Source organism: Bombina bombina, chromosome 4 (assembly GCF_027579735.1).
Source record: "Bombina bombina isolate aBomBom1 chromosome 4, aBomBom1.pri, whole genome shotgun sequence".
NCBI lineage: Eukaryota > Metazoa > Chordata > Amphibia > Anura > Bombinatoridae > Bombina > Bombina bombina.
Window position 1 is genome coordinate 184,396,089 of NC_069502.1, and position 144,179 is coordinate 184,540,267.

Sequence of the window (144,179 nt, forward strand, 5' to 3'; positions counted from 1 at the left end):
GATTGAAATGCATAGAAATAATTGTTTGCAAAAAATGTATGTGAAGTCTGTTGTGTGATTATTTTATTAGGTTTATAATGCTGTTTAGCAAATGTATTTGTTCATTTAACTTAGTTTAATTATATATTCTGTGTTGTGTGATTATTTTATTAGGTTTATAATGCTGTTTAGCATTTAAAGTCTTCATTTCAAAGCTTTAAAAATAATGTATTAGATGTTACTTATGACAATTTTGAGAGGGGCCTGGAACCTATCTCCCTCACTTCCCATTGACTTACATTATAAACTGGGTTTCAATTTACAACGGTTTCGATTTACAACCATTCCTTCTGGAACCTAACCCCGGCGTAAACTGAGGGCTACCTGTACAATTAAATACAATTAAATAAAATTAGCTAAAGTACAAAAACAAACAAACAATACATTACAGAAAATAATAAACAAATTACAAAATTTTTAAACTATTTACACCTAATCTAATCCCCCTAACAAAATAAAAAAGCCCCCCCAAAATAAAAAAAGCCCTACCTTACACTGAATTTCAAATAGCCCTTAAAAGGGCCTTTTGCGGGGCATTGCCCCAAAGTAATCAGCTCTTTTACCTGTAAAAAAATGACAAATTCCCCCAACATTAAAACCCACCACCCACACAACCAACCCTAATCTAAAACCCACCCAATACCCACTAACACTAACCCCTTGAAGATCACCTTACCGGGAGAAGTCTTCATCCAACCGGGCCGAAGTCCTCAACGAAGCCGGGAGAAGTCTTCATCCAAGCCGGGCGAAGTGGTCCTCCAGACGGGCAGACGTCTTCATCCAGACGGCATCTTCTATCTTCATCCATCCGGCGTGAAGCGGGTCCATCTTCAAGACATCCGATGCGGAGCATCCTCTTCTGAATGAAGGTTCCTTTAAATGATGTCATCCAAGATGGCGTCCCTTCAATTCCGATTGGCTGATAGAATTCTATCAGCCAATTGGAATTAAGGTAGAAAAAATCCTATTGGCTGATGCAATTAGCCAATAGGATTGAGCTCGCATTCTATTGGCTGATTGGAAAAGCCAATAGAATGTGAGCTCAATCCTATTGGCTGATCCAATCAGCCAATAGGATTGAGCTGGCATTCTATTGGCTGAATAGTTATTAACTATTTAATAACTATTGTACCTAGTTAAAATAAATACAAAGTTGCCTGTAAAATAAATATAAATCATAAGCTAGCTACAATGTAACTATTAGTTATATTGTAGCTAGCTTAGGGTTTATTTTATCGGTAAGTATTTAGTTTTAAATAGGATTAATTTATTTAATTATGTTAAATTTATTTTGTTTAATTTAAATTATATTTAAGTTAGGGGGGTTAGACTTAGGGTTAGACTTAGGTTTAGGGGTTAATACATTTATTATAGTAGCGGCAACGTTGGGGTCGGAAGATTAGGGGTTAATACATTTAGTATAGTTGCGGCGACTTTGAGGGGGGCAGATTAGGGGTTAATAACTATAATGTAGGTGGCGGCGATGTTGGGGGCAGTAGATTATGGGTTCATAGGGATAATGTAGGTGGCAGCGGTGTCCGGAGCGGCAGATTAGGGGTTAATAATATAATGTAGGTGTCAGATTAGGGGTTAATAAGTGTAATATTAGGGGTGTTTAGACTCGGGGTTCATGTTAGGGTGTTAGGTGTAGACATAGATTTATTTCCCCATAGGAAACAATGGGGCTGCGTTAGAAGCTGGACGCTGCTTTTTTGCAGGTGTTAGGTTTTTTTTCAGCCAGATCAGCCCCATTGTTTCCTATGGGGAAATCATGCACAAGCACATTTAGCCAGCTTACCGCTACCGTAAGCAACGCTGGTATTGAGGTGAGATGTGGAGCTAAATTTTGCCCTACGCTCACCTTTTTGTGGCTAACCCCGGGTTTAAAATAACCTGTAATACCAGCGTTGTCTTAAGGGAGCAGTGGGAAAAAAAGCCTTACCGACAAAAACTCGTAATCTCGCCGATAGTGTCCCCAGACACTGTAATAACATACACAATGGGTCCCTTAATACATTTAACATCTGTCCACTCAAAACGATTCCTTTTTCTCATCTGTATAATAGATTCAATAGATTGAGACAGAGGGAAACTTACTGGATATATAAGTTGAAGACTATGTTTCCCTCTGGTCTCAACCTCAGTATGGATCTGGCTGCTTTTTGTGTGTTCCACCTTGCTTCCCCTCCTACCACTCTAACACTTTATCTATATCCTCTGATATACCATATCATCACCCCTACATTATCACATCTCACCAGTTAAGAAATTAATATTTTTCAGCTAACCATTATGTATCCGGCGAATTGAGGGATCACCATGTATTTTGGTTAATCACCTCAGCTCTTATCTATCTTCATATATTTAATTTCAATATATGTAGGATGTATATTAGTACATCCTTATATACATTGTAGTTTGAGGGATTTACTAGCATTATCTTTTGCGTGCTGTTCAATCATCTGTATTAACACACTGAGGTATTACACGTCACTGTGAAATCCCCCTATCACAATTTAGTTTATCACCCTAATGTGTCACTGATCACCTAGTCACTCATTATTAGATTATCCCTTACACCACTCCCTCACACCATGCCATTAAGGCATGACATTTCACCTGTTCTGGTCAGTGGCGGTTTTTAAGTATACCCCATGTTTTAGCCCAAGATATATGTCAGAGTAACAGTAAATTCTACTATTTATGGACATTTGATCGTCACTTAGCATCACATATTTTATGTGACCAGCTATCCACACTGTCTTTGTTGACAGTGGGAACTGTCACGTCCTCTCCTTCCCCCCTCACATCCCCTCATGATATTATTGGTCCTTCTCTCACGCTGAATCTGTTGACAGTAGTCTCCCTTTCACATCCTAGTTTGTTAGTCCAAGTGTTGTGGCTCATCTAGTTATTTATCTCAGATCATTCACCGCTATGCACTTCACATTACCAATGTGCCTAATCCCACTATCACACGTCGCTATTTGTGCTGGTTTAATAATTAACTTTATCTTTTGTTTTAGTTTATAACAGATGTGCGAGTAATAGTAACCCTCTCTATATCTGGACTTATTTATGGTCACTTTGTATAATACACTGATTATACGTAACTAGTTGTTCACGCTGCCTTTGTTGACAGCGTGTTTCTGCCACACCTCATATCCATCCCTTCTTGACTTGATTGGTTCCTATATCACGCCCCCATGAGAATTCTGTTGTTCAACGGATATTTGCCGCTCACGAGAATCGCACTATACACAGGGACATAAACTCAGATCGCACTGAGTTTTTGATGCACATTATTGTTTATTTATTTTTCACAGCCTCTTATTGATTTACTATATGTTCTTTTTCACTATACATCTAGCTCTTATGCTTAGTAGCACCACGTCACGGATAACGCCTCCATCCATGTCATCATGACGCTCCTGGTGAGAACTTTTCCTCAGATTATTATTATAATTATTATTCCTCGCATAAGCACATGTTGGCGGTTCCAAATATCAATACAACTTCCTGGCTATAAGTATGTGGGCCAGCTATGCATATTATTATGACGATAACGAACATAAACCATTAAATTCACAAATGGCATAATTCCTTTGACTGTTCTGACGCCACTCCCCTCCAACATGTGTACCATTCTGTTATCTTTGAGAATAGAAGGCATTAAATTTAGAAGGCATTAATATTTGGGATCAACTGGTGGATGTGTATTTGGCCTCACTGCTGATTGGCTGCGATTAGATATAAGTATAGCAGCTATGAGAGATGGTTTGTATAGCCTGATAAAACAGGGCTGTGACACTGAGAAACGCGTTGCTGTTGTTTTTATTCTCTTAATAAAATAAATTATTTTTACTCTCATTTTGCTGCTGCACCATCAATTGGTAACACCCCTCTCATTAGATGTTACCACTCTGCTGCCTATAGCTGCTATCTCCCTCCTTGAGCTGACCTGAGGCTCTCTCCTGAGATGTTGTCTCCTGTCTATCGTGGGCCTTGCACTCACGGTTATGGTTCATAGGATCTCTGGACTCCTTCTGGTGGGACGAGGATACCGTCTGTCTCTGTATCACTACTGAGTCTACCGGACCACCGTTTAGTTCCGGACTGCCTGTACTACACACTAGTGCTCTTCATCACGTGAGTAGGATTTTTACTGCCCTCCATTATCCTCAGTGTTACAGCCTGATTTGCACTATGTGGCGCCCTCTACTTTTTCCATTGTAGATCATCACCTTCTGTGTCGTGGCGTGACACCCCAGAGGAGCTGCCTCTAGTCCTGGATTCTGTCTTGAGATTGATTAAGGTTACATTATCAGGACTTTCCAACTTTAATATACCTTTGGACTTTCCATATTATCCATAATTGTGCATTTGAGCCTGTGCACATGCTTGTCTATTAATATATGTACCTGGTTACACATTATATATGTTAATGTGATTTATATGTACTTTTGATTTATATGTACTTATGTTTTGGTTATATATGTTACTTTGATCATGGCCATTGGAGTTGATTGTACATTCTGGCTCTTTATAGTATTTGTTCACCTTATTAAGGGATATCAATCTGTCATTTTGTGACCCTTATATATCTATTTACTACTTGGCGCTTCTTATAGGTTCCTGTTTGGCTCTGGTTGCCATCTGTGTACAGTTTGTCACGATCCACTTACAGTTGTTGAAGTCCCGCTTGAAGGATCCATCTAGCCGGAGAAGTCCTCATCCATGCGGCAAGAAGTCTTCATCCAGGCGGCCTCTTCTATCTTCATCCTGTCTGCAAAGTCTTCATCCAGGCAGCCTCTTCGATTTTCATTTAGCCGGCACAGAGTGGGTCCATCCTAAAGACATCCGCGGCAGAACATCCTCTTCATACGGTCTCCGCCGTAAACTGGAACTTCAATGCAAGTGACGTCATCCAAGATGTCATCCCTTGCATTCCAATAGGCTGAAAGATTTGAATCAAGCAATAGGAATTGGGGCTGCTAAAATCCTATTGGCTATTCAAATCATCCAATAGGATTTAAGCAGTTCTCATTCTATTGGCTAATTCGAATTAGCCAATAGAATGAGAACTGCCTAAATCCTATTGGCTGATTTAAATAGCCGATAGTATTTTAGCAGCCCTAATTCCTATTGGCTGATTCAAATATTTCAGCCAATAAGAATGAAAGGGACGCCATCTTGAATAGGGTGACTTGCATTAAAGATTTCAGTTTACGGCGTAAGAAGAGGAGCTCCGTATCTATATATATATATATATAATGTTGTTGTTTTTTTAAAAAAAAACTATATCTATCTATTTATCTATATATATATTTATTTATATATAAATATTTTTATGATTATATATAACATATATACAGATATATATAGAAATATATATTTAAAAATACTTAGAACATATTCCGTTATGTGAACATTAGCTGTGAAATATGTACAGTAAACAAATATTTAAACACTTAATTAAATATGCATATTGCATAAATATGAGTTAACATCTTTTCAGCTAATTGACTGCAAAGGGCACCAATGCACTTTTACATGTGTCAATATATGTATACATATGTATTTATGTGTTTATATGTGTTTTACTGAATATTTACTGCACATATTTCACATTCCAATATTCTTCACTTACAGGATAGTTATTTTTATTCTTAAATACATTTTTCTATATATGTGTATATACAGGGAGTGCAGAATTATTAGGCAAGTTGTATTTTTGAGGATTAATTTTATTATTGAACAACAACCATGTTCTCAATGAACCCAAACTCATTAATATCAAAGCTGAATAGTTTTGGAAGTAGTTTTTAGTTTGTTTTTAGTTATAGCTATTTTAGGGGGATATCTGTGTGTGCAGGTGACTATTACAGTGCATAATTATTAGGCAACTTGACAAAAAACAAATATATACCCATTTCAATTATTTATTTTTACCAGTGAAACCAATATAACATCTCAACATTCACAAATATACATTTCTGACATTCAAAAACAAAACAAAAACAAATCAGTGACCAATATAGCCACCTTTCTTTGCAAGGACACTCAAAAGCCTGCCATCCATGGATTCTGTCAGTGTTTTGATCTGTTCACCATCAACATTGCGTGCAGCAGCAACCACAGCCTCCAAGACACTGTTCAGAGAGGTGTACTGTTTTCCCTCCTTGTAAATCTCACATTTGATGATGGACCACAGGTTCTCAATGGGGTTCAGATCAGGTGAACAAGGAGGCCATGTCATTAGATTTTCTTCTTTTATACCCTTTCTTGCCAGCCACGCTGTGGAGTACTTGGACGCGTGTGATGGAGCATTGTCCTGCATGAAAATCATGTTTTTCTTGAAGGATGCAGACTTCTTCCTGTACCACTGCTTGAAGAAGGTGTCTTCCAGAAACTGGCAGTAGGACTGGGAGTTAAGCTTGACTCCATCCTCAACCCGAAAAGGCCCCACAAGCTCATCTTTGATGATACCAGCCCAAACCAGTACTCCACCTCCACCTTGCTGGTGTCTGAGTCGGACTGGAGCTCTCTGCCCTTTACCAATCCAGCCATGGGCCCATCCATCTGGCCCATAAAGACTCACTCTCATTTCATCAGTCCATAAAACCTTAGAAAAATCAGTCTTGAGATATTTCTTGGCCCAGTCTTGACGTTTCAGCTTGTGTGTCTTGTTCAGTGGTGGTTGTCTTTTAGCCTTTCTTACCTTGGCCATGTCTCTGAGTATTGCACACCTTGTGCTTTTGGGCACTCCAGTGATGTTGCAGCTCTGAAATATGGCCAAACTGGTGGCAAGTGGCATCTTGGCAGCTGCACGCTTGACTTTTCTCAGTTCATGGGCAGTTATTTTGCGCCTTGGTTTTTCCACACGCTTCTTGTGACCCTGTTGACTATTTTGAATGAAACGCTTGATTGTTCGATGATCACTCTTTAGAAGCTTTGCAATTTTAAGAGTGCTGCATCCCTCTGCAAGATATCTCACTATTTTTGACTTTTCTGAGCCTGTCAAGTCCTTCTTTTGACCCATTTTGCCAAAGGAAAGGAAGTTGCCTAATAATTATGCACACCTGATATAGGGTGTTGATGTCATTAGACCACACCCCTTCTCATTACAGAGATGCACATCACCTAATATGCTTAATTGGTAGTAGGCTTTCGAGCCTATACAGCTTGGAGTAAGACAACATGCATAAAGAGGATGATGTGGTCAAAATACTCATTTGCCTAATAATTCTGCACTCCCTGTATACTTATACCTGGAAATCTATTCCTATAGATATATGGGTAAAGATCTGCATTTTAATTGAAAGTATCAGATACATAAAAAAAATATATTTAAAATTAAAAAATACATAATTATATATGCGAAGAACATAGGAATGTAAAATATCTGTTTTGCGCAATGCGTTTAACGTGGTTGAGTTAACGCACATAAGAACTTAAGGCGCATTATTGAAATATTACATAGAAAATATTACAAATATATATATATATATATATATATATATATATATATATATATAAATTACTGAATATTAATAAACATACTGTAAAAATTATAGATATATTCTATGGATTATTTAGAATATTTTACTGTATGCTTATGTATTTATTCATATATATATATATATGTAAAGATACAGTATATATTTTACAAAAAATAATCTATATATATATATATAAATATATATATATATATATATATATATATATACACAGTGTACATATACAGTGTGTGTGTGTGTATGTATATGTGTATATATATATATATATATATATATATATGTATACACAAACTAGAGATGCACTCACAGGTCTTTTTCACACAAAGAATTTAATGTGGAACGTTTTCGGGGTTCACAACCCCTTCATCAGCATACAACAGTGCAAAAAACAAGCTCTTTTATAGTGTATATTACAACCAAAAAATACACAAACCTAGTGATCTCCAAAAGTGCGCCAAATGTTTCGCGTTTGGAACGCAAATTGCGTTCCACAGTGAATGCCGAAAGCGGAAGTTCAACTACGTCACTTCCGGTTTTCGCCAGAAATAGTAAAATTCTTATAGCGTTAATATAAAGGTGTCAAACATAATATGAGCATAACAACATGAAGTGACAAATAATATGTGGGTGACAACATGTAAAAAAAAATCTGTGAAACTTATTTAAGGAAAATGATCAATACGAAAATGTTATATGTTTACGGTCCTCTCAGCATGGCAACAGCCACCATGTTAACCGTTGTCATGAACCGTAGTAAACAGACAGTGGTATGTGAAACATTAAATCAAATCATGTAATTGTCACAGTGGGTATAACATGTGCTGTTATATTAAAATCTGGGATGAACCACCCAAGTTATTTGCTTATATACAGACAAATAAGGATAGGATCTATGACAGAGGGATATGTTTTCATAGATACTAATAATAGTTATGACTCTTCAAAACTAGTTAAAAACACAAGTTGGGCTATATCGTAGTGCCGGTAATGGCAATCATGTTGCACAATTAATGAAAAAAAGAGAAACAAGTAGAAGTAACTGTAATGAGACAATTAAATGCATTGGTATGTTGATGTAAGCAAGGGAGAAACTTGAACAATGGTCATTGTATTTCTACAAGGAGACCATGCCAAATCATGTATGTGATATTTAGAATGCAAATCCAACTTGCACAATTGAAGAAATATATGCATGTACATGAAGGACATGAACCATAGTATGGCCAATACAAAGGTGCATCCTAGCAAATTGCAAGACTAAATGCAAAGATGTATACATTAATGTCCCCAGTTTCTGTGAGATGTAGATATACTGTATGAGCTGCATGGCCAAAAGAAATTATAATCTTAAGTGCATAGAAAATAGAGTAACTCATCGAGATGGGCCAGGCTTCCATTAGAGGATATGGAAACTAGTGCGAGTGACATGCAAACCTCACCCATTAAAGGGAGTGGTATTGCATGAAACAGACACAGAGCCACCATGCCCCCTTACGGTACCCCAAGTATGTAGCACATTTGGTCAGGATCATAGAAGACTCTTGAAGTCTGGCATGGTGTTTAGGCCACCGGGTTGTATGGTGCCCAGTCTGAACATCCATTGAGCCTCACATCTGAGAAGTTGTTTATTGCGATCACCACCCCTCTAAAAAATATACTTAAGTGACCAGCGCCAAAAATATAAATTACTACAAACTCCAACTAGAAAAAATAGGTTACCCTCAAAAACCTACAGGACTAATCAATATAAAAACACAAAGCACTAGGGAGCGCTGAAACCAGCTTAAGAGTAAGGATTATAGAATATATATAATAATAAAACACCTAACCTGATACTAATATGATACTATTATAATAGGCAATATATATAATACATGTAAGTATAAATTGTGAATTATGAATTATGTGTGAAAAATCTTTTCAAAATTTGAAAAAAGTTAAATATGAAATAAATTCTATGTGAAAAAATTCAATTCTATAGAAGATGCCAGCAACAAATACTATAATCGCATATCTATGTATAAAAAACTTTATTACAATATAGGTCGACCTATTCAAGACATACAATAATAAATCACAAAATTAAGAAATTAAGAAAAAAGAAAATTAATATTAAAAAACTCCTAAAAACAAAAAGTTCATGCACAAGAAACAGTTCCCAAGAGTGGACGATTTTTCGGCTTGTTACTATGTGGACCCACGCTCATACACAGATCCTGTTCTGTGTATAGTTGTAAGAGGAGCGTTCCCAGGACAAAAGAGGCAGTCGCAGCCAATGATGGTATTTCCCCTACGGACAAGGAATCCTCTTAATATATGTCACACAGCAAATAGCAGGGGAAGTTACATCTATACTTACATAATAATAAGCAGCAACCGGCCTCCAAACTTGAACCAACGATCTGTGGACACCCCTTTCCAATAGTAACCAATGGCCACTGGAAACAGAAAAGCTTTAATAGGGAAAAACAATTAGATATACTAGGCTAGAAACCCGGTGAATTTTTTGCAGCTTTCTTTTACAGGATATGCATTCTCGCTCCCAAGGCTTGTTTATAATGGTCAATACTGCACAAAAAAAACACCTAACAGAGGGTTATTCAGCCACAAGATATCTGCACAAATAAAAAACTCCAAAGGTGTAGGAGTTAGTTTAAAATAGAGCAAAAATAGAGCTCTAGGCCATTGCAGGTCTTGCAGCATAGACATCGATAGGAACCTTTGATGTTGCTTCTAATGCCAGATGTATAGCTCAGTTTAGGGTCTGTCTTCATCAAGAGATCTTTGAGGTTAGTACCCCTCTTGAAACCCACCATAGGTCGTAGGTTACTCGTGAACGGCAATTTAGAATCAGAGGACATAATGGGCCAATGTTAGCGAAGGATCTGACCAGTATTCTTGGTTGCTGGAGTAAAGGTAGTGGACATAATTAGCTTGTCCGATGTGTCCCTTTTAGGTTTAGGTCGAATTAATTCTGATTGTGTTAATGTAGACACAGATTCCATGGTTTCTTGGATCACAGATGTTTTATAACCCCTGGAATGGAATCTTCCACCCACTCCTACCATTTGGAGACCCCTAGCGCAATGTCAGAATTATTGCGCATGGTTCTGATGAACTGCGATTTTATAATGCCTTCGAATAGGGGCTGGGGGAAGGCAGCTGTCCGCCCTGAATATGGAATTACGGTCGGTAGGTTTGTGGTATAGTGTGGTGCCAAGACTACCTGAATTCTTAAAGACTGTCAGGTCAAGAAAATTGATGGACTGGTCGTCCACTGACATTTTAAACCTGACATTACTTTCAGTGTTGTTGTAATATTCAAACCACCTCTGGAGTCCCTCCAGGCCCCCACGCCACACCAAGAAGATGTCATCTATGTATCTGTAATAACAGATGATGGATGCATTATGGTTATTCCACAAGTACATGTTTTCAAACTGTGACATGTAAATGTTGTGTATTAGTGGGGCCATGGAGGAACCAATGGCCGTACCAGCTATTATGTAAATAAAACTTTCTTTCGAAATGAAAGAAGTTTTTAAATAGACAGTATTCAATGAGCGAAATCATGTACTCCACCGGGGGACCATCATAAAGGGGGGTTGCCGGTGAGGTGTTCGTGCACGGCCCTTAGACCATCATGATGGGGGTATAATTGATATACAGGCTGTTGACATCCAGACTCACAAGTAAATCATCTTGCTGGATGTCAACAGTCCGTATCTTTCTGATGAAGTAATTTGTGTCCATAATATAAGACGTATCTCCCTTACCACTGGTTGAAGTAACACATCCACAAATTGTGCTATTGGCTGTGTTACCGATTGCCTTGCCGACACAATTGGGGCGGCCTGGTGGGACGGTCCAACCTCTTGTGGATTTTGGGGATCAAGTAGAGAATTGGTGTCTTGGGATATTTTGTTGTACATAAATCACGTATGTGTTCGGGACAGAAATCTCTGTTGAAACCCCAATGTGATAAGACCATCTAATTGTGATTTGTATACTCCTGTGGGGGTCAGAAGGCAATTGTGTGTATGTGAGAGTGTCATCCAATTGTTCCAGGATGTCTGCTTTTAATCACTGTAATTCAAAAGGACTTGAATGGCACTTTGTTCTTCCCTAGATAAGTGGTGTTTCCACAAAGTTTCAGTTCTTTCTGTATCTAAATCCTGAGTGACCAATCTAAGGAATGTTTTTGTGCTGGGGCTGCTGTTAGAGGGTTCAAATGAGCTTGGAAGCTTGCATTTAAGTTCAACCTGAGATTTCACTGTTGTGGATTCTTTGTTTTGAAAGAACTCCCTGATCTTTAAAGATCTGTTAAGTTTGTAAATGTCTAACTTTAAATCAAATTCAGATACAGGAACACTAGGGCACAAACGATATCCTCTGTTTAGAACTTTATGATTACTCTCAGTTAGGATATGTGAGCTTAAATTGATAGTTATGTCCTCTGCCGTGGTCGTCTGGGGGGGGTCTGTGTCTGATGCCCCCGCCCTCCTAATGTGGGGTCTTTGTGCCTCTCCCTCCCCGTGAGCGTGTAGTTACCCCTAAAAAATGACTCGGTGTGGAGTGCAGTCTAGATTCTTGAGGGGCAAATTGATTTGGGTGTCTGTGGGAGCCTGGTGAGGTAAATGATGTACTGGAGAGGTTTCTCTCTGTGTCGGTGGAATCTCCCCCACTAGTGTCTATTGTATCAAAATGTACCCGTCTGGTTCTTTGTCTCCTCCTAGTTTGGTTGCTCTGTGTGGAAGTGAGCCATTTGTATACTTTTCCCTGTGTATAATCACTATTGACCGTTTCTAACTTCCTGTTCTTAAATATGATCAATTCACTCTGGTATTTATCTATTTGTAACTTAATTTTAGGACAGCCAGTTCTCCTGAGGATCACTAGTGAGTGGTGGCGTTATGCATGATTTCAAATGTTTGTATTTCAATCCTGACTTTACTTAGAATTACTGTGACCTCCTCTATAACTAAAAGTATTAGATCCAGAGAACACTTATTTAATATGAAACACCATTTTTTTCTAAATTCTGGATTGTCACGTCCAATGGTTGGTACATTATGGTCTCTGAAGCCCCTGGGAATATGGCCTGTAGTAATCTGATAAATAACTCCCATGTAGTGCTAGGTCAACCTCTCTTTTTTCAATTTGAGTGAATTATAATACAAATTAACTGGGGTCTCACTGACTGTTTTGGAGATGGGTGCAAACAGGATCCGGTTGGCGTCATCAGGGGTATTTGACACAGTGCCTGTCTGTGCTGCCATGGCCTGGCAAGTCATGTCCTCCACCTGAGTATCCAGGTCTGTAGGGGTGGCGTTCTCCTCTAATGGTTGTGATGACATGCTGTTACAAAGGAAGAAATGGTGATATATCAAACAGTCAATTCACAGCAACTCTGTCTCAGCAATATGGTAGTGGCACAAAACGATATAGTCCAAAAAATGAAAGCTGGAGATGTAGGATAATTGAGTCAAGTAAGGGGGTTCCACTGGTCACCAAACAAAACTTAACAACTTCCAGTTCAGCCCTCCAGATCGACAGCAGCCTGGGTGCAAGGATACAAATGCATACACAAACCAGAGATGCACTCACAGGTCTTTTTCACACAAAGAATTTAATGTGGAATGTTTTCGGGGTTCACAACCCCTTCATCAGCATACAAAAGTACAAAAAAACAAGCTCTATTTATAGTGTATATTACAACCAAAAAATACACAAACCTAGTGATCTCCAAAAGTGCGCCAAATGTTTCGTGTTTGGAACGCAAATTGCGTTCCACAGTGAATGCCGAAACCAGAATTTCAACTACGTCACTTCCGGTTTTCGCCAGAAATAGTAAAATTCTTATAGCTTTAATATAAAAGTGTCAAACGTATTATGAGCATAACAACATGAAGTGACAAATAATATGTGGGTGACAACATGTAAAAAAGTGGCTCTGTGTCTGTTTCATGCAATACCACTCCCTTTAATGGGTGAGGTTTGCATGTCACTCGCAGCACTGTTGATTGGGATATCCACAGTGCTGCGAGTGACATCTCACTGAAACTGGGGACATTAATGTATACATCTTTGCATTTAGTCTTGCAATTTGCTAGGATGCACCTTTGTATTGGCCATACTATGGTTCATGTCCTTCATGTGCATGCTTATATTTCTTCAATTGTGCAAGTTGGATTTGCATTCTCAATATGACATACATGATTTGGCATGGTCTCCTTGTAGAAATACAATGACCACTGTTCAAGTTTCTCCCTTGCTTACATCAACATACCAATGCATTTAATTGTCTCATTACAGTTACTTCTACTTGTTTCTCTTTTTTTCATTAATTGTGCAACATGATTGCCATTACTATGATATAGCCCAACTTGTGTTTTTAACTAGTTATGAAGAGTCATAACTATTATTATTATCTATGAAAACATATCCCTGTGTCATAGATCCTATCCTTATTTGTCTGTATATAAGCAAATAACGTGGATGGTTCATCCCAGATTTTAATATAACAGCACATGTTAAACCAACTGTGACAATTACATGATTTGATTTAATGTTTCACATACCACTGTGTGTTTACTACGGTTCATGACAACGGTTACCATGGTGGCTATTGCCATGTAAACATAAAAGAGCTTGTTTTTTGCACTGTTATATGCTGATGAAGGGGTTGTGAACCCCGAAAACATTCCACATTAAATTCTTTGTGTGAAAAAGACCTGTGAGTGCATCTCTGGTTTGTGTATGCATTTGTATCCTTGCACCCAGGCTGCTGTCGATCTGGAGGGCTGAACTGGAAGGTTTTAAGTATTGTTTGGTGACCAGTGGAACCCCCTTACTTGACTCAATTATCCTACATCTCCAGCTTTCATTTTTTGGACTATATCGTTTTGTGCCACTACCATATTGCTGAGACAGAGTTGCTGTGAATTGACTGTTTGATATATCACCATTTCTTCCTTTGTAACAGCATGTCATCACAACTATTAGAGGAGAACGCCACCCCTACAGACCTGGATACTCAGGTGGAGGACATGACTTGCCAGGCCATGGCAGCACAGACAGGCACTGTGTCATATACCCCTGATGACGCCAACCGGATCCTTTTTGCACCCATCTCCAAAACAGTCGGTGAGGCTCCAGTTAATGTGTATTATAATTTACTCAATTTAAAAAAAAAGAGAGGTTGACCTAGCACTACATGGGAGTTATTTATCAGATTACTACAGGACAGGCCATATTCCCAGGGGCTTCAGAGTCCATAATGTACCAACCATTGGACGTGACAATCCAGAATTTAGAAAAAAAATGGTGTTTCATATTAAATAAGTGTTCTCTGGATCTAATACTTTTAGTTATAGAGGAGGTCACAGTAATTCTAAGTAAAGTAAGGATTGAAATACAAACATTTGAAACCATGCATAACACCACATTCACTAGTGATCCTCAGGAGAACTGGCTGTCTAAAATTAAGTTACAAATAGATAAATACCAGAGTGAATTGATTATATTTAAGAACAGGAAGTTTGAAACGGTCAATAGTGATTATACACAGGGAAAAGTGTACAAATGGCTCACTTCCACACAGAGCAACCAAACTAGGAGGAGACAAAGAACCAGACGGGTACATTTTGATACAATAGACACTAGTGGGGGAGATTCCACCGACACAGAGAGAAACCTCTCCAGTACATCATTTACCTCACCAGGCTCCCACAGACACCCAAATCAATTTGCCCCTCAAGAATCTAGACTGCACTCCACACCGAGTCATTTTTTAGGGGTAACTTCACACTCACGGGGAGGGGGAGGCACAACAGACCCCACATTAGGAGGGTGGGGCATCAGGCACAGACCCCCCAGATGACCACGGCAGAGGACATAACTATCAATTTAAGCTCACATATCCTCACTGAGAGTGAACGTAAAGTTCTAAACAGAGGATTATCCTTTGTGCCTAGTGTTCCTGTATCTGAATTTGATTTAAAGTTAGACATTTACAAACTTAACAGATCTTTAAAGATCATGGAGTTCTTTCAAAACAAAGAATCCACAACAGTGAAATCTCAGGTTTAACTTAAATGCAAGTTTCCAAGCTCATTTGAACCCGCTAACAGCAGCCCCAGCACAAAAACATTCCTTAGATTGGTCACTCAGGATTTAGATACAGAAAGAACTGAAACTTTGTGGAAACACAACTTATCTAGGGAAGAACAAAGTGCCATTCGAACCCTCCAGGATGACTCTTCTATTGTCATCAGGCCCGCCGATAAGGGCGGTGCCATTGTCCTTTTCAATTACAGTGATTATAGAGCAGACATCCTGGACGAGGCCCAAAGGAGGCCGAAACGATCGTCTGGGGTTGTCATGTTCCTTGTTCAGAGGAGAATTGCCTGGTATTTCGGGGCTGGACTGACCATGTCGGCGGGATCAGACTGATATACTACAGGAAAGTTTTCCTCTGTGAAAAGCACAATTGGGCAGAAAGAAGCTACTACCAGGTGGCAACCGGGCCATAGAACAAGCTATTGATGCTGCTGTTCGTTCCTGACAGACTGCTTCTCATTCTGTTTTGCATATGTAAATATGACCCTGGGGATAGTCTCCCTAAGGGTGATGGGGGAAACCAGACGTGGACTCCTTGCCCAATGTGCTTAGAGGGATATGCTGCACCTCACTGACGAGGCCCAAAGGAGGCCGAAACGATCGTCTGGGGTTGTCATGTTCCTTGTTCAGAGGAGAATTGCCTGGTATTTCGGGGCTGGACTGACCATGTTGGCGGGATCAGACTGATATACTACAGGAAAGTTTTCCTCTGTGAAAAGCACAATTGGGCAGAAAGAAGCTACTACCAGGTGGCAACCGGGCCATAGAACAAGCTATTGATGCTGCTGTTCGTTCCTGACAGACTGCTTCTCATTCTGTTTTGCATCCTGGAACAATTGGCTGACACTCTCACATACACACAATTGCCTTCTGACCCCACAGGAGTATACAAATCACAATTAGATGGTCTTATCACATTGGGGTTTGAACAGGGATTTCTGTCCGAACACATACGTGATTTCTGTACAACCAAATATACCAAGACACCAATTCTATACTCGATCCCCAAAATCCACAAGAGATTGGACCATCCACCAGGCCACCCAATTGTGACGGCAAGGCAATCGCTAACACAGCCAATAGCACAATTTGTGGATGTGTTACTTCAACCAGTGGTAAGGGAGATACGCTCTTATATTATGGACACAAATTACTTCATCAGAAAGATACGGACTGTTGACATCCAGCAAGATGATTTACTTGTGAGTCTGGATGTCAACAGCCTGTATATCATTATACCCCATCACGATGGTCTAAGGGCCGTGCACAAACACCTCACTGGCAACCCCCTTTATGAGGGTCCCCCGGTGGAGTACATGATTTCTCTCATTGAATACTGTCTATTTAAAAACTACTTTAGTTTCAAAAGAAAGTTTTATTTACAAATAGCTGGTACGGCCATGGGTTCCTCCATGGCCCCTCATACGCCAACATTTACAGTCACAGTTGAAAAACATGTACTTGTGGAATAACCATAATGCATCCATCATCTGTTATTACAGATACATAGATGACATCTTCTTGGTGTGGAGTGGGGGCCTGGAGGAACTCCAGAGGTGGTTTGAATATTACAACAACACTGAAAGTAATGTCAGGTTTAAAATGTCAGTGGATGACCAGTCCCATCAATTTTCTGACCTGACAGTCTTTAAGAATTCAGGTAGTCTTGGCACCACACTATACCACAAACCTATCGACCATAATTCCACCCCCAGCCCTATTGAAGGGCATTATAAAATCCCAGTTCAACAGAACCATAACATTGCGACTGGGGTCTCCCAACTGGTAGGAGTGGGTGAGAGATTCCGTTCCAGGGCTTATAAAACATCTGTGATCCAAGAAACCATGAAATCTGTGTCTACATTACCACAATCAGAATTAATTCGAACCAAACCTAAAAGGGACACATCGGACAAGCTAATTATGTCCACTACCTTTACTCCAGCAACCAAGAATACTGGTCAGATCCTTCGCCAACATTGGCCCATTATGTCCTCCGACCTGAAATTGCCATTCACGAGTAACCTACGACCTATGGTGGGTTTCAAGAGGGGTACTAACCTCAAAGATCTCTTGATGAAGACAGACCCTAAACTGAGCTATACATCTGGCATTAGAAGCAACATCAAAGGTTCCTATTGATGCCTAGGCTGTACGACCTGCAATGGCCTAATTGGCACTAAAACATTCCATCACCCACATACAAACCGGACATTTACCATCAGATACTCGATTACGTGCACTACTACTCACGTAGTGTATCTTTTATTTTGTCCATGCTCCAGTTTTTATGTAGGCAAGACTTCAGGATCACTACGTGAGCGCATGGCCAATCATCGGCACGCCATAAGGACTGCCCTAAAACAAGGTGACTCAGAACAACCAGTGGCGCGACACTGCGCCAACAAGGGACATTCAATCTCCTACATTCGCTACATCTTAATTGATCATATACCTGCATTGGAGTGGGGTGGTGATCACAATAAACAACTTCTCAGATGTGAGGCTCAATGGATGTTCAGACTGGGCACCATACAACCCGGTGGCCTAAACACCATGCCAGACTTCAAGAGTCTTCTATGATCCTGACCAAATGTGCTACATACTTGGGGTACCGTAAGGGGGCATGGTGGCTCTGTGTCGGTTTCATGCAATACCACTCCCTTTAATGGGTGAGGTTTGCATGTCACTCACAGCACTGTGGATTGGGATCCTCTAGTTTCCATATCCTCTAGTGGAAGCCTGGCGCATCTCGATAAGTTACTCTATTTTCTATGCACTTAAGATTATAATTTCTTTTGGCCATGCAGGTCATACAGTATATCTACATCTCACAGAAACTGGGGACATTAATGTATACATCTTTGCATTTAGTATTAGCATTTTGTATTGGCCATACTATGGTTCATGTCCTTCATGTACATGCATATATTTCTTCAATTGTGCAAGTTGATTTGCATCTCAATATCACAATATCACATACATGATTTGGCATGATCTCCTTGTAGAAATAAAATGACCGCTGTTCAGGTTTCTCCCTTGCTTACATCAACATACCGATGCATTTTATTGTCTCATTACAGTTACTTCTACTTGTTTCTCTTTTTTTCATTAATTTTGATACACCGGCCACCGGCACTACGATATAGCCCAACTTGTGTTTTTAACTAGTTATGAAGAGTCATAACTATTATTAGTATCTATGAAAACATATCCCTGTGTCATAGATCCTATCCTTATTTTTCTGTATATAAGCAAATAACTTGGGTGGTTCATCCCAGATTTTAATATAACAGCACATGTTATACCCACTGTGACAATTACATGATTTGATTTAATGTTTCACATGCCACTGTGTGTTTACTACGGTTCATGACAATGGTTACCATGGTGGCTGTTGCCATGTTGAGAGGACCGTAAACATATAACATTTTCGTATTGATCATTTTCCTTAAATAAGTTTCACAGATCTTTTTTTACATGTTGTCACCCACATATTATTTGTCACTTCATGTTGTTAAGCTCATATTACGTTTGACACCTTTATATTAACGCTATAAGAATTTTACTATTTCTGGCGAAAACCGGAAGTGACGTAGTTGAACTTCCGGTTTCGGGATTCACTGTGGAACGCAATTTACATTCCAAACACGCAACATTTGGCGCACTTTTGGAGATCACTAGGTTTGTGTATTTTTTGGTTGTAATATACACTATAAAAGAGCTTGTTTTTTGCACTGTTGTATGCTGATGAAGGGGTTGTGAACCCTGAAAACGTTCCACATTAAATTCTTTGTGTGAAAAAGACCTGTGAGTGCATCTCTGGTTTGTGTATGCATTTGCATCCTTGCACCCAGGCTGCTGTCGATCTGGAGGGCTGAACTGTAAGTTGTTAAGTATATATATATATATATATTTATATATATATATATATATATATATATATATATATATATATATATATATATATACAACAAAACATGGGGTGGGGTCAGCACTCTCAGGCCGGACCGGGTACACATCCTATGACCCTGCAACATGCACAGCCCTGGGTGCAAACCAGCACTCTCAGGAAGCTGCACTGTCACCACAGTCACAGGCAGTTAACCCCAGTCAGGCCTGGGTGCAAGGCCCAAACAGGGAAAATTACAAAAAAATATATATTTTAATATAAACACACAGAAAAGGTCCAGCACTCACTCACAAGCTCTCAACTAAGATAAAAAGCAGCAATGGAAGAATTAGTTACCGCATCTGGCCAAATGGGAAAAGCCCAGGTACCTCGTCAAGGTTTCTTCCAATAAACCTGGGTCCCTAAACAGCCACACAATGCAGGCTCACAATCAAACAACTGTGAAAAAATGGAGGGTGCACAGGCTTATGTAATTTCCCCAAACATATACAAAACATATATGTGTATACAACTATATATATATATATATATATATATATATATATATATAAATATATATACAACTTTTCCAAATATGAGGGCACTCACAGGTCTTATCTTTTCCAAAATATGCTTTTACTTTATTTACCAAACTACATCCATAAAAAGTCTACGTTTTGGCTTGTCCATTAAGCCTTTGTCAAGACCATCTACAAAAAGGAACCATATATTAAATACCAATACCCATATTTACATACACATAGAAAAATACTCATGTGATATTCCATGTATCTCCCAATGTGAAAATATATCACGCTAACAAAATTTGTCCTAGTTACTTTAAAAACATATTGCATAGTCCTTGTTCAGTGTTTCACTCACGTGTATATATAAGAAATTACTTTGCCACAAGGGGCAATAGGGAGGTAGAGTTGTTAAAAAGGAAGGCACAATGGATATATAGATTAGTAACCATAACACCCAAAGGGTTAAATACAGACTTAGAGGCCCATTTAAGCTTGAGGGCCCGTGTTTGTGGCAAGTCTTCAGACTCACCAGAAACAGCAGTTATGAAGCAGCAGTCTAAAGAACGCTGCTCCATAACCCTGTACTCCTGCTCGGTTGAGGCGGACAGAGATCGCCACAATTCAACCCGATCAAGAGCTGTTGGTGCAATGCTGAATATGCAATGCTGAATACGGAGATCGTATTGCTCTCCGCATCCAGCGATGTCTGTCGGACGTGATCCGCACTGTCGGATCAGGTCCGACAGACATTTGATAAATAGGCCTCTTAGTTTATTCCCTATTTTAATGAAATAAGTGTCTTCATGTAAAATAGTAAATCAGCAATACTGGCCTAAGATGTAAGAAAAACAATATAAAAATACAAAAAAATAAAATCCATGTAAGCATACAAAATTCATGTAATAGATTTATGCTGTGGATGGACCAAATGGTTAAATTGACATAAAACAATAATCTATGAAAACCCTGGAGGTATATGTTTGTTTGTTTATAGGGTGAACAGAGAATTAATATGTTTAATGCAGTAGAATATTACCTATCTGTAAAGGCGGTGTTGTTCCGTGTTAATATCCTCACCTACTCATCATATGTTTGTAAGATTTTGTGAAACCAAAGTAGGTTAAAAATTGTAAAGTGTCATATAAAGTTATAATATGTAACAATTTGGAAAAGGCAACTTGGTTGTTCGGTTGCAACTTAAAATTGTATATGCAACATAACTAGATACATACAAAGTGGCCATAAATGCATGTTGAATGAATAAATGCCCAGCGTAGTAAACCACGCCTACGTGACATATAGTATGACGCCACATTCAATGAGGTAATGGTGGGTACACACACAACACATATGCAGCTCTGGAATAGTGACTAAGGGGTAGATTTATCATAGTGCGAGCGGACATGATACGGTGTAGCATATCATGTCTGCCGCACATCAATAAATGCCGACAGCATACGCTGTCTGCATTTATCATTGCACCAGCAGTTCTTGTGAACTGCTAGTGCAATGCTGTCCCCTGCAGATTCACGGCCAATTGGCCGCTAGCAGGGGGTGTGTCAATCAACCCAATCGTATAGGAGCCTCAGAGCAGGAGGACTAGTTATGGAGCAGCTGTCTTTAGACCTCTGCTTTATAATTTCTGTTTCCGGTGAGCCTGAAGTCTCACGCGGAAACAGGGGTAAATCAGTGATAAATCAGCCCCTAAGAATGCCAAATACATTTAATTTTACTAAGATATGTCAAACAAACATTTCAAAGCTAAGAGGAATATTTTTGCGCTGTGGCAAAGTAATTTCTGATATGTACACGTGAGTGAAACACTGAACAAGGACTATGCAATATGTTTTTAAAGTAACTAGGACACATTTTTTTCACATTGGGAGATACATGGAATATCACTTGAGTATTTTTTGTATTTGTATGTAAATATGGGTATTGGTATTTAATATATGGTTCCTTTTTTTAGATGGTCTTGACAAAGGCTTAATGGACAAGCCAAAACGTTGACTTTTTTTATGGATGAATTTTGTAATTGTTAAATAATATTAGAGCTGCAACAACTAATCGTCATAATCGATAATAATCGATTATGAAAATAGTCGTCAACGAATCTCATAATCGATTAATCGATTAGTTGGTTTGCAATTAGTTGGTCTGTGCACAACACCAGCTGCTTCACTCCAATGAACTCCTGCACATGGTATTGTGTTTTATGGTTATGTCCTTAGCCTTAAGGACGTCTACAGACGTTTACTTTTCACTTTTTCAGGACAGTATAAGTTTACAACTACCCCTGGCTTATGTGCAACCCAGCTATAATAGTCATTTGGATTGTTTATATTAAATCTGGTGATTTGTAACTATGCTTTTCATGATATAGTGCCAAGCTTGTTGCTTACACCTTACCCCTAGATTGATGTGAGTTATTTAAATTGATGTGCACTATTATCTGTTTGCACAATTATTAGCGTATTGCTTGCTATTGGTGATTATATGTACTGTATAAATAAATGTGTAAGGCTAGCTCCTGTTATTGATATACAGTCCTTAGCGCTTTTGATTTTGTATTTTATTGTTTTTTTTTTATATTTTTAATAAATTGTGTTAATATGTACCAGATTCAACCTTTATAAGCATATATACGTTATTTTTAGAGCGGACTAGATATTTCCCCTAACCTTATAGCTGGTTATTTACCATTGCATATAGATATTCAAGATATTTTTATGTTAGAATGAAATCAACCTTTGCATTGGTGAAGAGCTAACAATGATAAATATCCCACTTTGGTGAAATTGGCAAAACCCTACTTATACACAACAGAGTTTTCTCTGCTGCAAGAAATATAGCTGCAAACAGAGAACCAGCCTTAGCCAGAAGCATGTGGACATGTTGAGATTTTTGCTTTTCAATGCAATGTTTCTGAAAGAGTGAATAACAGAATGTTATTAACAGTGATAGTCTTTTCTAGTTCTACCTCTTTTCTAGTTCTACCTCTTTTCAAACAATTTGTGGTTTTGTTTTGTTTAATTATAAAACTGTGCTCTGCTGCTTAAAAATTGAAGAAACAGTTGTGTTAATGTAAAGTTTTAGTCTGAAGTTTATATTTGTAACACTCATTATGTAGATTTTATTTAAAACATAGAAAACTATTATTGATTCTCTTTTTATCCGATTAGTCGATTAATTGAAAAAATAATCGGCCGATTAATCGATTATGAAAATAATCGTTAGTTGCAGCCCTAAATAATATATAAGCATATTTTGGAAAAGATAAGACTTGGGAGTGCCCTCATATTTGGAAAAGTTGTGTGAATATTTGGGAGGAGACATCCGGGTATAAGAAAATGAATACAGCTGGGAGTGAGTGCATGGAGGCTGTGGAGTATATACTGTGTATATATATATATATATATATATATATATATATATACTCTCCAAAAAGCAGGCAGCTCACTGGTCTTTGCAGTAAAACTAGAATTTATTACATCCGGGGTGCTTGGGTGCACTCTGTCCTTGTACTTTTTGTTGTATAACATTGACAAAGGCACAATGCAGTGCCGAAACGTTTGTTTTTTAAACTGATGTAATAAATTCTAGTTTTACTGCAAAGACCAGTGAGCTGCCTGCTTTTTGGAGAGTATTGTTATGGTTATATATATATATATAAATATATGTATATATATATATATATATATATATATATATATATATATATATATACGGCGCAAAGCCGGATTTCCCACACGGCTATAGGCTAAGAGGTGGAAACGTCACCTCTCAGCCAAGTAGCGTTCTGTCGTGGTCTGCCTTAGCAGCTCAGTGCAGCAAACAGTGCAAACAAATAAAGGAACTTTCAGAATGAAGTATTTTATACTTCATGAATGAAAGTCCCCTTTATTTGTTCTAATGGTAAATCCTATGGTAAATGGTAAATTCACAAACACTGGGATTTACCATTACTTTAACTACCTAGTCATATGATTAATTCCACCAGGTTTCAATTATGCTAATTATATTATATTCCTCTTATGATGCTACGAGCTCCAGCTGCCTCATTTTACCTGTCATGCTTCTTGAATTTGCTGTCATATATTTGATTTTCTTGTGCTTTCTGTTGCAGTTTCATGCTTTTATCTCCAAACTTTGTAATGTTCTTTAAGCTTTCTTCCCAACTCCATGAAGTAATTTTTGGACACGCCAGGCCATATTACAAGTGGCATGATATTTAACACTTTCGCTTGTGTGCAAACACTGCCAGAAGTAAACTTTTAACACACGCGGGTTAGCATGCATATTACAAGTTGTAATTAAAATGTTTGCATGCTAGTGAAAGCCAACTTCAGATATTGTAACTACGCTAACTTCTTTTCCCCATAGTCTTCAAGGGAGAGTGCAAACTGGAAGAAAAAATAACCCGACAGGAGTCAAACCTACAGCACTAACTTGAAAGTAATTAACAAAAATATTTTGCATTCCAATGTTCTTCATTTAGACGGAAATATATTAATTTTTAAATATAAATTTAGATATATATATGACATATTTTAAAAAATATATATCTATGGGGGCGGAGCTGCCTGCTGGGGTGGCTGGTTGTGCATTACAAAAGGTCTTCCAATATCTTTGGTCTAAAGAGGTTTAATTATATATATCTGGGATAATACAGCTATTTACTGGGACTATCTATGACAATTTTGTCCAGAGATATATTCAATGAGATTGTGAGCCCCTGTCGTTACTTCGTTCCTGACCTATGCTATCCAGTGTGGCCACGAGGAGGCTGATATATTACGCCATTATTGAAGCCACAGCAATCTTCTCTAAAAAAACTCAGCTAACTTTGGAGCCTAGGCTGCCATTCCCCCCTCCCATATAAATGGGAGAAGCTAAAATAAGCTTTATATTGTTACAAATATAGTAAAGTATGTTAAAATGAAGGAGATATCCACAACTTTGCTCGCCATATTTGTGGACTTTGAGCATACGATTCATGAAATATTCAATACTGCCCTAGATGCTGTTGAAAACATCATCCCAAGTAATACTGCAATTAATATGGAGGAAATACAATACTATCATACCAGCATATGTCCGGATAGATTCAAAGTGGTCTTGGATTCTCCTACTAAATTTGTCTTAGACCTGAAGGAACAGTGGAGAAGGGAATGCTTAAGGAATGTTGGAGCTAACTTGGATTGCACAATCCTCCCCTAAGCAACCTCCGAATGTTTCCACAATAATGGCTTCGACACTAAAGTATGATGGAGGAGTGCTTGCAGAGTCTAAGTTACCAATATTGGACAGGCCTGTCCTTTTCCTGTCCGGTTTTAATATTGATATGGAGCCCTTTGACTTACCTCCAGTCTTTCGTCGAGAGAGTGCGGCCGGCTCCCCGTTGCAGAGGCTGGGTCTATCCTTTTTGTCTGAGCCATTTTGGAGACAAACTGAGTTGGAGCTTCACACAAAGAAGCTGCAACTATCTCAGAACAATCTGCACAAATGAAAGAGTAAGACCCTTCTGTTTTCCATACAGAGGTTGCAAGAGGATGGGGGACCCTGGCTTATGCAGGGATCTACTATAGTATTCCTACTATGGTATGGAGATTCCTTGATGCCAAAGCTAGGAGTAGGGTGAAATGTGCATACTATGTGAGGAAGATTTACCCAGTGAAGGGGTATGTCATTTGTGACTGTCTACCTTCACACAGTTACCAGACTCCTGATCCAGAATCAGAGTGTCAGAGTGTTGTTTCTGCCCCTTGAATAGTGGATTTTATATTAATATTATTGCTGGGATAAATATTTGTATTTTGAATTGCCTTCTGAAGCAAATGGCTGTCTTCATGCATAACACACAGATTTCCCTCTAAAGATGCTATTTTGTTTTATATACGGCTTATGTTACTACATCTGTTCTCTTGACTAGTCTTGATATATATTGAATTACCTTCTAACCATGCTTTATCATTAGTGATAACGTATGAGTTTGATGCCACAGGTGTAGCAGCTACTATCTGTTATCAGTCTATAGGGAACTTTAGTGTGTTCTCCATTGACATTGTGTTTCAAAATAGTACGAATGGCATTTTATTTTGCTATACTATCTATTCTAGATTTTTTACTACTAGCCAATTTGTGAAAGCTTTATATATTGCAGTCTAGTATTGGGGATAGTAAAGCATTTGCATAATCTACTCTCACTGTACAAGCCTTATTTGTCTATATTGTACTCTTAACATCAATTTATATGTAGATAGCTGAGGCCAAGAACTGTTGTTCATAATATGCAACTTAGTTTGACAGCCGCATACTATAATAAGCCAAGTGCACAATTCCTATGCTTTCTGTCATAGGGTATAGGGCCCATGCTCTTATGGCAGAATTATATTACACAGGAAAGATTAATTTGTCACATTATTCTCTATAAGATCTACATAGTTCTATCTAAGCTCTGAAAATTACATATTTTTAACTAGTCATAGACAAATTCCTCTTTGGGTTAAATATGTTCACACACTGATAGCTAATGCTATATTTAATGCCATCAACTAATTATTCCAGTAGTCCCTCTCTCATTAATATAGCCAGTGGCATCTTTTATGACTTGAGAGCATCCAATTTAACATATCAGTACTCAGATTAGTTATTTATGAATATTTAATCCTTATTAAGACCTTTGAGTAGGCCCTATTGCATGAGATATCTCCTACATCAAGTGGGACGAGTAAAATAGTTTACAGGTTTACTATAAAACTATAAAACTGAGGTTCTCCATCTGAGATCCACAAGTGGTCTCCTTTATTTCAGAAGGTCTTCTGTTAGAGCAATATTTCTATAAGTGTATAAGGTCCAAGAGTGGCCTCCTGAGTCATTTAGAAGGCTTCCAGTTTGTTTGTTTTTAGGCATAGTAGTACTGGAGCGAGTAAGGCCAGCAGAATGCTTGGATGTATTGGTAGAGATATTTGGAGCAGAAATAGTAAGGTTCTTATGCAACTTTACAGATCACTAGTTAGGCCTCATCGTGAATAGTGTGTGCAGTTCTGGAGGCCATATCTTCAGAAAGATATAAACAAGCTTGAATATGTGCAAAGGAGGGCTACCAAAATGGTATATGGTCTAAAAAAATAAAACATTCCAGGAGAGACTCAATTACCTAAATATGTATAGCTTAGAGGAGAGAAGGGAAAAAGGTGATATATCAACTTTCAAGTATATTAAAGGGCTTAGTCAAACTGAGCCAGTGACTATTTTACATAAAAAGGAAAATTCAAGAACAAGGGGTCATGATCTCAAGCTGAAGGGTAGTATATTCAGGAGTAATTTGAGCAAGCTGTCAACCGTAAATATGCCGGAATTCCGCAGCGTAATTGTTGCAAGCTTGATCCGACCTAGTTATCAAAGCCTACAGACCGGCAAATGTTTAAATTTGTGTCATAACATACGATCCGCTGGTCTCAATCCGACGCAGATCGATGCTTACGTCATTACAGATGTTCCAAATACACATTTGGCTCTATTTGACACTTTTTCCAAGTTATCAAACTTCTAATAGGTACGCTTGTGGCTATTCCGGCCCAGCATACCTGGTTTTCAATCCACCACCCTTGAGGTCGCAGATGCCATAGAAATCAATTGGAGTCTGAAAGCACCGAAAGCTTATGTTCGATGCTGCCAGATATCCAATTGATTTCTATGGTTGAAAACAAGTTACGTTTACAAATAACACCCTAACATAAACCCAAGTCTAAACCCCCCTAATCTGCCACCCGGACACCGCCGCAACCTAAATAAAGTTATTAACCCCTATCCTGCCGCACCCAACCCCTCCGCAACCTAAATAAAGTTATTAACCCCTAAACCGTCAGCCCCAACATCGCCAAAAATTAAATTAAGCTATTAACCCCTAAACCTAACAACCCGCTAACTTTAAATTAAAATTACAACATCCCTATCTTCAAATTAATTTAAACTTACCTGTAGAATTAAAATAAACTATATTAAACTATTAATTAACCTACCCTAACTATTATCCTACAATTAAATTAAACTACCAATTAAATAAAATAAATTACATATTAAAAAACCTAACCCTACTCAAATTAATTAAATATACGATTAAACATTATTAAAAGTACTAAATTACAGAACAAAACAAACACTAAGTTACAAAAACCCCCCACTAAATTACGAAAAATAAAATACCACATTATCAAAAACAAAAAAAGAATTGCAACTATTCTAATAGCCCTATCAAAATAAAAAATTGCCCCCAAAATAAACCCCCCCCTATCCTACAATAAACTACCAATGGCCCTTAAAAGGGCCTTTTGTGGGGCATTGCCCCCCAAAAAATCAGCTCTTTTCCCCGTAAAAAAAAAAAATTCAAACACCCCCCAACAGTAAAACCCACCACCCAACCTACCAACACCCCAAATAAAAAAAAATAATCTAAAATAACCTAAGCTCCCCATTGCCCTGAAAAGGGCATTTGTATGGGCATTGCCCTTAAAAGGGCATTTAGCACTTTTACATGCCCAGACTCTAATCTAAAAATAAAACCCACCCAAAGAACCCTAAAATAAACCTAACACTAACCCCTGATGATCCACTTACAGTTATTGAAGTTATGCTTGAAGGATCCATCCAGCTGGTGAAGTCCTCATCCAGGCGGCAAGATGTCTTCATCCAGACGGCATCTTCTATCTTCATCCATCCTGCGCAGAGCGGGTCCATCCTGAAGACATCCGGCGAGGAGCGTCCTCTTCATACAGTCACCATCGTAAACTGGAACTTCAATGCTTGGAACAGCCAATAGGATGAGAGCTGCTCAAATCCTATTGGCTGATTGGAACAGGATGGACCCGCTCCGTGCCGAATGGATGAAAATAGAAGATGCTGTCTGGATGAAGACTTCTTGCCACCTGGATGAGGACTTGGCCGGCTGGATGAAGATCGAAGAGGCCGTCTGGATAAAGACTTCTTGCCGTCTGGATAAAGACTTCTTGCCGTCTGGATGGATCCTTCAAGCGGGACTTCAATAACTGTAAGTGGATTGTTGGGGGTTAGTGTTAGGTTTATTTAAGGGTTTTATTTGGGAGGTTGGTTGGTTGGGTGGTGGGTTTTACTGTTGGGGGTGTTTGTATTTTTTTTTTACAGGTAAAAGAGCTGATTTTAGGGGGGGCAATGCCCCACAAAAGGCCCTTTTAAGGGCCATTGGTAGTTTATTGTAGGCTGGGGGGGGTTATTTTGGTGGAATTTTTTATTTTGATAGTGCTATTAGATAAGGTGTAATTATTTTTTATTTTTGATAATGTGTTTTTTTATTTTTCGTAATTTAGTGTTTTTTTCTTTTTGTAATTTAGTGTTTGTTTTTTTCTGTAATTTAGTACCTTTAATAATGTTTAATTGTATATTTAATAAATTTGAGTAGGATTAGTTTTTTTTTAATATGTAATTTATTGTATTTAATTGGTAGTTTAATTTCATTGTAGGATAATAGTAAGGGTAGGTTAATTAATAGTTTAATATAGTTTATTTTAATTCTACAGGTAAGTTTAAATTTATTTGAAGATAGGAATGATGTAATTTTAATTTAAAGTTAGAGGGTTGTTAGGTTTAGGAGTTAATAGCTTCATTTATTTTTGGCGATGTGGGGGGATGATGATTTAGGGGTTAATAGTTTTAGTTAGTGGTAGAGATGTGGGAGGCCAGAGGTTTAGGGTTAATAACTTTATTTAGGTTGCGGCGGGGTTGGAGAGCGGCGGTATAGGGGTTAATAACTTTATTTAGGCTGCGGCGGTGTCGGGGAGCAGCGGGATAGGGTTTAAACACTTTAATATAGTGGCGGCGTTTAGTGACAGGGTATAAATAAAGTTGGGAAAAAGACAAATAGACGCGAGATCAATGACTGCTAGTTCAAAACAGTCTGATGCTCATCACCCCATACTTGGTGCGCGTCTTTTTGCCGGCTTTTTTTATAAATAAGGAGAGCATATTGAGGCTTTGATAAATATCAGCAAAAAAGATGAAGCGGAGCACTGAAATAACATAAAAGTTAAAGTTTTATTGAGGCAATTTAAAACAAGAAAAAGGCATCAAGCTGGATAAGGGTGCTATTCCTTGCAAAGGGTTCAGCTCAGACAGCTGCTGACATGTTTCGGCATTTCGCCATTATCAAAGCTGCTGAACTGTGTTGGGAATAGCCCTCTTTTAAAACACGATTGCTGAACCCTATTGGGCAATAGTAAAAGGGGGCAGAATTTACTTATTAACCCCTTGGTAACCTTTACAAATTGGATATATTTATACTTAAAAAGAATACCAAAAACAAGGTATATTAAGCTATGTAAAGCATTTACACACAAATTAGAATATTAAATCTGACATATTAGTAAAATATTTAAAGATAATAAATGAAAAAACAAAAACATTCTCAAGCACATAGGTAGTTCAGTATTTGACCATGAAGTTTACATTTGCATCTTAGAACTTTTAAAGAAGCAAAAAAAAAAAAATTATACATAAATAAGGCTTGTGCTGTTGACTGTGCCCTGGTTGTAGACACTCTAACTGAACTGTGAACACTATTTGAAAATATCAAATGAACTGAATGATTCTTAATTTACAGTAGTGTTTAACAAATAAAGACATCTAGAAAGAATGTTGTCGTTATATGCCTGTAGCTGTATAAATAACTCATATAAGAGGGCCTTAACTATTAATGGATTACTTATCCCTGGCCCAATAGATATCCCAATAGGTGTCACAGACATATAATCGTAATATTCATGTAGTGTTAAGGGAGGTAACAAATGGTGATACTGGAAAGGAACTAAGAGAATTGCAGAGATAAAAGTCCAGTGAAGACATATTATATTAGGGATTGGCCATATTCAGTAGTGAAAGATATATATATCTACCCTAGATTCAGGGCCATTATAAACTAATGTCACTAAGTTGTATAAATATTAATGGAATATAGCTATCATTTGTCCTGTACTGTTATGTACACTGCATATACTAGATGTGAACATAAGTGCAAGAATAAAAGATTCAAAGATGCAGTAAGAGAACTCACTGTTCAGGAGTTGTAGGGAGTGTGCCTCTACGCCTCAATCACTCCCAGTGATTAATCAGGTCATACATGGAATTTAGACCTATAGGATGTCTAGTTTTTAATGTGAAGATCCAAAAGATCTCACGTTTGGATACTAGTTTATCCCTATCACCTCCTTTAGGAGGTTTTAGTACTCTCTCAATGCACATCCAATGAAATCTTTCAGAACTTTTTGTTGTGGACAGTTGTGAAGTGTTGGACCAGGGGGGGTACTAGCTGTTCCCGCCCTGATTCTTGAGAGGTGCTCCGAGATTCTTGATCTAACCTCCCTGGTAGTGAGGCCAACATACTGTTTGGCACACGCTGTGCATGACACTAGGTAAACCGTATAGGTCAACTTACAATTAAGACACATGTTTATAGGGAATGAATGACCCGTGGCCGATGACCTAAAGTGATCGCCAATTTCAACTTTTTCGCAGGTGACGCAATCCCTATTGTGACATTTAAACATTCCCTTCTGGGTGAGCCAAGGTGACTCTTGTCTTTTAGTATCCTCACCAATTCTGGTTGGGGAAACCACATTACCTATGGTTTTGCTTCTCCGATAGGTAAAGTGGCAGGATTTGGTTGTTAAGTCCGCTAATCCCTCGTCAGCTCTGAGCATAACTAGATGTTACTTGATTATCTCACAAATCTGTGGTTACTGCTCTGAATGGTCAGTCACAAAAAAGAGATCATTCTGCGTGTTACGCCCTTTACTTTGTTTTGGTTTAGGGTGCAGCAGATCCCTTCTGTCAATTTTTCTGACCTCGTCCAGGGTTGATGTTATACAACTGCTGTTATAGCCTCTGGCTTTGAGTCTGTCAGATAGTTTCCTTGCCTCTTCCTCAAAGTTATCCAACTCTGAGCAATTCCGTTTAAGACGGATAAACTGTCCCTTTATAATACCTTTGAACACGCTCTTGGGGTGACAGCTCGTTGCATGTAGCAATGTATTGCCTGAAATCGGTTTTCAAAGGCTGTGCTATGAACTTTTTCACCAATTACCCCAAGAGCGTTACATCAAGGTAATTAATACTCGTACTGTTGGACTCAGAGGGGAAACTCAATCCCAAGTCATTGTCATTGAGAAAATTTTGAAATGCAGATAATTCATCTGAACTCCCCTTCCAAATGAATAGGAGGTCATCAATGAACCTCCTATAAAAAACTACTTTCGAGCAGAGAGGGTTCCTACCTCCAAAGATGTGGTCCTGCTCCCACCAACCCATATAGAGGTTGGCGTAAGATGGGGCAAACCCCCATCACAGTCCCACAAATCTGGAGGTAGAACACCCCCTCAAACTCAAAGTAGTTGTGGGATAAAAGAAACTCTGCCACGCGGGGCACATACTCACAGAAATCAGGCTTCTTACCATGGAATTTGTTCAAAAACCAAGACAGGGCTTCCAAGCCTTTAGTGTGTGGAATTGAGGAGTAGAGTGACTTAACGTCGACTGTAAGCCAAACAAAGTCTTCCTCCCACTTAATGTTCTCTAGTAGAACACACACTGCTGAACGGACCCTTCGGCCTCCCCTGTCCACAAAGAGGATTTGCTACGGATCGATTCCCCTCCAATTAGGAGTAAGCAGCACAGCTGAGGACACATCTCCACCAATCCAGTGAGAGACCACACAGAGGACGGATAGGTGGTTCCCGCCCCCCATCCCTCCAGGAACGTCTGATGAGGGATCACAGGTACTAACAGCGAATGCAGCTTGTTTGACACACCGGGCAGGCTTGAGACGCTCAGCCACCGGAACACTGCGGACACCGCTTCATGGTTCTTCTTATCCTGCCCCCAGGACCGGATACTTCATAGGTGAGAGGAGGGGGGAACTTTGATACCGCACTACAGCTGTATGGTTTATTAATACCTATTGGGTCTGTGATGTAATGTGTTTACCGCAGTGACTTTGCTCCATATTAGTACTATACACGATAATTAGGGACTCCACCTTTTTTGTTCTTTGATAAATATCCCCATGGAATAAACTTCCACAATAGGTTGTAATGACTAACACTGAGGGAGACTTTAAGAATGCCTGGAAAAAGCATAATGCTATCCTATGAACTAGATACGTTTAGGAAATATCGGGCAGACTTGCTGGGCCTATGGCCCTGATCTGCCATCAATATCTATGTTTCTATAGGAATTACTTTTTAAAAATTCATTGTCCATTCGTCCTATGTGAAGAAGATTGGAATGTAAACTTTTTACAGTACATACACAGTAAAACACATTATTAAATATTAATATTCTATACAAATTGATTTTCTTGTTTTCAGGTATTTGAGTGGAAAAAACTCCAAAGTAAATATACATATGTTTATGTGTATACATGTGTTTATATGTATATACATACATATATACACATATAAACAGAAATACACATGTATACACATATATACATATGTTTGTATACATACATACACACGTATATGTATGTATATTTCTATTATAGCCCTTTCCATATGACAAATACCTTGTCATATGCCACTTACCTTTTAACCCTTAAAACTTTTTCATATTTATATTAATCATTTTTATTAGATATTGTTTATATGAGTGTAACACATACTTTTAGTGTATTTATGTAGTGTTTAATGCAACTTTTGTTTTAGCTCTAACCTTTTACACAAGGTCTTCAGTCACCATAACCCAACGAGCGCAAATTTAGTTTGCGTTCGTCCGGCCTCATTTTCTTTCAACTTGTAATTCATGCAAAAGTTGCAATATCACAAGCGCTAATGTTAGCGTGCTACTTGTATAATCTAGCCCTCCATCACCTGCTGGCTCTGTCATTAGTGCCAATATACACTGTGACAAGGTGGCCGAGCTTTTGGCTTTAGCAAGAAGGAATAGTTCATTTGATTAAAAAACAATCTATTTATTTGTTACACAGCAGGTTTCACATAATAAGCTTTTGATTCACAAAACAAACCAAAACAAACACCTACTCCTAACTCAGGAGGCAAACTAAACTTTGAAGGATTCCTAACTATATTACTGGGGCATCTAAGCTGTCCCCAGTAAACAACTGCTTTATAGAGTACCTGCTTTGTCTCCCTCTGTGTCTTTGTGTTTACAGGCAGTCTGTCAGGTGATTTCCTCTTCACAGGAGGAAGAGAGAGACAATGCTTTGCTCTCAGAGCAGCCTTTTGCTAGCTAGCTAATTGCACCAGCTGAAAGTACCTGAAATTGAACTGTTTTCATTTTGGATAAAGAGAGAGCTCCATTATCCTGCGGACATAATAATAATCTCTGACCTTGTCACATATCCTCCCCTCCAGCATATCACAGTAGGGCATGAAGAAGCCTAGCTCTATGGGCCACATCAAACTTATATGGCTGTAAAGAGAGGAACCATCTTGTTACTTTTTACATTTGTTTCTTTCGACTTGTGAATTCATTGTAAAGGAGTATGGTTAGTCACTAGCATAAAGGACCGGCCTAACAAATAGTACCTTGATAGCCAAGCATTATTTCTCTACTACAGCATATTTTTGCTCTCTTGGCAGTAATTTTGACTCAAGTAGAGCACAGGGTGTTCTTCACCTGCTATATATTAAGACAGTACAACTCCCAGGTCAACTTTGGAAACATCTATCTGTAGGAAGAACCGCTTGGAGAAATCAGGGGCTATTAAGAATGGATGACAGCAGAAAGTCGTTTTAAATCAGCAAATGAACGTTCTTCCACCTCAGTCCATTTCACAACATCAGGCTCCCATGATGTCATCAAATCTGTTAGTGGGGAAGCCCTGGAGGCAAAATTGGGTATAAACCTCCTATAATAACCTACTATTCCAAGAAAAGATCTTACTTGTTTTTTTCTTAACGGCAAGGGCCAGCTTTCAACACTATCTTACTAACTTGGGGTTTTACCATAACTCTTCCTACAGTATACCCCAGATATTTGGCCTCCAAGCAGCCTATTACATGTTTAGTAGGATTATCTGTGAGACCAGCTTCTCTCAAAGTGTCTAAAACAGCTCCTACTCTATGCAAATGGGACTCCCAGTCCTGACTATGAATAACCAGATCATCTAGATTAGCTGAGGCATACTGGGCATGTGGCTTCAAAAACTTATTCATTAACCTTTGAAATGTCACTGGGGCCCCATGTAACCCAAAGGGCAAAATGGTATATTGGTAAAGGCCCCCAGGGGTTGCAAATGCTGTCTTCTCTTAAGCTTCCTTAGACAGAGGTATTTGCCAATAGCCGTTTGTGAGGTTAAGACAAGTTAAAAACTGTGGCTGGTGCCAAATTTTCAACAAGCTCATCTATCCTAGGCATATGGTATGCATCAAATTTAGAACACTCATTGAATTTCCTAAAATCTTTACAGAACCGCAGAGACCCATTTTGCTTTGGCACTAGGACTATAGGACTTGACCACTGACTATTAGATTATTCAATAGCCCCTAGTTGTAACATTTTTACTACTTCTGCCTGTATTGCCTCTCTTTTTGCTTCCGGTACCCTGTAGGCTTTTACTTTTACAATTACTTCTAGCTCCGTAACAATATCATGGACTACGTCCCTGGTTCTACCTGGTGTATTAGAAAATATATCAGCATTTCTTTTTAACATTTCTTTAACATATTTTTGCTGTTCTGGCGTAAGGTCAGTAGACACTTGCACCTCAGGGACAAGAGTGGGTGTCACCTTTAATCCCTGTACTCCTACTAACACACTGGCCCCTCTAGCCTTCCAAGGCTTTAAAAGATTTATGTGGTACACTTGCTCTATCTTTCTTCTGTCAGGCTGCCTCACCTTGTAATTTACAGGCCCTTCTTGGCTAATAATCTCATATGGACCTTGCTACCGAGACAACAGTTTACTTTTAGCCATGGGGACAAGAACCATAACCCAGTAACCTGGCTGGAAAGTTTGTATAGAGGATTGTCTGTTATAGAGTATTTGCTGTCTCTGTTGAGCCTCTTCCAAATACTGTTTAACTATGGGAGTGATCTGTTTTATGCGTTCTTGCACATAGATAATGACATTCTTTCCAGGCACCCTTTGTTCTTCCCATTCTTCTTTAGCTATATCTAATAAGCTTCTCGGGTGTCTCACATAAAGGAGTTCAAAGGGAGAAAACCCTATTGACGCTTGGGGTACTTTGCGTATAGCAAACATTATATATGGTAGTAGTGTATCCCAGTTTTTCCTATCCCTACTTACAACCTTGTGTAACATATGTTTCAGTGTCCTGTTAAATCTCTCCATCAACCCATCTGTTTGGGGATGGTACACTGAAGTTCTCATAAACTTTATTTGAAGTAACTGACATAGGTCTTTCATTAGACGTGAAACAAATGGGGTACCCTGATCGGTAAGAATTTCTTTTGGTATTCCTACACTTGAAAAAACCTGTACCAGTTCCTCAGCTATATTATTAGAAGCTGTGTTACACAGGGGTATTGCCTCTGGATAGTGTGTGACATAATCTAATATGACCAGAATATACTGGTTACATTTGGCTGTTTTCTCCAAAGGCCCCACCAAGTCCAAAATTCGTTCAAAATAGATGTCAATTATGGGAGGGGGAATACGAGGAGCCCTTAAATGAGGCTTTGGGGCTGTAAATTGACATTCTGAGCATGAGGAACAGAATCTTTTTACCTCTTCATAAACCCCTGGCCAAAAAACCTTCTTAATATTCTGTCTTGGGTTTTTTTCTGTTCCCAAATGTCCCCCAAAAAATATGGGTATGCGCTAACTGTAATACCTTTCTCCTAAAAGGCTGAGGTACAAACAGTTGCTCTATATCTGCCCTTCATCTTTGGTTACTCTATACAATAGATCATCTCTTAGAATGAAATGGGGATATACATTTTTAGTCTTTCCTTCTTCCCCAATTCCATTAATTTCTACAACATTTGAGAATGCATTTTGTAAAGATAAGTCACTAACTTTTTCTCTGCCAAAATTTGTATTAGTGTACAGATTGTCAAGATGCTGTTCAACATCAACCTCTTTCTCAGTTTCATTAATTAATGCTTCACATAAATGGCTTATACACCTGTACTTATCTGCCCTTCTATCTCTCTTTGATTTCCGTGGTTTACCACCTTTTGAAATTATATCAGAGTGAATAAAAGGGAATACATTTGAGAGGTTTTCAGCTGTAGGCTCTGGATCTTTTACTGTGGTCTGCTCATTTTGTATAAGACTGCTGAAACCTGGGAAATTGCGTCCCAATTCCAGAGAATAGGGTAACCTGGAGACTACAGCCACCTCAATTTTTATAGGCCTACCAAGGTGTTTTATTTCAATAGCAACAGTAGCATATTCTACTTTAGTACCATGGACACAAAGTACACCCACCCTTTTCCCATGTAGTACTTTTAAAGGTGTGACTAGACTCTCAGAAACTAAATTAATATCACTTCCTGAGTCTACTAGGGCCAGTATGGCCTTTCCATTTAGCCGTACGTGAACACTGAAAACACTTAATTCAACTTGTTTCCTTATTAAACACACAAGGCCACAGAAGTTGTTATCTACAGAAGCATATCCACATTCCATGGCTTCCTGCAGTTGTGGACAATGAGCTTTGATGTGTCCTAATTGCCCACACGCAAAACAGTATTATTCTGTAGTCCTTTCTGGGGCTCATTATTCTTTGAGACAAATTGAGTTCCTTTAGGTTGCCTGGTCCAGTTTACCAGTTTCTGAGGTCCACTAGTTCTCCAGTCCTTTAGATCCAGGTGTTGTTTCACCTTTGGGCTTCTTTCAGGTGGAGAAGAAGGTTTAAGGTGGCTCACAGCAGTATAATGCTCCATCATAGCCACTATCCTATCATAGATAGTGGGGTTACCCTGCCACACCCACTGGAGTAGTCCATTTGGTAAAGCTCACACACGGTCCAACACCAGGGTCTCTATAACTTGTGCTGGTGTAGAGTTTTCTGGGGTCAGCCATTTCTTTGCCAAATGTATCAAGTCAAACAATTGGGCTCTTGGGGCCTTCTGTTCCTGATATGCCCAATTGTGATATCTCTGGGAATACACTGCAGGGGATACACCAGCCCTGGCCAGGATTTTTGCTTTAAGACTGTCATAATCATTTGCTTCCTCCTCTTCCAGATCAAAATGAGCCCTTTGGGCCTCTTCTAATAAAAATGGTGCAAGGATTCCAGCCCACTTTGCTAGTGGCCACTGCTTCCTAGTGGCAGTCTTTTCAAAAGCACGGAGGTAAGCTTCCACATCATCTTGCGGGTTCATCTTTTGCAGATACTGGCTTTCTTGGATAGTCCTGGTATCACTGCTGGTCTCTTATTTCTGGCATTTGAGAGACGGACCACTATCCTTTTAAGCATAATGTGGTAAGTGTTTTGCACCTCTATTACTGCTCCAAGTTGCACAGACAGCAAACGAATACTTTCTTGCTGCACTGCTGTGGCCTGTAACAGGGCTTTTACGATCTCCTCCATTTTTGCAAACACAAACTTATATATACTTTTAATCGCCCATTATTAGACCAATCCCACTTCTGACACCACTGTGACAAGGTGGCCAAGCTTTTGGCTTTAGCAAGAAGGAATAGTTAATTTGATTCAGAAACAAACTATTTATTTGTTGCACAGTAGGTTTCACATAATTAGCTTTTGATTCACAAAACAAACCAAAATAAAACAGGCACCTACTCCTAACTTAGGAGGCTAACTAAACGTTGAAGGATTCCTAACTATATTACTGGGGCATCTAAACTGTCCCCAGTAAACAACTGCTTTATAGAAAAACAATAGTTTTAAAGTACCTGATTTGTCTCCCTCTGTGTCTCTGTGCTTACAGGCAGTCTGTCAGGTGATTTCCTCCTCACAGGAGGAAGAGAGAGATAATGCTTTGCTCTCAGAGCAGCCTTTTGCTAGCTAGCTAATTGCACCAGCTGAGAGCACCTGAAATGTAACTGTTTTCATTCTGGGTAAACAGAGAGCTTCTTTCTCCTGCTTACATAGTAATGATCTCTAACCCTGTCCCAACACCCTGACTGCAGGATCAGACCCAAATCCATTTAACAATTTATCAATATGCTCCACAATATGCCAAACATGAGCCCCTGAAAGACAGCAAACAATCTATTTAAGGGACTTAGAGGACAAATTAACCTAAAGACAAACAGAGCAATCCAGCACACAGCGGTCCCTGCACGCTACTCCAGAGACCCACTCCAGTCTCAAAGTCCATCAAAAAAATCCACCATGAGTAGCAGCAACAAATATTTATTACACAACAATACAGCAGCGAAGTTTCGGTATCACTACCTTAATCATGCTACACACCATAATGAAATAATTCTATTTATACGTATCCACCACTAGGTGGCATTACATTGCAAGACAAATATTAACTCTTTATCTACATTCCTAAGTTGAATACCTATTAAATACAATTAAAAACATATAGAACAATAGAACCTTAATCTAATTTGAAAACCTTCTACTTATTTAAACAGATTTCAATAGCAGTAATTGAACCTAATACAAAAAATAGCATTATTCCATGTTTTACATACTGTTTATCATCAAATGCCATTTATAAAAATACAAACATGTCTAAATCTCTATTTAACCTGTTCGGTTCCATTGTTCCTAATTTCCAGATCCAAAAACACCCACGTTGTTTTAACAGGAGTTCTCTATCTCCCAATCTACGTAGCATCAGTCCACTAAAGTGTTAACTGAAGTTAACTCTAAAACTGGAGAGCTGAAAAAAATAATTGAGGAACGTAAGAGGTCCAAATTCGCCAGGGAGGAGAACAATTACCTGCAGAATCGGGTCTATCGATGGAAGTATGACCCAGAAGGCATAGGACGTAGATCAACTTCCGGTTTCCTTAGACGCTGTAATCGCTTTCCAGCTAGGAGCGGGAGTAGCTCCGGATCTTCGGATGTGTCCCCGGGGGACTCAGAGGCGTACCACGGAAAGGTGGACTTAAGCACCGCCGCTACAAAAGGGAAACAACAGCGGCAGCTCTGATCGGCAAAAGGCAAGAAAAAGTAGATGAGGATAATAACAATGGAATCCCGGTAACATTGAATCCACATAGTAAAGTGAATTCAGAGGGCACTGTAGTTAATATATCAAGTGTTGAACTTTCTAATGACGAACTATATACACTAAATAGAGGGTTATCCTTCTGTCCCAGGAAGGACTGTGACTTTTTCCAATTAAACAAAGATCTATACAGGTTTTTTGAAATCCAAGACTAAAGAGCTTTATGTTTAACCCAACATATGGTGATGTTAAAAAAGAAATAGCTGCCTTTAATTTGGCACAGTTAGGGTTAAAGAAAAAAAGTTCTTTTATACCACCTCAAAGTAACCATAGTGTTGAGACGTTCATTAATTTAGTTAATAATAATGTAGTTAAATTACAGGAGAAAGTCACTAAGATTATAAATCATAGAAGGGATTTAACACCATGCAGAGAAAATGTTAATAAAAATAAGATTAAGCATTTAAGGTAATTTTTCTTTTTCGATTAATGATGTGGCTGCTGTGAAATCTTTAAAGTCAAGGAATGATGTCATTTTGAAGATAGCAGACAAAGGTGGGGCTATTGTAGCTTTAGATAAAAGCTATTATGTTGAAGAAATTAAGCAACAACTAAATGTACCACAAGTATACAAAAAGTTGCCTCACAACCCTGTGTTCTCTATTCAAAAATAATTGAAAAATATTTGTCTAATGGCGTTTAATTATGGTCTAATTGATAAGGATTTGTATATATTTTTTATTTATTGAACATCCATGTACTCCAGTGTTATACACCTTACCAAAAATTCATAAGAATTTATATGCCCCTCCTGGCCGCCCAATTGTTGCAAGCGCCAATTCGGTTTTGACTAATGTGTCAATTTTTCTGGATAGGATTTTGAGACCTTATGTAGAAGTATCTAGTTCATTCATAAAAGATACTGGAGATTTTCTAAGAAAGGTTGACACATTGGGATTAGAAACAGAGAAGTTTTTATTATTCAGTTTAGATGTTGAGAGCTTATATACCTCAATTACCCATGAAAGTGGGATGGGGGCTGTAGAAACAGTATTGGATACCAATGAGAGTTACTCTAAAGCTCAAACACATTTTTTATTACAACTTTTGGAACTGATTTTTTATGGTAATTATTTTCTGTTTGAAGATGATTATTTTTTGCAGATACAAGGTACTGCCATGGGGTCCAATGTCACCCCAAACTATGCAAATATATTTATGAATGTTTTTGAAGAAAAATTTGTTTTCACTAATCCTAGATTTCATCGGTATGGCGCCTGTTGTTGTCGCTATATCTATGATATCTTTGGGATTTGGTGGAGCGACGTTGGATCCCTTTTGGCATTTGTGACTGAATTGAATGGAGCCACTAGGCATATTAATTTTAAATTGACATGGAGTGAAAGTGATATTACATTCCTTGATACCAAAGTGATCAAAAGAGGAAGGGAATTAAAAGTTGATCTATTTAGGAAAGATACAGATAGAAATAGTCTGTTACATTTTGATAGTGCTCATCCATTACCTCTCCTTAAAGCCCTCCCCGAAGTCAGTTTTTACGAGCATGTAGGATTAAAACTGAGGATAATCTCCTAAGTGTGAGATTTAAAGAAATGGCTGAAAGATTTGTAAATAGAGGATATCCACCGGCAGTAATTGATAAAGAAATGAAACATGCTTTATCTGCCCCTAGAGAAATGCTACTGAGACCTGTGAATAAGAATAATAAAAAAGATGAGCGTCTAATATTTGTTTCTGAATTTAATTCACAATCGGAGCAGATCCAACGTATTATCAAGAAACATTGGACATTTCTATTGAACTGTAATCCAAAAATTAAGGGGTTCCAAGTTCTCCCTATGCCTGCATATAAACAGGGTTGGAATTTGAAACAACAATTAGTTAAAGCAGATGTAGGTTCTAGTATAAAATCTAAACAACACTATATTACTTGTAAAAACGAAGGATGTTATCCTTGTCTTAATTGTTCATGTTGCAATAACATGATTAAAGGCCCAGACTTTTTTCATCCGATCATGGGGAAAACATTTAAAATTAAAGGGTACCATACATGTTATACATCATTTGTTATTTATCTAATTAAATGTCCCTGTGGGCGGAGCTATGTAGGAGAGACAACAAGGGTCATTAAAGACAGGATAATAGAACATTAAAGGAACATTAGGACTAGGAACATTAAAGCCCCTTTAGCATATCACTTTATAGAAAAGGGCCATTCAATTAATCAACTAAGGTTCCAAATAATTGAAAAAGTACTGATGCCACATAGGTTGGGAGATAGAGAACTCCTGTTAAAACAACGTGAGTGTTTTTGGATCTGGAAATTAGGAACAATGGAACCGAACGGGTTAAATAGAGATTTAGACATGTTTGTATTTTTATAAATGGCATTTGATGATAAACAGTATGTAAAAGATGGAATTATGCATTTTTTTGCATTAGGTTCAATTACTGCTATTGAAATCTGTTTAAATCAGTAGAAGGTTTTCAAATTAGATTAAGGCTCTATTTCTCTATATGTTTTTAATTGTATTTAATAGGTATTCAACTTAAGAATGTAGATAAAGAGTTAATATTTGTCTTGCACTGTAGTGCCACCTAGTGGTGGATAAGTATAAATAGAATCATTTCATTATGGTGTGTAGCATGATTAAGGTAGTGATACCGAAATGTCGCTGCTGTATTGTTGTGTAATAAATATTTGTTGCTGCTACTCATGGTGGATTTTTTTGAAGGACAAATTACCCTGTCTGCTTTCCTTATAATAGAGTCTCCTACGACCAACATTTACCTTAGCCCAGACTTGTATGCTCCACATGACTGGAGGGCTGTTCACCTGATTCTTCAACAGAACAGCCCTCTCTGACATTGCCACACCCCCAACATCTTCACTCAGTCTGGCAAATCTGTTGGGCTGTAGCAGTTCAGAGCAGGCCTGTCTCTTCAGTTTACTCCTAATTCCACTTCTAACTGTGGCTCAGCTACTTCCCTGAGTATCCACCTCTGACTCAACTCCATTCCACCTTCTAGAACCATGAACAGCCTATCCTTTCATCTCCATTTTCATTTCATGTGTTTGAATTTTATGCAGTGTTTCAATTAGTTTCTTCAGTATTATTATTATTATTATCGGTTATTTGTAGAGCGCCAACAGATTCCGCAGCGCTAAAGTACTGTAATACGAGCCTCTAGTGAGACAATATGATCATACTTGCCACAGTGTGCTCCAGTGATGCAAACATATGGCAATGTGCATTGAATAATATTCTTACATATACTTGTTTACAAAGGTTTAATCTTAGAAATATAAAAGGTAAATTGTTATATGTGGTTCTAATCTCCTTAATGAACAGAAAAACTCACTTTAACAGGAAAACATATTTCTGCAAGCCCTTTTTGAGCTAGCTCCCAGGTGAAAATAATCCCACCCCTAATTACCTACACCACAATGTAGAAAGGAAGAAGAGAAAAAAGAGCAAGCACTAATTAATATATCACCAGCCAGTCATTGTAAAGCTCATAAAAAATTTTTTTATTTACTTCTCAATCACAATCCCGAATAATGCATCAAAAAATATTAAGATCACTTGAAGTTTCATAGATAGTGAAATATATTTGCTAATACCAGTGATAGGAAACAACAAATTGGACTGGAAGATGTGCTGTGCAGGTTATTAAAAATAAATAATTTATCATTTTATACAATATTGAATGGGACTGTAGTTTGTTACTATTGCAATACAATCCTGAAAATATTTGAATGAAACCATAGACATATACCTTAATAAAGAGCTATTAAAATTACGCTATTAAGGCCACAATTTTGGATTGAGTGCTAAAAATAATTATATTTATGCTTGTTTATATCTTCTAAATAAATTGTATTCAAGCAACACGTGATGTAAAGAAAAGATATCCAAATAAGGGCTAGATAATTTAGTGCTCCCATTCATTCATTAAAGGGACAGTCAACTCTAAAATGTTTATTAATTAAAAATATAGATAATCTCTTTATTAACCATTCCCCAGTTTTGCGCAGCCAACATGGTTATATTAATATACTTTTTACCTATGTGATCTGCAGACTTCCCCCTTATTTTCATCCATGGAAAAACAAGACTGCATTGTCCATAACTTTTTAAAAATACAATTTTTTACTACCCCGATAGTGCTTTATTCAATTATGTTGCTTCAATAATAATGTCTCTAGTAAGATTATAGTACTTTATTATTAATAAAGATGTTCAGAGATTAATCTGCTGATGTAGAAAGGGTGATAACAGAAATTGGTTTATGCTTTGAAATACAATCTTACAGATTGTCAATATCTGTTCTGTGTATTACAAAAAAATGACCTGCTTATAAACATAATGCCCATTCTTGTACATGTAATCTGTTTAAATGTAATTTTCAAGTTAATTTTGTAATGTGTAGTTAAGTGAATGCATATCAGTAAAGATTAAAATGTTTATAGCTTTGCTATATGAAATTTTTTTGGACTATATCGACCAAGGAGTAACTGGCAAAAGAAACAATTAATTGACTCTCTTGATCATTTTTTTTTTGTTAAAACGGCTTTAAGTCCCATAGGACTAGCATCCACAATGAGCTGTTTTCCACTGAGGATTGCAATATAATGTAGCAACATTTTATATCAGGATTTTTTCAATTTTGTAAAATGCTTTTTACATTTATCAATGCACTAAAACCATCATTGTTATTACTAATAGCCAGTAAAAAGCCCAGCAAAGCTCTTAAAATAGGTGCTACAAAGTTGCATAATTATAGTTATTAAAAAAAAGACAACATGTTTAGTATTCGATTAATATCTAAAATTGCTAGCTTCAACTAATCAACTGTGGATCTAGACTATTATCTAGTTCTGAAAAATTAAAAAAATATGCAACCAAATATGCTAAGTAAACCCACTTAGACTTACAGTATCTGTTGTGCAATGCCTGTCATTTAAACACTCAATGCAAAACTGGATAACCCTATTGATGTGTTACTCCAAATACGAGCATGTCATCACTCTTAATATTGCTTGCTAATTGCATGACCAAATGAATAAACTGCTGTTCTATATAAAAATACTAGCAAGTAAGGGCCCAAATTTACAAAAAATAAAAATTAATAAAAAATAAAAAATATGAGATATTTTTATAATGCTTTTCTTTATCAGCTATTGAATCCAGAAGGTGTAAAGATAAAAGGCATACAGTTTAACTTTTTTATAACTTTATTATGAAACCAGAGACTATTTTTTTTCCACCAAGAACGTTATTTCAGTCTCTCCTTTACCTTTTAAAAACAATGGAATTTTGGTGTAAAATATTTATCATTGTCCTTATTTAGGGTGTTAAAAGTATTTACATAAGTATTAATCTTTTTGATAAACTGGTCACCAGAGCAACTGGACCTAAATTTGATTGAGTTAGATCAATAGGCTTTGGATTTATTCTAAAAAGGATTACCCTTCTTGTTTCAACCAATAATGCTGCATTAGCATTTTCAGCAAGTCAAAGAGTGTGTTGGATCAATTCTTCAGTAACTTATAGATCCAACATGTAATTGTTAAAATCTGCCCTTTTCTCCTAATTCAAAGATCTTTTGTGATTGTTAATTAGGACTCAAACAATTTGAATTCACAGATACTTTAACATTTGCCTGAGCTTTCCCTCATACAGGAAATAAAGATGAAGTGGTTGAGAGATAATAGGCTAATGGTTTTAAAGGAATTTAAAAAATAGATCAGTCAGTGAGTAAGGTAACAACAGACCATGATAGAAAAAGTCTGACTGTGGTGATTAAAAAAACAAACAAGCAATGATGTAAAAGGGGCCAGTGAACACTAGCATTGGAAGCTGTCAAGATATCTTTAGGCATAAGGCAATAGAGAAATGTAAGGGAGAAACTGAAGGGGAACAAAGAAGAGAGAAACAATTTAAAAAGTAACAATATTAAAAACTCCACAGTGGATGGGAAAATCAAATAATCTTACATCCTCCCCCAAAATAACAAATATAGTGTAGAAGAACAAGAAGAACCCAAAACTAAAAATGTACAAGGTGAGAAATAACAAAAACCAAAACAATAATATATATATATATATATACACTGTATATAGTCTATCTATCTATCTATCTATCTATCTATCTATCTATCTATATATCTATTGAGAGAGCAGACCTAATATGTATTGTTAGTAATATGCCAAAAGAAAGAGGATGAATTGACTCTTCATGGACAATATGACCACTTATTGTTCATTCTCTTCATAGATTTTTCTGTCCAGTTTTCCTTTTTTACATTTGTCATTAGTATCTACAGTATGTTACTTTTTCTTCTTTTTATGCAATTTTACTCCCTCTGGGCACTACGTTCCCTGGAATTAATTAATATATACAAAGTAACATAACAGCTAAGAATAAGAGGGTTGGTGTTGAATCTGGTATAATTTAAATATTTGATACTATAAATCTGTGATATGATTCTTTCTACTGTTTTTTGTACATCCAATATATTTTACCTAGGGGCGATTTAAGCACAGGCACAGCAGTGTTGATATAATTTTCACTGAACAAACTGTAATTTAGAAACAGCACACTAAATCACAGTCTACAGAGTAGGGTTACCATGCCCATCAATATATAAAAAAAGTCCTTTATTTTCACATTAAATGTTTTAGGATGTCCCCTTTATTTTCACATTAAATGTTTTAGGATGTCCCCTTTATTTTCAGATTAAATGAAGGGTCCAACGAATTACAGCAACATTTCGGGCAAACACTTAGCCCTTTTTAATGCATAAATAAGGGCTAAAGATCTTTTTAAAATTTCAAGCAGCTGAAGACTACTTTTTGACATAATTTTCACCCCAAGATGGCATTTTTAAAGAAAATGAATGGGAATATGATATGGAAGAAATCTAGTGTAAGTAGTGAAACTAAGGGCTCTCAAAATAAGAGTCCAGATAATAATTATAAACATTTTAAGGATTTTAAACAAAAGCTCCTAAAAGAACAAAAATATGAATGGGAAATATCAAGTTTAAGAAAATATACAGAGGCAAAGTTGATCTGAAGAGGATTAAGAATTAGAAATAAATCAGGTACAAATCTTAATGATTCCCTACTGCAAGACTAAAGGAAATAATGGGAGGAATATGCAAGTAAATGCTTATTGATTAATTTAATGTTATGAACTAAAAGACATAGAACTAACATTGAAAGAATGGGAAAGAACAGAGTGGTATTGTAGACTTCTGGATTTAACAAAGTTGTAGGTAAGAAAAGTGCATGAAGGAATAAAATATAGGAAGAAACAAAAGTTTCAAGAGATTGGGGGGATTATAAAGAGGGGAACGTGTATGACAGTTTTGATTCTGTACTGGTTTGGCTAAATGACTAATGAGATAATGAGAAAACCCCGGAAGATGTATGAGAAGTTATCCCAATAAAATATATTTTTTAAACAGAAAATGAGCACAAAGACAAAAAACAGGAGTAGGGGGAGGAAACAGCAGAGGGGATACTTTAGAACAGGGGTTGCCAACCTTTCAGACCTCAGGGACCACTAAACTCACAATTTTGAATCCCATGAACCACTAACATGAATTTTTTTACACACACAGACACACACATACTGTACAAAATTAGTATAACCATAGCTAAGTTTACATTATGTATATATTTATATATTTTTAAGAATTATTTTTTGGAATTAAATAACTGAATGACAGAACTGAGAGAATACTTCCAAATGACAGATGAAGGGTGAGTGCCAGCTTTTGAGCTGGAAACAGAGAGGCAGAATGTGGGAAAAAAAGAATTTATGTTTAAAAGGACCACAAGACTTCCAAGTTACCTCCCCTGTTAGGAATTATTCAAAAATACTTATGATCATGGACAGGCATTGGAGTCATAAATTAAGTTTATATCAGAAAGCTCTCAATATGGATGTGAGCTAACCATGCTCATGTTACTGGCAATTACTATAATACTGGTGGAATATGGGTGATCTGTTGGATGGCAATTACTGGAATTCAGGTGGAATGGCTTTGCGATTGGGAAAATGATTAGAATGAAAAATAATTAATATTTAATTTTTTTAAAAAGAAGATGGAGGGGAGGACGATAAACAGTGATGTAAATCCATCTGAAGGAATTAGGAAAACTACTACAAAAAGACCGGTAAAGGGAAGAAAATAAATTAAATATAAGAGAGAAATTTTTTTGTAAGATTTTCTTATTTTATATACTTTAATTCCACTATTTCAAGCCAAGACTATATCAACCTCTGCTGCCTTTAGAATGGAAGCATCTTTCTCTGAGCAGTGCGCCGGGCGTGAGGAGTTAAAAATGCAATCTAGTTACGCAAGTTGCGCAGTACTACGCAACATGCGTAGGGATATTGAAATTTAACTTCTACTCCGTTGGTTTTCACTGAGGTCCAGCCAGGCACTGTAGGGAGTTGTGGCGCGACAGGGGTGACACCATCAGAAGGGATTAATTATTGCTTGATGGTGTCAAGGACCACCAACATCTTCTCGTGGATCACCAGTGGTCCGTGGACCACTGCTTGGCGACTGCTGCTTTAGAAGGAGCCAGATATCCATTAAGGAACCAACAAAACACCAAGATACTAAAGTAGAAATGGATAAAGGAGTGATCAACCTTTCTAGGAGAAATTTAACAATGGCACAAATTCAGTTATAATCAAATAATTGATTTTGTCTCAACAAACTACTGTGATAAATTCAACGTAGTTGAGGATGTTCATCTTTTTGCTAGAAATATTGTTCTGAAAAAATTACATTAGAATAAAAGTAAAAGCAGGGATGATAAACTTGATATTAATGAAAGAGTGATTTTACAACTTTAGGAATTAAGTAATGAAGAAAATGTAGAAGTGAGTAAATTAGGTATTGGTCACACTACCCTGAAAAATAAATCAGCATATCCGTTGGGTACCATGTGCAAGTCAAACAAGATATTAGAAAAGCATTACAAGAGCTTAAAGGGACAGTTTACTGTAAAATTGTTTTTATATACAGTGGGGCCATATGTATTTAGTCATTCATCACCAATTGTGCAAGTTCTCCCACTTAAGAAGATGAGAGAGGCCTGTAATTTTCAACATAGGTATACCTCAACTATCAGAGACAAAATGTGGAAACGAATCCAGACAATCACATTGTCTGATTTGGAAAGAATTTATTTGCAAATTATGGTGGAAAATAAGTATTTGGTCACCTACAAACAAGCAAGATTTCTGGCTCTCACAGACCTGTATCTTCTTCTTTAAGAGGCTCCTCTGTCCTCCACTCATTATCTGTATTAATGGCACCTGTTTGAACTTGTTATCAGTATAAAAGACACCTGTCCACAACCTCAAACAGTCACACTCCAAACTCCACTATGGTGAAGACCAAAGAACTGTCGAAGGACACCAGAAACAAAATTGTAGACCTGCACCAGGCTGGGAAGACTGAATCTGCAATAGGCAAGCAGCTTGGTGTGAAGAAATCAACTGTGGGAGCAATAATTAGAAAATGGAAGACATACAAGACCACTGATAATCTCCCTCGATCTGGGGCTCCATGCAAGATCTCACCCCGTGGGGTCAAAATGATCACAAGAACAGTGAGCAAACATCCCAGAACCACATGGGGGGACATAGTGAATGACCCGCAGAGAGCTGGGACCAACGTAACAAAGGCTACCATCAATAACACACTACGCAGCCAGGGACTCAGATCCTGCAGTGCCAGACGTGTCCCCCTGCTTAAGCCAGTACATGTCCAGGCCCATCTGAAGTATGCTAGAGAGCATTTGGATGATCCAGAAGCAGATTGGGAGAATGTCATATGGTCAGATGAAACCAAAGTAGAACTGTTTGGTAGAAACACAACTCGTCATGTTTGGAGGAGAGAGAATGCTGAGTTGCAACCAAAGAACACCATACCTACTGTGAAGCATGGGGGTGGCAACATCATGCTTTTGGGGCTCTTTCTCTGCAAAGGGAACAGGACGACTGATCCGTGTACATGAAAGAATAAATGGGGCCATGTATCGTGAGATTTTGAGTGCAAAGCATGACAATGATCCCAAACACATCGCCCGGGCAATGAAGGAGTAGCTTCGTAAGAAGCATTTCAAGGTCCTGGAGTGGCCTAGCCAATCTCCAGATCTCAACCCCATAGAAAACCTTTGGAGGGAGTTGAAAGTCTGTGTTGCCCAGCGACAGCCCCAAAACATCACTGCTCTAGAGGAGATCTGCATGCAGGAATGGGCCAACAAACCAGCAACAGTGTGTGACAACCTTGTGAAGACTTACAGAAAACGTTTGACCTCTGTCATTGCCAACAAAGGATATATAACAAAGTATTGAGATGAACTTTTGATATTGACCAAATACTTATTTTCCACCATAATTTGCAAATAAATTCTTTCCAAATCAGACAATGTGATTGTCTGGATTTGTTTCCACATTTTGTCTCTCATAGTTGAGGTATACCTATGATGAAAATTACAGGCCTCTCTCATCTTCTTAAGTGGGAGAACTTGCACAATTGGTGGCTGACTAAATACTTTTTTGGCCCACTGTAAATGTATTTTCAATGACTTGTTAAACCAGCTGCAGAGTACAAAATGTATGATAAATTGCATTTTAAGGTTTATTTGTGTATATGAATTAGCTGGTTTTGTGCCTTTAAACCACAGCCTATTACAATGGGTTGGGTTTCAGGTAATATCAGATCTCATTATGTTATCCCTTTTATGTACACACACACAGGCTTCCTTATCTTATATTTGTCTGGAAAACTAAAGCTCAATACTTAGAGAGAACAATGGAAAATTATAATTTTATTACTATCCTGCACCCCACTGGGAGTTTAATTTCTTCTGCTGGCTGTGTTTACTTAGGCTATTCAATAGCTGAGACTCCAGTATCAAAACTTTCAGTATAGGTTGGCAAACCACAAGCTAAATCAGCTATTTCAAAGGCCAAAATAGGGGTAAAGGACCTACTTGTAAACTATTCAATACATTCCAGCAGGTAAAATAGATCTTTGGGAGCAATTTAAATAGGAGAAGAATTTTGGGTGAACTGTCCCTTTAACAATAACACAATAAACACTGATCGTACCATTATGCCATCAGATAAAGGGGGAAATGTTGTAGTTTTAAATACATCAAACTATGTGAAATAATGTTCAAAACTGCTTGATAGGAGACAATATAAATTATTAAAGAAAAAATACAACAGAGGGATTTAAACAATCCCTAAATTATTGACCAGGACTGGCCTAAGAGATGATCTTATAAAAAAATAAGAAGCAGATTTCCTAATGGTAAAATTTCCAAGAGTAGCAACATTCTATACAATTCTAAATTTACACAAAAATAAAATACCACCACCAGGAAGACCAATAATATCAGGACAAGGATGTCTAACAAAAAAAAAATCCAAATATGTAGATTATATACTAAAACCATTCTTGATGGATTTGCCATAATTTTTGAAGGATACCCAGGTTTTTTAGAAAATAATATATGTTATAACTCTTGAAAGGGAATGGCTTTTGGTAGTAATTGATGTAGAGACATTATATTCATCAGTACCTCATGGATAAGGCATAATGGACAAGGCACAAACCTGTGAATATTATTTAAATCAAAGAGGGTCAAAATATAATAAACATACTAAATTTATATTAAAACTACTGATATTCGTCCTGGAATATAATTTCTTTACATTTGATGGCAAATACTACCAGCATATTAGGGGCACAGTCATGGGTATGTGCTGTGACCTTAATTATGTATGTCTATATTTAGCAAAGTGGGAACAAGGAATTATCTATACTATGACTGTATAGATAATGCCAACATAAATTTATGGCTTCATTTTATGGAAGATATTTTGGTAATTTGGTCAGGAACAGAACATCACAAACAGAGATTCATGGAAATTCTGAAACAAAATCCATTAAATTTAAAATCTACATACACATGAAGTACAGCTGAAATTATATTTCTAGATTTAATAATTAAACGGTGGGAAAATTACCATTTCGTATACCTACTTCAGGAAACTTACTATTACTAGCAAGTAGTCATCATCCAGATAAATTAATTAGTAATATTCCAAAAAGTCAGTATTTAAGACACAGAAGGAACTGTACAAAATTAGAAGTGTTTACAGAAGAAGCAAAATAATTCAAAACAAGTTTGAAAGCAGAGGTTATTCTCAAAATTGCCTATAAAAGCATATGCCACTGAAATTAAGAGTGAAATTGATAATTTACTCTACAAAGAAAAATGTATAGAAATATTTATGGTAAGATTTATTACACAATAGAGTAATAAGTGGAATGATATAAGGGCCATATTAGAGTTACTCTGGGAAGTGCTAACTCTAGATAAATATATAATAAATTATGTAAACCATTAATGAGTGCAAGTAGGGCACCTTTTATTAAATACAAATTGGTATATAGTAATTATTACAAAATATATAATAGGGATAATTGGCTAAACTGCATGAGTAATATAGAAGGAAACAATAACAAGTGATTAGTGTGTGGCATTATGCAGCAAGGTAGATATTTTTTTCAGATAAATATAGAGTCTGCCATAAAGTAAGAGTAAAAATTAAATGTAGGAGTGAAGCAGTAATTTGTTCTGCAAATGTCCAATGTACTATGTAGGTAAAACCTACAGAGAATTGAAAAAACGTATAAAAGAACACAAAAGAGACATAACAAATAAAGTAAAAACTAGTAGTGTAGCCCGGAAATTTTAAATTTCATAAACGTGATGCTGAAAGTTTGCAATTTTTGGGTTTAAAAAAAAATAGATCTTGCTGATAGAGGTGGGAATTTAGATAAAATCCTTTGCAGAAGGAATTCCAATGGATTATCTAACTAAAGGCACTTAAACACTTAGGACTAAAGGAGGAGATAAACTATGGTCTTTTTCTATAAATTGTATGCGTCTGTTTTAAAAAAAAGTGTCAATGTACTGATAGAAAATTAATGATTATTTATAGAACCCAAACAATATATTCTGATAAAATAGGAAAATGGTAATCTAAAGATATATGAAATATTCTAACAGCAAATAGGTGCTATATAGTCTAAATGAAGGGGATTTTGATTCATTTCACTTTATCTATAAAAACTTTAGGTGATGGTTTTTTTCTTCAGGTGAATCTAGAAAGTATTGTTTATTTAGATATATAAAAAGGAAAATTGCCAATGTGTAGTATACAGAGTGATACTATAGCCAAATATGAGGTAACTGGAAAATAATAAGCTAAGATTGAAAGATATGGAAACATATTTACAAATAAGCTTTAAAGACAAACTTGGTAACTAATTGATTATTTCACTCAAGTGGGCAGAGTAAAAAGAAGAGTAAAAAAGGTCAGGGAACTGACATTTGTGACACAAGCCCTGTTTGCACATAATACAGGTGAAACACACGTTGTTCAACTGCTATGAGATTTGAGGGGGGCTTTCAGCTGAACCCTCTGCTCAGAGCCGAGCCCGGGATCTGACCCATATTGATGTGTGGTATTGTAAGTAGCGGCACCTCCCCCCGGTAAGAAAAGCAGACTGAATGCATATCCATTTTTTATTTTGTTTCTTTTTTCATTAGTTGTCCCATATTTTGGAATCTGTCACCCAGGGGGTTAACACTTTCACTGAATATTCTTTCAAAATCTTGCTCAGGTTCTTCAAGATCTGCTATAGCGGTGAGTAAAATTTGGTCTGCTCACTATTAGATGGCAGGGACATGTCCACAACGTATCGTGTTTCACTTACTATGTAGATAAAGTGCAGTATACTTAAGCACTGTTTATAAATTGCTAAATTCAATTTATAATAAAATGTAATACTGTCAAACAGAAAAGTGTCTTAATGCATAAAGTGCGGGTTATACTAGACATTGAAAGCAAATGACAAACTGCTGACCAATAATTCAGGATCTATACTAAAGGCAACTTAATGTTTTGAAGCCATAGATAGAAAGAACAACAATGCCCTGCAGAATATAAATTATAGATATGCTGATTAATATGTGCAAGTCTTAGAATGAAAAAATATGTAAAGAATTGTCAAAACATCTAAACAATATCAATGCACATCACTACATGCTCTCTGTAGGTGAGACCAACATCTATATAGATACAAAAACAGTGTCTGATGTTAATAAAAATTAATCACTTATTGCTTGGGATTACAAATACCTAAATTCACCAAAAATTCATACATTTATAAGTGTATAGGTACAGAGCTTAAAAGGTACATATAAAGATAGTTATTTTGAAACAAAAAAGGGAAGAGCTAGCTGACCCAGTAACTATTTGATGACCCCTAGAGAAAGATTGAATTGAACTAAATTAATACTCTAATATTTTAACATAAGCTCATAAAATATGCCTAGTAAAACCATAAACTTAAATATGCAGATTAGTCATGTGCAAATGAGAAAATAAACGTTATGCAAACATGTGCAAATTAGCCATATGCAAATGAACCAATAAATGTGGTGCAAAGTAATCAATTTAGAACAAAAAAGAGAAGAGCAAGCTAACCCAGTAACTATTTGATAAGCCCTAGGAAAAGGTTAAATGGGAATACATTAATATTCTAATATTTTAACATAGGCTCATGAAACATACCTAATAAAACCATATGCAGTTAAATCATATGCAAATGAGAAAATAAACGCAAGCATATGCAAATTAGCCATGTGAAAATGAGCAAATGAATGTAGTACAAGCATATATTAATTAATTCATTAGTGACTGAGCTGTAGCAAAAATAAAATAAAATAAATAAACAAAAAGAAAAAAAAAAAAAAAGGATCAAAACAATAAAGTGGTAACAATCCTGAACTAAAAGATTGTTGGTCCTTAACAAAAATGGGGGTATTGGAAAACAGTTGTCCTAAACTGAAACTTAGTGGCTATGAATAATGTTAACATTGAATCCTATGTAGCCAAATGTAGCTATTTCTCAGATAGTCAAAAATACTGTGCATCTAGTAGTCAGTCAATCAGATGAGAATCAGGCAAGCGAGAATACCAGTGAATGTCAGGCAAACATCTCCAGTTTGTGGATAAATACAGTAGTAGCAGCAAGAAAGGTTTTTACACACTGAGAGCATATCTTTGAGTTGACGACTGCTGTAAGAACCCCAGAGGCAAGAGGACAAGGGAGCAAGGCCCTGCTGATGGACCCAGATGATCGGTGAGGGCGGTAAGCTGGAGGAACTGCTTCCATACAAATCCGTAAGTGCTGGAATAATTGGGGATAGTCACAGGCTGTCTGAGCATTGTTGATTGTTCTGCTGCTCTACACATGCCACATTTTGCATGAACTTTTGCTGATCTCCATTACAGCGTGCTTCTGAGTATTGCTATTTGCTCTGTTTATTGCTAACACTCCTGAGATTCATTGGAGCTGAGGTCTTACACCAACGAGTTGGAGTATGTATTAGGATCGGGCCTCAGCTGAGTTCACCGGTTTTTGTTTCTTCTTGACTACTATATACTGTGTATATATATATATATATATATATATATATATATATATATATATATATATATATATATATATGTGTGGTTTATGCCACATTTTGCCACATTATGGTTTATGCCACATTTTGCATGAACTTTTGCTGATCTCCATTACAGCATGCTTCTGAGTATTGCTATTTGCTCTGTTTATTGCTAACACTCCTGAGATTCATTGGAGCTGAGGTCTTACACCAACGAGTTGGAGTATGTATTAGGATCGGGCCTCAGCTGAGTTCACCGGTTTTTGTTTCTTCTTGACTACTATATACTGTATATATATATATATATATATATATATATATATATATATATATATATATATGTGGTTTATGTCCTCAGTTGTACCCTCTGTCATTTACAGTATGTGGGACTCACCACAACAGAGGTAAAAGTCCGCATACGGAACCATTTGTCGACAATACAAGCAGGAACGGCATCTACACCTTTGGTGCAGCATTTTGCTAAACATCACCGTAGCAGTGTTAATTCATTGAAATGGCAGGCTATTGAAAGGGTTACCTGTCCCCCTAGGGGAGGGGATAGGGATAGGTTGCTGCAGAAGAGGGAAATGTTTTGGATTTTCAGACTTCAGACTCGTGTACCTACTGGCCTGAATTCTGAGTATGATCTAATCAATTATTGGCAATGATCTATCGAGCCATAGATCTCTATTCCCTCTTCTGCGGCGCCTGACTCTATACCCTTTAATTGTGCCTTCAGTTTTCCCCTTTTCACCTTATAGAGTTTTCCTTAGTCCTTCTTTTTCTTTGTGGGCTTGGCATTTATCAGCTGCATCACCGAAATTTCCACACAGAGTGAAATATTACAAGTGCAAATGCACTGGATGTTTGGTGTAGCTTGAACTCCAACTTCATAACTATATCAATATATGTAGTTACAAGAATTTATGCAGCGCCAATATACCACAATATACCACATTATTATTATAGTAAGTTTTGTATAAAATTAGGCTACCTCTCTTTCTAGCTTTGTACATTTTAATGACTCCCTATTTAATATTTGATAGAATATGATCAGATGGCAGAACAGAAAATAAATATATATTTATTCCATATTAAAATCTTTGGTGATTTCATCACGCTAGTGGCCACCATTTAAACTTATACACTATAACTGTCATTTACAGTCTACTCTAATGTTATGAAAATTATTTCAGTAATTCTATAGATGTATTGTTCTATTTTACTTTTGTATTGTATTTTATTGGTAATACAATTGGGCCAGTTGACATTTTTGCAACATAAAGTGTGTATATGTGAATTTTTTCCATTTTATGTTTATTTCCCCATTTCCATCTAACATTTAAGATTTCCAGCTAGCATTCATTTGATCATTATTCTGTCATTTATGTATATATATTTTTACTAGGTATAGATTGGTGACAGGCACTTTGTATTTGAAATTTCTAACTGAAATATAGTATTTTTCTGTTAAAGTACTCAAAGAGTTAAAACTGCATCAGTAATTTTGTTTTTACCCAATCAGGGTGATCCTGGTGCTTTTTAAGGTACACAGGTGCATAGTCCAGTAGCTATGATTACAGCCCCTGGCCGAAACATGTTAGCGGACTAAATGTTGTGAATGCATTTGTGGCTTTCCCTGGAGTGTTTTTACTACTGATGTTTCAATAAAGACTGTATGTTTTTAAGACTGCTGCTAGCAACTTTTTTCAATTATATATATATATATATATATATATATATATATATATATATATATATATATATATATATATATAAATATTAGATTTGTGCAATTTGACAGTTTCCGTCACTGCTCCTTGTGACTTTCGTCTCTTTTCGGAGCTGAAATTATTTTTGTGAAAGTGCAACACACTAAGATTTAGTGTTTTGCACTTTTACAAGAATAATTTCAGCTCCACAATGAGCCAAAAGCTACAAGGGGCCACCTTCTTCCACATTTTTTCAGTGAACGAAACTGCTGGACGCACATATATGTATAAATATATATATATATATATATATATATATATTTATATATATAAAATAACATTTTCTTCTTAGTGAAGAACAAAGCTATTTCAAGTATTTCTATCTAAAATAAAAAGTGATCACATTGTTTTAAAGGGATATGGTAAATGATAAAGTATTTGACAGGGAAGGACTCAATTGTGTTTATATATATGTGTGTGTGTATATTTATATGTGTAAATATGTATGCATGTGTGCACATATATATGTAAACATACATACACACATGTACATATAAACACATATATACAGTCATGCAAAAACAAAAGTACACCCTCTTTGAATTGTATGTATCAGGACATACAGTAATAACAATCATATGGTCCTTAGCAGGTCTTAAAATTAGGTAAATACAACCTCAGATGAACAACAACACGACATATTACACTGTATCATGATTTATTTAACATAAATAAAATCAAAATGGAGAAGTCATGTGTGAAAGTGGAATATATGATTTAGTAGCTTTTAGAACCACCTTTAGCAGCAATAACTTTAAGTAATCATTTTCTGTATGACTTTATGAGTCTCTCACATTTTGTTTTGGCCCACTCTTCTTTACAAGGTTGCTTCAGTTCATTGAGGTTTGCAGGCATTCATTTCTGCACAGCTCTCTTAAAGTACCGCCACAGCATTTTAATCGGGTTGAGGTCTTGACTTTGACTGGGCAATTGCAACACCTTGATTCTTTTCTCTTTCAGCCATTTTGTTGTAGATTTGCTGGTGTGCTTGGGATCATTGTCCTGTTGCATGACATAATTTTGGCCAAGCTTTAGCTGTCAAACAGATGGCCTCACATTTGACTCTTTAATACTTTGGTACACAGAGGAGTTTATGGTCAACTCAATGACTGCAAGGTGCCCAGGTCCTGTGGCTACAAAACAAGCCCAAATCATCACCCCTCAACCACCGTGCATGACAATTGGTATGAGCTTTTTGTGCTGATATGCTGTGTTTGGTTTTTGCCAAATGTGGCACTGTGCATTATGGCCAAACATCTCCACTTTGGTCTCATTTGTCTAAAGGACATTGTTCCAGAAGTCTTGTGGTTTAATCAGATGCAATCTTGCAAACCTTAGCCATCTGTGCTGCCATGTTCTTTTTAGAGAGAAGAGGCTTTCTCCTGGCAACCCTATTTGTACTGTCATGAACTTTAACATTTAACATGCTAACTGAGGTATGTAGAGTATGAGATGTAACTTGTTTCTTTTGAAATTTCTCAGTCTGACCTTGGGGTGAATTTGCTGGGATGTCCACTCTTGGGAAGATTGTCAACTGTCTTGAATGTTTTCCACTAGGAAATAATCTTTATCACTGTAGAATGATGGACTTTAAATTGTTTGGTAATGGCCTTATAACCCTTCCCAGATTGATGGTAAGCAGCAATGGCTTCTCTAAGATCATTGATGATGTCTTTCTTCCTTGGCATTGTATTAACACACCACGAATGCTCCAGTATAATACTTTAAAATGTTTTACATTTGTTCTATTATACCTTTCTTCTATCCCTAACACTCAACTTCAGGTATTAAGTCACCCTAATCTTTTTAGTGCTATTAATTGTTGTGGTTGAGTGCAACACATATTTTACAGCTTGAAATTTTAGCAATTTTTAGTGTGGCTGTGCTATCCATTGAAAGTATAGGAAGTGATAAAGGGATGTCGACTGCTCTATACATTCTATGGTTATTCTGTTGCACCATGAACTTGTAATACCAGATTGTATGCAAATCTTATCATGGTCCTGCAATCTTGATAGCGCACCCAGTGCTATCAATAGCGCTCCATTTATAATCTAGGCCCATATGTGCATATGCCACTGAAAAACAGAAATAATTTTAATTACAAGTATTTTTGCTAATGGAAGTATATATATTGCAAAAATGCTTCTTCCTAAAATTGAAATGTATCCCTGTACATTTCAACTTTGACTGTTTATCCCTTTAAGTGTAAATTGTAAATTGTTGCCTTTATTTAGCTTTTATAGAAATGTGAATTGTGCTATATATTCAGCTATTTGTTTTTTTACTACATTACCTTTTATATAAATAATCATAAAAGGAACTTAAACTTTGCAATAGATGTTATAGAAAACACTTTCATTTCATAGCGTTAAAGCATTAGAATAATAGTAATGTGCTGAACAGACAAAACATTATCTTTTATAATACAATCAGCAATGTTATTACTAAACCATATTCACAAGCAACTTGAAAATATTATGATTAGGTTCAACTTGTTAAATTATATTCATTATATTCTTGCATGCTCTCTGTACACAATTTTCCAGCAGCATAATTATTTAACTTCAGAATCTTGATGCATAAATAATTACTTATTCTAATTACTTTAGGCTACGAGAAATACATTTATACCTTTTATCAGCAAATACAAATTAGCATATTTTCATTAATATATACATGAATAATTTATGTTCTCTATAGCAGTTATAATTTACACCAAACAAAAAAGTTTAATCTTGGAGCATCGTTTTTATGGCATCTCACAATTCACAATTATTTATTTCTGATTCTATCTTCTCTACAAAATACATGCATAATGAGAGGTAACCGATGTCAACTGAAAGGTAATCTGTAGTATATGGGTATCAATTTGTTCTTTGTGACACATACTTTCAGAAATAAAAAAGCATGAGGAAGCCAATTGAGATTTGAAATGCCATTTTAATTAGTTATTTATTTGATATGAATTAAAGACAAGTAAACTATGGGCTCCATGTACTAACAGCCGGGCGAACAGCTTCTCAACTTACAAAGCTGTCCACCGGCCTTCGCTACACACAGCCAGTGGATCTGTTGATCCGCTGGCCCGTATGTATCATTACACACTCATTGAAGTGTGTAATGCCCGCCCCTTCATTCGCGCAACTGAAGGGACTGTCAATTACTGAGAGCGAGCGAGCTCTCAGTTATTTTCCCTCGCCACCTCAGAGGTGGTGTAGGGTGTAAGAATCAGTGGTTTAAAACCGCAGCTTCTTACATTGCGGGAAGCAGGCTTGCATATGCAAACCTGCCCTGCAAGGGCTCTGGAGCAGCTTTCGCTGTTTCGTACATGGAGCCCATAATATACAATTTTAATATTTTCTTAGATTTAAATTTAAAAATTTGGATTTTTTTAAGTGATGAAAAGTTACAAAATTGCAATTTACTCAAAATATTAAACAGGTAGGAGGCAGTATAAGTTTTGCAGTATTCATACTGTATGGAGTCCCTCTAATGTTTGTTACTCTTTTCAAAATGGGTTATGATGCCAATTACAGGATGTATGTGAGCACCTATAAGTGCCATTTTGAAATAGTGTGACACAGATCTCTAGCTACATATTATACCTGCTGACTCAAGTGTTTTGGGCTCCATTTAACAAGCTGAGAGAGCAGCTTCGGAGCCCCAGCTTTTCAGGTTCACATGGGAGAGCCTGAAACGCTAGTTAATTAGCAGCGGTCTTAACCGCTCCACCTTTTAAAGTATTGTGGATTTAAATGATCCAAATCAGATCTGATTGACAGTGTCACTTGCACTTGATTGGTCGACATTGCACAAGCAGTGGATAGAATAATGTTAAATGTAGGCAATGCATGCTGCCCGCTCGCCGCAAAGGCTGGACTAATGACATTAATGACAGCAACCCTTGTCCTTTATGTCAGTAATCAAATACATAAAAAAAATTAGATGATCCCAGGGTTCTGGGCTCTTGTGTGAATCTTCACTCTTTGGCTGTGTGTATGCCCTTTTTGCATTATTTGGATTTGACCTTCTGCTTTGTTCCTGGCCTTGCTCCTTTCTGAATGTCGCTAAGATCTTTAATGTAAAAGTGCTTCTGTGCTTCAGTGTGAGATTTGTTCTGCTCAGTGATCACCCTAGTTCAGCCATGTTCCTGTTTCTGATGTTTTTCCAGTAAAAGGGCTCCATTTACTTTGCAGCAAGTGGACACATTTCTCAGCTAGAAAACCTGTCGTTTAGCAGCATAATTACCTTGGTTCCATTTTAATATAAAATACTATGTTACCCCTGACTCCACCTCTTCCTCTGACACAGCTCTCAACAAATAGCAAACTTAGTGGTCTGATTTTGAAAACTTTTACTGATCTAGATAGTACTGTTGTGTAACATTGATAGGTATTTTATTCTATCATTTCTAAGTACATCTATAATGAGCACTATGCCAGTTAATTTAATGATTGCACCAATTAGTCAATCCTTTTAAAAACATATTTAAATTAACTTTGTCACTTGGTAACTGTCACAGTTTTAATTATAGATTACCCAGTCTCACATGCAGACAGGAAAGGTGGTAAATTATTCAAATTCATACTACTGAGTCAGGAAAGACTTAAAAATTTCAAATTTACACTATTCAACAGCATTTTAGCAATGTCTGTGTCAGTTGATTTATGTTCTGTGTGTGCTGCTGCAAGCTTGTATCAGTATCACTACCTATTAGTTTTACTTAAGTTTAAGATGCTGTCCAGCTGCACCTCTGTCTTCAAGAGATATTTAAGATTAAATCAAAAAAATTTTTTGGCTGTGCATATATCTACTTTGTTTTTAATTAAACTTTTATTGGATGCCCTTGGGACAATTTGCTCACTAGCTGACAAGGAAAAACTCTGTCATCTCTATTGGCATACAGGGACATGCATTCACCAGTATGAAAAGAAAGAATAGAATATGAAAAGAAAGAATAGAATTGAATAGTAAAACTAAAAAACGCTTTAATTTTACATATCTCTTTAAAGTAAAATAAATTATCTTAGATATAAGCTATACCCTTTTGAGGTACAAACACTCACTGGAGCCCCCACCACAATTAACTGCCATTCATTGTAATGCAGACACTTGTGCTTGTGGTCCCCTGTATACACCTCCCTTAAGATTAACCTCTCAATCAAAACTCATTTCTATAACCACCCCATCTAACCCTGCCAAAAAAGGTCTTAATTTACACTAAAATGTAAAACAAATTCTTATTAACTGCAAAATATTCTACCTGTTGCCCAATGGAATTATCTTCATTATTCAGCAACTTTTGACAAGTGTTAACAAGTTCCTTGAAGGCTGCAGAATGGATAATATTAGCCAATCGGAATTGTTGTGGGATTGGTGTGTGTTGTGTGTCACACATTTATTTTTTACAAGCCAGTAACATTGGAGATTATTTTGTGATTCACACATTGTACACTGGCACTACATAAAATACATTTGATTGTAATCATATAAGAATAATCGAGTTGTTATGAACAAAATAAGTTCACTTAGAAAACACTTTTTTGTGCTCAAACTAATCAAGCTGGTGTGTCTTCTGAAATGAAATATTCATATTACTGTAATTTATGCTTGTTATAAAAGTTCTCTGTACAGTTGGAAAAGCCGTTATATCTGCATATTATAAAGAACTATACAATTTCAAATTCTAAGATAATTTTAAAAATCCATCAATAAATTAAAATATATAATGTTTATCATCCTTAAATTACTTAAATTATCTAAAAATTGTAAATATTAATTGTTCTAAAAAATACATATTTTTTAGCTAAATGTTAAAAATGAAGAGCTAACAGATTCACTGACTTTTTTTTATCTGAACCCCTACATTGTAAAGGCAATATACAATTTACAATATAAAGTACGATTTGTTAAAATGATTGCATTTATTTAAATGCCATCCAGTGTAAGTTCTTACAAATAAATTAAATTATATTCAGTCATTATTTAGTGGATTTATACCTACATTCTTAAAACCCAGATTAGTAACAGATGGCTGACTAACTCTAGTGAAGGAAGACCACAAAGGAGACAATGACCTAGATGTGTCACTTTTGATACTATTGACTCAAGTGGGGTGGAGTCCTCAGATACAGACAGAGATAACAGAGTTGGAGCTTTAGATAGTCCAGATACCCATTCATCCAACCGAAGACCAACCACAGATAACAGATAATTTTTATGGGTTCAGACACAATCTCGAGGGGGTATAGGCGACAATTTCTCAGGATGCAGAAGGGTCACACACAGACCCCCACGCAGGGGAAGATAACAGAAGATAACAATATTGTTATAATCTTAAATTCCCAAACTCTTACTGACCTGGAAACCAGTGTATTAAACAAAGGTCTTTCTTTTGTTCCTTGTAAAAGAGTGACGGAACTTGAGTTTGAGATCGATATGCATGGATTTCAGAGACAATTGAAGGTTAAGGAATATTTTCAGTATAAAGAAAAATTGCCCATGAAGGGAGTTCATATCTCTGGCAAAGAAAGTAAATTTGACCTGGTAAATATTAGTGCCAGTATAAAAACATTTATCAGGATATACAAGACCAGGAGCTGGATAGGTTCCCTAGAGAAATATGGAAATACAACCTCACAAGGAGCCAACATGAGGCAATTAAGAGTCTACAAAGTGATAACACATAGTCATCCACCCAGCACAGCGATGGGGTCGAATATGGTATGGCAATCTGTTTATGTCCGGTTTTGAAAAACAATTCCTTTGGTCAAAAGATGTACCTTAGGTAATGTTTTACAAGAGATACATCAATGAAATTGTTTTGATTTGTAGGGGAAGCATAGAAAGTCTACAGCAGTGGTTTCAACAATTTAATAACTCCGACACCACTGTCAGATTTGAAATGCCCCACAGTGAGAGTACCATAAAATTCCTAGACCTGCTAATTATGAAGAGACAGACTCGATTGGAAACCACACTGTACTCTAAACCAACTGACAGTAATTCACTGTTGATAGCAGATAGTTGCCATGCTTTAACAAAGGGAATTATTAAATCTCAGTTCATAAGAGTGATTAGGAATAATTCTAACAGAGAGAAGGGGGCCTCACAGGTACAAGAGATGCATAACAAATTTCTAAACAGAGAATACAATAAAGTCACTCTTGAATCTGTCAGGGAGCAACTAAAGGATACTACTCCAGAGAAGCTTTTACAGAAGCAAGTGAAGAATCCAGTTATGGATAATATCATCTTCATGACTACATTTGCTCCTAATACATCCAAAGTGGGACGATGTATGAAAAAATTCTGGCACATTCTACGTTCAGACACCAAACTTAAGCTTGCAAAGGATATCACCCCCATTATTGGTTACAGACGTAACACCAATTTAAGGGACTTACTGGTTATTTCAGAACCTGTCAGATGCTACACTAAGGAGGATCTACGTGGGGTATGGAAGGGTTGCTACAAGTGCCCGAATTGCACAACTTTCAATGTGTTAATTGCTACTAAGAAATTTAACCATCCTCACAATAGCAAAAAATATACCATCAATCATTCCATCACATTCACCACCACACATGTAGTTTACATGTTGACTATTCATGAGCATATGGCAAACCATTGGATGGCCATAAGACAAGCAATCAAGAAGGGAGAATCAGAGCAACCTGTAGCACGACACTGGATGGAGGCTAAACATCCAGTATCTTCAGTCAGGGTGATCCTAATCGACCATATTCCCAAACCAGCAAGAGGTGGAGACAGGAACAAACTGCTACTAAAGAGAGAAGCAGAGTGGATGTTCAGACTGGACACTATCTACCCTAAGGGGCTTAATTCCATGCCCAATTTTGGCTCTTTAACATAAAGAGTATCATGCATGCTGTGTATAAATATGAGGGAGTTAGCATGGTTGTGGATGGGGACAGGATGGGGGTTCCCTTCTGTCTATAGATTGGAGGTGTATCCCTGATCGCTGTCGGTGGTGTACTCATGTGCGCTAGCGGACTGTAAGGGTCAGCACGTTCACATGATAACCCCTTAGACCAGTCAGATGGCTTACTTCCTCTTAACAAACACGCATGGATCTCTTGTTATAGCAAGAGGGCTGATAGAAATTATGTTCTAGTGGTACTGGGAATATATTAGATCTATTCATAATGTAATATGAGGCCCATGTCTAATTACATTCTTGATTCTAGTTAGTAGTGAATCCACATTCTGAATGTATCTGTTTTTTGTATATAGTATTGTAAATGTTGCAGGAGCAGTTAGCTTGTAATATGTGTTAAATGTTCTATATGTCACTATATTACACTTGTTCTATATTTGCCAGATAATTTCGGTAGTTCTAATTGTGTTTATATGTGGGCACTTGATATTCACTTACCTAGATAGTGGGTTTAATTTTGGTACACTGCATTCAATATTAGAATAAATAATATTTACATTATTTACCGGACAGTACGTTTTATAACAAGTTCCGGTATTGATGAAACCGGAAGTGACACAATATTCGGTATGGAGTAATCCAGATGTGAGGAAACTTTCCGGTCACTAGTTTTAGCTGCAAATAACTGCAGTAGATGTTTTGCAATTTATTTTATGCACTTTAGGAACATGTTACATATAGATTATACTTTGATTTTGTTTATGTTACCCTTTGTGTGGGCAATTATGTCAGAAAACTAGCCTTCATAAATCCGAAAGTAAATGACGAGTACTTCCGGTTCATCTGGGTGTATACACTAATGACCACCGGATATGATGTAAATTTAGCGTTTTTTTTCACAGGAAGTGGGAAATATGGTTGTATTTCTGTACACTATATAAGCACAGCACTTGTGTGTAATTATTGTTCTGAAGAAGGGGAAATATTTCCTCAAACGTCAATAAACTTGGCTTTATTCTTTGATGCAAATCCTGGTCTGTTGCTGTTCTTTGAAAAAAAAAAATAATAAAAAATAAATAAATATAAATATATACATATATGTATTTACTGATACCAGTATATCTATAATCTAGTATCGATATATATTTTACATTAACATCATATTAAAAGAAATGTCGGGTTAGCGCACATGAAAACTTATTTATCTAACGTTGCCTTAAGGAAATATTATATATATATATATATATATATATATATATATATATATATATATATATATATATATATAAAAAAATATATATTAATAATAATTATACCATTGCTACTGTAATATATATATATACTGTATATATATATATATATATATATATATATATTCTATGGATTATTAAGAATTTTTTGGAGTATCTATAATCATTTTTTATTAATAATCATCAATAATTTTTATGTGCACTAACCTGACACCACGATAGAGCTACATTGAGTAACAGAAAGTGTTTCATGCATATTTTACATTCCTATGCTCTTCACATAGAATTTTTTTCATTTTTATTATTTAATATATATTTATAAATACAGTATCTCACAAAAGTGAGAACACCCCTCACATTTTTGTAAATATTTTATTATATCTTTTCATGTGATAACACTGAAGAAATTATATTTTGCTACAATGTAAAGTAGTGAGTGTACAGCCTGTATAACAGAGTAAATGTGCTGTCATCTCAAAATAACTCAACACACAGCCATTAATGTCTAAACCGTTGGCAACAAAAGGGAATAGATTAGATATACAGGTATAGGTATATACAGATATGCATTTATATAGAAACATGTATTTACAATAAAAATAACATACTCCTGTATGTGAAGAACATTGGAATGTAAAATATTTACAGTAAATACACAATATTATTATGGAATTATTATTTTAGGCGCACACACAATAAACTTCCAACTTCCGGGGTGATCTGGGTAGGAAAAGTAAATAAATGAAATAAACAGGTCCCGCACTCGCCGATGTAAATACAAACTTCTTTACTTGAACTGTGACGGTTCGGGGTAGTTAGATATCTAAGGAAGGGTCTAACTACCCTGAAACGTCACAGTTCAATTAAAGAAGTTTGTGTTTTCACAGCGGTGAGTGCGGGACCTGTTTATTTCATATATATATATATTTATATATGTTGCCTTTTGCAGTCAAATACATGGCATTATACCGTTGAACTCCTTATATTTCTATTTTTTATCAGACAGTGTTTATATGAGTATAACAGTATATTTTAATGTATTTAAGTTGTGCTTGGTTCAACTTTTTTTTATCTATAGCTCTTTACATGTCTTTAGTTGTACTAACCTGGCATGCAATACATTTGATTGTGCTCAAGTGAACGCATTCACTTTTAAACAGTAATAAACATGCAAATTAATGCACCCACAATATTCTTACAACACATGTGTGCCAACACTAGAGCGCCACTTGCAATCTAGCCCACTGTAAATAATAATTATAGTAAGAATCAGAAAATCTGAATATTAAAAAAATAGTACATACTTTAAATTGCATTTCAAAGGAGGTGGTATTTTTGCTTTTTTACATCCTGTCACATGATTATCTACTGAGCATGTGCAAGAAACTGACTTCCTGCTACTGTGACATATTTATTAAACATATGCATTTACCAGAGTATCAACATGATCAATTTGAAATAATTTATAACACACATAATATAATAGATCACTTGAACATGGTTATTACATGACAAATGACTAACTATAAATTTACTATAAAATTTGTGTTATGTGGTAGTATTTTTTAAGGAAATTCTACACAATTATATTTTTGTCTTTTTATTTATGTTATTATTATTGTTGTTGTTGTTTATATTTATTAGGCATATTTAGAATTGTTTACAGTTCGTGTTTTATATCATTACAGTTCTTGTTTTATAAATTAACAAAATAGATATGTCAATAGATATATTAATAGTAGTTCTACCTATTTGCACTAATCATAATTGTCTTTAAATCATATGAATATAATATACCAGGTATGTATATATATATATATATATATATATATATATATATATATATATACAGTATATATATAAAATCATTAGATTTATGTATGGTAGAAAGCTGAATGCTGTACTTTTAAAGGTAATAGTTGAATTTGTTCACACTATTTTTCCATTGATTTTTAACATCTTTTCATTCTTGTCTCATTCAAACACATTTGTATAACAAATGTATTCTTGCATTATGCATGACATATTGCAGTGCATTTGCTCATTCTAACACAGGATATTAAAATGCTAAATCAGAAATTATTTTTCAGGTTTTATACTACTGCATGACAATATGAAAATTTAAACAAACAACATAAATAGCAAAATATAACAATTTTTCAAACCAGTGGCTCTGATTTCATAACACTATCTTCATTATCTTTTATTTTTTTGAGCTATATTCTATTGTGAAAAATGCACTCCTCAGCTGCCGCTTCAGTTATCTCACATGTTAATTTGGCTTATTTGGTGTTTTGATCTGCTTTTCCATCTGCTACTTCACTATTTATCGCAATGCAGCTGGTGCCCTTTAACTTCACACTGCCATACCTCTTGCTGTTAATTGTAATATTAAAATTAATGATATGTTCTCACACATATACCATGTTGGCACATACTATGTACATCACTCTGCAAAGCTTGCTAAAAATACAAATCCAATTATTTATAGTCAAATACAAGACATACATTATGATATTATGGATTAAGATAGATGTTATAAAATAAATATGAAGCTATAGTTTAACAAATTCCGTACTGATTATATTAATAAGATGGGAATGAAACTGGGCTCCAAAAAAAGAAAAATAAGAGTGGAACATTATAGCACATACTTAAAATGTCAATTTATTAGTAACCATTAAAAATGAAACTTAAAGCAAAAATAGAAAGAGTCAGGACTTACTGTAGAGAAGAAAACATCATTCTCTATCCTAATTATCATAATGTCAGTAACACCAAGAAGATTAAAAAGAGTAACCTGGGTCAAAGGTGTGGCTGAACAAATATAGCTGTTATTTCAGCTAAGAAAATATACATTTGTCTTTATGAACATGCATAGGGATCAGTTAACACATTCATCTCTAAAGGGAATATCTTGAAGTGCTATTTCTCAGGACACCCATACACTTGTATACCTATGTACTCAAAGGCATTTTTCTACCTACAAGCATTCTGGGATAAAGCCAATCATCATATTGCCAACCCCATCCTTATGTCACAACTTCTAAAATGATGCCTTAATATGTATTTATTATTATCAAAACATAATCACTCAATGTTTAATTTCAACTTCTAAGGGTCTAAATCTTTAGCCCCATGCACACATTTCACCACTATAAACATAACTTTGTCAGGGCAAAGTGGTTGGTCTCTTTCTTTGCTCTGTATTTATCAGATAGTAGTCAATATAGCAAAGTGTAGCAACACAGCAGTAATGTAAACAACTGTTAAATCCATCCAATTGACAACATAACTTATTTAGAAACATTTAAATGACAAATTTGTGTCTAAATGAGTTTGGTATACGTCTTAAAAAAAATATATATATTTATTTGAATATTCTAAACAATATTTTAACAGAGCTTTAGTTTATAAAAAAAACATTTGTAAGAGAGAACTTCATTTAGTCCCTTCAAACTCATGCTCTGTAACTCATGTATCTATTTACACTCTTTTTTTGTAACAGCAATTTACCAAAGTCATCTCTCTTAGGGGCATTGTGAATCTGATCTATTGCAAAACACCTAACCTCAAATTTATTATTAGGATTTCCCATATTACTAACATTGATTAAAGAGCATTTGCAAATGCCTAAAGAGACCACTATGTTTGATCTACAAGTTGTATAAAAACAAAAACCCAAGGGGTGTGCTCTTAAGATTAATATTGAATAGTGGAATAGACAATAAACCTGTGAATATTATTCCGAAGTCCTAAGTGATGGTCATTTATTGTCCAATGGTATATTAAAATGGTCTTAGAAACTTCAAACTCTACCAGGATCATTGTTAGGCAGGGTTGAACCACTTTACAAAGAGTACCGGATCTCAACTGGCATCACTAGAAGAAATATATAGAGAATAGGGGGCATCACAAAGCTTTTCACAACATTGAAATCCCAAGAAAAGGTGAATCCGCAAGAGATATACTCACAAATTAAGTTCCCCCAAAATGAGTGAATATAGGCAGACTGAGACTTCAAAGCTTAAAATTTAAAAACACAATTTATTAAAATCCATTAAAACAAAAGACCTATTGATATTGTTTGTATCTCTATACGAACAGATTTGCAACATGTTTCTCAGCCCCTCTGGCTGATTCCTCAGGCATAATCTGACAGTCTTCCAAACAAAAAAGATCCAGCGAACTCGGGCTTCAAACAAGGGGTGAGTTTATTGAAAATCTCAAATTCAATAAATTCCAACACAGTGAAAAACAAAAACACTCTAAATGAGGGTGGTAAAAATAAAGAGAGCTAATAATTGCGCTGTGACCTTAGGCTACCAGTCGGTCTTACGCTGACAGATCTGACAGTCTCTCACATCTACCTAATAAAGGAACCATGTCCAATCAGACATGATTGTCTGAACCCACCCCTTTTTTAACCCTTTATATATCATATTGAATTATCATTATTTGTGTATCCCAATATTCATAATTGCATATTGTTTATTCATCATTGCATTTATATAACACTCTAACATATTGATTTCTTTTAAGCCATGTGAATCACCCATAACAGAGCCAGAATATTAATATTCACACACATCCAATATTTCACAAATGTAACCAATCCATTCATATTGGTACTAAGTTAGTAATAGTATATCTGTCCACTTACTTTGAGGGAATCCTGTTATCTGATTAGCCGCACGTTATAATAAAATTAATCTAACTTCTCCCCAAACACCTAGCAAATGAGCAGCCAATACTAAATGCTATGATTGATAAACTTCTATGTGTATGTCTACTATCAATGGCAGATTCTAAACAAAGCATGTTTGATTTGTGATGAATCAGGTGTGACCGGACGTCAGGCTCTTATAGCTACTGCACAGCTCCACCCTATGTGGATGTGGTGAATAGGAGAATTGCACCCCCTTATTTATATCAATCAAATGATATATAAATATGTATGTATGTATATATATATATATATATATATATATATACACACAGGGAGTGCAGAATTATTAGGCAAATGAGTATTTTGACCACATCATCCTCTTTATGCATGTTGTCTTACTCCAAGCTGTATAGGCTAGAAAGCCTACTACCAATTAAGCATATTAGGTGATGTGCATCTCTGTAATGAGAAGGGGTGTGGTCTAATGACATCAACACCCTATATCAGATGTGCATAATTATTAGGCAACTTCCTTTCCTTTGGCAAAATGGGTCAAAAGAAGGACTTGACAGGCTCAGAAAAGTCAAAAATAGTGAGATATCTTGCAGAGGGATGCAGCACTCTTAAAATTGCAAAGCTTCTGAAGCGTGATCATCGAACAATCAAGCGTTTCATTCAAAATAGTCAACAGGGTCGCAAGAAGCGTGTGGAAAAACCAAGGCACAAAATAACTGCCCATGAACTGAGAAAAGTCAAGCGTGCAGCTGCCAAGATGCCACTTGCCACCAGTTTGGCCATATTTCAGAGCTGCAACATCACTGGAGTGCCCAAAAGCACAAGGTGTGCAATACTCAGAGACATGGCCAAGGTAAGAAAGGCTGAAAGACGACCACCACTGAACAAGACACACAAGCTGAAACGTCAAGACTGGGCCAAGAAATATCTCAAGACTGATTTTTCTAAGGTTTTATGGACTGATGAAATGAGAGTGAGTCTTGATGGGCCAGATGGATGGGCCCGTGGCTGGATTGGTAAAGGGCAGAGAGCTCCAGTCCGACTCAGACGCCAGCAAGGTGGAGGTGGAGTACTGGTTTGGGCTGGTATCATCAAAGATGAGCTTGTGGGGCCTTTTCGGGTTGAGGATGGAGTCAAGCTCAACTCCCAGTCCTACTGCCAGTTTCTGGAAGACACCTTCTTCAAGAAGTGGTACAGGAAGAAGTCTGCATCCTTCAAGAAAAACATGATTTTCATGCAGGACAATGCTCCATCACACGCGTCCAAGTACTCCACAGCGTGGCTGGCAAGAAAGGGTATAAAAGAAAAAAATCTAATGACATGGCCTCCTTGTTCACCTGATCTGAACCCCATTGAGAACCTGTGGTCCATCATCAAATGTGAGATTTACAAGGAGGGAAAACAGTACACCTCTCTGAACAGTGTCTGGGAGGCTGTGGTTGCTGCTGCACGCAATGTTGATGGTGAACAGATCAAAACACTGACAGAATCCATGGATGGCAGGCTTTTGAGTGTCCTTGCAAAGAAAGGTGGCTATATTGGTCACTGATTTGTTTTTGTTTTGTTTTTGAATGTCAGAAATGTATATTTGTGAATGTTGAGATGTTATATTGGTTTCACTGCTAAAAATAAATAATTGAAATGGGTATATATTTGTTTTTTGTTAAGTTGCCTAATAATTATGCACAGTAATAGTCACCTGCACACACAGATATCCCCCTAAAATAGCTATAACTAAAAACAAACTAAAAACTACTTCCAAAACTATTCAGCTTTGATATTAATTAGTTTTTTGGGTTCATTGAGAACATGGTTGTTGTTCAATAATAAAATTAATCCTCAAAAATACAACTTGCCTAATAATTCTGCACTCCCTGTATATATATATATATATATATATATATATATATATATATATATATATATATATATATATATATAAAGTCTGTGTTTGTACATAACATATGTGATCTTAAATAAACTCATATATCAGAATTACACTCGAATAGAGTCAAATGTGAAGGCGGATGATCAGAATTACGCTCGAATAATGCAAGCATTGATTTACATTGGATTGATCTTGCAGGAGCATATACTATGTCGAACATTTCGACATTGACGCTGTGTTAACTACGGCGGATCAACTTGGCGTCTAATTTTACATGGAATTCCTTCTGATGTCGGAGGCATATATTTAACAATGAAGACTGAGCCTAATAAGAGATAATTTCTCCTGAAATGCAATTTTCAATAGAATTTAGGCCTTAACTGGTTATATTTCACAATATATCTATTCCATCATGAACATAAAATTCTTCTCATCAAACTCAATGAGGATCTGACCATGAATGACCTCCACCTACAGGTTTTATGAGGAACAAGACAAATCTTCTCTTTTGGATTTAAACATGACTAGGAAATTAAAAATTCTGCATCAAATAACATTCTCAGCAGGCTTAAAAATATTTTTCTCTCTATTGGTCAGTTACCTATGTTCTGGAGAAACTCAAATACCAAATTTCAGCATTTTGCAGACTAGAAAATCTGAAAGAGTGGGATCAAGATAGGTAATGGAAGAGTGAATAGTATTTTGATAAACATACAAGGGGTTATAGCCAGGCCAAATGAAAGGCATGCAAATAAATTATAATGTCTTTGTGAATTGGAAATGGGTTTCATGAAAGAGGGACATAATTTTTTTTTTTTTTTTAAATCTATAGAATTGTTCAACTTTATTGCCTTAATAACAGTATGAGTATATTACATATTAAGTTTTTTTGTTTCAATACATTTTTCATGTCTTTATGTCTTTCCCAGGGTGGGATAGAATGATTTTTGCTGCTCCATCTTATGAAATGAAATTGACATATTTAGTATATTTTCCAGACCCTTAGAAGACTGTGCAAAGAGTCTCTCAGTTTTTTAAGCTAGATTTGGAGGTCATTCCAGTCAGTTACATATCCTAGCTATTGTGTTGTCTTCAAATGATTTTGCATCACATAAATTCCCTCAACAATAGTTTTATAATGTTTATTTGAACTGCTTTTCACATGCTTTTTGGAGGTTCTTTTTTTAAATTTAACTTAACTTCTTGAAATGTCATTTCTTCTATTTCTAAAAGCATAGCTTCACTGTTTTTACATGTTAATAAACCTTGTCAACTAGAGATGCAGGATTTAGGAGTACAGTGAATTTAGAGGGTTAATTCCATGGCATGATGCCTTTTTACATGTTGTCCAGAGTTCAAGTTGAGTGGGAACCCATGGTAATGAAGTTCCTGCACTATTTTTGCAGGAAGAACTAAGTTCCCTCTGGACAGAGAAGAGAAATGCTTCAGTAAACACTGCTGCTGCTGGTGGGAGGAGCTGGAGCACAATTTGGTTAGAGGGATAGTGAGATCCTCTAGTAACGGGCAGTAACACTTCCTACAATACACTAAATGCAAGCCTGTCAGCAGTACTGCTGTGTGATCACCCCACAATGTGTATAATACATGGTGCTTACATTTCTGTGTGGCTTGCTTTGGGGTTATTTAGCTTACCCTCAGCAGAAATAGTACTATTGCACCTTAAGTGGGTAAGACTCTGTGACAGAGGAGGATTCTCAGGCAACCATTCAACCCTTCATTGGATTTAATTTGCTTTCATTAACCAAAGTGTAAAGATTATATACATATAAATACAGTGTGTCTTGCATGTGTATATAAATAAAATAATTTTAATTGTGAGGGGGGTGGAAGTCTTGGTGAAGTCCCACACTTTTTTTGTAGGACTTGACCCCTGAAGTTGTCCAAATCTTATATTTGTCAACCAGTTAATGACAGTGATGTACCACGTACATAACCTGTCACAAATGGGCTTTCAGAGGACTAACAGCACAGGTCTTGCTAACAGAAGCAAACCATGCTATTTCTGCATACCTCACTGCACTATTAAACCTCGAGAAGTGCAACAGACAGCTAACCTACAGGGTACATCTCCTGAGGTTAAAGGGGTAATAATAAAAATTGATTAAACTATGGAAAAAACAAAATGTTTTTTGGTTAATTAAATGTTACAAGTGCAGTTCTAATCACACTTTTAACTATAAAACTTGTACAATAAAATTTGATTTTTAGAATATTAAATTATTGTTGTAATTATGCGTTTGGTCATTTGAAAAATAATAATTGTAAAATCACACATCATGAAATGGTTACTTACACACGTCATTAATTTATATATTAAATTAAATGAAAATAAAGTTAAAAAAAGAATATAAAAATTTACTTTCACATTCACATTTGTTTTTTGCTCCTGCGTTGTTGTGTAAAATAACAAAAAGAAAAGGAAAAAAGGCAGAACAAATTGTTTAATTTACTGTTATGTTTGTTATTTCATTTTCATGTTATATCATATTCAGAATTACCTAATTCAGAAGTAGGGGCCGATTTATCAATGTCTGTCCGACATGATACGCTGTAGCGTATCGTATCATGTCCGACATACATCGCTGAATGCCGACAGCATACGATCATATAAGATCAGGCAGATTGATGTCCGCAGCCTCAGAGGCAGCAGACCAGTTAAGGAGCAGCGGTCTTAAGACTACTGCTGCTTCCGGCGAGCCTGAAGGGTCGCGCAGAAACAGGGGCATCAGGGGCCATTCAACACTTGATAAATTGGACCCAATGTCACATTTAATGATTTTAAACAAATATAAATTTGTACTACATTCTTTGGTAAAAAAAAAGTAAGCTTTATTGAATTAATTTAAAAAATCTAATATAATGAATTGGCATGGCATAGATAAGTAAGCCAAAAACAATGCTAGTTGAACCACATAGATATTACATGACAAACTCTAATGGCTTAGAATAAGGGCCAGAGATCCTAAACAGGAGAATTTATAGGTCTATTAAAAGATGAAAAGAGATGAGCACATCATAAGATAGAACCTTTGTGAAAGCCATTAAAAATTGTAACAGGATAATACTATGAACTTGGTTATCATAAATTACTGAGAAAGCTGAGCCTGAAGAAAAAAAGACAGGTATGATCTTATAAAGGACAATTCTTGGCAGATCATTCTCATGTGATCTCTCCACATGTGGAGGTATACATTACTTTTTCTGGTAGTCTTGTCTTGTTTAGATTTGGAATTTTTATATGGCCTGGAAATATATCAATCACAGAAGTACAAATGGTTACCACTTCATTTAACTCTAAAGTAGATTACTTTCTCACAAAAGGGAACATATATTAAAATTAACATCAGAATCTAAAGACTCTTTCCACATGACCCTTTATATTTGTGCAAGCAAATTCGGGGTAATTTATTTTTGTACAAATGAAAGAAAGAAAAAAAATGGTACTCTACTCTTGACCCATCTAAGGAAAAAATATTTTTTTTTCTTTAAATGGGAGACAACAGCATCCACAACTAGAGGGATGTCCCAGATGTTTTATGACTTCAATAATAAGATAAACTTGCTAATCTTTGTCACTATGAACTGATTTACTAACCCCTAGGAAGATATAATAATATGATGTAAACATTATCTCCTTTTGAATAGTTAAATCAATCACAACTTGAAGTACTTAAAGGCTTCTAAATGTATAGGCTGTCACAAACATAAAGACATTGAAAGTCTAAAGGTTCTTCCTAAATCACTGTTGATGCAAATAAATACTCTGCAGATAACAAAAGTGACATTATTCAAATCTTAACTACCATTATTTTACAAGTAGAACTGGCCTTTAAAAGGCCACAAATTGCTTTACCTTATCTATATTATTATGCATGTGAGCTGAGGTAATGAAGTCTATTTATTTTACAGCAGGGTCCACTACTCCATCTGCTTTTATTGCAGCATTAAAAAAAAAAAAAAAAAAATCCCTTGATGTGATTTAAAAAATATATTTCAACTGGTTTGCTTCTTCAAACGGTGTAACAGGAGCCCTAGAACAAGCAGTAGTAGGACTGTGCTAATATAATTAAAAACCTTTAAAAGATACAACTCATGTTTGCTAGCATGTCAACCTAATAATTAAACACATAGGCCCGATGATAGAAAGTGCTGCATGGCAGCAACATATTCCAAGTGATCTGCCGCTATATCGAGCATGCCTGTCGAAATATTCCAATCTCCTGACATATATACTAACAGGCGGCATCGCCCAGAGGTGTTTACTATACATGCCATTGGTCGGCGATGTTTAGTATAGATAACACCCAGCATTGCCGCCCATATTGGGGATGTGTAGTAAACGATCCCTTGGAAAATAACTTCCGTGCCTTACCACTAATCCTAACACCCCTAAACATAAGTCCCCTAAGATCACAAACTAACACTACACTAATAAATATCTAAACTGCCACATAACCACTGCAAATATGCATCTACTCTATTAACCCCACAACCGCCACATACCCACCATAAGTACCTATCCGGTAAATACCTATATTGCTACATACCCACCACAAGTACCCATCTAAACCATTAACCCCTATACCACCACATACCCTCCGCAAGTACCCATCTAAACTATTAACACCTATACTACAACATACCTACCGCAAGTACCCATCTAAACAATGTACCCCTATATGGCCACATACCCACTGCAAGTAGCAATCTTAACTATTACCCCATACCGACACATACTCTCTGCAAGTACCCATCTAAACTATTACCCTCTATACAGCCCTTAGCCCACCGCAAGTACCTCACACTATTAACCCCTAAACCTTCAAAACCCCCAATGCAAACTAACCCTACTCTGCCTAACACCTAACCCCCTCTAAACTGAACCCCCTAAGTTACTTTAAAATGAAAGTCTAAGTTACAGAAAAAAGTTTAAGTTGCACAAAACAAAAAAAGACAGTATCGGAAATAAAAAACACCATTCTACCTAAAACTAACCTACATGGTCCATATAAAACCCCACCCAAGAAAAAAAAAAATCCTAACACTAAATATAATTTACAATAGCCCTTAAAAGGGCCTTTTGTACGGCATTGCCCTAAAGTCAACACAGCTCTTTAACAATTAAAAATATTACAACCCCCCCTTCAATACATGTAAACCCCCACCCCCAAAATAATAAAGTGTAACTAAAAACAACATCCTAAAATCCAGCTTCTCTTCATCCATGCTGGGAACCTTTTCATCCCGTGTTTAGGCGTCAGGGGCGACGGTGGAGACAGATTTCTGTTACCTCTTCCCCCGTCTCCACTCTGCACTCTTCTTTAACCCCGGGGCCCTTTTCATCCTGGGTCCAGAAATTAAAGTGTCCCCCATTCCTCCCAGAAGGTAGCACTCCCAAGCAAGTGGGATCCCCAGGTGTTGCTGACAACATACTAAAAGGGCGACTTGATCCCCTGCACCCTGCTCTATTAGCACCCCAGTCTAGTGCTCAATTCAAGGAGCCCAGATAGGCTGGCCAGGTTTTGTATTTTTTTCGTAAGGTTAATTTGGTACTTTTAACAGATTATACTCAACAACAATATAGCAAAAAGCTATGTTATATAAGTAAAGATCTTGTTAAACCAAATATTTTAGAGAAGACCAAAACCTAAATATATATTTTAAAACCTATAACATACCAAAGTACTTCAGTATATACAGGAGCAACTATTATTAGATTATTAGATTTTTCGGCATTTAGGATAAATCAGTTAGGCTAGTGTATATAAAAAAATTAGACCACTGACAATGTTAGAGGTGGAAGTACCTAGAAGAAAGAAAGGTTCTATTAATGAGCTTAAGCAGGTGCCCAAGCACGAATACTAGAAATTTCATTTGCAGATAATGCAGTACATTGTTAGTGAGAGTATAATAATTAGCTTTCACAGAGTCCCAGCTATACTTGTATGTCATTGTCAGTTGGGGAGAAAATTAATACTTTAATAGCTAACTACAGCCAGTAAAGAAAAAGACAAGATCCCGGTGCAGACAGGTCTTAGCAACAAATAGTTTGAAGGGTCCATGAATCTAAAGAGACTGCAAATGAGCACATAGATTTTTAAGAAAAATTAACAACATGCATCTTCTTGACGACACTAGCTAACACAGGTATATGGCAAGCCTTTAGATTTTGGTCTGAGTATCTAGCTTGTAAGAATCAGCTATTGTTCAAGCAATGAGTGTTAATCAGTAGTAGGTTAGTTAGTAATCAGATAGTAAGCAGTCCAACAGATTGATTCACCAGGCTAGCAAAGGCAAATAAGCTTTTAAGCAAGATTAGATATTGGGTCAGCCAGGTATTTTGCTGGTCATAACAATATTAGGCCGCACTTGTTAAAGCAATATTGGTCTGTGAGTCCACATACAGCAAGCAAGACAAAAGAAACAAATCATAGGAGAGAGATGTATCTAAAGCTGCTTAAACAAAACAGCTCATATCAGCTTATTTAAGAAAACTCTTTTAATACAATATTTGCTGTTTTATCTTCTTGTAATGTAGGTCACTTTAGTGACAATTGCCCTCCAAGAGGGGGGTCCCCCAAGATGTTAGCATCAATCCGGTCACGACATGTCAGGGGGGAGATCAAAAGAACCCGCTTGTCAAGGGACCCGCAAACCCCGCAGCCATAAGTAGGAGGAGCTCTAGTAATCACAATCCAAGCCTTGATCATTTCCTCTCTTCATCTGATTTCCAAAGGAAAGCAAGGTATTTGGGGACAGCAGATTCACTCCAATCACTTTAGTAGCTTGTCCACCCCCACACGCAGCATTGGTGGGAGGGGATGATTGACCAAGACAGAGAGAGATGGATTGTCAAAAATGGATACCTCTCAGTGTCTTGGTTGATTTACGCCTTGGCGCTTCCTCGTCCGCAGATGGATATGGTGGAGGGCGCCAGTGTTTTGCGCCAACTTGACTTCCACAGAGAGGTGGTTTACTCGGCCGCACACAAGACCAGGTCACAAAGGCACTAGGCATGAATCTTCCACCTAAGAAACAGGTGCAGGGGTTTGGAGAACAGCTCTAAGTGACCTGCGCTTAGCTTCTCCTCCTCCTCTGGAAGTCCTTATAATATTAATATCATTAAAATTTTTGCATATAAATTAAAAAGTGGTTATTGTTGCTTATCGTGTTTATTATTTGCTATTAAAGGGACAGTCTAGTCAAAAATAAACTTCCATGATTCAGATAGTAAATGTAATTTTAAATAACTTTCCAATTTATTTTTATCACTAATTTTGCTTTGTTCACTTGGTATTCTTAGTTGAAAGCTAAACCTAGGAGGTTCATATGCTAAATTCTAAGCCCTTGAAGGCCGCCTCTTCTGTCAGGGCATTTTGAGAGTTTTTCACCACTAGAGGGTGTTAGTTCATGTGTGTCATTTAGATAACACTGTGCTCAGGCAGGTGGAGTTCAGGTGAGCCAGCTCTGATTGGCTAAAATGGATGTCTGTCAAAAGAACTGAAATAAGGGGGCAGTTTAAGGGGGCAGTTTGCCGAGGCTTAGATACAAGGTAATCACAGAGGTAAAAAGTGTATTTATATAACTGTGTTGGTTGTGCAAAACTAGGGAATGGGTGATAAAGGGATTATCTATCTATTTAAACAATACAAATTCTGGTGTAGACTGTCCCTTTAAAGACTGTGGGCTCGATTACAAGTCGCGCGGCAAATGAGTTGCGAAAAACACCACACATTTTTTGGCTTTCACATTTGGGGTTGCACAGCTATTACAAAATGCAAAATAATTATTTTGCGTGCAAATTCAGTCGTGTAATTCAAACAGCCAAATTGCGTGCATGTTCATAGATGTCAATTGAGAGGACAAATAGAAAAAAAGCAACACGAAAACCCTAATATTTTACGCAAAGCCCTTGACTTATTCTGCTCGAAAAGTGTACATGAAAATGCGATTATTTACTATTTTGCAAAAAATGTTTTCATAACGGAATATGTTATATGTTGTCTATATATGTGATGATTTTTGGACTGTAATATCTATTTATAGCGAGATATGGTTATCAATATATACTGTACATGTCTATATATCTCAAGATCTATATGCGAATATTGTTTAATATGCATAAGATTGTAATGTAAAATCTATTTATTACTGTATCTGAATAGTTACATATCTCTATACTTATAATTGAATGTTTCTCTAAGTATGTGTATATATGTCAATGTAAAATCCCTGCTTCTGCTTTTTTTTTCTAACACTTGCGATCTCGTATCCTTGAGCCCTTATAACTTTTGTGTGCAATATATTTTTAAAATAATTTTTATTAGACAGTGTTAATTTGTGTGTAACTACTTTGTAATGTATTTTTTAAGTGTTTTGTGAAACTTTTATGTTGTGCAAACTGTTAACTACAGCTCTTCGAGCTCGGAAAGTATTGTTGCGTAAAAGGCGAATGCTTGCGCACAATCACGATTTTTTAAAACTTGTAATGGCTGCACAATGGAAATTGATTGCGAAAAGTTCATATCGCGAGCGGAAAAGTCAGAACGCGCAACTTGTATTCTTGCCTAGTATAATTAAAATTATAGTTCTACATCACTGTTATGTAAAAATATAATTTAATGCTACTGACTACTATAACATAAATATATATTAACATATACATTTATGTTATCATTAATAAACACAACAAGCATACATTTTAATTTATATGCAATACTTAAAATAATATGCTATATATATGACCATGCATACCATTTTAAATATCAAATATCAATGCAAGGCCAGACTACATTATATCTACAATTTTTAAAATAAAATACATGGTCATGTATAATGCATATAAGTATTGCTTGTTGTGTTTATTAGTGATAACATAGATATATATGCCAATATATTTATGTTATAGTAGTCAGGAGCCCGGCTAGGCTGGCGAGGTTTTGCCATCTCTCCGGCAGCCGGCATTTAGCGCATCTCCTTGACACATCATTTAAACATTGTTTAGAATTTTAGCAACATAGCTCCTATAGTTATAATGGGGAGGTATACTATTTAGTAGTATGTGAGAGTTAGCTGGGGCATTCCAGGGGAGCGTAGTTGAGACATTACATAAGTGTAGGTGGTATTAGGGACTTAGCTGGGCATTCCAGGGTTGTGTAGGTTATCTCTGACATAAATGTAGGCAGTTGGTGGGAGGTAGCCAGGTGGTGCAGGGGGAGTATAGGTTAGATGTGACGTAGGTAGAGAAGTTCAAGCGGGGCATGCTAGTGGAAGTATCAACACTAGTGCTATATATTCATATCAACAAAGATTGTAAGGAGGGTAGCGGTCATGTTTGTCTCGCCAGCTATCAGCTGTCGTAGTACAACTTAGGTTCTACCGGCAATATTAGGAGTGTGCCTAAACGGAAACTATTATTAGTTTCAGTGAGCATACTGTCTGCGCCATGTAGGCCCACTTCAAATAGGGCCCCCTGGCCGCAGCAAAATGCGCTGTCGATTTAGGTGATGCGGGTGGCGACGTTATGCTCCCATCGACTTCTGTGGGAGAGACATTGACGCACTGCTCAGTCACGTCCCTTTTCTTTTAACATCTAGACAGACTGATGGATTGTGAGGCCGTAGTGGCCAGAGAGGCAGCTTCTCGTCAGCCTATCAATGTTTTCAACATACATAGTTTTGAAAATGTACCTGTAAATGATGTGTGAAGAGTTTATTCATATATAAATGGTAATATCACATTAGGATGTAACAGACATTTAAAAATTATTTGACGGGAGCGGAGCTAACTGCCGTGCAGAGCAGACGCACCATTGCAGAGCTCCTCTGTTACATCAACTAAATAAGTTCCTTTTTCTGTTTAAAAAGTTTATTTTCCCTTCTCTCAGCTACCTTTATGCAAACTAAGGAGCCGGCTTGCAAATAGGGGAATCCCGGAGTCATTGCTGGGATCTGATCGGAGACACTTGGGCCCTGAACAACAGACCGCTACTTCCATTGCCACACTCCACCTAAAGCACAGTGCACTTGTATTGCTCCTGGAGGGTCGGGGATCTGCTCCGGAGCCTACACCAGCATAGAGGAGTGAGCGGTGCGCTACTGGACTTTGAGTACTGACCTGTAGAGCCTCCTGGGACTATCAGCCCTGTTTCACAGCTCCGGACCAGAGTAAGTCCATCATTAACTCAATACACCCCCTTACCTGCACAGTCTAGGGTCCCACTCTGCTCACACCACATCCGCAGTCCCTTTAATGCCCTAGGTGGTTCTCATAGCCAAGACCAATAGTGCTGATTTTGGTGCGAATCGCCATTCCTCTCTCCCCCGGCATTCTTGCTGCGTCACTGAAGCTGCTATAATATACAGCGCAGTTTGGGCTGTAGTAACATCAACACAATAGCCTGATAGGAAGTGAAGTTGTATCATATTGGACTAAACAACATCTGAAAAGCTGTTACAGTCAGGGGAAAATTCTTTATTTATCTATCTACAACTTTAATAGCACAAAACACTTCTTGCTGGTTTACCCCTGTAGATATCAGCTAAATATACCTCCCAAAGACAATACCAAACAATATTAATTGTGCAATCACTCCCTAAATAAAAAAAAGGTGTTGTGTTCTCTTTCAATCTAAATCTATCATTTATTTTGTAAACTGTGTGTTTTTGGAACTCTGGTCAACCTGGCAGACACCTCTTAAAGGCGACCAAGATTGTACATAACTTTAGCTCTGAAGTTTGCAATTTCAATGGACACTATCCTATAATAAACATGTCTTGCTAACTGCAACTCCCTAGAGGGGGAGAGTCTACAGACCCCGGATCCAGTTATATCCCTATCACACTGACCCTTTTCTACCTGAATAGAGCTATTGGAATCTCCTTTTTGCTTGCCCATACTAATACACGTGGCCTCACTGTGCCACTCCATCTACACCAATGGCACAGCCAAATAAAAGAAAACCAAAGCTGGCTGCAGCTCCCAAGAGGACCGTGGCGGACCATTTCAGCCCTATCTCACCGCCCACATTAGAAGACTCGCAAGACAGCTCAGCTCTCCCTGCACCTATGCAAGACACAGTAGCTAATACTCTGCAAGCCTTGCAGGATGCTGCCCCAGCAGCGGTGACACCTTCATTTATCCTAACGTCCTTGCAATCCCTGCTTGCGGCGCATCACTCATCTTTTCAAAACCAAATCACTGCCTCGCTAGCAGACCTGCGGCGAGACCTAACCTCCACCTCAGAACGCTTAGATACGGTAGAGAGAAAGCAGGAGGATATGGTAGTGGACCAAGCTAATGTCCTTGCATATGCCCAAAGCCTGGCGGAGCAACTTGCCACATTGGAAAACAAAATGGCGGATATTGAGGACCGCTCCTGCCGCAATAATTTGCGTCTTAGGGGCATCACTGAGAATGTGGCTTCAAATGACCTTGTTGCCTTTCTGTCAGAATTTTTTGGCCTTCTTGCACCACCTTCTACCCAAACTGAAGGGCTCATCGACAGGGCACACAGGGCCTTGCGTCCCAGAAGTCTAGCTACAGATAAGCCAAGAGATATTATTGTGAGACTCCATTTTTACACATATAAAGAACGTTTGGTTAGAGCCTCTCTGGCTAAACCGATCCTACCGGATCAATTCAAAGACATCAACATCTTTGCAGATCTATCCTTCCACACCTTGCAACAACGGAAAGCTTTTGGAGAATTCACCAAATTTCTTATTGCTCGCAATATCAAATATAGATGGGGTCACCCGACTAGACTTTTTGTTCTCAAGGATAATCAACAACATATTGTCACTACCCTGGAACAGAGCCAACACCTCCTGAAAATCTGGAACTCTGAACCACCTCAACATCCCACAAGTCAAAGCTTATTAGATCCACTGGTCCCACAATGGGACCCGCTCCCACAAAGACAACCCAACTCCTCTGCTGCCTCGAACCAAGCTCAGGAAGAAGATGAGGACTGAAATAGAATAATGAAGAGGGTGATCCCCTTTACCCATACCTGCTCTAACACTATGTTAGGACTGTAGTCCATCTTAGACCTGTGAAACTTCACTATCATTCAACCTTGGATGGCAACTACATACTGGTCAGTGTGAATATGCCCCTTCTGGGCATATATGTGAACTCAGTGTTTCATTTATTTTGTTCACTGTATTTTCTTACATGTGTTTATACCTAGTTCTGCCTTATAGTATTTTGCTGTGTTTTGCCTTTGTTTTTCTGTTTCTATTACAGGCTCCAACTTGCAGTAACAGGTAATACGCTCAATAATCCACACTAGGTATTTACCAAAAAATTTTTTTTTGTTTTTTCTTCCCTTCTCTTCTTATGTTACCATCCTACCTATACTTATCAATATGACATACCCATATTGATTCTTCATGCTGGAAGCTGATCTTTCTATACAAATTAAATGCTGTTTTTTTATCTTAACTATAAATGCTCTATTTTTGCAATGCCTTTACTTATATTGCTCCTGATGCCCATATATCTAAGTTATATCGTTGCACCGTTTTTTGCTTGTACTGTCTGTCAAATTCATGCCGCTAAATTGATATGTTACATTGTTGGTCTGAATGAAAGGTTAGTACTACCTGTTGTTGTGCTCAACTACGGCTCTATCTCAAAATTTATCTAACAGTGTTGCTTTGGCTACCGCTGCTACATAATTAACTGGTGCTCACCTATTACACATGTGCTGATCACATAGATAACTGGAGTAACTCTCTAACCTGTTATGCCACACGAAATTAGTATCGATCCCATACACCGCTATACTACAGAATAGCTTTAGCTGCTGGCTTTAATAATATATGTGTTAACTATCAGCGCTTTACTAATGTTATACGGTAGCCACTCCTATCCAAATAGCTCACTCAGCCACTCCTAATATATAATATCCTCTATGTGAAGCACTGGCATAAGTTAGCGCCATATTGAAGTTTGACCTCCCCTTCTGGGTTAATTATTGTTTGTTGTTTATGTTATTAGTTAAGACTGTTATATAAATATATTGCAACCACCTATATCATTTACAATACTTGTGTAATCTTTGCACTTGACTTCTATTGTGCTTGATCACTTAAGTGTGATATTTCCATAATACACTGTTCTTATGGGGTGAAGCACCGCCCTAAATCTAGACGCTACCCTTTTTTTCATTATTACGGACACATTGACACCTTTTAACCACTCTTCCCAAATATACCTTAGTAGGGTTAATATTACCTTATAAGGGAACCACCTCAACTACGCACAACACCAATGTGACAGGACTTTATGATAACCCCTTCCCCCCTCCCCCTTTTTTTTTTTTTTCTCCTTCTACAGGGTCCGGGTACCCTGTCTTTCTCTCCCCCCCCTCTCCTAGCTTACTTCTTCTTCTCCTCATTATTTAGTTGACTACAATTACTGCTCTCTGGTATTTGTTATCCCCCCCCCCCTTTAAAGTACTCTGAACTGTGTTTCAGGGGCTACATACGCGGTTTATCTTGCATACATACCACATCTTTCTACTACCTCTGCTGACTACACCGTTGTTTCCCTGGCTGTGCTGAAGCTTGTATTTTAGTTAAATATACATATATATTTTATTTTATTTTTTTTTCTCTTTCCTCCTCCCCTCCTTCCTTCCCATCCCTTAACCCCACCCATCCTCTGGCACCCCTTCTCTAACATCCTCCTACCTACAACAACTACTGATATTAGTAGAGAACCATGCCATATAATTGTGTAACCCACAATGTAAGGGGATTGAACTCTCCGACCAAACGTAGTATCTTCCTCCGATCTCTGGCTAAATCTAAAGCCCATCTTGTTTTTATCCAAGAAACCCACTGGGTACAAGATATGAAAATACTTATTCAATCTAATCTGTTCCCAGTGATCGAGACTGCTAGCTATTCTCAGAAATCTAGAGGGACGGCTATTCTCATACATAAAGATGTGTCTTATGAAAACATCCTGGTCGAGGCGGATTCACAAGGTAGATACTTGATTCTTATTTGCAAATTAGACGGTACTGTCTATATACTGGCTTCCTACTACGGACCCAATAAACACCATATTCGATCACTACGCAAATTCCTTCATAAGTTGGAGTCTGTACGCCAAGGCCTCTTACTATTGGCTGGAGATTTTAATATGCTCTGGGACCCCCATTTAGACCGGAAATCTGATGTGACTCGTAGGGTTCTTAAACCCGTAACCGAATTCTCCCATAAGTTCCGGAACTTGATGTATCAATTTAATCTTTTTGATCTCTGGGGTGCCCTGAACACTTCTGCCAGAGATTATACCTAATTTTCTCCCGTCCATCACTCCTACTCTAGAATCGATTTCTTTTTCTGTGACCCAGGACAGTTAGACAGTGTGGTCCGCTCCTGGATCCCCCCCGTGTCCTTGGTCAGATCATGACCCGGTCCACGTGATTCTACAATCTCAGATAGAACTTCAACGCCCTTCGACATGGCGATTGTCTCCCCATCTATTCTCTTCTCCAGAAACGAAGGCCTCCATCACTCAGGATCTTACAGATTTTCTAATACTGAACGACACCCACGAAGTGAACGATTTCACCTTATGGGCGACACTTAAGGCATACATTCGAGGCTCCTTTATAAAAATCACCACAGCGTTGAAGAAGCGCAAAGGGGAAACCCTAGCACAACTCTCCATGAACCTTCGTAAAGTCTCAGGTAACCACAAAAATAATCCAACAATTCTACTCTCCCAAAAACTATCAGATCTTAAAACACAAATAGTTAAGCTGGAAACTGAAAGAACGGCAGAGAGACTCCTTAGACTTAAGGAAATATATTACCATAAGGGTAATACAGGGAGTGCAGAATTATTAGGCAAGTTGTATTTTTGAGGATTAATTTTATTATTGAACAACAACCATGTTCTCAATGAACCCAAAAAACTCATTAATATCAAAGCTGAATAGTTTTGGAAGTAGTTTTTAGTTTGTTTTTAGTTATAGCTATTTTAGGGGGATATCTGTGTGTGCAGGTGACTATTACTGTGCATAATTATTAGGCAACTTAACAAAAAACAAATACATACCCATTTCAATTATTTATTTTTAGCAGTGAAACCAATATAACATCTCAACATTCACAAATATACATTTCTGACATTCAAAAACAAAACAAAAACAAATCAGTGACCAATATAGCCACCTTTCTTTGCAAGGACACTCAAAAGCCTGCCATCCATGGATTCTGTCAGTGTTTTGATCTGTTCACCATCAACATTGCGTGCAGCAGCAACCACAGCCTCCCAGACACTGTTCAGAGAGGTGTACTGTTTTCCCTCCTTGTAAATCTCACATTTGATGATGGACCACAGGTTCTCAATGGGGTTCAGATCAGGTGAACAAGGAGGCCATGTCATTAGATTTTATTCTTTTATACCCTTTCTTGCCAGCCACGCTGTGGAGTACTTGGACGCGTGTGTAATGTCCCTTTAAGACATTCCACTCAATTCCTCCTGCCTATAAAACCACTCCCCTTTCTTCACATCATTGCTTGATTATTTTGTGCTTAGCCTGTTGTGTTCAACTAGTCCACAGCAGCCACTTTCAAGTCTGACCTCTAATTCAAGTGCTTATTTTATTTAAGCAATCTCTATAGTTATTTACTGCTGTGTTACCTTGCTACTTTTTCAACTGTGAAGGATTCTTACTTTGGAACCTGCTTCTCTGCTTCAAGCAGCTCAGCATACTGGATCTTTTTCCTTTTGGATTCCTACACTGCATCAAGTTCCGGCTGCAAGGATCACTTCCTCATTTTTGTTCACTTGCTGCTCACACTGTCTGCAAAGCTCTCATCTGCAACTAAGGTACAAACATTCATTAACTATTTATGCCATATCCTCCACCTTTTACAGGCATAACAAGCTGTTATAACCTATCTGCTTAAGCTGCATATTTAATCCATTGACTCAGTAATCACTTATGAACTCTCTTTATTGACCAAGTGAAATTCATTACCTGTGACTGTTAACCTAACAACTCCTGTTCATAGTTGCATGAGATTTCTAAAGGCACAGATTGTGATATTAACTATATCTTGTCTGCTATCCATTATGTCTTATTAACTTGCTGGCACAGTTTTTACCAATTGTTACAGAATAACATTCTGGTTTCTTGTCCAGCTACATTTACAACCTTACATAATAATCAAGCCTATAAAGTTAAAGTTATATAGCATAATGGATCCACAGGCAGTTAAAGCAGAGTTTGACACTCTCAATCAGAAAGTTGATTTTCTAGCAAGAGGGCTCACAGAACTTCAGGCAGAGAATGCTGCACTGAAAAATGTATTTAAAGATATTGTTGCCCCAAAATCTCCAGACCCTCCAGAACCTTTAATTAACTCACCTGCTGTTTTTTCTGGTAAAAGATCTGACTTCAGAGGTTTTAAAAATGCCTGTTACCTACTGTTTTTAATGAAGCCAAGAACTTACTGCACAGAGAAAATAAAGGTTTGCACTGCCATATCCTATCTTGCAGGTGAACCCAGGGCGTGGGCTAACCGCTTTTTTGAGACACAAAGTCAGTTGTTAGACTCACTAGATCAATTTTTTGCTGCAATGGCATCCCTTTATGAAGACAGCAATAGTCAAATAAACGCAGAAACAAAACTAAGAGCATTAAAACAAGGAAAACGTCCTGTGGAGGACTTTATAACAGAGTTCCAAATGTGGGCCACAGACACATTATGGAATGATATCACCTTGAGAAACCAGTTCAGACTGGGACTTAATGACACACTAAAGGATGAAATATCCAGACTTGATATGCCAGACACTCTGACTGAACTTATTAAATTAGCAACTACACTGGACCGCAGACTTAGGGAACGCCGTTCAGAAAGACTGACTACAGAGACCACTTTAAAGAGACCCTCACCTATTTACACAGAAATAGCATCCGTTTTCCCCACACCAATGGAGATTGGTGTAATTAAAGCCCCACTAACCTCAGAGGAGAAAAATAGAAGACGCATCTCCAATTTGTGCCTCTATTGTGCCAGTAGAGACCACCCAGTAGCAACATGTCCCATACTACAGAGATCAAGGAAGGGTAAGCCATTACATTTATGCAATACCTCCCTATATAACCACAACAATGCACTCACACTGATTTTATCTTTACAGTGGGATCGACTTCAAATCAAGACTGAGGCCATTGTTGATTCAGGGGCGTATGGGTGTTTTATGGATGCCACTTTTGTTAGTGCTAATAAAATACCGTGTGTTACAAAGCAAAAACCTCTGTTTATTAAAGTAATAGATGGTTCATTGATTCATAGTGGTCCTATAAAACAACACACCATACCTTTATTAATAACTACTACTGATGGTCACACAGAATATCAAAGCTTTGATATAATACCCTCAGCACTACATACCATCATCTTAGGTTTTCCCTGGTTAGTCAAACACAATCCCACTATAGATTGGAAACACTCAAAGATAACATTCCCCTCCTTATTTTGTAAAACCACTTGTTTTCAACAACAAACTATAGGAATGTTAGATGTTAGCATACCAACAGAGTATCAGGATTTAAGTGATGTTTTTGATTTAAAGGAAGCAGAGACTCTTCCTCCCCATAGGGATTTTGATTGTCCCATAGATTTGGTACCCGGAGCAGTAGTTCCATATGGGAAAATATATCCCCTCTCTCAAGATGAGTTACAGTATCTCAGAGAATATCTAGACGAGAATCTTAGGAAAGGTTTCATAGTACCATCTGTATCACCCGCAGCTGCCGGAATATTTTTTGGAAAAAATAAAGATCAATCATTAAGGGCCATTATAGATTACAGAGCTCTGAATGCAGTAACTGTAAAAAACAGTTATCCACTTCCACTCATTCCTGAACTTTTAGAACGTCTCAATGGTGCAACTATTTTCACCAAATTAGATCTGAAGGGGGCATATAATTTGATAAGAATTAAAGACGGGGATGAGTGGAAAACTGCATTCAGGACAAGATATGGCCTATTTGAGTATAAGGTAATGCCTTTCGGCCTTTGTAATGCCCCTGCCACTTTCCAACATTTTATAAATGAGATATTTAAAGACCTCATTGACGTGTGTGTTATAATCTACCTGGATGATATTTTGATTTATTCTCGGACTACATCAGATCACCTTAAACATGTTAGGTGGGTTTTGACAAGATTGCATGAAAACAGGTTATTTGCTAAACTTGAAAAATGCCTTTTTCATGTCCATGAGATAAAGTTTCTTGGATACATAGTAACACCAGATCAAATCCGAATGGATCCAGATAAGTTATCTGCGATAAGGGATTGGCCAAGACCCACTAATGTGAAATCCTTACAGAGATTTCTGGGTTTTACAAATTTCTATCGCAAATTTATTCATAATTTTTCAACAATTGTTAAACCCCTAACCAGCTTAACCAGCAAAAATACTAAGTTTACCTGGTCTCCCCACGCAGAGGAAACTTTCCTCTTATTAAAAGATAGATTCATCTCTGCTCCTATATTGAATATACCTGACCATACTTGTCAGTTTATAGTTGAAGCAGATGCCTCAGACACTGGAATTGGGGCAGTTCTTTCTCAAAAGTCTAAATTAGACAATATACAACATCCCATAGCCTATTACTCCAGATCCTTACAACCAGCTGAAGCTAATTACTCCATAGGGGACAAGGAATTGTTAGCTGTCAAATCAGCACTAGAAGTATGGAGGCATATATTAGAGGGCACAAAAACTCCTTTTATAATATATACAGACCATAAAAACTTACAATATTTACGCCAAAGTAAAACTCTCTCCTCCCGTCAAGTGCGATGGAGTTTATTTTTGGACAGGTTTAACTTCCTGATTACTTATAAACCTGGAAGTTTAAACACAAAAGCAGACGCGTTGTCCCGCATCCATGAACAAAGCTTAAGGCCAGATCAAAATATGTATTTAATACCCCCACATAAGATAATAGGTCAGTTAACAACATTTGAGCATGACATTATCAGAGCACTCCAAACAGATGACCTACCTAACGATAGCCATCTAATAAAAGAAAATACTGGACTTTACACTTATCATAAAAAGTTATACATTCCAAAACAATTACGAAATTTTATCCTAAAGCACTACCATGACAACCCATTATCAGGCCATCCAGGTATACATAAAACCAAAGAACTACTTTGCAGGGATTTCTGGTGGCCCAAAATATCAGATTCTGTACAGGATTATGTCAATTCCTGTGATGTTTGTGCCAGAAATAAAGTTGAAAGAAAGAAACCCATTGGATATCTTAATCCCTTACCTATACCAGAAATTCCATGGTCACTGATTTCTATGGATTTCATAGTGGAACTACCTCTATCTCAAAACCATAATACCATTATGGTCGTGGTCGATCATTTGACCAAGTTGGCCCATTTCGTTCCCTTAAAATCACTTCCCACTGCAACAGAGACCGCACAAGCTTTCATTAACAACATTGTGCGCTTACATGGCATACCGCAGTCCATCATTACTGATCGCGGTACTCAGTTCACCTCTCAGTTTTGGAAAACTCTTTGTACCAGTTTACGTATTCAACCAAGACTAACCTCATCTTACCATCCGCAGGCAAATGGTCTCACAGAAAGAGTGAATGGCTTACTTGAGCAATATTTACGTTGTTATATCACTCACCTACAGGACGATTGGATCTCTCTCCTTCCCTTGGCAGAGTATTCCTACAACAACTCAATTTCATCCTCCACTAAGGTAACACCTTTTTATGCTACTTATGGCTACCATCCTCAATCCATTCTACTATCACCAGCTAGAAGGGCATCCCCTTCAGCTTCAACATACTTAACCAATTTAAAAAACACTTTGACTTTACTAAAAGAACATTTAAACACTGCTAAAGCCGGGCAAAAACTTTATTATGATTTGAGACACAGGCCGTGTCCTGATTACAAACTGGGAGATCGAGTCTGGCTTTCCACCAAATACCTGAAACCGGCAGTGCCCTCCAAGAAGCTGGGCAGTCAATTCATTGGTCCATTCCCCATTGTTCGAATTCTAAGTCTGACGTCTGTTACCTTGGACTTACCGAGACGTTTCAGAATTCACCCCACATTTCATGTTTCGCTTCTGAAGCCCTATATTTCGAGCGCAACACGTTCACGTCCTCAGGCACCTCCACCGCCTGTTCAGTTGGATGGTCAGGAAGAGTTTGAGCTTGAAACCATCTTGGACTCCAGAATCTCTCGTGGACGTCTGGAGTACCTCCTCCGTTGGAAGGGTTATGGTCCTGAGGAAGATTCTTGGGTACCTCGCTCCCGTGTTAATGCTCCTCAGCTGCTTAGGGCTTTCCATCTCCGTTATCCTGATAAACCTTCTACTGCATTCTCGGAGAGGATGTCCTGAGTGCGGGGATATGTAATGTCCCTTTAAGACATTCCACTCAATTCCTCCTGCCTATAAAACCACTCCCCTTTCTTCACATCATTGCTTGATTATTTTGTGCTTAGCCTGTTGTGTTCAACTAGTCCACAGCAGCCACTTTCAAGTCTGACCTCTAATTCAAGTGCTTATTTTATTTAAGCAATCTCTATAGTTATTTACTGCTGTGTTACCTTGCTACTTTTTCAACTGTGAAGGATTCTTACTTTGGAACCTGCTTCTCTGCTTCAAGCAGCTCAGCATACTGGATCTTTTTCCTTTTGGATTCCTACACTGCATCAAGTTCCGGCTGCAAGGATCACTTCCTCATTTTTGTTCACTTGCTGCTCACACTGTCTGCAAAGCTCTCATCTGCAACTAAGGTACAAACATTCATTAACTATTTATGCCATATCCTCCACCTTTTACAGGCATAACAAGCTGTTATAACCTATCTGCTTAAGCTGCATATTTAATCCATTGACTCAGTAATCACTTATGAACTCTCTTTATTGACCAAGTGAAATTCATTACCTGTGACTGTTAACCTAACAACTCCTGTTCATAGTTGCATGAGATTTCTAAAGGCACAGATTGTGATATTAACTATATCTTGTCTGCTATCCATTATGTCTTATTAACTTGCTGGCACAGTTTTTACCAATTGTTACAGAATAACATTCTGGTTTCTTGTCCAGCTACATTTACAACCTTACAGCGTGTGATGGAGCATTGTCCTGCATGAAAATCATGTTTTTCTGGAAGGATGCAGACTTCTTCCTGTACCACTGCTTGAAGAAGGTGTCTTCCAGAAACTGGCAGTAGGACTGGGAGTTGAGCTTGACTCCATCCTCAACCCGAAAAGGCCCCACAAGCTCATCTTTGATGATACCAGCCCAAACCAGTACTCCACCTCCACCTTGCTGGCGTCTGAGTCGGACTGGAGCTCTCTGCCCTTTACCAATCCAGGCACGGGCCCATCCATCTGGCCCATCAAGACTCACTCTCATTTCATCAGTCCATAAAACCTTAGAAAAATCAGTCTTGAGATATTTCTTGGCCCAGTCTTGACGTTTCAGCTTGTGTGTCTTGTTCAGTGGTGGTCGTCTTTCAGCCTTTCTTACCTTGGCCATGTCTCTGAGTATTGCACACCTTGTGCTTTTGGGCACTCCAGTGATGTTGCAGCTCTGAAATATGGCCAAACTGGTGGCAAGTGGCATCTTGGCAGTGCACGCTTGACTTTTCTCAGTTCATGGGCAGTTATTTTGCGCCTTGGTTTTTCCACACGCTTCTTGCGACCCTGTTGACTATTTTGAATGAAACGCTTGATTGTTCGATGATCACGCTTCAGAAGCTTTGCAATTTTAAGAGTGCTGCATCCCTCTGCAAGATATCTCACTATGTTTTACTTTTCTGAGCCTGTCAAGTCCTTCTTTTGACCCATTTTGCCAAAGGAAAGGAAGTTGCCTAATAATTATGCACACCTGATATAGGGTGTTGATGTCATTAGACCACACCCCTTCTCATTACAGAGATGCACATCACCTAATATGCTTAATTGGTAGTAGGCTTTCGAGCCTATACAGCTTGGAGTAAGACAACATGCATAAAGAGGATGATGTGGTCAAAATACTAATTTGCCTAATAATTCTGCACTCCCTGTAAAGCTGATCGGCAACTTGCCAATAAATTACGTCAAAAGACGGCAGCAGCTCGTATTCCCATGCTAAAAGTAGGAGGGCAGTGCATCATTAAACCTAAAGATTTTGGCAACGCCTTTGCAGATTATTATGCCTCCCTCTACAATTTGAAATGGGACAACACCCTCGTGCCCCCAACTTCGACTGCCATTGATACTTTTCTTGCTACTTTAAACCTACCTCAAGTTTCTCAAGACCAGGCGGCCCTTTTGCAGAATCCTATCTCGGTGTTAGAAATTAAGACAGCTATTAAATCTCTTAAAGCCTTTAAATCGCCGGGACCAGATGGCTTTTCAGACATCTTTTATAAAAACTTCCAGACGCAACTGACCCCCATACTAGCACGCTTCTTTGCATTAGCAAGCTCACAAGGCACCTTTCCGGCCGAATTCTTGCAGGCCACTATCATCACTATACCGAAATAGGGAAGAGACTTGATGCTATGCGCAAGCTACAGGCCTATATCGTTACTAAATCTTGACGTTAAGCTATATGCTAAAATATTAGCTTCACGTCTAAATACTCTTCTACCCTCACTAATTGATCCCGATCAGGTGGGTTTTGTGCTAGGTTGCCAAGGACCTGATAACACCAGAAGGCTCTTAAACATCTACTTTGAAGCCTATAGAATCCACTTACCCTGTTTCACCCTGTCGCTAGACGCTGAGAAAGCCTTCGACAGGGTGCACTGGGGATACATGTTCGCGGTGTTGCGGAGGTTCGAGCTTCCGGGATCCTTTATTAAATCTATAGCAGCGCTATATTCCAACCCATCGGCAATAGTTAAGGGACTGGGATTTTGTTCCGAGCCGTTCGCAATAACCAATGGCACGAGACAGAGGTGCCCACTGTCACCCCTTGTCTTCGCCCTCATTATGGAACCGCTGGCCGCGGCAATCAGATCCTGCCCTCAGATTAAGGGAGTTGATATACACCACACCGAGCAGAAAATTGCGCTGTTCGCAGACGATACTCACATCCGACCCTCTCGATTCGTTGTCCCACCTTTTCTCTCTCTTAGAGAGCTTCGCCAGGGTTAGCTACTACAAACTCAATGTTCTTAAAACAGAAGCATACGCCATTAATGTCCCGGAAGAAACCCTCGATGTTCTTCGGAACAGGTACAAATTCTCGTGGTCAACATCGTGTATAAAACACCTGGGAGTTTACCTATCCCATCATATCCCAACAATAATTTACCTAAATTTCTCCCCCTTACTATTGACTATTGGAAAGTCTATTGACACGTGGAACCTTCCCTCTCTATCTTGGCTAGGAAGAATTGCCGCATTCAAAATGAGTGTGCTCCCTAAATTAACGTATCTCTTTCGCTCTCTGCCCATTCCAATCCCCAGATCTACGATTCATAAATTTCAGAAGCAATGCAATAAATTCATTTGGCGTGACAAAGCCCCTAGAATTGCTACCAAAATTCTTCAACAGCCAATATTGGCGGGGGGAGCGGCGGCCCCTAGCATACTGAGATATCATGAAGCCGCAAGGCTATCTCAAGTGACCCAATGGAGCTCAGCTTCAGAAAGTAAGTGGGCTACCATTGAACAGGCATCTATCCCAGAGGGATACACATTGAAAGATATAATCTGGATCCCTAAACATGCTAGGCCACATGCTCTCTCTTCTAACCTCATCATAAATATGAATCTAAAGTTCTGGGATAAGACTCGCAACCTATCCAATATTGCCCCACACCCATCACCATCTCACTCACTTAGAGGACTATTAGTTTCTCTACCTGATACCCACCCAAATATCTGGTCTAATATAGGTCTGACCAGCATTGCAGATCTTTACGCAGATGACAAACTGCTTACTCTCCAGGCCTTCCTCAGGAAGTTTAATCCACCTTCAATTCTACACTTTGAGTTCAGGAGACTCCGCAGTCTTCTCAGATCTTGGGGTTTTGATAATGCCCCCTTAAGAACTAAAACTAGATGGGAGATGAGGTGGGATTCTGCACTCCCTCCTAAAAGACTGCTGTCCCTATCATACTTAGACATGTTAAATCCTCCGGTCTTTCACAAATCTCCCCCAGTAAGACATTGGGAATCTTCCTTTGCCTTCATGTATGAACCCCAACTTTGGAGGAAAGCAACTCAACTAACCAAGAAAGCTGTACACTGTACAACCTTATATGAGCTGCACCTCAAAATTCTTCTACAATGGCATATGATGCCTGTCCGTCTATTCAAAATCTCTCCTGTTAACTCCCCTAGCTGCTGGAGATGCTGCGATGCATTGGGAACTCCACAACATATTTGGTGGTCTTGCCCGCAAATACAACCACTTTGGCAGCGTACTGCCCAGTATAGCACTATGAAGGGCATACAAATACTTCTATCGCCGAGCTCTGCTCTATTCCACATATTGCCCACAACTCTGACTCTGCCTCAGAAATTGTTCTGTATCTATCTGTTTCTAGCCATAAAGCTGGCCATAGCCCGAATGTGGCTTCAACGAATCTCGCCCTCCTGGGATCAAGTGGTAGATATCCTGCGATTTGTGAGAACAATGGAATCATATGTCTCTCACATACATGGGTCGGAGAACCTTCAGATTGAGATCTGGGCCTATGGTCCGGAGTAAACCCCAACAGTGGATTTCACTCCTTCTGCCTTATTCCTCTTGCATATATTATACTTCTGCAATAGCTAACCCCTATAATGTCTTGAGGATCTCTACACAATTGCCTTTACCTCCCCTTTATCTGCCCCAACCCCACTCCCTTCCCTAGTATGAACACCCTTTCACTTTCTTTTTAAGACCTCTAAAGCAGAATTTTTGAATAGACCACTTAAGCAGAGATTTCAAGATTAAAGCCTCTTTAATTGTATATATTTTAGCTTGATTCTAAAAGACCTGTTTTTCAGTAATGCTTCACATTGGAAAGAAAAATAAAAAAGAGATGACATGGCATAAAAGATTAAGTGCTAGATTTCAAGTGGAGCGCTAAATTATCGCGAGCCCGCAAATGGGCAAATTTGATAACTAACCAGCCCTTATTAGTGGCTGGTTATTGCTACCACAGTCTCACTGTAGCAATTAGCGCTCAGAAAATTAACCAGAGATTAGATCAATAGTGCTCAAAAAAGAGAGCATTTTTGTTTTTTATTAAAAAAATAAAAAGTATTTTCATCAAAAACAACTGCACTAGGCAGTTTTGGGGCTTTAAAGTTGGCCGGTGTGGGGTGCTAGAAAAAGTGAAAAGTGCTTTTACATTGCGATCTATGAGAACTGTGTGTTCCTTGTAAATATATATATTTGTATGCTTGTATATACACATATTAACACACACACACACACATATATATATATATATATATATATATATAAAGCAAATTGCACAAAACACATTAAAAAAACCCACATTCAAATATATACAATTTATATTAAAAATATATCATTTTAATGTTGATTACAATATTTTAAAATGTTTAAAAGGGATATGTTATATGGCATTGTGTTTGACTGGAAAAGGATCAAATGTGTGTATATGTATATATATATATATATATATATATATATATATACTGTATATATAAATATATATATATATATATATATATATATATATATATCGAAATATGTGTATACATGTGTATTTATGTGTAAATATGTATGTGCACACATACATAACATACATACATACATATATATACAGTATATATACAGTATATATACAGGGAGTGCAGAATTATTAGGCAAGTTGTATTTTTGAGGATTAATTTTATTATTGAACAACAACCATGTTCTCAATGAACCCAAAAAACTCATTAATATCAAAGCTGAATAGTTTTGGAAGTAGTTTTTAGTTTGTTTTTAGTTTTAGCTATTTTAGGGGGATATCTGTGTGTGCAGGTGACTATTACTGTGCATAATTATTAGGCAACTTAACAAAAAACAAATATATACCCATTTCAATTATTTATTTTTACCAGTGAAACCAATATAACATCTCAACATTCACAAATATACATTTCTGACATTCAAAAACAAAACAAAAACAAATCAGTGACCAATATAGCCACTTTTCTTTGCAAGGACACTCAAAAGCCTGCCATCCATGGATTCTGTCAGTGTTTTGATCTGTTCACCATCAACATTGCGTGCAGCAGCAACCACAGCCTCCCAGACACTGTTCAGAGAGGTGTACTGTTTTCCCTCCTTGTAAATCTCACATTTGATGATGGACCACAGGTTCTCAATGGGGTTCAGATCAGGTGAACAAGAGGCCATGTCATTAGATTTTCTTCTTTTATACCCTTTCTTGCCAGCCACGCTGTGGAGTACTTGGACGCGTGTGATGGAGCATTGTCCTGCATGAAAATCATGTTTTTCTTGAAGGATGCAGACTTCTTCTTGTACCACTGCTTGAAGAAGGTGTCTTCCAGAAACTGGCAGTAGGACTGGGAGTTGAGCTTGACTCCATCCTCAACCCGAAAAGGCCCCACAAGCTCATCTTTGATGATACCAGCCCAAACCAGTACTCCACCTCCACCTTGCTGGCGTCTGAGTCGGACTGGAGCTCTCTGCCCTTTACCAATCCAGCCACGGGCCCATCCATCTGGCCCATCAAGACTCACTCTCATTTCATCAGTCCATAAAACCTTAGAAAAATCAGTCTTGAGATATTTATTGGCCCAGTCTTGACGTTTCAGCTTGTGTGTCTTGTTCAGTGGTGGTCGTCTTTCAGCCTTTCTTACCTTGGCCATGTCTCTGAGTATTGCACACCTTGTGCTTTTGGGCACTCCAGTGATGTTGCAGCTCTGAAATATGGCCAAACTGGTGGCAAGTGGCATCTTGGCAGCTGCACGCTTGACTTTTCTCAGTTCATGGGCAGTTATTTTGCGCCTTGGTTTTTCCACACGCTTCTTGCGACCCTGTTGACTATTTTGAATGAAACGCTTGATTGTTCAATGATCACGCTTCAGAAGCTTTGCAATTTTAAGAGTGCTGCATCCTCTGCAAGATATCTCACTATTTTTGACTTTTCTGAGCCTGTCAAGTCCTTCTTTTGACCCATTTTGCCAAAGGAAAGGAAGTTGCCTAATAATTATGCACACCTGATATAGGGTGTTGATGTCATTAGACCACACCCCTTCTCATTACAGAGATGCACATCACCTAATATGCTTAATTGGTAGTAGGCTTTCGAGACTATACAGCTTGGAGTAAGACAACATGCATAAAGAGGATGATGTGGTCAAAATACTCATTTGCCTAATAATTCTGCACTCCCTGTATATATATATATATATATATATATGTGACATCTGGTTAGTTAGTAATCAGTTAGTAATCAGATAGTAAGCAGTCCAGCAGATTGATTCACCAGGCCAGCAAAGGCAAATAAGCTTTTAAGCAAGATTAGATTTTGGGTCAGCCAGGTATTTTGCTGGTCATAACAATATTAGGCCGCACTTGTTAAAGCAATATTGGTCTGTGAGTCCACATACAGCAAGCAAGACAAAAGAAACAAATCATAGGAGAGAGATATATCTAAAGCTGCTTAAACAAAACAGCGCATATCAGCTTATTTAATTTAAGAAAACTCTCTTAATACAATACTTGCTGTTTTATCTTGTTGTAATGTAGGTCACTTTAGTGACAATTGCCCTCCAAGAGGGGGGTCCCCCAAGATGTTAGCAGCGATCCAGTCATGACATGTCAGGGGGAGATCAAAAGAACCCGCTTGTCAAGGGACCCGCAAACCCCGCAGCCATACGTAGGAGGAGCTCTAGTAATCACAATCCAAGCCGTGATTGTTTCCTCTCTTCATCTGATTTCCAAAGGAAAGCAAGGTATTTGGGGACAGCAGATTCACGCCAATCACTTCAGTAGCTTGTCCGCCCCCACATGCAGCATCGGTGGGAGGGGGGGATTGACCGAGACAGAGAGAGATGGATTGCCAAAAAATTATACCTCTCAGTATCTGGTTGATTTACGCCTTGGCGCTTCCTCGTCCGCAGATGGATATGGTGGAGGGCGCCAGTGTTTTGCGCCAACTTGACTTCCACAGAGAGGTGGTTTACTCTGCCGCACACAAGACCAGGTCACAAGGGCACTAGGCATGAATCTTCCACCTAAGGAACAGGTGCAGGGGTCTGGAGAACAGCTCTAAGTGACCTGCGCTTAGCTTCTCCTCCTCCTCTGGAAGTCCTTTTTAATTTTAATATCATTTTAATTTTTGCATATAAATTAAAAAGTGGTTAATGTTGCTTGTCGTGTTTATTATTTGCTATTAAAGGGACAGTCTAATCAAAAATAAACTTCCATGATTCAGATAGTGAATGTAATTTTAAACATCTTTCCAATTTACTTTTATCACCAATTTTGCTTTGTTCTCTTGGTATTCTTAGTTGAAAGCTAAACCTAGGAGGTTCATATGCTAAATTCTAAGCCCTTGAAGGCCGCCTCTTCTGTCAGGGCATTTTGAAAGTTTTTCACCAATAGAATGTGTTAGTTCATGTGTGTCGTTTAGATAACACTGTGCTCAGAAAGGTGGAGTTCAGGTGAGCCAGCTCTGATTGGCTAAAATGGATGTCTGTCAAAAGAACTGAAATAAGGGGGTAGTTTGCAGAGGCTTAGATACAAGGTAATCACAGAGGTAAAAAGTGTATTTATATAACTGTGTTGGTTGTGCAAAACTAGGGAATGGGTAATAAAGGGATTATCTATCTTTTTAAACAATACAAATTCTGGTGTAGACTGTCCCTTTAAAGACTGTTGGCTTGATTACAAGTCGCACGGCAAATCAGTTGCAAAAACACCACACGTTTTTTGGCTTTCGGATTTGGGGTTGCACAGCTATTACAAAATGTAAAATAATTATTTTGCGTGCAAATTCAGTCGCGTAATTCAAACAGCCAAATTGCGTGCATGTTCATAGATGTCAATTGAGAGGACAAATAGAAAAAAAGCAACGCGAAAACCCTAATATTTTACGCAAAGCCCTTAACTTATTCTGCTCGAAAAGTGTAAATGAAAATGCGATTATTTCCTATTTTGCAAAAAAAAATTTCATAACGGAATATGTTATATGTTGTCTAAATATGTGATGATTTTTGAACTATAATATCTATTTATAGCGAGATATGGTTATCAATATATACATGTCTATATATCTCAAGATCTATATGCAAATTTCTCTTTGAAAATCCATCTGAGATATTGTTTAATATGCATAAGATTGTAATGTAAAATCTATTTATTACTGTATCTCAATAGTTAAACATATCTCTATACTTATAATTGAATGTTTCTCTAAGTATGTGTATATATGTCAATGACAAATCCTTGCTTCTGCTTTTTTTTTTTCTAACACTTGCGATCTCGTATCCTTGAGCCCTTATAACTTTTGTGTGCAATATATTTTTTAAATAATTTTTATTAGACAGTGTTAATTTGTGTGTAACTGTACTTTGTAATGTATTTGTTAAGTGTTTTGTGAAACTTTTATGTTGTGCAAACTGTTAACTACAGCTCTTCGAGCTCGGAAAGTATTGTTGCGTAAAAGGCGAATGCTTGCGCACAATCGCGATTTTTCAAAACTTGCAATGGCTGCACAATGGAAATTGATTGCGAAAAGTTCATATAGCGAGCGGAAAAGTCAGAACGCGCAACTTGTATTCTTGCCTAGTATAATTAAAATTATAGTTCTACATCACTGTTATGTAAAAATATAATTTAATGCTACTGACTACTATAACATAAATATATATTAACATATACATCTATGTTATCATTAATAAACACAACAAGCATACATTTTAATTTATATGCAATACTTAAAATAATATGCTATATATATGACCATGCATACCATTTTAAATATCAAATATCAATGCAAGGCCAGACTACATTATATCTACAATTTTTAAATTAAAATGCATGGTCATGTATAATGCATATAAGTATTGCTTGTTGTGTTTATTAGTGATAACATAGATATATATGCCAATATATTTATGTTATAGTAGTCAGGAGCCCGGCTAGGCTGGCGAGGTTTTGCCATCTCTCCGGCAGCTGGCATTTAGCGCATCTCCTTGATACATCATTTAAACATTGTTTAGAATTTTAGTGACATAGCTCCTATAGTTATAATGGGGAGGTATACTATTTAGTAGTATGTGAGAGTTAGCTGGGGCATTCCAGGGGAGCGTAGTTGAGACATTACATAAGTGTAGGTGGTATTAGGGACTTAGCTGGGCATTCCAGGGTTGTGTAGGTTAGCTCTGACATAAATGTAGGCAGTTGGTGGGAGGTAGCCAGGTGGTGCAGGGGGAGTATAGGTTAGATGTGACGTAGGTAGAGGAGTTCAAGCGGGGCATGCTAGTGGAATTATCAACACTAGTGCTATATTCATATCAACAAAGTGCAGATTGTAAGGAGGGTAGCGGTCATGTTTGTCTCGCCAGCTATCAGCTGTCGTAGTACAACTTAGGTTCTACCGGCAATATTAGGAGTGTGCCTAAACAGAAACTATTATTAGTTTCAGTGAGCATACTGTCTGCGCCATGTAGGCCCACTTCAAATAGGGCCCCCTGGCCGCAGCAAAATGCGCTGTCGATTTAGGTGGCATACATAGTTTTGAAAATGTACCTGTAAATGATGTGTGAAGAGTTTATTCATATATGAATGGTAATATCACATTAGGATGTAACAGACATTTAAAAATTATTTGTCTCAGTATTTCGATGATGTATTCTTGAATAGTAAGTATAAAGTAATTATATTTTACTACTTTTTAATAAATGATCAAACAAAACAATTTGGTAAAGATGGATTTTTGTACCCTACTGTTTAGCTATCTATTAAGTTTTTTTCAGTTATTTACATCTATGTTTAATTATCTGCTTTCCGCTGTTTGGTATCATGATCCTAATTTGATGAATTCTGTATAATACAGAAATATGTTTGTATGTGTGTGTGTGGAGAATACACAAAATAAATTAACTGCCACTCATCTACATACAAAAAGCTGCAAATATTAAAACCCTAAAACAGACTGGCCATAAGATAACAAACTCAAGCACGGTACCACTATCCCCTCCAGTGCCTAATTTCAGCTTTTAAAAAGGAAATGTTACTGTGTGTTGCAGCATATTTACAATCTACTTTTTAGAAAGGTAACCTATAATATTCATACATTGCAATAAATTTAAAATACTACAGTATTTTAACTCATTATCATGATAACTTGTTTTTAGTTGAATTTTAATTTCTGTAAGAATATCATTGTTCTCTTTCCATTTCTACTCCCTTATACATGAACCATAAATGTTACAACTGCAGTACTTTTATAATCATCTAACTCAACTGATGGAACAGTTTCCTTTTTAGTATTTTTTAGACAATTCAATTTTTAAAACACATTAGAAATGAACTTTTTAAATAAAAAAACTAACTGCACTGATAACTTTTTTATATTACATTATATGCCACTGTTTTCAAGTGTTTCTTATGTTGCATTAACTACACTACTCTGTAAATATAAGAGTTCAGCTATAAAATATAATACAATCAGCTGCTTTTATAAAAGATTATTTTTTCACTTTCTTTTTAAGACCTCTAAAGCAGAATTTTTGAATAGACCACTTGAGCAGAGATTTCAAGATTAAAGCCTCTTTAATTGTATATATTTTAGATGACATGGCATAAAAGATTAAGGGCTACATTTCAAGTGGAGCGCTAAATTATCGCGCGCCCGCAAATGGGCAAATTTGATAACTAACCAGCCATTATTAGTGGCTGATTATTGCTACCACAGTCTCGCGGTAGCAATTAGCGCTCAGAAAATTAACCAGAGATTAGTGCTCAAAATAGAGAGCATTATAGTTTTTTATTAAAAAAATAAATAGCATTTTTTCATCAAAAGCAACTGCACTAGGCAGTTTTGGGGCTTTAAAGTTGGCCGGTGTGGGGTGTGGGGTGCTATAAAAAGTGAAAAGTGCCTTTACATTGCGATCTATGGAAACTGTTTGTTCTCTCTAAATATATATATTTATATGCTTGTATATACACATATTAACACACATATATATATATATATATATATATATATATATATATATATATATATATATATAAAAGCAAATTGCACAAAACACATTAAAAAACACATTAAATTATATACAATTTATATTAAAAATATATCATTTTAATGTTGATTACAATATTTTAAAAGGTTTAAAAGGGATATGTTATATGGCATTGTGTTTGACTGGAAAGGGATCAAATGTATATATATATATATATATATATATATATATATATATATATATAAATATATATATATATATATATATATATTATATATATATATATATATATATATATATATATACAGTATATATATATATATATATATGTCTAAATATGTGTATACATGTGTATTTATGTGTAAATATGTATGTTCACACATCACACATACATAACATACATACATATATATACTGTATATATATATATATATATATATATATTACATGTGAATTGGGCAATCAGTTACGCACTCTAAGCATGATGGTTAAAAACAAATGTATCTTCCCATGCAGCCATATATAAATTGGCATAGCTTTATGTGAACCTGGTGCCTATAGCTGTTCCATAGGGTTGGAGAAAAAAAATGACCATTGTAACAGAAAAAAATGGTTTCTAGTATTAGCTGTATACCTTCAATAATAAACATCTTAGTTTCTCTGAAAAACCATTATATAGACAGTGTATATTCAATTGCTTCCAATTGAGTAAGTGCCCTGTGGAGGCACGAAACCCGTAAGGATTCATCTGCTAGCTGCACTTATGTTTTAATATGAATATTCAAAGTTTTCATTGAAAAATTGCAGAGGAAGGGTAAGAACCCTATAGGGGGCGCTAGTAAATTGTTAAACACTCAATTACAAAAAATAACAAACACAATATCAACGTGGATATAATATAATCACCAATATGTGTCAAACAGTCCTTGATCAATGGTATAGGGTATGAGATATGGTATGAGACAAATAGTCCACAATGTTGATCCACAGGAATGAAGGCAGCACTCAATCTTCACCATATGATGGTCAACAACTATATAAACACAACAAGGAGAGAGGCGCCGAATGTGTGAATCGATAACCAGCAAGAGGATAGTATAGACAAGAACAGGGTACTCACATTCTGTAGCGGCACTCCAGTGTGCCAATAGAGACAGGCTGGTTTTTACAGCAGACCAGCTAGCTGTGCAAGGCAGCAACAGGAATCCCTGGAGGAGCGAGGTCCACAGGTAGCGTAGAATAATGTACTCAGCAATGGGGTGTGTAATTAAAAAAGATTTAATACACAATAAAAACAGTTAAAAGCAACAGTTCATGCTGTATTGTGCACAAACATATCATGCAACGCGTTTCACGGTCTACACCGTTTCATCAGGCATGTATTCAGTTCAAAATTCAACCCTTAAATGAGACTATGCTACCTGTTCACACCCACTCCAATAAACAAACAAACCAATCAGTATGCCTTTTGTCTAGTTGGTAATTGAATTGTAGCACCTGGATAAATAAAATGTGAATATAAACACAAACTAGCTTACTATAGTGTCATATATACCCCAAAAGTACACATGATACACTCTATGTACCCATATAATGCAAGCATATATATAAATATATGCCCAAATATATATGTATAAGTATAATAAAATAAACAAACCACTGTGTGATGAGAGCAGGATGTGATGTCACTAGTTGGGGGCGGTGCTTAGGTCCGGTAGTCTGTGTCGCAGTTAGTTAGTGAAATCAACCTGACTAGATGTATGTTTCTATGCTCTGTAATAAAATAGAGTTGTACCATCATTGCTGTGTCCTGCATATGTCCTGCATCTCATGACATGGTGTCAGAAGTTCTGGCCTGCGCTTCTGTTCCTGATCGATTGCAATGTCAAAGTTTACCCCACCTGAGCCTTTTGACTTCTCTCAGCCTGCAGCTTGGCCCACATGGCGTCAGCGGTTTCAGTGCTTCAGGATTGCTTCCAAACTGAACAAGGAGAGTGGTGATGTACAAGTTAATTCTCTTTTATACTGGGGAAAGATGTGGAGCCAGTGTTCAATGCTTTTACTTTCCAAGAAGGGGAAGAATTTAACTTTGATATAGTTATGGATAAACTCAGTGCCCACTTTGTGCCCAAAAGAAATGTGATTCATGAGAGAGCTTGTTTTCACAAACGTAATCAGCGTGTGGGAGAATCTGTGGAGTCATTTGTGTGCAGCCTGTATGAACTAGCTGAATTCTGTGAGTTTGGTGTTGCTAAAGAAGAGCAAATCAGAGACAGAATAGTTATTGGAATTGCAGATGCTGAAGTCTCACTGAAGCTGCAGTTAGAGCCTGATTTAACATTAGATGGGGCTATTAAGATGGCCCGCCAGAGTGAACTGGTGAAAAAGCAGAGTGCTGATCTGAGGTCTGAGAGTATTGTGGATGAAGTGCAACAGTCCAGGAAAACTGCTAGTGAAAGGCACAGTGTGAGCGGTAGATCTAAAGTAATGGAAAGGCCTAGAAGTGGATGGGTGCAACATGCCCGATGCACACGGTGCTACCGTGCCCATGATCAGAGTGTTATATGCCTGGCCAGAGATAAAAGATGCAGAAAATGTAACAGAATGGGCCATTTTGAAGTGGTGTGTAAAACTGAATACATTAAGGAGATGCAGGTGGACAGTGACCAGGAGGGTCAGGAAGTGTTATTTGTGGGGTCCGTTGTGGAACGGCCAAGCTCAGAGGAAGATTGGAAAGTTACTTTTACTGTAATGGGAGCCAAAGTTGATTTTAAGATTGACACGGGAGCAGATATCACTGTAATATCTTTTGCTGAATTTATGAAACTGCCTCGACAGCCCTAGCTGGCGAAGGTTACTACAAATGTCCTGGTGGCCGCATTGATTGTGTGGGGACATTTCTTGCCAGCTGTGAGTACAAGCAAAGAAAGTTCATCATGTGGGTGCATGTGATTCGAGGTCTGTGTGTTAACAATTAATTGAGCAGAAAAGCAGCCTGTGACTTGGGCCTCGTGGCCAGAGTGAATGAGATTTCCGAAGATATGTTTGGCGAGTTGGGCCTACTGAATTGCAAACCAGTCCGTATAGCACTTAAAAGTGACGCAGTCCCATACAGTATTTCTACTCCCCGTAGAATTCCATTCCCGCTCATGCCTCAAGTGGAGAAAGAGCTTATGTGCATGAAGTCTATGGGGGTTATTGAAGAGGTTGTTGAAGCGACTGATTGGTGTGCCCCCATTGTTCCAGTTGCAAAGAAAAATGGAAAGGTGCGCATCTGTGTGGACCTGAAAAGGTTGAATGAGGCAGTGAAGAGAGAGAGATTTGTGCTGCCAACATTGGAAGATATAGCTCCAAAGTTGGCTGGGGCAACGTTCTTTTCCACATTAGACGCTTCTAGCGGCTTTTGGCAGATCCCCCTGGATCCAAAGTGCCGCAAACTGGCTACCTTTATCACACCGGTAGGTTGGTTCTGCTTCTGCAGACTCCCCTTTGGGATATCCTCCGCTCCTGAAATCTTTCAAAGGGAAATGAGTTCTCTCCTGAGTGACCACGTGGGCACAGCAGTTGTCATGGACGACATTCTAGTGTATGGGTCTACAGTGGAGGAGCATGATCAGTGCTTAAGTTGTGTGCTACAGGCTATCAAAGAGTCTGGGCTGAAGCTGAATAAAGAAAAATGTCCTTTTAGGAAAACTGAATTATGTTACTCGTGCTATTGAACAGATGAAAAGTCCTTCTGATGTACTTGAGCTGAGACAGATATTGGGCCTTGTAAATACGTGGGCAAGTTTCTTCCAGATTTATCAACAGTTTTACACCCTATCACAGAGTTGCTTAAGAAAGACGTTGCCTGGGTCTGGGGACCTTCACAAGAAAAAGCTTTTCTGCAGGCCAAGTCCCTGCTGGGGTCTGCCCCAGTGCTGGGGTTCTACGACCCTTCAAAAAAGACTTTGGTTAGTGCCGATGCAAGCAGTTATGGGTTGGGGGCTGCACTCCTGCAGTTAAATGAAAATAAACTACAGCCCATCGCCTACTGTTCCCGCACACTGTCGGCTGCGGAGTCAAAATACGCTCAAATTGAGAAAGAGTGCCTGGCTGCAGTTTGGGCCTGTGAGCGCTTTCAGCGTTATCTAGTGGGTTTGGAGAAATTTAGTCTGGAAACTGACCACAAACCGCTAGTCCCTCTAATCAACTCTTATGACATTGACAAAACACCCTTGAGATGCCAGAGACTTTTAATGAGACTGCTCAGGTTCAATGTTCAGGCAGTGCATGTGCCGGGGAAACAACTGGTTGTGGCGGATACACTATCCAAGCTCCCTCTGGCTGCTGCTGAAGAATCCTCCACAGAATCTGATGTGAAAGTGTATGTTGATTCAGTTCTGGCCTCTAAATCAATTTCTTCAAGGAAACTGGAGGAAATAAAGAAAGAGACATATTTGGACACAGATCTGCAAGAGGTTATAAAGTACATAAAAGAAGGCTGGCCCGAGAGCCGGGCAGCCTGGATGTCTTTAAGTGCTTACCAGCCAGAGAGGTCGCAGCTCACGGAGCTGGAGGGGTTGGTGCTGTTCCAAGACCGCATTGTAATTCCTGTCAGCATGAGGAAGGAGATGTTAAACAGGATTCACGATGGCCACTTAGGCATTACAAAGTGCAGAGAAAGGGCAGCTACAGCTGTGTGGTGGCCTGGGATCAGCTCCGACATTGCAAATCACGTGTCTCAATGTGCCTTTTGCCAGGAACGCCGGCCTACTCAGAGAAGGGAGCCCTTGATTTCTACTCCGCTGCCTGCGGGGCCGTGGCAGAAAATAGCTGCTGATTTGTGTGAACTGCACGGAAAAAAGTTCCTTGTTGTGATCGACTACTATTCCAGGTATTTGGAAATTGCACCCCTGAATGATATCACAAGTCAAGCCGTTATCATTCGCTTGAAGAGCTTGTTCGCCCGGTGGGGCATTCCAATGGAGCTGGTGAGTGATAATGGTATGCAGTTCGCTTCTACAGAGTTCAGTGCTTTCAGCAGGGAATATGACTTTGTACATTCCACATTATCCGCAGGCCAACGGAATGGCTGAAAGGGCAGTTTAAACAACAAAATTCATTCTAAAGCAACATACAAAGTCCTCAGCTGCACTGCTCCCCCTATATCTCAGACCTTGTCTCCAGATACTCTCCCTCCCATCCCCTTCGCTCTGTTCATGACTCCTACTCTTCTCCTCTCTTGTTACCTCCTCACACTCCCGTTTACAGGACTTCTCTAGACTGACTCCCATCTTGTGGAACTCTCTGCCTCAAGACTCTCCCCTAGTTGTGAAACCTTCAAGCACTCTCTAAAGACTCTACTGTTCAGGGATACATACAACCTACACTAACCTTTCTTTATACCAGTTAGTCTCCTACATTGCTATTCCCTTTGACCCCCTTAGCATGTAAGCCTAAGAGTCCAACTGTTTGTAGATCACCTTCTTAAGAGCTGACTACAACAGTGTGGCTCTTGGCAGGGCCCTCTACCTGTTTGATCCCTATAAATGTTTTGTTGTACTCCGCATTTGTTTATAGCACTGCGGAATCTGTTGGCACTCTACAAATAACTGATAATAATATTAACGTATGCATACAATACATGTTTTACTAAGAAGAAGTATTCATCTGTTTTTTTTTCATATCACTCTATAGAAGTATATAGGGAGAAGAAGTTAGCGTGTTCGTGATATCCAAAGTCCTAAAGTTATCACACCTTGATTTTGCTTGCACAGTAACCTTTTACTTTCAACTAATAATATGTGTGCTGTTGAGGCAGCAATATATTTTTACTATGAGCAAAGTTAGCGAATGAGCGAGAAAAACAATTAGAGTGTTACTTGTAATCTGGCCCTATGTATGAAAGAAAAATGCCAAAAACAAATTGTGGCCCACATTTCTCATGCTGTGCGTGAATTAAATTCCAAGACAATGCTTGTGCAGCTTTCCCCTCTTATCTCACACAAGATAAAGTCTTGTCAGTCATCCTTCAGAGATTGGGAACAGGTTAAAAAGGTTAAGACTAGTGTACTTTCATTTTCGGTTGCAAGCTAGCATGAGCAAGCCTGCACCACAATGACCCCGAAGCTTAAATGGAAGACTCTGTGGTTATATCCAAATGGCTATAATTCACAACTGGCTGTCGACCAATGTCTCTATACTAAAAGCAAAGATATTTTGTTACCTTTAAAGGTGACAATTTACAAAATAACTTTAAGAAGATCTATTCCCAGTTACAAATACAGTACACCCAGACTCCAGGAAACTGTTCACAATAAATGCAAAAAGGACTATTTATCATAATCACATGGTATTTGGCACTGTACTAGCTCCAGACAATTCTGGAGTGCACATGATCATAGCAGGGCAGACAATAGAACATAAGATAAATTTTAATGCAGTGTTTCAAAGAGTCTAAATTTCCAGTAGAGAGGTGTAAGAAACTCATTGATGGTTACAGGATTATATTAAATTGAGGGTGCCAATAATTTTGTGCAGTCCATTTTTGGAGTTTTGCGTGGAATGTGTCAGATTTGGCTTTTTTTCTCTCAACTTTTTTGTGTCATACCAAAACAAACAAAAAAAATAAAACTGAGAATGCCTAAACATTTGTAATTGCAACAATTTTCTGGGTGAAGTGGTGCATTATCTGACAGAAATGGAGGGGTGCCAATATTTTTGGCCATGACTGTATATACATACATATACATCTTTACCAATGTATATGAATGTGTCTAAATCTTAAAACCATTTGCTTGCCTTTTTTTTTCTAATACCCGAGATTTCCTATCTTTCAGCCCTTTTTTGTGCAATATTTTTTTTAAAATAGTTTTTATTAGACAGTGTTAATATGAGTGTAAGTGTACTTTGTAATGTACTTTTGAAGTGTTTTGGGCAAGTTTTTTGTTTTGGAAAACAGTTAACCACAGCTCTGAGATCGCGGTAAGGATTGAAGCGTAAATGGCGATTGCGTTAGCGCAATCACGATTCACTCAACTTGTAATATCAAAGCAATGAAAAAGGCTCACGAAAAGATATCACTTGTGCAAAACCATTTGCGCCTCACTTGTTATCTAGCCCATAGCGTCTAGGTTTTGTCTCTGTTCTTCCAATTCTTGAAGTAACTTGTTATTTAGAGTGTCTTGTTTATGTAAAGATTCTAAGGCCTAGATTTGGAGTTTGGCGGTAGCCGTGAAAACCAGCGTTAGAGGCTCCTAACGCTGTTTTTTTACGGACTCAGGTATTTAGAGTTCAGTTACCGACACTCAAAAATCACCCAACGCACAAATCTCTACCGACAGCTCAAACCCAGTAGTTAACATATACCGACAAAATAAACATCCACGAATCACAAAACAAATATTACACAAAGTACACTTACACTCATACAAACACTACACTATATTTATTTTTCAGATTTAATAATTTTTCATCCAAATACAAAGGATCAAAGTTGCGAGATCTCGGGTGTTAGAAAAAAAACAACACAAATCCATTTTCCCATTGACTTACATTGACACACGGGAAAAGACCCTCATATAGCTACATCTAACTAATAAGATTATCACAAACATACACTCATCGATGCATACAATAAATATACACCACATTACATACACAAACAAGTTATTTATTACAAAAAGAACATGATTTAGCTACTTTTTCACAGAAGCTCATGACGTCACTCACTTTACTCGGAAAACCAGTCTTAGAAAAAAAAATTGACCAAAATTTGGAGCCTCCATTGACTTCTATGGGGAAGACGTGCTCGTGCACGCGACAGACAGATTTCCCTAACGCATGCAAATAGCGTAGACCAAAAAACTCCAAATACCAGCGCTAGAAATAGGAAAAAAATACATGCTTTTCTGCGTTACACCCAGCTATGATAAATAGATCAAGAAATTACTATTTCCCTATGGTGGACTTATGGATTTTACTTATTGAATATTCACAACAGCATTAAATTGTTTCTGAATTTTATATTATATCAACTACAAATCAACATCACTAGTAACAAACTTTTTTTAAAAAAATATTACATTTAAACGGACACAAAAATAATTTAAACTTTTCTGGATTCACAAACAGTACACAATGGGAAACACCTCTCATTTACCTTTATGATTGCATTTCATTTATTCAACTCATATGCTTGCAGCAACAGCATATCTACATAGGCTTAACACATGATCAGTCATGGATGCACATACATTACTTTTACCATTCACTCATACATGTGCATTCAAATGATGGGGGAAAAACACATTACATTCTCTATAGGAATCACAAAACAGAACATATGGATTTTACTGTACTTTTAACATCATGATTCCATCACAATAAACCATTAGGAATTACGTACAAGAAGAACATCATTACACCAGATTACAGATGTCACAACAACAATGCCAGACCGCTATATAGAAGTCAGCATATGTGGGACACAATCACAATATATACGTAGATGTACATAACACGCATCACCCATCACGCAACCACAAAGCACACATTTATATTTTATTCAGCACACAATAACAATGTAGCACAATACAACAACACAATGAGGATTTCAGAACTACATAGGCAGGTTAATAATATCATGACGTCATTAGAAGATTCAACCATACACATCACAGATTCACGACTGTACCGCCCCTTTCTGAACTTTAACACTCAATACTACAATACAACATATACGTAAATAACAGTTTGGAACAGCATTATTAGGGAGATTTGAATGGGACAATTAATAAATATTGTCAGATCGCAAATCACTTATATACACAATACTACAGATGACAGCCGGAAGTTATTCAGTATTAGTGCCATTTGAATGGGACGCATACAATATTGACAGCTCGGCAATCACTTATATATACAATACTACAGATGACAGACGGGAAGTTCGGAATTATTATTGCGATTTTAAAGGGACGCATACAATATTGACAGCTCGGCAATCACTTATATATACAATACTACAGATGGCAGACGGGAAGTTCGGAATTATTATTGCGATTTTAAAGGGACGCATACAATATTGACAGCTCGGCAATCACTTATATATACAATACTACAGATGGCAGACGGGAAGTTCGGAATTATTATTGCGATTTTAAAGGGACGCGTACAATATTGACATCTCGGCAATCACTTATATATACAATACTACAGATGGCAGATGGGAAGTTCTGAATTATTATTGCGATTTTAAAGGGACGCGTACAATATTGACAGCTCGGCAATCACTTATATATACAATACTACAGATGGCAGACGGGAAGTTCTGAATTATTATTGCGATTTTAAAGGGACGCGTACAATATTGACAGCTCGGCAATCACTTATATATACAATACTACAGATGGCAGACGGGAAGTTCTGAATTATTATTGCGATTTTAAAGGGACGCGTACAATATTGACAGCTCGGCAATCACTTATATATACAATACTACAGATGGCAGATGTTACTTTATCGTTTTCAAACAATGTTGCAGCAACATTGATCGATCACATTCGATGCACATTATACACAACTATGCACTTTCATTCATGTTAGCCTGGACGTGTGCTTGTTACTATAAGATCGCGTTTAAGAAATATTGATAACGCATATGATCAAACATTACAAACATGCACTGTATGTGTGATATTTGACACTTTCACATTGAGATTCATTGGTGGAAACAACATTTCAGCAAACAACAAAAAAACGCCCACTGTGAAAGCATTCGCGCCGCTCACATACAAACAAGTGAATACAATTAGCAATCATTACAAACTCACTACCATTGGACTAATTGTACTATAAATCCCCCAAACAACATGGTCAAAGCATCACTTGTGATCCACATCAGATCAAGTGCTTACCTTGTTACGCTGTTTTGAAAGATGGATGACGATGACATGGTAGACACTGCTGGTTCTGCTATTGGCGAACTAGCTGTTGATCGAATCAGGCAGCCTCGGCGGCTCAGACTGAGATGAAGGGGTCATCTGGTTTGAGGTCCTCGTGTCTACAGGGTGAGACCCACCTTGGAAAACATGAGCGACTTTGAGGTTTATGATAAGTATCGGCTCAATCGCGAACAGCTCATTGGCCTTTACGATCTTCTTACACCTCATTTGGAGCCACGTATAAGAATAAGGACTGCTGTTCCCGGCATGAGTAAGATGCTAAGTTGTTTATACGTCCTGGCCTCCGGGAGTTTTCAATCCGGAGAAATGTACATGCATGGCCTGGCTCAAGGTACATTCTCTGTGGTGTTTGATAAATTTCTGGACGCCATGGTACGGATCAGTAAGCAATACATAGGATTCCCACAAAATGATGGTGATTGGAGGTGCCTGAAGCGGGAATTCTTTGATATTGCTGAATTGCCCAATGTCTTGGGAGCCATTGATTGTACCCACATTGCGCTGCGTGCTCCAATTGATGACTTGCCCTTCAGAAATCGCAAACATTTTCATAGCGTCAACGTGCAGTATGTTTGTGACGCACAGATGAGGATTATGCATGTGTGTGCGAATTTTGGAGGAGCTTGTCATGATGCCCGCATCCTCGCTCAGTCGTCCCTGTGGAGACCGTTTGAGGAAAGACAAATTCCCCCTGGTTATCTCGTTGGTGAGTATTTGTGCACAACATGGTTAATTAGTTTGACAATTGCCACAATTGTTAGCGTAATGTTCAGCTATTGGATGCAATTTAACCATAAATTTTATTTTCCGCTAATGTCTAGTTTTAGTTCAATGCAGATATGTAGCATGTCTTACCTTAAATGCTCAGATAGAGAATGCAATGTAACCATTTAGTTTGCATTTTACACAAGGTTTGGTTTAGGAGAAATACGCATATGTAGCATGTCTTAGCTGAAATGGGAAGATATTAGCTAATGCAATTTAACCATGTCATTGTCTCTTTCCGCTAATGTCTACTTTTAGTTCAATACAGATATGTAGCATGTCTTACCTTAAATGCTCAGATAGAGAATGCAATGTAACCATTTAGTTTGCATTTTACACAAGGTTTGGTTTAGGAGAAATACGCATATGTAGCATGTCTTAGCTGAAATGGGAAGATATTAGCTAATGCAATTTAACCATGTCATTGTCTCTTTCCGCTAATGTCTACTTTTAGTTCAATACAGATATGTAGCATGTCTTACCTTAAATGCTCGGATAGAGAATGCAATGTAACCATTTAGTTTGCATTTTACACAAGGTTTGGTTTAGGAGAAATACGCATATGTAGCATGTCTTAGCTGAAATCGGAAGATATTAGCTAATGCAATTTAACCATGTCATTGTCTCTTTCCGCTTATGTCTACTTTTAGTTCAATGCAGATATGTAGCATGTCTTACCTTAAATGCTCAGATAGAGAATGCAATGTAACCATTTAGTTTGCATTTTACACAATGTTTGGTTTAGGAGAAATACGCATATGTAGCATGTCTTAGCTGAAATGGGAAGATATTAGCTAATGCAATTTAACCATGTCATTGTCTCTTTCCGCTAATGTCTACTTTTAGTTCAATGCAGATATGTAGCATGTCTTACCTTAAATGCTCAGATAGAGAATGCAATGTAACCATTTAGTTTGCATTTTACACAAGGTTTGGTTTAGGAGAAATACGCATATGTAGCATGTCTTAGCTGAAATGGGAAGATATTAGCTAATGCAATTTAACCATGTCATTGTCTCTTTCCGCTAATGTCTACTTTTAGTTCAAAGCAGATATGTAGCATGTCTTACCTTAAATGCTCAGATAGAGAATGCAATGTAACCATTTAGTTTGCATTTTACACAAGGTTTGGTTTAGGAGAAATACGCATATGTAGCATGTCTTAGCTGAAATGGGAAGATATTAGCTAATGCAATTTAACCATGTCATTGTCTCTTTCCGCTAATGTCTACTTTTAGTTCAATGCAGATATGTAGCATGTCTTACCTTAAATGCTCAGATAGAGAATGCAATGTAACCATTTAGTTTGCATTTTACACAAGGTTTGGTTTAGGAGAAATACGCATATGTAGCATGTCTTAGCTGAAATGGGAAGATATTAGCTAATGCAATTTAACCATGTCATTGTCTCTTTCCGCTAATGTCTAGTTTTAGTTCAATGCAGATATGTAGCATGTCTTACCTTAAATGCTCAGATAGAGAATGCAATGTAACCATTTAGTTTGCATTTTACACAATGTTTGGTTTAGGAGAAATACGCATATGTAGCATGTCTTAGCTGAAATGGGAAGATAGAGAATAAAATTGAACTAGATTATTCTTTTAAAAAATAAACATTTGTTAGTGGATTATCGTGTACAAAAACTTTTATTGGAATCAAAATACTATTTTGAGGATTCAGTTTGAATTATGTTCTGTTCATAATTTATAGGTGATTCTGGGTACATGAGCCGGCCTTGGCTTATTACCCCCTTGCGTAGCCCGACTGATGTGTCTGAGGAGCGCTACAATAGGGCTCATAAGAGAACCAGGGCGGTGGTTGAACGAATGTTCGGGCTCCTGAAGATGAGGTTCAGGTGCCTTGACCGGTTGGGAGGAGCCCTCCAGTACAACCCAAAGAAGGTGGCTAAGATCGTTGTAGCCTGTAGTGTCCTGCATAATATTGCACAGCGGGCTGGGATGCTGCAGGGCGTCCAGGCGCACCGAAACCTCCTCAGAGATGAGGAGGATGATCCTGTTCTAGAGGGGCCATACCGGGACGAGGGGCTCAATGTCAGAGCAGACATCATCAACCGCCACTTTAGACGGTAAATAATAGAAGTTAGACTGGAGTATTGTCAATAGATGTGAACTCTAGGGAAATGACAAGTAGAGAATTGTGCAAACATGTTAGGATTGTTCATCAAATGCTAAAAATGTGTTTCATTCATTAATATAGGTGATGCTCTGGTCATTGGGTCCTGTAGCGAGTCTTTGCCACCTGGTTTTTAAAGAGGACATCAGCTGGTAAGTATAAATGTATGGACTGTTGCTGGCATGAATTGTACACAAATACATCATATGGCATACATTTTCAAAACTAGTATTTAGTTTACACATTACTTAAAATGTACATACTCAGAAAGGGATCCTCTAGCATAACTATCCTCTAGCATGACTATGGTTCAATGTCACACATTAGAGGTTCGTTCTGCTCAATATGACTCATCTTCACACTTGATAGAACATAACACAAGATGCTACACACGCTTAGTAAGCTAGTGACAGAAATTTATTCAGAAATGGGGGGTGGGAGAGGGGTACAGAACTGATTCACACACTTGTAGTAATAATTTTTATTACACTTTTTCTGCCATTAGGGAGCTGACTTAATCTAAAGACTGAAAGGGAAGAATTAGAAGCCTGACAGTGAAGATTGCCCAGACTGACAGTGAAAAATACAAGATTGAAAGTGAAGAATACCAATGGGATCATGTCTGGAATTATCTTTCCAATCTGCTGACCTTGAAAACCATACAAAGACATGTTCACATGGTAAGTGCCAACTATTTGATAGAATAAGGCTGTGGAGGCATCCTATTGGAGACACTTAGATTATTTTCTAATTTTTAGATGGTATTTCACAGTCCTCTATTTTTGAAATGATGAATAAGGCACCTATTGAAGATCAACTGTTTACCCCTGAATTGACTTTCAAAGACCATGCATTATCCAGGTTGGTGTACCAATGCATGCTAGTTAAGAATCACAGGAAGAATGTAGAATATTTGTAGCTTACATACATTAGTCATACTTTGTTCAGAATGAGATATTTAGGTATCACAATCAGACACTTAGATGATTTTCTAATTTTTAGATTGGATTTTAATCCTCTATTTTATGAAATGATGAATAAGACACCTATTGAAGATCACCTGTTTTCTCCAGAATTGACTTTCAAAGACCATGCATTATCCAGGTTGGTTTACCAATGCATGCTAGTTAAGAATCACAGGAAGAATGTAGAATATTAGTAGCTTACATACATTAGTCATACTTTGTTCAGAATGAGATATTTAGGTATCACAATCAGACACTTAGATGATTTTCTAATTTTTAGATTGGATTTTAATCCTCTATTTTATGAAATGATGAATAAGACACCTATTGAAGATCACCTGTTTTCTCCAGAATTGACTTTCAAAGACCATGCATTATCCAGGTTGGTTTACCAATGTCTGCTAGTTAAGAATCACAGGAAGAATGTAGAATATTAGTAGCTTACATACATTAGTCATACTTTGTTCAGAATGAGATATTTAGGTATCACAATCAGACACTTAGATGATTTTCTAATTTTTAGATTGGATTTTAATCCTCTATTTTATGAAATGATGAATAAGACACCTATTGAAGATCACCTGTTTTCTCCAGAATTGACTTTCAAAGACCATGCATTATCCAGGTTGGTTTACCAATGCATGCTAGTTAAGAATCACAGGAAGAATGTAGAATATTAGTAGCTTACATACATTAGTCAGACTTTGTTCAGAATGAGATATTTAGGTATCACAATCAGACACTTAGATGATTTTCTAATTTTTAGATTGGATTTTAATCCTCTATTTTATGAAATGATGAATAAGACACCTATTGAAGATCACCTGTTTTCTCCAGAATTGACTTTCAAAGACCATGCATTATCCAGGTTGGTTTACCAATGCATGCTAGTTAAGAATCACAGGAAGAATGTAGAATATTAGTAGCTTACATACATTAGTCAGACTTTGTTCATAATTAGATATTTAGGTATCACAATCAGAAAAAGGAATACATATTATAGTTGATATAGAGGTATTTGAATGGACATTAAATATTACATTTATGTTCAGCATACATATATATTTATTATTTAAATGTGATATACATTATTATGTATAATTAGAAATGCTGATATTTAAATGTAATTTGTATTACACAATATAATGGTGTATGGTTATTTTGGTTGTTTTCTCCAAAAATGTTATTCATAAATATCTTTATAAAATTTAGCACAAAGTTAGAGCATAGACACAAGATGATTGTAAATGTATTTAATGAATATTTTACAACGTGTGTATTAACTTTGTAAAATTTTGTTTTTTAATTTAAGATTGTCATCTGATGACTTCCAGGAATATTTTTTTGTTTTTGTTTTTGTAAAAAAACACTTTTTATTTTTAAATGTTAATAATCAACATTTTATTATTAAATACCCTCTTTTGAACAGATTATAATACATATCCCTATAATCTGTCAATAAAAAACAATTTGACTCCCATGACTGGTAGTTGTCTATTTGACAAGCACATGCATAAGATCAAATTATGCATTCATTTTAGAAAATCCACTGATTCAGAGAATATTAAATTAAACTATCTTTTTTAAATTAATTGGGGAGTGAGATCCATCGATGCTTTTCTTGTGAAATTCTTAGATGTTAAAATAATTTCGGATATGTAGTCAGAATTTGACATAAATTTTTTTGTTTCACTTTTAAGAAGGGGAAGTGGTTCACTTACATTAAAGTGACAGTGTTGTTGAATGTAAAATTAATTTGATAAGATCTTGTATCTTCCTTAGGTATCTCAAAACATTATTTTATTAAATTTAGAAATTTTAAATTTAGAAATGGTAGGTCATTTAACTTCATATTTTGCACAAGCTAGTTATTGGATGCCATGTTAATAGATTTTATTTTCTAGTGGAGTCATTTAAAGGGACATTTAACTATAGTTATTAATATTATGTAGTTTTTAAAATCTTACCTCTTGGGTTAGACATCACATATCTATATATAATTTTCATTCCCCTTTAGTTTCTTTCGACAATGTTAAATCAACATTCCGAATGTTTTGGTCCTTAAAGGGACATTCACAAAGTATATTGTGTATTGAATTTTAAAAAATCATAAAAGAATTTAAACATATTTAGAAAGTACTATAGAATTACATTCAGTCTTTAAATATACTTTGAAAAAGATACATCAATGCACATATCTTAGTCAATTACATAAGGCATCTATGTGCAACCAACAATCAGCATCAAAATAGCCTATGTAGATATGTATTTAATCCAAGAATATATATAATTACAATCTAATGATTGAATACCAAAACATATTAAGTTGTTCTAATATTATAATCTTATCCAAAATGCATAAATAACATATAGCTTAATGTCCCTCTAAGCTGAAGACTGCGAAATACATCCATTACAATATATATTTCAGTCAGTGTGTAAAACAATCTAGAAGTTAATCTAAATATGCTTTACTCATATGTTATACTAATTTTGCAAAAGGAAGGTGCCTAGATTTATGATTTTTCAAGCATTATTGTGAAATGTCTCCTTAAAGGGACATGAACTCAAAATATACTTAAAGGGAGACAGTTAAAAAAATAATCATTTATACATTCAGAACGAGTATTCTATTTTAAGCAACTTTATAAATTGTCTCATATTATCAATGTTCCTCGTGATGTTGCTATCATTACTTTAAAAATAAGGCATTAAATTGATAATTTATTTGCTTCAGTACTCTGGACAGACCTTTTTTTTTTGGGTGGATTAATTTATCCAACAATCATCAAGGACAACCCAGGTTTTTTGCAAAAATTTTCCGTAATCGAAAATATCATTATTGATTTTCAAAGAAAGATAACAAGATAATTCTTAACATTTGAGAATCGGATTAAATTATAAAGTTGCTTAACATTTCATGCTCAATCTGAATCACGAACGCTAAATTTGTTTGGACAGTGTCCCTTTAAGAGATTTAAATATTGTATTTACTTCTCTTCTTATCTTGACATACTTTGCTTGAAAAGCATATCGAGATAGGCTCAGTAGATGAAGATTGGTGGATGCACAGAGATGCCTTATGTGATTGGTTCAACCATGTGCATTTAAATTTCTTCTGTTGAGGATATCTAAATACAAAGATAAATTGAGTTACATTTTAAAGTCTAAACAATTTTCTATCTCTACAGATCATTTGATACAATTGTTTGTTTGTAATGTCTATTTAAAAATAAAGACGCCATTGCACAATAACATATATGAGCAGTTCAGACAAATACAAGCTCAAGGTTTATTTACTAATAACAAACAAACCTGTAGTTTAACATTTATAAACAGATTATCCAAGTTACTGACATTATAACCTGAATTTGAACATTCGGAAATGTTGCGTGGGAAACGGATCTTGAAACACCAGATTTGCATCTTTAAACATTAGAGTCTAATGTCACGCAATAGCACACAATCAATGTGCATTATAAATACATTTAATAGAGCAATGTCAATACTTCACAATAAGTCAACAAATTGATTTTATGAACAATAAAGACATACAATATTAAATGTGTATTTGTATTAAAGAAACAGACCGTTATTAAACCGAAAAAATGTATACAACATTTAATAATGTGACAGTATTAGATTTTAAAGAGAATTTAAACATTAATATTTAACGGATCACAGATATTAAATCTGCGTCACACATATCCGCATGACAGGCCCATGAGTTACAAATAAGTCTACATGAAAAATGAATTAACAGCACCACCAGGAGGTATGTGTAAGGAAGTTACTAAGATATGAAACATTAAGGAACGGCCAATCAGAGTTCATCACACAAACACAACTTGAGTCAGGATGGTCTCACAGACATTCTAACAATATTTCAAACTTTTATCCAATCAGATGTACAAATAACTTGTCCCATGGTGCATCTCATGTTTACTTCACCATATAAAAGTCCATTACACGTTGCCATCTTTGTCAGTTCTCTAATGCCTGCAGGCAGTATATATTATTTTAAACAAAAATATATTCTACAACCCAGCAGGCATGACATCTCCCAGGTTCACCAAGCAGGAGAGCGCTGCACTGGTCCACGCCGTCAAGGACTTTTATCCCCAGCTGTTTGGGAACAAGAGGAGGTCGACAGATGCGCCTGTTAAGAAGGCCCTCTGGGAGTCTATCACCAATGCGGTTAAATTGGTGTGTGGCGTCCAGAGGAGCCAGGATCAAATCATGAGGAGATTCGGAGATATGAGGTTGCGCTTGACAAAAAAAGTCAACCTCATAAGGGACTGGGTACAAGCCCGTAAAAGAGGGGGCTGAAGAAAGGCCCCGCGGAAACTATACCTACTCCCTTATGAGGTGACTTTATGCGAGCTCCTCAATCTCCGGGTCCCCAAAAGATTTAGATCCTCGCCATCCTCGGCCTCCTCTTCTTCCCTCCCAGCTGCGGGATCTGAAAGTCCTGACGCGGGGGCCAGGGCAGCTGCTTCTCCGTCCGGTGGCCTGGGAGGAGATGAAAGAGAATCTGAACCAGGTAACTATCCAACTTAATATAATAACTTAATATTTGCATAGAACTTTAGAAAATGTGTATATAGTCAGATACTAAACCTATACAGATCTCACAACATACACTACATATGATGTTTAGATATCTTATTTTAGATTAGTGACACATGAAATAGGAATGATGTTTCTTGCGCTCTACAAAATATGCGTCACAGAGCCAAAATTGAATTGCGCATACACGTTAACATGGGTTTGCTGTAAGTGGCATTGCTTTATACATGTTGGTCAAATGACGGATGCGTAATTCCGCTTGGAATCATTGCGCAATGATCGCGAAAATTAGAATTGCGCATACACGTTAACATGGGTTTGCTGTAAGTGGCATTGCTTTATACATGTTGGTCAAATGACGGATGCGTAATTCCGCTTGGAATCATTGCGCAATGATCGCGAAAATTAGAATTGCGCATACACGTTAACATGGGTTTGCTGTAAGTGGCATTGCTTTATACATGTTGGTCAAATGACGGATGCGTAATTCCGCTTGGAATCATTGCGCAATGATCGCGAAAATTAGAATTGCGCATACACGTTAACATGGGTTTGCTGTAAGTGGCATTGCTTTATACATGTTGGTCAAATGACGGATGCGTAATTCCGCTTGGAATCATTGCGCAATGATCGCGAAAATTAGAATTGCGCATACACGTTAACATGGGTTTGCTGTAAGTGGCATTGCTTTATACATGTTGGTCAAATGACGGATGCGTAATTCCGCTTGGAATCATTGCGCAATGATCACGAAAATTAGAATTGCGCATACACGTTAACATGGGTTTGCTGTAAGTGGCATTGCTTTATACATGTTGGTCAAAATGAAATGTGAATTATTATATATGTGAAGAATACAGTATTCTTATTTTCAAAATTATACATAATAAAAAAAAAAACCAGAATCCAAAATAAAAATAACATATGCCCATCAATTGATGAGAATGAAATAACACCAAAAAATAATTAAAGCTACAGTAAACAACACAACTGATTGAAAATAAGAGTACAGGATATATTTATCATGAATTTAATTGAGGAAACAATTAACTCATGGGACTACCAAAAGATTAATAGTTTTTAATTGATTTGCTAATAATGTAAAGATTTTAAACATGGCATGATTTGTATTAATGATATCCAATCCTCATTTAATATATTACAGATCTGGATGTTGGTGCTGGATCCTCAAGCCAGGGCTTGTCACAGTATGGTATGTCTCATTTTAATTGACATTTGTCTTAGAAACATGGACAGAACATTACATACTAAATCCACATTGTTCAATATTGATATGTATCTGCAAAATGGATTAGTAAAATATTTACAAATAAGAATAAAAAAATAAAAAAAACGAAGATTACATTGTAAGACTACTCTGAATTTTTTTCAAATTTAAAATATCCCATCTATTCTGGATATCTTAATTTTAATGTAAGATTCTTTGAATGTCCAATTTATATTCTTCCCTTGTGTATTGCTTAATCTTATTTGTATACATTTTTTAAAAATTCACACACTTTTGCATATGATTTGTTTTTAAAAATATAGATTCCATTTTTGAAATTGATCACGTCATTTAAGGGACATGCCAACGAAATTTTACATTGAATGATTTGTAAACGTGATTTTATTTTTTTTTTTAAAACATTTTATGAGCTACATTGGTTCAGTCTATTGTTTTAGTTCTTCTAAAAACATATTGATTTTGGTTTATGTTAAACAATGCATTACTGGTATTATCCGGCTGTTTTTTTATGCATAAATTGGCATTGGGTCAAAAGTTAAAATCATGTGTTGAGATAACAGTAGTACATAGTTTCAAAAAGTATACAATTACACATTTAGAGCTTCATGTCCCTTTAATAGATGAACATTAAATAATTCTTAGGATATCCTTAAATAACATATTAGATTGTAATTGCATGCTCCATCCCATTCATTACATCAACATATGGAGTAGAGAATTCATTAACACCAACCTTGTCAAATCAATATATTTTTATATTAAAGGGACACTGAGCTAAAATGATTAATGTTGTCATTCAGATAGAGCATGCAATATTAAGCAACATTTAAATATAATACTATAATCATATGTGAAATATTCTATTGCTAAATGTATTTTAAAATCAAGAATGTACGTTTATCTGCAGCTCAATTTTGGTTGACCAACCTGGGTTTTTATTGATGATTGGTGGATACCTTCAACAAACAATATTTATTGAATCCAATATTGCTTATCTGCCTTTAAGATTAAAATGTAGCAACATTAAAATTATAATAGGAGTCAATGTTAAATCATTTGGAACAGTTTGAACAGTGAAATCAATGATTGAAATAAATCATGTCAGTGTCCCTTTAATAAACAATTGATTAATTAATCCTTCCATTCTTTGGATTAGACAATATTGATATATAATTCACATATTCACTGTTGGAGTTACTTTATAGATATAAGCATACTCTAACAGCACCATGATTACATATTTGTACTAATCAATTTGGTTTGGTATTGTGATCAATATGTGTTGTGTCCTAAACAAGATTACTGTACATTGCACAAATGGCTCGATGTGCCACATGTCTTTGTTTATATTTGTCAACAGCTGTTATTCAAAATGTGGTTTGTGTGTATTCTTTTAAGAACATTGATCAATGGGTATATTTAGATATGCAATAGCATCGTATGAGATGAGTTTGATGTCTAATATATTCAGAAATTAAACATATGTTCAATACATCATTTTTTACATAATCCCCTTGATTCAATCAAGCATTTTTTTTATAATGACTGCTCTATTCTTCACATTTTCAAGTTGATTATTCTTATAAATCGATACAGATGTGATTTAGTGCTATCCCAAATGTGTTCACTAATATATATCTATATCATTCATAGAGAGAGTTGTTGTGGGGAGCCCAGAGGAATCCAGCACTGACACAGAGCCGCCTTTGCGGTCTTCTGGTAAGTCCATTGACTCATTTATATGTCATTGAAGGTGTATTGGTAATCAATATTATGAGCATGATTCTGATGAAGCATAACATTTGAAACAAACATATAATTGACTCCTCTGATTATATATTAATTTAATTTGAATATTGAAAGATTAAGAATTAAAACTTTCTTAGTCTACACCTTTGTTATTCAGAAGATGTATAGCATATGTTTGTTTCCAGGTTCATTTTTGACAACAATCATCAAGTGATACACACATGAGAAATCTTTAATGTTCAATGTACTATGCTTTTATGATTTTAAAATTAATACAAACAATAAATCGAAAATCTGAATCATTGATAATAACAAATCTAATGTCATTTGTATGCTCCATCAAAATGATGTAAATCATAACTTTGGGTGTCTATATCTTTAATGCAACATTGATGTGTGTCTTTGAGCAACAGTAACATATGTTATAATATCTGATCTTAACGTGTACACAACATGTTATGTTTTACAGAGATTGATTTAACATGTGGTACGGAGGAGGAAGAGACTCCCTTGAAGTCTGATGGTATGTGAAATATATCTAACATGTTTCCAACATGTTGCTTTATTGGAATTCATTTTATTGAAGACATTCAAAGTATACAGCTTTTGCACTTTAAAAAGGAATATTATTTGCTGTTCAAATACACTACTGCCCCCTTTATATATCAGGCAGCATGAAGATATGCTTGGATTTGTTTAAATATTTGGATTTGAAATTCATGCCATCAAGATGTCACATGCATATTCTAGGCCAAACCACAATAATTATTTTATAATTGTACAGACAGTCATTGCTATTCATCTGAGTGCCTATATGCATACCATATCCTCATGTCATCATTGTTTAGAAATTCAAACACACTTCTAAGTATATTGCAAACATAATCAAGTTGAAATGCGTTGATTTGATTTCATGATGTATGAGATGTTAATATATTTATTATATTTATTTCAGATGGATCCTCTGCTTCTGGTCATCATTGTTCGTCCCCTGCCCAGCCCCCTGCCCAGTCCCCTGCCCAGCCCCCTGCCCAGTCCCCTGCCCAGCCCCCTGCCCAGTCCCCTTCCCCTCCCGGCCCTTCCCATTTGTCCTGTCGTATCCCTCCCAAAAAACACCCCTTCATCCCCCTTCGCCGCTCTCCCCATCTTTTGGCCCGTACAGCTACCCCAGCTGCCCAGCCCCCAACTCACCACTCCCCAGCTGTACGGGCTGCCCCAGAGCAGCAGCCCATCCCTCCCCAACCCAATCCCATCCCTCCCCAACCCAATCCCATCCCTCCCCCCTGTCTCTACCTTCATTGTCCTGGGTGTCAGATTATCCTTCCCAGGCACAGCTGTAAGTATCATTCAAAATCAACATTATAAGATACTTAAAGGTACACTGAATGAAAAAGTTTCTATTGTGATTCAAATAGAGCATGCAATGTTAATCAAATTTATAATTTACTACTCTTATCAATTATTCTTCATTCTCTTGCTATCTTTATTGAAACAAAGAAATGCCTATATTTTGTTTTTATTTAAAAAAAATATGGACATCATTTCTTTATTGTTGGATGCATGTATCCATCAATCAGCAGGGACAACCAAAGTTGATAACCAAAAATGGCCTGCCCTATAAACTTACATTCTTGCATTTAAAATATAGCTCGAGAATTCAAACATTTAAAGAATACGAGTAAATTAATAATTCTTTTTAATGTCATGCTCTATCTGAATCAGTAACTAAAATATTTAGGTTTACTGTCCCTTTAATTTGATATCACTACATATACCAATCACCACTATTTGGATCCAAATATTTATGTCCAAATGATCATACATTATCTCTTGTATAACCCAGAGGGAATGTAATTTCTTCTGGTTGCTATGTTTACACAGCTTGTCCTCAACGCCAAAATGTTTAAGGATAGGTGTGCCTACCACAGTATAACTAAAATCTTAAAATTGCTAATGTAAGTACAATGTAAATCCTTTAACAAGATTTAAGACACTCAAGCTGCAAAAGTGGATCATCAAAAACCAATTAAAGGGGACAACATGTTGGATTAAAATGTCCATTTAATGGTTTAGGTCTGTCTGAATAACATATTTCATGTGTAAATAATCAATGTCAACAAATTCATTTAAAAAATTATTTGTCTTTATGATGACAATGTATATTTGCTTTTTATTTTGTCTGTTGTGTAATTATCATTAATATTTTATTTATTCTTTATTTTAGGCTGTGACTCAACATGGCTCACGCTCGAAGCTCTAGCACGCATAGAGCAGGCCGTGTTGAGGAACGCAGCTGTCCTGAGAGGGATGGCCGACACCATGCAGGCCCAGCTACAGGTTCAGCATATGAATCTACATCAGATGAGGCGGTGGAACTCAATGCTTGAATCTGTAGCTGAACATGCACAGGACGATGAAGGGGATGACCAGTAAGTGGAGGATCTGGAGATGCTCCAAGGGCGCAGATAAGAATCCTCCGTCCACATGTTGATGTTTTTGTTATGGTTGCCATTTGGCCTTTTTTTCTTATTATTGTTGTGCCTGTTGCACTCTTTTACCTTGTCATATGGCTCAAATGGGGCTATGCTGGCCCTTGGCAACTCTCTTCATGGACTGTGATGCACTCTGTTACCTTGTAATATGGCTCAAATGGGGCTATGCTGGCCCTTGGCAACTCTCTTCATGGACTGTGATGCACTCTGTTACCTTTTCATATGGCTCAAATGGGGCTATGCTGGCCCTTGGCAACTCTCTTCATGGACTGTGATGCACTCTGTTACCTTTTCATATGGCTCAAATGGGGCTATGCTGGCCCTTGGCAACTCTCTTCATGGACTGTGATGCACTCTGTTACCTTGTCATATGGCTCAAATGGGGCTATGCTGGCCCTTGGCAACTCTCTTCATGGACTGTGATGCACTCTGTTACCTTGTCATATGGCTCAAATGGGGCTATGCTGGCCCTTGGCAACTCTCTTCATGGACTGTGATGCACTCTGTTACCTTGTCATATGGCTCAAATGGGGCTATGCTGGCCCTTGACAACTCTCTTCATGGACTGTGATGCACTCTGTTACCTTGTCATATGGCTCCAATGGGGCTATGCTGGCCCTTGGCAACTCTCTTCATGGACTGTGATGCACTCTGTTACCTTGTCATATGGCTCAAATGGGGCTATGCTGGCCCTTGGCAACTCTCTTCATGGACTGTGATGCACTCTGTTACCTTGTCATATGGCTCAAATGGGGCTATGCTGGCCCTTGGCAACTCTCTTCATGGACTGTGATGCACTCTGTTACCTTGTCATATGGCTCAAATGGGGCTATGCTGGCCCTTGGCAACTCTCTTCATGGACTGTGATGCACACTGTTACCTTGTCATATGGCTCCAATGGGGCTATGCTGGCCCTTGGCAACTCTCTTCATGGACTGTGATGCACCCTGTTACCTTGTCATATGGCTCAAATGGGGCTATGCTGGCCCTTGGCAACTCTCTTCATGGACTGTGATGCACTCTGTTACCTTGTCATATGGCTCAAATGGGGCTATGCTGGCCCTTGGCAACTCTCTTCATGGACTGTGATGCACTCTGTTACCTTGTCATATGGCTCAAATTTTCCTGATATTTACATGATTATTTATAAACGTTGTTGATGTTTTTTGACATACTAATAAAAGACATGTCATTGCACGATTCTTTGTCCTCCTTATTCATGTGATTGATTGAAATCTCTAGTTTATCTGGTTGATCCTTAAAGGGACCTTACCAAAAATAATGGTGGGTTGATCCTTAAAGGGACCTTACCAAAAATAATGGTGTTTCCTGAATCATATATGTAATACAATTGTAAATGACTTTAAGATTAACATCTCCAATGTAATTTTATTATTTGTCTTTATATATTTTTCTAAAAGCTTTATCATTGCATGATTATCATAGTAATTTTTTATATATGTATATATATATAGATAGTTATTTGTGTATATATATGTATATTTCACATTTCACATCCATGTGTGTATTTATAAACTCTGCATGAATTGATGCACCTTTAACAAATGATCTGAGGATTGATACAATGATATAATCCCTGTAAAGTGTTCATTTTATTGAATTAGTATTGTCTCTGTGTATCCTCTTTTTATAAATAAAAATCATGTCCCTTTAAGTGATGGTGAGCACAATTGTTAATGAATGGATTTCCATTTCTAAAGCGTTTTTGTCCTTTTTACATGAACAACGACATATAATCTTATTAATAAACAATCTTATTGTAATGTTGACAGCACATGTATTTCATTTTCAATTCTATCTTATTGTAAAAGTGTAACCAAATTAATCTCTGTGTGTAATGTGCATATTTTAGATGAAGAATATGTTTTGACAAATATTGTAGGCTGACCATATTTCCACTTGAATAAATGACACGTTTGATCAATACATGTGTCATTATTGTTATTCCAAAACAATCTAAACATATATTAAAACATCAATGGCATATGTATTTCTCATGTGTATCTTTTAAATGTTAAAGATATACACCATAGCTATAGTTAAAGGGACAGTCAAGTCTGAAAAGATGATTCATGATTTCGTGACATTCCTAGATAGCAATCTAGACACATACTAGTTACTAAAATATAAATATGTTTCTTATTGATATGCCAAGCTGTCAACTGAGTCCTTGTATTGGCTGCGGTTTTTCCTTGATCTCGTATGCGCCATGTTGCTTAAGACGTCACCTGCCAGGCTGTCCAATGATTCCTTGTATTGACTGACGTTTTTACGCGATCAAGGATGCACCTTTTATTGGATGGCTTTTTTACGCGATCAAGGATGCGCCTTTTTTTGGTTTGCGTTCTTACGTGATCAAGAATGCGCCTTTTATTGGATTGCGTTCTTACGTGATCAAGGAAGCGCCATGTTAATTAAGACGTCACATGCAAAGGTAAAAAAACGTCTGATTGTATTACGTATTCCCGCAATATTTGTTTGTGCACGTTAAACACGTTTGTGAATGAGAAGACAAGTTTAAAAACATGTCGAATATGGATTTTTTGCACCATGCTACATTGTTGACCCATAGCTGATAAAGACCACCACATTCTCTTTTGCTGGATGTCTGGTTGAATAAACGAACGAAAGCAAAATGTTTTCATGCATAAGATATTTCGAGGCAAGTGCAAATCTCTATAGTCCATATTGTTTAAAATGTTTGTCAACAATATTTTCCTTTTTATGAAAATTGACTGTTGTGTTTAATGTTAAAGATATCTAATTCATAAATATGCGCTATTGTGTTAGAATAAAGTAATCAATATGCATTTATCATTATCATATGCTAAATATATGATGCCGACTTCTTCTAAATGTAATTTTGTCGTATATTTTATTAAAGGTTCATTAGACACTCACATTAAAACCCAAACTATTTTATTTTGTCTCTAGTTATATAGTCCATTGTTTACCAAATACACGTCTCATTTTGCTTCTGTTCAAATGAAATTTAAGTAATTTTCAGACTCCTCGCCAAGCCTCAAAGTTTCATGTGAGTACCATCTCCAGCTTTCTCCAGTTTGTGTAAAGGGTCTTTTCATATGTTAATGATGGGGTATTGTCTTGTTTTACGGTTGTAATGGGGGTTCATCTATATTTTCAATAGAGATAACCCGAATTTATTAGAAAGTGTTTAAAGCTTTCTAATATTGATATCAGTATATGTTAATCTTGTTGTTTCTAGTAGTGTCTATTACATGCAGTTCTGTTAAAAATATAGTATACTGTCCCTTTAATGCAAATGTTGATTTTTGTATCATGTATGAGTTCCACATTGGTTAATCTCCAAATATATTCTTGTTAGCATATTTCCCCCCCCCCCACTCCTAAAAGGACTTTAAACCATATTCATTGTTAAAACAAATGTCTTTCTTAAAAAAAATAAAAACAAAAATAATGTCTCTTTAAGAAAATAGACTTTATTTAACACGTCAATATAATTTTTTTTTCAAAATTTATTGTTTGAACAAGTACATGTAGATATACGAACAATCTGCAAATATTATGTTAGCATATGTAATTTTGTTAAAGGGACAGTTTAGAAAACAAATAATGTTTTGCATTATTACAAAAGTCAATTTTGTAATATCATTGATATCAAAGGTTTCTCACCAATTAATCATTTGTGTTTATTTTAAATTGCTAGCTAAACCTATGAGGTTCGTGTGCTCATTTCTTAGAGCTTGAAGAGTGCATGTAATCATTATGCAATTTGACCACTAGAGGGCATTTGGATATCATTTGTATATGTAAATCCTTGAGCTCATACAGCATATTTACCATGTATTGATCATTGATGTCTAAAATGTTGTTATGTCAGAACAACAAATAAGTGGTCATTTTTCATAGGCATAGATACAAGGGTAAGCACATAAGTCACACGTATTTCTCCATGTTTTGTTGTTTCCAACTTGATAATACGTAATACAGTGTTTTCTTTGTAATCAATAATTCTGACTGTCCCTTTAAGCTGTGTTATTGTCATTCAAACAGTAATATGCCATCATGGATAATTGTAAGGTTAATTTTTTTTGAGATTCGGGAAACAGTTTGGACATCACATCACAACAACCAATCAATATCATGAACAAGGATAGGTATGTGATGTGGTTTTCACACACTTATAACCCACACTCTGCAAACAATCTGCCTCCATGGACCCGGTCCCATACAAGTAGATTATATACAGAGTGTGGTCCACAAGTGTATGAAAACCACATCATCACATACCTATCCATTACACATTAAATAAAAAAAACATTAAACATGAAAACAAATACTTACTTCCTCTTCCTTCCCCTCTTCCCACGGGGCTGAGGCTCTGGGAGGGTCAACTGCCGACTCCGACGAGTTCTCATTGGAGATGTTGTGGGAAGAGTGGAAGGAAGAGTACTGGGACGACCAAGGTGAGGAGGAGGAGGAGATGGCCCGGCAGGAGAAGATGGCCCGGCAGGAGAAGATGGCCCGGCAGGAGAAGATGGCCCGGCAGGAGAAGATGGCCCGGCAGCAGGAGGCCCAGCAGCAGGAGGCCCAGCAGCAGGAGGCCCAGCAGCAGGAGGCGGACCATGAGGCGGACCAGCAGGAGGCAGACCAGCATGCGCCTCCCGGAAGAAATTAAACATCTCTTGTTGGAGATTAAAGGTTCTGTTTTGTCCTTCTTCTATTCGAGTAAGGAGGTGTATGATTTGTGTTTGTCCTTCAATGATTTGTGTTTGTCCTTCAATGATTTTGTTTTGTCCTTCAAGAATTCTAGTTCTGCCTTCTATATTTTGTATCCGGGAGTTACGCATCTGGTCAATGTAGTCTAGCAGAACCCGCACCTCCGCTATTTCCTCTTGTTGTGCACGGCGGGGTGCCCGTGCACAGCGGGGTGCCCGTGCACAGCGGGGTGTGGGTCCTTGAGGGGCCTCTGGTTCCGCGGCCTCTTCCTCTGCTTCCGGGGCCCCTTCCTCTGCTTCCGTGGCCTCTTCCTCTGCTTCCGTGGCCTCTTCGTCATGGGGGGCCTCTTCCCTCCGAGGTGGAGATTCATCCCCACCACTCTCATCCCGGGGTAAAGGAGGAGCCGGTATTTGCTGTGCTGCCTCCTCCCCAGACTCTGTATATTCGAAAAATAAATAAATGTATATATTAGCATATTTCCAAATAAAGCTTTAAATTACTTAGCTTACAATACAATTACAAATGCAGACTCATTAATCCACTTTGAAATCTAACAATCAATACGATTTCCGCATTTTCTAAACCGTATTTGTAATATCTGTGGTCAATCTGAATGTTTTAGCGTTTGTTTTCAGTCTGTTTAAATGCACACCTAACCTATAGCCTAGATACTAATGTAACCGCAAAGTAATTGTGAATGTGTGTAAACAACGTAATAGCATTAATCTGATCCTTAAAGGGACATGAAACCCAATGTTTTATTTTTCATGATTTAGAAACATACAATTATAATCAACTTTCTAATGTACTTTTCTTATCTAATTAGCTTCATTCTCTGGATATTCTTTGCTGAAAAGCATATCTAAATATGCTTAGAAGATGCTGATTGTTAGCTGAATATAGCTGCCTCCTGTGATTGGTTCACCGTGTGCATGGCTATTTCTTCATTAAAGTATATCTAAAGAATGAATCAAATTAGGTAATAGAAGTTAATTTGAATGTTTTGTCAAATTGTATTCTGTACCTCAATCATGAAAGTAAAGGTTTGCGTATAGTGTCCCTTGAAATACATTCGTATGTTAATTTATTCTTAAATGAGCTTACCGTCAGATGAGAATTGCAGGTTCCCGGTATCAATTCCTCCGATACGACTACATCCACCTCGGAGATGCTGGGACGCAACATTTCCTCCCATCGGCAGTACTCGATTTCCAGTGCAGGGCCGCCACCGGTTCCTGCGGCATGTCGGGCCTCCAGGCTTAACTTTTTCTTAAGATCCATCTTGCAGTCCCGGTATCGATGTTTAATAGAGTCCATATCTCTGTTCCGTCCACCCACTGCATTGACTGCATTCCTTATCTCATGCCAGAGCTTCCTCTTCTCAGTCGGGGTGGTCTTCTGATGCTGCAGCCTCCTATACCTGGCCATATAGGCTTCTACGAGGGCCTCCTTCTCCTCCATTGAAAACCTCGCCTCCCTAGTCGCCTTGGCCTTCCCCTGTGACGATGCCCTCTGTTTCCCGGACTGTGAAGCCCTACTCTGTCCGCCACTGGGCCCAGCCACTTATTCATCTTGAACCAAGTGGCTGGGTCCACCCACCGCTACCACCCCCGCTTCCTGCCCCCCTTCCTGCCCCCCTTCCTGCCCTGTTCCTCTCCCCCTCCCTCTCCTCCCCCCTCTACCTCTCCCCTGCCTGCCCTCCATCTCTTCCCTAAACTAAACCCCAACTAAGCAACCCAAAAGTGAGTGTGATCAAATGAAAGGGGGTCAAAATAAAGAACTAATAAGACCAAAATAAGTGCAGAAAGTGTGAAAGGGATATAAATAAAAGAGGGTAAGGAGTATTTAAATGAACAAAATGAAGAAGAAGAAGACTAAAAGGAGGATATGTAAACTAAATGTAACTAGGGGATGGGGATGGGATGGGGATGGGGTATGGGATAAGAGTAAATGGGATTACAGGGAATGGGGTATGGAGTGTAGTATGAGAGGGTATGGGGTATGGAGTGTATGTAGTGTTATTGATAAGTGTATGTATGTATTGAATGTGTTTGCGTGTAAATGTGTTAAGTGTCCAGAAAAAGCACTCGCACACTCACCCAAACCAACTGTCGTTCACTAACTCACACTAGCACTAACTCTCTAACTCACACTAGCACTTACTCTCTAACTCACACTAGCACTTACTCTCTAACTCACACTAGCACTTACTCTCTAACTCACACTAGCACTTACTCTCTAACTCACACTAGCACTTACTCTCTAACTCACACTAGCACTTACTCTCTAACTCACACTAGCACTAACTCTCTAACTCCCACTACCTCTCACTACCACTAACTCTCTAACTCACACTCCCACTAACTCTCACTACCACTAACTGACTCACAATAATGCACCAAATCTCTAAGCTCCAATCTCCAAAAACCCACCAGCAACACAGTGAAAGAAGCCATGCTTGTGTGTTGCTTATATACCCTGTGTAAATGTTTAATGATGTACCGGTTTGCGTTGTAAATTGTGTTCAGGTGTGCTTTATTGTTACTTCTTATTTGTGCAATGTGTATTAGGTGTGTGAATGTGCGCATGCTCATTTGGAGTTATTATTTGTGGAATGTGTAGAATGCGATGATGTAATAGTGGTCGTTTTCTATAACATTGTCCAATAGTATTATGTTTAAATGTGAATTTGCGATGGTGTGGTATTAGTGAAGTGTTGTATATGTATGTTTGTCCTAATATATAGTAATATTGAATGCGATTATTTTGCTAGTGTATGTTTTTGTATTTATTTCCTTGTTGTTATTTTCCGTATTTCCGCATCTTAAAGTATATGCGTATTCCGTGTATTTAATTTAAATAAAATTCCCCCCGCTTGTGAATGTGTAATGCTTGTGTGCTTTGTTTAGTGATTGTTGTTGTGACATTTGCGGCGTGTTATTGTTGTGCATGATGTGGTATGCGTCATATGACCGAGCTGTGCGTATTTCTCGCGCGATCGAGTGTTAGGTGAAAAAAGCGTGTTTGTTTGCATTTCCATTGATCTCTATGGGAGACTGTCTAACGCAGGCAGGATTCCGCGTGTGAAATACACGTGTTAGGAGTATCGTTAGAAGGTTTTGTTTGAACTCTAAATACCGGAGTCAAACAATGCCGTGCGTTAGAAATAAACCACGCGTAGCTAACGCACCCCATCTACCGCCAAACTCTAAATCTAGCCGTAAGTCTGCTATTTTATTCAAAGTAGGTTGCATAGTAAGACGTTTTTATTTTACAACATAAGCTTTGATTTTAATGATTTCTCCTCTATTCACCCCTTTATGCATTTCCCATAAAATTCTATAGTCTGAAACTGAACCTACATTATTATCAAAATATTATTTAATAGTGTTTTCAATTTTTTGAAAATGCATAGGGTCCTCCATAAGAGAATTGTCAAGAGACCAGATATATTTCTTTAATTTGTTGGCCACCTTAATTTACAACTTATTACAGAATGGTCTGACCATGATCTAGGTAATATTTCCGAATTTAGGGCTACATAACAAGTGGATCGCTAAATTATCGCACGTCCGCAAACAGGTAAATACACATCTTAACACATACATATATATGTATATCAGCATATACATAGATATATACAAATACTGTAATCGCTGCACGGCTTACCCCCTCCTCTGTGCTTTAGTTCTGCTGCCGTCTCTGACGGCATCAGAACGATGCTCCCATTGGAGCCGATGAAAGCACGCTCTCGTGAGCGCAATGCTTCCAAGCAATGCGAACCCGAGCTGGGGTTGTAACTTGTAATACTGGCCCACATTAGCATGCGCTGGTATTACAAAGTGGAGTACTATTATCGCTTTCTTGAAAGCGATATTTAGCGCTTCACTTGTAATTTGGCCTTTGCATAAAATAGTCTATCCTTGAGTATCTTTTGTGAGGGGAGGAATAAAATGTGTAATCTCTAGAGTTTGTATCGAGTATTCTCCACACATTATGAACCAATGAATCTTGGAGTCTTAAGTTTTAGTCTTTGAATAACTGTGTGGAGTATAGATGATTTGTTATTCAAATGATCTAATATGGGTCAAGCGTGAGATTAAAATCCTCCTCCACTACTATCACTATGCCTTTTTGATTTTCCAGTGATATATTTACCCCTTAACGACCAGCGCCGTACCCTGTATGACGCTGGTTGTTATGCCCTTAAGGACCAGCAACGTATCCTGTACGTCGCTGCAGTCCTGGACTTCTCTCTGCCGTGATCTCGCTCAAAATAACAAGATCTCGCTATTTCTGCATGCCCGATGAGTGGGGCACTGCAGAAATAGATTTGCACTCTGTGGCCCTCTCTGCATCGCACAGCGGTGGTGCTGATCATTGGTGGGTGGGAGTGTAATGAGGGAGGTGGGTTGGCGGCCCATCGCTGGAGGAGGTGGGCGGAGGGTGGGACTGCTCGGCCACACTACAGGGAAGCCCAAAAAAAAAAAATGTGTCATTGAGGGTAAAGGAGGGAGGAGGGAGTAGGGGCAATGAGGGGGATCTCATTCGGGATCCGTTAACAGAAAGGGATTTGAGAGTGAGAGGGGGTAGTGTATTGAGGGGGGGCAGCTTCACTACAGAAAAAATGGGACTTTTTTTTTTTTTTAAATTGCTAATTTTTGCCAGTACCTAAGATGGTGGCAAATAGGTAGAGGGGGGAGGGTTAGAGAGCTTTTTTTGGGGGGGGATCATGGAGGTTGGGGGGTAAGGGGGAACCTACACTGCAGCAAATATATTTGTTTTTTATAAAAAAAAAAATATATATATATATATAAAAAAAGGGGGTGGGATGTCTCAGGTGGGAGGCTGATCTCTACACTAAAGCTAAAATGAACCCTACATGCTACCTAATTAACCCTTTCACTGCTGGGCATTATACAAGTATGGTGCGCAGCAGCATTTAGCAGCATTCTAATTACCAAAAATCAATACCAAAGCATATATTTCTTCTATTTCTGAACAATGGGGATCCCAGAGAAGCATTTACAACCATTTGTGCCATAATTGCACAAGCTGTTTGTAAATAATTTCAGTGAGAAACCTAAAATTGTAAAAAAGTTAGCGTTTTTTTTTTTTTTTAATTTGATCGCATTTGGCGGTGAAATGGTGGCATGAAATATACCAAAATGGGCCTAGATCAATACTTTGGGTTGTCTGCTAAAAAAAATATATAGTTTTGATAGGAAAATATATAAATAAAGGCTCTATTTTTGTTTAAATGTAGTGATGGCAAAAATGCTCTGGTCTTTTAGGGAAGTTTGTGTCTGAAATGCCCAGTCCTTAAGGGTTTAAGGAAGATACGAAATATTATATCCTGTTTTATGTTGGGAGCATATACATTAGCTAATGTAGTTAATTTATAGAAAGCCTGTAAGAATGAAAAACCTCCCTTCTTTATGCTTAAAATATATTAAGAGGATTGAAGGGGATATTTTTTTAACTATAATCCCTACACCATTAGTTTTTTTTTTTTTTTTTTGTTAGATGCATAGAAACAGGAACCAAACTAATGGAATTACTTTGGTTCTCTACATTTAACAAATTGTCTTTTGCATAAAAAATTATGTCACCCGGGGGGCGGAGCCAGCTACTGAAGCACCAAGACGTACTATTTCAGAGCTCCTAAAGTTTGACTACTAAAACCTAGATCTTTGTCGTCTTGGAGGCTTATATACCTTTCACCCACATACCCCTTAGGATGGAGGAGTTTTCTATACACCTTTCCTCTTTACTGGAGGGTCTGATTGCAAAATTTGACAGTCAGTCTCACGGCCTGAGGTCTGCCATTATAGAGATGCGTGCTAAATATGGCGTTGCCTACCTTCCCAGCTACGATTCCCTTGAGACAAGCCAGACGGACTACTCACTGCCTATTCAGCATTCTCCTACATGCCTGCAAGAAAGGCAATTCAGAGAGGGCTACACCAGTGCTCTCCCTGGAGCGGCAAGTAGAGACCAGATACAGCCAAGCATGGCTGACCTGTCCCATATCTCCACCACTACATCGGGAGCTGAAAGATATATCCAGATAGCCACCGGGCAATATTCCCAGTTCTCTCCCCCTCCTCACCTAAGCGAGAAAGACACTCTCACTCCTGACACTTTCAAGACTCCAGTTACCGCTATGCAGTACAGAGCTTGGGGAACAGAAGGCGCAAAGAGTATCTGTGCACACAGGAGATTAGGAGACGTATCCACTGAGGCATTAAGCATGAGTGAGTCCCCATGGAAACTAATTAACTCTACATGCCATGACGACCTTTTCACTGCTGAGCACTCGCCGCACTGTAGTGGAGGGGAGCCGTGGGTTGATATGGAGGCAAGTAGGATGGAGAAGGGGAACCCCATACCCGTGATGGCGGAACAGTTAGTAAACTATGAACAACACCGTGCCCTAAGGCCATCTAAAATCCATGCAGGTTCTGTACAGTGTTGCGCTGTACAGCGAGACATTTCAAGTGAAGCTGACATGTACATATAGAGTCAGTGGCTTAGAGGTGACAACTCCCATAGCCCTCCCTGCTTTGAAGCATACAGCCGGTAGCCCTCCCTCAGATCACGAGTCTCAATCAAGCGAGCTTTTCTCTAGATCTGCATGGACTGACACAGCACATCTCACCAAGCTGCCGAAGGGCCCTTTTGACCTGGGAGGCCTGCTATTTGTATGTATGTTACGCATTGCACACTTAGGGGACTCCAACATGGCCGGGTACTTTCACACACTGCAAGCGTCTCTCCGGTGCTGAAATGGAACTTTCCCTTAAAACTGTCTGATGGCAGTATAGAACGCTATATCCATGTTAATATGCTGTCATACCTATTACCCTCTTGACGCTGACAGCCTGCTGTTGACACATACCATTTAACGTACTATGGGTAATAAAAGCAATATTTTGAGCATCACATCAGTAAGCTATCACAGCCTCAGCTTCCTGCTTCTACTGTCATAATTCCCTACAGGCGAACTTATTATACAGTACTAATTCAGATATTAGATAGATACTATGTAGGTTTTTATAGCTTCTCTTTAGCCTAGATTAAACTTTACTTTTCATGAAGCTATGACCCATATAGATATTATGTGACATTTCTAAATCTATTTTCCATGTCAGCCTGCAGCTGGAAAAGGATCTGAACAGAATTATATTCCCTTGGCACTAGACTAGGATTATAGTCAAATATAGTCTAAATATCATCATACAAGCTCCTGTTATAATTTAGTCACTATGCTAGATCCCCTAGCCTTACATGGCTTGTCTTTTGAGTACTCCTGTAGCCCCCAGTAGAGAATTAAGCATCACATCTTCTCCCTTCTATCTATGTAAAAGACTAGCAAATAGCTCCTAGTTCCATTCCTCATTGTCTGAAATATGGTTATCTTGAAATTTGTCCCCTTGTCTTCGCCATTGATCTTTAGTGTTTGGTTTAGTGTCCTGGCTGGATACATGACGCATACATCTAGTTAGTTCCAACATATCTTGCTCACAGACATGAATCAGTCTTCTTATAGTATATATCCTGTCACTATCCTAAATGTTTAAACCTATCTTTGAGGTTAAATTTGTTTGTTTTTGTTTGAAACGCACGCTACTTAAATATCTCCAAACAATACTTTTCAGTTCGAGAGCTGGCATTGGCTCTACTGAGGTCTCTTGATACATGTTATAAAGGTCACTGCTGGGCTGTGTTAACTGGGAAGGCACGGCTCAGTACACCAGATAAATTAATGACCTCAGTTTGGATATTTATGTAGTAACTAACAGAATACATGACGATGGAGACATCTGACTAGGCGGGGGCCTTATTTGTCTCTGTTTTTCATATACTTAGTTAACCCCCCCCGGTATGTATCCTTCTTAGGAAATCTCACTTATTTTCACATACCCCAGCTTAAACTTATTCACGTTGTGATTAGAGGATAGTTATATTTTATAGTACATAGCAAAGATTTGTGCTCTCAGGATATTTTTGATTTTGAATCTGACATACTACCTGGCTCCGCCCTCCATCCCCCCTATTCTATTTTGAGCGGCTCTTGCCCGCTGTATCCCCCTTCCCCATAAAAAATAGAGCTACCTCCTCCCTGGCCTTACCTTTATCTGAATAGATACCTTACTCTTTTTCCTCTATAGCCAGGAGAGGACCATTCTTTTTTTTTATTACGTTGATAATACTCTATAACAAAACTGAAGTCTTTCTATGAGATAGCCCACATGTTATAGTAATGTCTGTGATATTGGAATGTTTTACTCTGCTCATTGTGCTGTGTATACATTGATCTGTAAACGTTTTGGGGCATACCCTGTTTTCTGTACTTGTTAATGACTTCAATAAAAATCTTTTAAAAAAAAAAAAAATTATGTCACCCGATTTTAAATTTAGGCTTTTTAAAAAGGTATTCCTCTTCATTGGACTGTTCAGTCCTTTGGCATTCATGGATAGTTAAAGGGACACTAAACCCAAAATGTTTCTTTCGTGAGTCAGATAGAGCATGCAATGTTAAGCAACTTTCTAATTTACTCCTATTATCAATGTTTATTCGTTCTCTTGCTATCTTTATATAAAAAAGAAGGCATCTAAGCTTTTTTTCTTGGTTCAGAACTCTGGACAGCAGTTTTTGATTGGTGGATGAATTTATCCACCAATCAGCAAGGACAACCTAGGTTGTTCACCAAAAATGGGCCGGCCTATAAACTTACATTCTTGCATTTCAAATAAAGATACCAAGAGAATAAAGAACATTTGATAATAGGAGTAAATTAGAAAGTTGCTTAAAATTGCATGCTCTATCTGAATCACAAAAGAAAAAAATTGGGTTCAGTATCCCTTTAAGTAAGGTGTGTAGGTCTTGTAACAGGATTTGTAACTCAGAGAATGATTAATACATTTTATCCCATAAACATATGAGTTTTCAAGAAAGTGCAATACCTGTATCATCAGATAAAATATATACCAATGGTGCATACAAAACTTATGAGTATCATTGAAGTAAATAGTGAGTATCAAACAAAGTGTAATAAAACGTATATATATGAAAACATAAAGGAATGATATCATGAACAATCATTCCCATTTAAACTAGGGGAGTCGCAGCACAACATAATCATAGTAATAATTGTGACAGTCTCATTATAGTGTAGAAACCATATGTGGTTGGAACTAAAGTTTACAAATTTTAACTCTGCATTATGAATAAAAAACAGGGTGGTGTCAATAAGCCTCAATAAACGTATATATTCATATTAGGGTAAGAGACATAATTAACACAAAAATTACAGCTAACAACCAACTACCTGGCTATAAAGTTACTTTTAAAGATTTCAGTAATCCTGCTATAATTCAAAAACTTGAGAATCGGCCTGAAGAGATGTTGATGATACCTTTGTCCACTTATTGTTTGGACGTTTGAACATTTTGGTCTTTGATCGAAGTGATCTTTGTTAGTAGACTTTGTAGATTGAGAATGCTTGGAAAGACTTGTGTCATCAAAATCCGCTATAGTACAAGTGAGTCCTAGATTTTTGGTAAAGTTCTCAAGAACTTGAGGCCCGCGATATGTGTAGGTTGTACCGTCTCGTGTGTCATTGAAGCTAAACGTGTATCCCCATCTGTATTTCATACTTTTTTCTTGTAGCTGTGTAGTGAGAGGTTTGACTGCTTTTCTTCTCAATCTTGTGGATTGGCTCAAGTCCAGGTAAATTTGTATTTTGTGTTCCAGGTAAGAGATGTGTTGTGATTGTCTAGCCTTATGGTTTATTTAGCTTTCAAGTTGAAGAATCTAAGTATATTATTTTGGAAACGTATTATTCATTTGAGGAGGCCACAAAGCTCTATGAGTTCTTTGCAACATGAGAGGCATAGTATGTATGTCATCTTGTTTGTGTGTGAATAAACCTTATACATATGATTCCAGATATTTTGTTTGTATACTTTCTGGTATCCCTCTGAAATGCAGGTTATTCCCTCTTCCCCTATTATTAAGGTCTTCTATTTTCATTTGGAGTTATTCAATT